This window comes from Peromyscus eremicus, chromosome 11, assembly GCF_949786415.1.
Source record: "Peromyscus eremicus chromosome 11, PerEre_H2_v1, whole genome shotgun sequence".
NCBI lineage: Eukaryota > Metazoa > Chordata > Mammalia > Rodentia > Cricetidae > Peromyscus > Peromyscus eremicus.
In genome coordinates, this window is record NC_081427.1 from 62536329 (window position 1) to 62680507 (window position 144179).

Sequence of the window (144179 nt, forward strand, 5' to 3'; positions counted from 1 at the left end):
CACACAGTGAAGCCTCATGCCCATTAAGGATCGTCGCTCTGGCCTGTCCTTTGTCCCTCAGTATGAGCCAGCCACTTTCTGTTTGCAGTGGCATGCCTGTTGTCTTATAAATGAGATCATTCAAGACGTGGTCTTTTGTAACTGGTTTCTCCTCCCTCCCCACCCCCCCACCCCCGACCCCCGCTGTATTTTCAAGGTCTGTCAGTGATATAGAGTACTAGTACTTCATTTCCTTTTAACACTAATTACTATTCTGTTGTCTAGATATATTGCATCTTATTTATCCATTCATCAGTTGATGGCTTTAATTTGTTTCCAGTTTTTGTTTATTATAAGTGATGTTGCTACAAACTTTTGTGATCAGGTTTTTATGTTTTCATTTCTTTGGGGTAAAACAGTCACTCCTACACTTAACTTTCCAAGAAACTTCCCTATTGCTTCCCAATTTGGTTACAAATTTGCACTCCAACTGGGGCCCCTTTAAAATCAGGATTATTTGTCTTCACATTATTGAAATGTAAAATTCCTTTTATGTTCTGAGTATACATTTCTTATCAGGTGTATGATTTGCAAAACTTTCTTACTTCCCATAGATATCTTTGGAATTTCTTAAAGCTTCCTTTTGAAGTGCAAGAGACTGGTTGTAGAAAGAGAGAGGGGAAGGGGAGGATTACATTATGGAATGACATAATCCCTATGTTAATTCTGTGATGTAGCTAGGAAGGTCTTCATCAAGCTGATGACATAATCCCCCCAACTTCCAGAATTATGAGATGAATAAATCTCTTGTTTATAAGACCTTAGCCATAGAGATTCTATCAATAAAACAGAAAGAATATTGATGGAACAAATAGACAAATTCAATAAGATTAAAGCATCCAGGATCAACATAAAAGCATCACTTACGGGCTGGAGGGATAGGTCATTTGGAAAAGTGATTACTTTGTAAGGGCTTTACCGGGACTTCAACTGAATTCCCAGAACCCATATTAAAAACAAAGGTCTTGGTGTGTGTGGAGTTTGTGCTTGTAGTCCCAGTGCTGGGGAAGTGGAGACAGGTAGATACTTGGATACCTTCAGGCCAGTGAGGGACTGTTTAAAAAAATAGGTGAGGGGCCCCTGAGTAATGGCACCTGAAGTTGTCCTTTGCCTTCGGACACATACATACATGCACTGGCACAACTGCACAGACATGTGTACCCATACATATGTACACCTGCACATCTATAAACATGCACACTCACACATACAACACAAATACACAAAATCCTCCCCTTCCCCTCTAGGTTCATGTATTCTTCAAATCTATTTTTTCTACTTCTTCTTTCCCTATAAAAATATAATTATATTTCCCAGAGTGTATCGAGTTTTTCTGTTTGTTTGTTTTATTTACACCATAATGTGCCAGTCTTTATTTATCATGATTGGGAAATTGTTCCTTTAGTTCTGGGAATATAGTCTCCAGGATATAAAATCCTGAAAAGCCTCTTGCTTAAGTCTGTACACGAGAAGTGCGGAGTTAGCAGTATTGTTATTGAACACTCCCTTAGAGAAATACAACCTCGGATGCTACTTGGCTGCTACAAAGCTGGCCTCCCCAGTGCAAGGGTTTTTTGGCTGCCGAAGTAAGAGCTCAAGTAAAGCAGAGCTGCTGGTAGCAAAGGCTGAGGTTATGTGACCCCAAGAGAGGGAACTGGACAGGGCCGGGGCATCTGCCTTTCATTGTCTCATTAGGAATGATCATGCGTTGGTGTCTTCTCTAGACTGAACTTCTCTCTCTGAATGTGTGTGTGTGTGTGTGTGTGTGTGTCTGTCTGTCTGTCTGTCTGTCTGTCTGTCTCTTTCTCTGTCTCTCTCGCTATCTCTCTGCTTCTTCTCCTTTCCTAACATCTGTAGAACATACTATCCTCTTGGACATAAAGATGTTTACTGATAAGGAGAAAAAGATGGGAACTAATAAAAGGAGAGCATGAACGAGGGGAATAAAATGACTCCCTGCTCTTTGTCTTCCCATCACTTGTCCCTGGATCATTCAAATTTGGGGTTGTGTCCTGGCATGTCTTAGGTAGGTGTCGTCCCACAGCTTTATTTGATTTGGTTAATGTTTTAAGATCTTGAAGGCCTGCAGCAAGCGCTCCCATTATGGACAGCTTGCACTACAAAGCTTACCACGCTCCTCACGGTTCTCTGTTTTACTTCCCTTCCTTCTTCCTTCTTTTGGATTAACCGTGTAGCCTCAGCTAGGTATTGGAGTCTGTAGCCCTTCTCAAGGCAGAAAGCATGTTTTATTCCTGTCATCATCACTATTGTCACAGGGCATAGAGTACCCTCAATTGGTGTAGCATTTCTTCACACACACACACACACACACACACACACACACACACACACACACACACGGGGGGGGGGGGGAGAGAGAGAGGTAATTCCTAGGACTGTGTATGATACCATTCTATAGGCTGAGGTTCTGGCTAAGTAAGAGAAGAAAGGGAGAAAGCCAGGCCCCATGGCATTTTTCTTTCTGCTTCAAACCAACCAGAAGAAGTGGCAGCTAGCCCTCACCACACACTTCTGCAGTAATAATGTGCTGCCCAATTGCATGGGTCTAAACAGCCATAGACAGACCCCTCAGAAACTGTGAGACTAAAGAAAACTTTCTTGGTTGTTTGTATCAAATGCTCTGTTGCAGCGATGAGAAAAAGTAATTATTATGGTGAGAAAAACAGAAGGAGAAGAGGGACCCATGCAGGAGAGAACACATACCCACTGTTATAATCTAGGTGCTATTCTTAGGAAGCATGTTTACAATTGGACATCACAGTATAAAAGACCTGCTTCGAGGCACTTACAGTCCTTCTTGCTTGTGCTTCTATGAATTTAAGGTTCACTGATCTTTTCCAGGGTCGTTCTCACGTGGCAGCTGAGTTGTTTTCCAGAGTTGAGACATCTGTGTGTCAAAGAAGACCTTGGTATGGGTTGGAGGCAGGGAGGATTGGCAGGGACTCAGGAGGAAGTGTTTGTCAAGGATGCCTGGGTATGAGAACGGTAGCTGGAGGGAACGTCCTGGAGTAGGAGGACAATGGCTTTGGTTATGGGGATGCGGCTGATGGAAGGATTTCCCTTGAATCTATCTGATTATGAGGAAGTGACTGATGGATTTCCCTTCCTATCTATCTGTCCTAGGACTTACTCTCACAACCTGCTCCCACTGAGTAAGAAACTCGTTGCTAGTTCTGCAACCTGGTAGTGATATTTTTTAAAAAAATGAGAATTACAGCAAATATAATTCACACTCTACTCACAGATCTTCACCCTTGTGATTTCTATGTGCATCAGCCTGCCTTCCCACTGCAGCTCAGCATCTTCCTGCCTAGAGCACTGCCTAGTCCTTTTCCCTGTGGAAATAAAACCACAGCCCAGAAAACCTGCCCTCATGGCAGAGGTAGTGCAGGATTAACACCCCTTGGAGAAGCTTTTAACCAAGCACACAAATGCTTTAGAACTCCCCTGCCCCCCCACACCCCATAGGCAACGTCTCTGAGTCATCATCCCCTAAGGAGTATATATGCCTGTTGCCTGTAATAAAAACCGGCCTGAGATACCTCCTCTCCCTTCCCTTCCCAGCTGCCATACTTTCTTATCAATGTTGGGTGACCTCACCTCCTCGGCTCCAGATTTTCTGTGTGGGAATCCAGAATGAGATAGCGGTCGTCTTGTCGGAAGATGCAGAAGGAAGAGGCAGCTTCAGGCTCCTAGGGATGAAGGAGACAAAGGATTCCAAAATATTTGTGGAAATAGGGGGATGGGAAGGGTCATAGCACATTCTCAACTGGATTTTGTTTTGTTTTCTTTTGAAAGAAGCTTTTGAAATTGATTTTTAAAAAATCACACTATTTTAATTGCTTGATAGTGAGGAACATTTTTCAGCAAGTTTCTTTTTCTTTCATTCTTTGTTTCTTTTTTTTTTTTTTTTTTTTTTTTTTTTTTTGTCTTTAATTCCTACCTGTGCCTAGCAGCCCAGAGGCCCTTCCTGGGTTTTCGTTCTCTGGCCTTCTTTTCTTGCTAGCATGATATTTAATACTTTTCTTTCACTGTCTTTTCCCACATGCTACAGCTGTTGTAGCATGTTGATGAAAGTGTTCAATTTATCGACTGCGGGAGACGTTCAGAAGTTCAAATGAAGCTTGAAGCTGTGTCGTTGAACGGTTTTCATTGTGTGGACATGAGAAACATGGCTCGTGCAAGACAGTTTCCAGCAAAGGACATCGTCATCGTCTTCGGCAGCCACATACACTACTGCATGTGTAGTCAATGGAGTGCTATCTATCTGTCTGTCTGTCTGTCTGTCTGTCTGTTTATCCATCCACCCATCCACCCATCCACCCATCCATCCATCCATCTATCTATCTATCTATCTATCTATCTATCTATCTATCTATCTATCTATCTATCTATCTATGTGCCTCTGACTTAACCGCATAATAGAAATAAGAAAACTGTATTTTTTAGTGTAAAACTGCATTAAGAGCGGTAAATGATTTGTCAAACTGAACAAATAAAAGAGCATTATGAACAGTCTGTGTCTTTATGTTTGCTGAGTCTTTATACAACCTCTGCTGTTTGCTTGAATTTTCATAACAAATATTGGGCTTTCATTTATTTGTGTGTTAGAATGTGACTGTTCATATTTTGAGACAAGAACCTAAAGTCCATGGCATTCAAGGAGTTCTTATAATTCTGCTGATCAATGGATTAAAAATAGGATACCTGTCTTTCACTTCTCTGTTCTGGTGGCCACACTGGTGTTCTCCAAAGGTCCCTCTCACTCTGTAGAAATGTTTCCCGCTTTACCTCCTGATTTGCTAACCATGGACATGCTAATGGGCCCTTGTGGCTCTCTCAGTTCAGTGGTGTTCACTAAACTCCCTGTTTCTGTGTCCTTCTGTGGTCTAATGAAATAACTGGAGACTGCTAGCCACGGAAAACAAACAGCAATTGCCCAAGTTTTGCCTCTCAGAAAACGTCTGCATTGTTCTCTGCCTGCCTCATAGATGCTAAAATCTCTACCGCGTCCCTGTGTTCAGAAACCAACCCTTCATCTCTTGGTTCAGTCGGAAAAATCTTTTACAGAACCTGACCCATGTTTTTCAGAGGATTAGGGAGGAAGGGAGAGAGTTTGAAGAAGTGAGGAAGGAGGGGAGGAAGATGGAGGCTAGCTGTGATTTCATTCAGTTGGACTGCTTTCTTAGGGTCTTGATCTTTTTCTTTGTAGCAAGGATAGTGGTTTTGATGCTTTGCCTGGGCGGCCTCCCTGGGTGAGTGCAGATGCACCGAGCCATTTGGCTGCTGTGTGGACAGACTCAGAGTCTCTCTTCTCTCTAATGAAGTCATCTCTGCCTGCAGTCCAGCCTCTCCCATCAGGCCATGCTGGAACTTGGCTTTGGCCTGCATAGTTCTCTTGTGATGTAGATGGCCTTCCAGTTAAGTTCTAGAGAAATCTATCCAGCCTTGCACAGAGAGTAAGAAAATAACTTTTGTATTTTAGTTACTTCTAAAAGTTAACATTTGAAAGTGACTGGTTTCATTATGACTTTCATGTATGTACATTATTTAAAGTGGTGTGGGGAGGGCCGATTAAAGAGCAAAATTATCTACTGAAAGAAATATTTTACTGAGACGTTTTGATTTAGGAGCTTGAGGAGACAAAGGCTCAGTATCTTATTTTGTTGTTGTTGTTGTTTTTGAAAAAAATGTTTTCTTGTAGCTGATCCTTTCTCAGTATATTTGTTTGTGCTGAGTATATCTGAGTTACACACACACACACACACACACACACACACACACACACGCACACACACACACATTATTATGCACTCCTGTAAAACTTTTAAAAGGTTAAAAGTACAAACGTTGGTCTTTAATGTCATTTCTTTTTAAAATTTCTGACAGTCTTAAAGAGCTGGCTTTCTTCTTGGAATTAAGAAAAAAAAATCATTGAGGTACATTTATAATCTGTAGCTTTCTTTAAGGATCCAAGCACAGGAGACTTGGTCGGGTTGTGCCTGAGATCAGCAGATTGGTGCACAGAAACATGAACTCTTTATTTTTTTCAATTTGAATAGGACAGCCTCATCCAGAGCCCAGCAACAGATACTGTCATGTCTAGAAGCCCTTCGTCCAATCAACAACGGGAGAATACTGAAATGTGATCCTGCGGGACCTTGGCAAGAAGTGTGGATGAAGATAGTGGAATTCCCTGAGGGCACACCTGCCACCTACGCCTTTCTTCTGCTTCAAGACCTTGGGCGGTCGCCCCCAAGCTCAGCCAAGTTCCTCAAGACTAGATCAAGGGAAGGCAGCGAGGCATAGTGCGGCAAGCTTTTAATTTCTTGTAGACATCAACAATGTGAATGAATATCTCTCTTTATCTGCCTGAGATCCTAGAGTTTATGTACCCAACATATCCTGTACAAAGGCATGATCTCAAGGGGGCACTGTAATGATATGATCTGTAGCTATCTTTAATCATCCGAAGTACTTAGGGGCTGGGGAGATAGGTACAAGCAAGAGGTCCTGAATTCAGATATCTGGCACTTACCTAAAAAAGCAGGGGCACCATGGCTCTTGTCTGTAAGCCCAGTAGTTGGGCACCTTGTCTCTATCTATCTATCTATCTATCTATCTATCTATCTATCTATCTATCTATCTGGATCTATATGGAATTATTTAGGGAGATGCCAGAGGTTAAAGTTTAGAGTCCACTTACACACATGAACACAGGGAAACACGAGCACATATTGACCACACACACACACACACACACACACACACACACACACACACACACAGAGAGAGAGAGAGAGAGAGAGAGAGAGAGAGAGAGAGAGAGAGACAGAGAGAGAGAGACATAGAGAGACAGAGAGACAGAGAGACAGAGACAGAGGCAGAGACAGGCAGACAAACAGATAGACACATGCAGAAAGAAATCACAAAGTTTAATAATTTATAGACTATCCCAAATATTCCTTGGAGTCTTTTTTCTTTTTTTTTTAAATGTTAATTTAGATAGCCAGAGAAAGACACTAGATATTAAGATATGTACCATTTTATTTTAGTTATTTGACAGCATAGTTTTCTGAATAATGATGTTGGGAGTCACGGAAGTGGCAAGACCCACAGCATGAAGCTTCTCAGCCTTGTCCATACCTTGGTAAGTTGACCCAGCCTGGGGAAGCGCCTTTGCCCTGTAGACCAGGGTCAATAGATAATACATGTTGACCAGCTAAAGAAACACATTTGACAAGAGAAAATAAAACATCTTATGGTAAAACGTGTCCAACCAACGACTTTTTATGATGACCCATCATGTGTGCTTGTAGTGTGTTGGTAAATGGTGCTTGTAGTGAATACTGATCATTAGCATGTCTGGGAAATGGATAGCAATCGATTACCAGTTCCTTGCTTCTGCTTTACATTGTCATAGAATTGTTTATTCAACTGCATTAGGAAGGGAGAGGTGGGTAACAGAGAAATGATAAGGTTTTAGGCCAACGATCTGTCACAGAGTACCCTCAGGCAAACCACTTAAACTCTGTAAAACTCAAACTAGGCTCCCTCAAAGTTAAGAAATAGATTAATGATACACATCTTGAAGCATTTTAGGAAAAAATATACCCCAATGCCTGGAATATAAATTCCAGTGAGAACTTTATTTTTCTTTGTTCTGAATGAATTCATGTTGACTCCGGAGTTGTGTTCTGATAACATCTCTGGTTTCACTGTGTAACCTTGGGTAAGTCACTTTCTGTAACTGATTGTGCTTGAGTGTTAAATGCAATGCTAAAGTCTGATTCCAAGCTGTGACTTCTATTCTAAACGATAAATGGGATGAAATTTCAAATTTAGTAACGGTAATATAATCATTGCCTAAAGGGTAACTAATTCACTGCAAGCCAAACTGACTTCCTATCCAAGTGGTCCATAGGATAGTTAAGCCACTCTGTTGTGAGTGACTTAATAATAAGAGGAAATATGAAAACACACATTTGAGGATGAAATCGTACTGATAAATCTTCCACATGTTTATCACTTAAAATCTATGGCCATATTGAATCTACAATCTGTCAAAAAGGAATCCACATTCTGAGGAGTCTAGGTTACAAATTTCGAACTGTGAGTTGCAGCTAATCTAATTAAAGAAATCCAGTAAAGACAAACTTTCTGTGTTAATCACTACTGTTTCTGGAGTCCTGTGCTTGAGGTCATTTTCTAAGCAAAACATCCAGAGCCGGTAATTACAAGGCTATTTCCATATTGGTGTAGGAGGGAAAGTTTCTAATTGCTTCAGTACCCCTACAGTTACTTCGACATGTCTTGCGAACTTATTTTGTCCCCGCTGCATCAAATCATACTAGACTTCAAAGTAACGGAAAATTCAAAGTCCTTCTCTGAGGGGCAGAAATCCTTTGTGCTAACTGGTTGACCCTTTGCTCTTTAAGGTCCCAACTGGAAGTCTTTTGTGACTCAGTGAAGGGTGCGCTTCCCTATATTGATGTTGTTTACATCGCTGGGGAAGCCTAAGAAGAAAAAAAAAAAAATACAAGCATGAAAGAGTCCATTTCCTGACAGCATGGAAGAGCTGATAAGTCCAAGGAATCTGTGTTGGGCAGAAAATTCTCCAAGGGGTCCTGTAAAAGACAGAGGGAAGGAAGAAGGAAGAAAGCAGAGGACATTTAAGTAAAGATGCGGATTTATGTCAGAGAAAGGACTCTCTTTGAATGGGACAAGGGATTGCCTGGGGGATTTCCTGTCCAGCCCTTTATTGCCAGGGTCTTTGTGTACGGCCTGATGCCGCGAGCTCCCCATTGGGCAGTTCCCTAGGGAGAGCAGCAGCGACCGCTCACAGGCTCTCCGGAGCTCAGGAGCTCACTTTTCTCAGTATCTCTTTCAGGTTGGCAGGAGCCTGGAGCCTGACACCTCTTCAGATGGGACAGGCAAGCTCTGTGGGCGCATAAACACATTATAAGCAAGTTCTTGGCTGATTTTATAGAGTCCCGTCCGCTCCTAGGAACTGACCATACTTAATTGCTCCGTGCTTGCCTGCCCCACCAGAGCTTGGGGACTCCTTTCCCCTAATTCAGAAGTGGCAGCACAGGGCGGGGAAGGGGGTGGGGGTGGGGACGGTGGGAAGGCGGTTGTTTGAGAGCGCACAGCGAGATGGCACAGCGTCGCTGAATGAGGAGCGAGGCTTTCCCCCCAGCCGATTGGTACTCCTGGTCAGGAAGAACCGCGGAGAGGTGGGAGTGCCTGGCGAGGGAGGCAGGCGGTCCCCACGGCGGGCGCTGGGAGCTCCTTTCCGCCCCTCCGCCTGTTTCCAAGCCTGGGCTCTTTGGAGTGGCTGAAGCTGCGGAGCGCTTCTGGAGCCTGTGAATGAACCCTCCTCCTCTCCCTCCTCCTTCTCGCCGAGTCTCCTCCTCGGCGCTGACGGTACAGTGATATAATGACGATGGGTGTCACAACCCGCATTTGAACTTGCAGGCGAGCTGCCCCGAGCCTTTCTGGGGGAAGAACTCAAGGCGCGCGGGCGCAGCAGCGGCGGCGAGCATTGGGTGCTGTGGACAGGCGCTGGGACCGGGATCTGCGGCGAGCGGCGCATCCTCCCTCACCTCCAGCTCCGTCCCGCACTCGCCGCATCCTTCCCCAGGCCACCGCGCTTCCTATGTGATCTGCCGGGGCAACGCGGAGACCATCCTCACAGCTCAGCCGTGAATTCCCCCCCAAACTGCAGCAAGCCGCCTTTCAAGGTAATCACGTTTCTTTTGTTCCCCATTTAAAAGAAAGGGGGTAAAACTTGGGAAAAGAAAACCCGCCGAGCTCAGTGGGAGGGAAAAAGAGGTACATTGCAATTGGAAGAGGGCTTTAATTAAAGCCAAGAGGACTAGCAGTAAGGCGAAGTTAAGAAAATGTGCGCACTTTAAAACACGCAGGTAACTTTGAAGAGGCTTGTCGGAGAGGAATTCAGACAGACCTTGGTGCTGAAAAAAGATCTAGACAAAGAAGCTCGGGTGGGGTAGAGGAAAAGGACAAACGGAATAGGGGGACGGGATTTTGTAAAGAAATCCTAGAAAAGTCATGCTATCTTGAGTTGGAAGAACGGGAGGGACTCCTCACACCTTGAAATTTTTTTTGTTGTCTTTGAACTGATTGAGGCAAAAGTTTGAATGGGGAGTCCCCAAACTTGCCCAAATACAGGTCCCTGAAACCACCTTAGGGCAGACCACCTGGTTTCCTGGCTCCTGGTGTGTGGTCAGTATCTCTGGTTCCTGGAAAGCCACCCCTGGGCAGTTCCCGACCCGGCAGCGGGGTACTTTAGCTACCTAGGACCTGCGCGGACATGACCCCCCACCCACCCCAAGCCCCCGCGCAGGCAATATGGAAAGCTTTCTGGCAGGGGTTGGGCAGGGTACTGGGGTTACGTTTCTTTGATGACTTGGGGGCTGTCAAAGCTCCCTCGCGTTGCCCCTGTGTTCTTTTGTCCTGCGTGTGGTGAGCCGGAGCCAGTGGTTGGGGGTGGGGTTGCTGGAACACCGTAGAGGTCTGGGAGGCTCCTGGGCGGGAAAGCTTCCCCCGAACCGGAGAGATGTGCCGGATTTTTCGCCCTCGCCCTGGCAAGCGAAATGGGGACTTGTCGCCCTCATCTTTCGCAGCAAACCAGGACCCAGAGCGCTCTCCAGACAAAGGTGGCACTGAGACCCGAGTTAGGAACCAACTGGTCCAGACTTCTTGTCTGGATTACAGAAGTCCTCTGTTCCCTTCTGTATCTTCACCCGCTCTCATTTCTCCACTTCAGCTGGGCAACTTTACCAGGCTGGTAGAGCGGTTGCGGACCGAAAGCGCGTGCCGGGAGTCCCCGGGGACGCCCCGGCCGACAGAGTCCCCTCGCCCCGAGTAGGCGTGGGCATTGCAGAGACTTCTCTGGTGCCTGCAGACCCGGGACATCCCGGTTGTCCCGGCTTGTCCTCTGTGCCAATGGGCGTGGAGCGGGCAGGGGGGTTAGACAGAAGAAACAGGGGTAAGAAAATAATGTCATAGCCTGAACTATTTACTCTCGGATCCAACTACGGATGCCTCCGCACGTCCTGCGTGTTCCTGGGATCCTGCGGAAAGGGGAAGAAATGCACCCCACCCCTCGCCAGGCTACAGTGCTGTACCGCCTGGAGGACAGCCGCAGTGGAGTCTCGCTATCTGTGTCCCCTCATCTTTGTGTCTCCTCCTGTCTCCATCTTCTCTGCCTTCTCTCGCCCCTCTCTGCCTCCTCTCCGCTCTTGCGTCCCCTCCCCCATGGCTGACAAATGAATGGCTGGTGTGAAATCCCTTCCTTCTCTGTCCGTGGAGGCAGGCCCAGAGGGAGGAGCAAGGGGGGCGGTGCGCTCTTTAAGATCGGCTTGCCGTTGGGTGTTTCGGACTAGCAGAAGCCAGATGTCTAGGAATGGGGAGTTTTGTGGTAGGCGTGAGCTCCCCCTGATGGAGAAATTCGGCATAAACGGAGAAAAAGAAGGCCAGTAAACCGCTTTCCCATCCTTGGGTTCAAACAGAGAAGACCCCGGGGTTTAATGGTCAGTTTTCCACTTCAGAGTCTGGGACGTGAATCTTGGGGTTTGGAGGAGATGGGGAGAAAGGAAATTGGCCGTCCGGAGAGCAGGGGCTCCTTTTCTTTAGTCCTCCTGGCTTCCCGCGGCGCTCTGGGCGGCGCCTGCAGCTGGGTGGACTAACACACAAGTCTGGCAACTGAGCCAGGTTTGAGGTTTCTTGACATGCAATTTACTCATCTTTGAGAAAAGTGATAGAGGTACTTGCTTTGGCAAATTTAGCTAAGGTCCTTGAACACAGTGCTAGGACCCTGTTCCAGGCTATTGCAAAAGAATGCCCCCTCATCCAACTTAACTTCCTCCACACCGGGGCACGCGTTGCACGTGGAAACTGGGGAGGAGGCGCCCAGGGGCAAAGGAAAGGAGTGGAAAAGATAGGGAAGGATTGGGGACAATGAGACAGATGAATGCAAATAGCCAGGAGCCGCAAGGCCTCGTTTCGAAATATTGACCTCAATTTCGTACCCATTATGTTCAAGGCGATAACCAGCGCGTCTCTGCCTGGTGCTGGCCTGGGAAGGAACTACCTAAAGCAGAGGTGGTCCCACCCCGCCTACCCGAGCTCATCTTGCTTTTGGGGAGGGACCCTGCTAGGCACTCCCTTCTGCGGCCGGGGGTTCGCCATCCGCCACGTGGGCTGGAGCTTCGGCTAAGGGCGCGAGACGGGTGTGACTTCCTGGGCTCCGAGACAGCTGCACAGCTGCTCGGGCGATCCGCCGCTCAGCCTAGGTCTCCAGCGGCTGCGGCCAACTGGGGCGGGACTGGGCTGGCCCCGGGTGGGGCCTTGGCTGGCCTGCCTTCTACGGCTCCTAAGGCTCGCTGAAGCTGGAGCGGACCCAGGTTCTACTCAGATGGCACTTAAACGCTCCTAAATAAAAAGCTTTTAAAATGCTATTTTTTCTCCTGCTTCTTGGGAGTGATATGCACGGTTCAGGGTTTTTGCTTTAAAAGGAGAAATGAAGATTTACTCGTAGTCAACTCTTGGCACGAAAATGAGACAAGTTTGTGATTGCTCCTTGCACTCGTTTTTAAATACATTCAAATTTGCGTAAAGACCTCGTTTAGCCAGCGACAAAATTAATGCTGGTGTAATTGGGTATTAACCAGGACCCTTAGAGTGGGCGGGGTAGGTGTCTCCCACAAGTTGGCCAAATGGCTGATAAAAGATCTAGGGCGGAAGTGGGGGTGCAGTGGGTGTGGCGATGTAGACTGGACGCTGCTACTAAGATTTCCACTTTAAATTCTCCAGCTTCTAATTCGGAAGAGCCAGGATTTAATGGTCCCCCCTCTCACCTTAAATTCTGTTTATAATTGGTCCATTATCGATTTTGTTTCTCTTTAAAAGATATGGCCTAAATTGTGTTAAGTACTGCTTGACAACTGTGTTGAACTCAGGAAATATTCACATAAAACCCTAAAATGGAATATTTTGAATTTAATAGGAAAACAATGGGAGCATCAGATAGTTTTCTGAGGTAGAGTAGGTTCCTATTGTAGGAACAATGTAGCAAGGGGGAGGGTCTCAAAGGATCTGAGATCTAGTTCTGAGCACAAAGTAAGAAAGGGATATTTGACAAATTGCATCTGCGTGTCCCCACTAATGCCGCAAAGGTTTCCAATGGATTCCGAAGCAATTGAGCAATTACTTCCTCCAGCAGGAAGTCCACAGTCCTTAATCTTCTTATGGGCGGTGGAAAGAGGGATAGGATTCAAGACCATCACTTAGAATTTATGTAAGAGTTCAAAGTTTGGTTTTCTTGGTGGTTTAAAATTAAACCTCTTCATAAGTCTTATTTCTTTCTTTAATAAAAAAAAAGGAAAAGAATTTCCTCGGGTTTATGTGTGTTTATAATCAGCCCCCTCCCTCCTTTGTTTTTGTAGATTGCAGGGGATCCCTCTGCTATTCCAAGCTGCCTCCATCTATTTCGGAGTAACTTTCTGTTTGGAAAGGATATAAAAAGCTAACTCAAAGCTGAATATGATTAATGTGGGTGATGCACCCATTGTTCATCTCTCCTTACAGGACCATGTTTAAACACTCTCAGGTTAATGATTGGTCTGTAATGGGGCATCCTGGAGGCCCTGAAAGCACAAAGACCAGCTGACTCTTCCACAATCCTATACTTAATCTGGTCCTTTTTCCTGGTGGAGTTTAAACATTTTTGTTGACTTTGCTCTTGAACAAACATCCATAGACTCTACATTTCAGATGGGCTATAGCTCTGCAAGGGTCAGAACTTCTTGGGGCTTTGTGGCAAAAGAATGAGCGCCTATACTAGGTGGATTTTTAAAATTTTCCCCACCCACCCAGAGAAATCAGTGAGGAGACAAACAAACACCCATTGTTGGAGGTTACTTGCCCTGGTGTGGAAAAATGTGCTGCCCATTGCGTACGTTTGGAGTCAAAACAAGGGAGAGTAAAGACATGGCTTGACCAAGTTCCATTTGGATTAGTGAAGGTTTGTCGGTTTCTTCTTATAATCTAGACTTAAAAAATCCGTAAATGCATCTAGGACACAAAATCAAATCGGATGTCAAGTTCTTAGAATTGGATGTGACAGGGTGGTTTTCTTTCGGGGGTCGGTACATAGGATCTTTATTAAAAGTGTGCTAATTACATACCTAGACTCGACCTGTTATATATAGAAGGGTACAAATATGTATTGCTTGTCAGAAATTACCCATTTCCAGCACCTGAGGGATCCTCAGTGGTGAAGTGTGTGCAGCAGTGTGTACTTTTCTAGCAGAGTGGAGTGGGTTTCCTGTCAGGCTGCTCACAATCACTTTTAACTCCAGATGCAGAGAGAGCCCACACTTCTGGCCTCTCAAGGCACCTGCACACATGCACTCACATGCACACACATGGGCACACAGGTGTGCATGCACACACACTGTAAAAAGAAAATAAATACTTAAAAAAGAAATTACCCATTTCATAGTGAACACAGAAGCACTAAGTCATAAATTACAGTCTGTTTACCATTAAGTTATTGCTTCAACCTGGCCTGAAACAGAGTGGGGTGGCCACTAGACTTGGTAAGTAGAAGTTTGTGTTGGGTGCTCCAGCTGAGAAACCAAGTTAAATGGAACTGCTAGACCTTCAGCATCATAATTTATTAAATGGATGTAGTTATAACGTTTAAAAGACCAAATGCCTATGAAAAAGATTTCAGAGACAGAAAACTACATAAATAAGAGATACTAATATACTATGCCTGTTAAAACAAATATTGAATCTAGCAAAAATTGGGCAAAATTACAGACTGGTAGTGTTGCAGAAAAAAAAAAAATTGAATCCTGTGAGAAAATTTGTTCAACTTCATTCATAGTTATTAAAAAATAGTCATAAGGGGCTGGAGAAATGGCTCGGTGATTAAGGACACTCATTCTTGAAAAAGACCTTGGTTCAGTTCCCAGAGCCCACGTAGTGGTTCACGACTATCTGTAAGTCAAGTTTCAGGGTATCAGATGTTCTCTCTTGGCCTCCATGAGCACCAGGCATATACATGATGCACATATATACATGCAGACAAAACACTCATATACATAAAATAAAGTAAATACATTTCTTTAAAAAAATCATTAAAATAGCAACAGCGCACTGCATCACTTTTTCTTTTTCTTTCCGGAGCTGAGGACCGAACCCAGGGCCTTGGCGCTTGGTAGGCAATTGCTCTGCCACTGAGCTAAATCCCCAACCCCATTTTTTCATCAGTCAGACAAGGAACACAGTTTGGGAATTGTGTGTTGGTTGAGCTGTAGAGAACCAAAGTTATAAATTATTATAGGAACTTCAATAAGTTCATTTTCTTTAGAAAACAATTCAGCAAACATTTTTTTCATCTAACAGCAAAAGATATTGAAAAGTGTGTATGTTCTTTCACCTGAAAATTCTACTTTCAGATATTATGTAGATAATGGTTGAAATACCACTCAAGGTAGATACCCTAAGATTTTCCCTTGCAGTGTTTTATTGATAGATTGGTCTGTTGCAGAGCAGGGTCTGGATGTGGAGCAAGGCAAGTCTGAGATTGCTTCTGGACCCTAGTTCTCTCCTTACCCTTTTAATCCTTCTGTTCATTCAGCTTGACCAGTGCTGGAATCACAGGTGTGCCTTACTACATATGGATTGAAACATTTTTGTTTTGTTTTGTTTTTTCAAGACAGAGTTTCTCTGTATAACAACCCTGGTTGTCCTGGAACTTACTCGGTAGACCATGCTGGCTTTGAACTCACAGAAATCCTCCTGCCTCTGCCTCCCGAGTGCTAGGATCAAAGGTGTGCCTGACCACACCCGGTTTAAAGCATAATTTCTTAGCAGTAAAAGCTTTGAACCATTCTAAAGATTCATCCCAGAGAACTTGCTGAGTAAACATTTTTACTTTATCCATGGAAAATTGTATTTGCTGATTGGAAATGTGTGGTTGAAGCAAAGACAGTAAAAGGGGAAGGTGTACAGAGAATGTATTTAATGACATAAAGTAAGAACGTAGTCATCATTTTAAAGCGAACAGTTACTGAACGTCCTGGGTACTGTAGAACTAGAAGTGAAGAAAATATTAGAGGTTTTCTTTTAAGGCTTCTGTGTCATCTAAAAGAGGACGATAGTTCCTAAATAGGTAAGTAAAGTACTGTCATGTGCTGCAGTGGAAACAGAGCCTGGAGGAGATGGATAATGAAACAAGAGCTCACTGACAAGAACAGAGTGCTAAAGGACATCACTCAAAAGTCTAACTGAGTCTGGGTTCAGGAATCTAGGTTTAGGCTGTGACAAATTCCTGGGGTACAGTTAATACTGTGAAGTCTGAGCCATGAGGCATCTCTCAGACATTCTTCCTGAGATAACGAACTAAGTACTATAGACTATCATGGAATGCCTACTATATCTAATTTGTAGCTGAGGGATCCAAGACAAGCAGGGGTCCAGAACAACTGATTGTCAGGACAGTAGACAAACCATTGTCCTTAGGTTCCCCTCGCCGCTCTAGGCTTCCCCAAGAATGAGGGAGAATACTAAATATCTGGTCAATAGAACCCTGGTGGCCTATCCCTGGTGTGAGGTGCCTCTCTTCTCTGCAGAGAGACAGAAGTTCTGTTGACCTTGTCTTTTGTTTCCCAGGCAACTACACAGCTGCAGTCAGCTGGACCTTGATGGTTCGATGACTTTTTCCTATTTTTGACTTTACTGAAGTATATGGCTAAATATAGAGACTGCTGGCTGGCTTATCTCCTCAGTTTTTCCATGTATAGAGATTTGCTATCACTGACCAACCAACCACACTTACATGACAGACATTCTGCAGCAGTAGAGTAGAAATGGGAGTTGGAGCATGCTGGGAGCAATTTTCTCATTTACTAGGCTCAGATGCAGAAGAAAAGTGGTATAGCTTCATTAAAGACACAGGTGTAGGTCTCCCAAAACTGGAAAAGAAAAGGGACATGTATGTTCACACACACTCATGATGGGACTATAAGAATGCAGATTGGAGACACCCGATATCAGGAACAGCTCTCAGATATGGCTGCCGAAGCCATGACTGAGAATCCTTCGGTTTGAGTGTAGAACGTGCTGACAGGGCAGCCTGAGTGGAGATAGAGAAGGGGCTAGCTGGAGCACCCGTGACCCCCAGCACAAAGTCCCAGGTCGGGAGACCGCTGTGTGGTCCCTGCTGGTAATGGGACAATCAGAATACAGCCTTATCACTGCATCTTCTGGTTCATTTCCTAGTGAAGTTGGAGATCTGGAATTTAGTTTGAGAGCACTCGTATTCACTCAGGAGTAATTTATTCAAGCACATTTTTGTAACTTACACGAGTGTATCCATAACGTATTGCATCTCTATGTTTTTAATGCAATGATCTCATTCTTTAAGTTGAGGCTTAGTGGTAGTCTCCGGGCAGGTGAGAATACTACAGGTGGGCTGCTGTAGAGATGAAGACAGATTTTTTTCTCTTTAAGTTAGAAAAAATAAAGATGTGTTTATAAGGATTAAGCATGGCATATAAAGAATTAGGTTTTTGAGCATTTGTCCTGGGCAGGAAATAAGAATACAAAAGATATATTCCAGAGTCAGGCTCATATAATTTCTCTTTTGTTTTATAAGATTTGACTGTCTGAATACTAATGTGCCCATATTATTACTAGGTAATATTAATATTCAACTAGACAGTTTCATCTCTCAGTAAGTCCTACATACATGCTCACATTCATAAGGAATTACTGGTACTTCAAAGTGGAAGTATTGACTACGCATTTGGCTACTAACTCTCTCCAAGGGGTATTGCAAATAGCACTGTAGACTATTGTGGGAATTTGTAAGTAGCTCTTCCTTCTAGAAGCATACTGTTTTATAGTGGTTATAAAACATATTTTATTACATTTATGTATTGTTTACTGATGTTTGTAAAGGTTCCGCAGTGAGCATGTAGAAGTCAGAGGACAATTGGAAGTGTCAGTTCTTTCCTACCTGGTAGTTCCTGGGAACCAAATTCAGGTCATCAGGCTGAACAGTAGGTGCCTTTACCCACTGAGCCACCTCTCTGGCCAGTAAAATATATTTCAAAGTAATAATCAAAACCGATGATAAGCGGTGGGAGTTTGCTATAAACATAAAGTTATATACTGCTATTATAGAGGTAACGCGAAATACGATTTAGGGCTTCAAATTCTTTTATTATTAGTGACCTGAAGCAATTCGAGCATCTATAAAAAGCTTGTTACTAATTTTAATAATAATCACTATGTACTGACTATATTAGATATGAATGGGCATATTTCATGTGCAATATTTTCAGGTATTTCAATCATTTCTATAATGCATATTAATTTTCATCACTAAATAACTAGAGAAATAAATTTTAGAGAGCCTATCCATTTACTTATAATCTGAGAGTTTAAGTAGAAAATGCAGAATTTGAATCCAAGACTGATTAACAGTGGAGCCCAAACATTAAAAAATACTTTATGAAGGTTTCCTGAAGAAAAAGGAAGAAAACTAAAAATGAAAGCAATTTTTCTTTATAGAAACAAAAAAATAGTATTTAGAAGTATGATTAAAAGAAGGTTTTCTACCTGGATTAAGTTAATATTCACAGGCTGCATGTATTTGATATGATTTTATGACCTAAATACTCATCTTGCCTATGCAATCAATATCTTTTTATTTCTAAAACACTGTCAAGCCATGGCGACACAGGTAAAGCCATAAATCCATAAGCTAAGCATTTACAGTTTTGTTATAGTTCGTTTGTAGCATGTTTTTAGATTTATAAAACAAGATCCAATGCAGAATATTTAAAAACAAATGACTAGTTGTCATGGAATATTAAAATATATTTGAGCACAAACTACACTTGGATTCTTTCATCATTTACTTATTCCAGGCCAGGTTTCCTAGGTAATACAGAATGTGTTTTCTAAGGAAGGCAAAGGGAGTTCAGTAGGGTACCAACTTACATATGAGCCAGTGAAGATGTCTTTGGCTGCAAGTAACAAAATATTCTCGAATATATTCAAACAATAACACGCCTGTGAGTCTGCTTCCAAGACTATAGCAAAAAGCCTAGACAATCAACTTATACATAGAGAGAGGTTTCTTTTGCTCCACAGTTTTGGAAGATGAAGTGCATGATTGATTGGCCTTGTATGCTGGCCTGAGGCCAGGCAGCGCGTCATGCCTGGGAGCATGTGGTGGAATTGGCTGCTCCTGTGAAGCCGAAGGGAAAGCAAACAGAGAGGAAGAGATCCACAGCCCACATTCCCTTTGAGGACACAGCATTGATGGCCTGAGAACTCCCACTAGGCACCAACTCCAGCAAGGCCAAGTTCAGGCCCAAGCCTCCAAAATGTGGGTCTTTGAGAGATATTTAAATGGAAACTCTAACAACCCTCACCCCTGGTGCTTATCCTTACTAGGCTGGTTTCTATAAATTCAGACTTGGAAGGGCCCGTTTTGTGACTCAGACTGTTAAAGGTCTTTCCCAAAGCACACAGTAAATTAGCAGCTCAGCCAAGGTCAGTGTTTCTTGACTTTCAGTGAAGAACATCTTCTTTCATTGTTTACGCTCGAGACTTAAAAGCTGCTGAGGGCACTTTGAAACTGGTCACTTTGGCAATTAGCAGCTCTTTGGGATACATTTGTTTTGTTTGTTCAGCCAGGTAGACAGTCCGTGGTGTTTGTGTTTCCACTACAACGAAAACCTTCCAAAGGCCTTATTCTTGCTGGTGATAGCATCGGCCAGAGCCACGGTCAGTTTCTTCTCACCTCAAACTGGATGTGAAGCTTGCGCTTTTCAGCATCTCTTTTGTGTCATCTTTGGCATTTTCTTATTGTGTCCACATTCACTCTCTTCATTCTAATTAGATTCTGAGGGTACCATATCCTTTCTGTACCTGCTCCTCACCTTATTTACATAGGTTGTCATCTCTAGCGTTCTTTCTGTGGCCTGTCCAGCCGTGGCCATCATGTGTAAGCCTGGAGTTCTAAGTCCCCACACTGGGGCTTGGAGTTGTTTTGGTACTATTGTCTCAAGTGTGATTCCAATGAATGATTACAATGTTGTGATGTGGTCTATTATGAGCCTCCTGGGTTTACAGTCCACAGAGAACTGCCTCTTTTATTGCACCCAGTACCTTATTAACATGTGATTTATGGCCTGCCACCACCATAAATACTTGTGGTATACTTTGTCTTTCTTCATTTCTAGGACAAGATGTTGCTAAATATGAAAAGCGTCTTATGGATGTGCTCAACCTTATTAGTAACCCATGCACTACATAAAGGTAAGTAGAGTAACACTTTCGTTATTAATATGTGAAAAAACACTGGGGAATGGAATTATAATATGGGATCGCTATGATGAAGAATCATTTTAAAAAATCTATGCATTGCCTAAGATTTTCACTTAAAGTATTACTGAATATAGTGTATTTCGATAAGTCAAACAGACCAAACTAACAAACCCGTGAGAGAACCTTTCACTAACCTCTTAGATCACTTGTTATTGTTTATTCCTATGTTTGTTTTTGTTGTTTTGTTTTTTTTGAGACAGTGTCTCATTATGTAGTCCAGCTAGCCTCAAACTGGTAGTTTTCCTCCCCGAGCCTTACAAATGCTAGCTTACTAATATGCGTTACCGTGTCTGGCCCCCGAGTTGAACAACGAAAAAAGGCTCTCTGAGAGCATTGAGAATATTTAGAATTCTAATTTCTTCTGAACTACTTTTTAAAGACTTTCTTACACCAAAAAGAAAATTAAATCTGGGAGTCTAGAATTTGAATTTAGGGAATTAAAAAGTGTTGCCAGCAAGCGTTTGTCAGCAGCTCCCTTTGTCTTTGTTTCTGGACAGGTAATGGCAAGTAGGTGTGCATGCGCTGCCTTTCTTAGCTCCACCTTTCATACATATTCAGTGCGGATTCCATCACTCTACCTTTAGTGTTTGGTGCAATCCCGGAGACACAAGGAGGAATTTGAAGAGTCTATGTCAAGCTTCACCGGCTGATCTGTTTCTGCTTTGTGTGCTCGGCATGCTGGGCTCCTACTTCTGCATGCCCATGTTCCAGACTTTCTGAGATAGTCTGCCCATCCACAAGAAGCTTTTGTCTTTCCTCCTTCCCATATGTGATTCCTATTGCTTGACACTTCCTCTGTGGGGTTCTCTTTAGTTATATTTTAATTCATTCTTCAGGACTGAAGGTTTAAGCATCTCTCCATCTGTCCATTTATCCATCCATCCCCCCATGCCCCTTACCCATCCACCCATCTATTTACCCATACATCCATCTATCCATCCATCCACCTGTCCATCTGTCCGTCCATTCATCAATTAACCAATCCATCCTTCCATCGTCTGACATTCTTTTTGAATTCCTTCTTTGTATCAGGTATCATTCTAGGTGTCCAGGGATATATCAGTGGATATTGTGGATTTTGTTTTCATTAAACTTAAAATTTATATGAACTGGAAATAAACAAGTAATCATCCTAGATACTTTCTGATGATGAAAATAAAGTAGAATGGTATCCTCGAGAATGGCTTTGGTTCAGGGAAGTAGGTCAGGTCTCTTTGAGAAAGTAACATGTGAGCTGAAATGAGAATGGAAAGTCTCCAGCCTGCTAAGATCTGCCCTTAAGTTAAAAAGATAAACTTGTGTGAGCAACGGGAAACTCACTCTTGTTGGACAGTAGTGATCAAAAGGAAAGGAGAAGATATAGGCAGAGAGATAAGCAGAGATCAGCTTATATAAATAGAAGCAGCACCAGTCACGTAGACAGGATTCACTGGGAGCTGGAAGCTATTTTAAGTGCTTAACATTGGTTAACCAAAACATCCATTACCCATGTGCTGTAAAGAGGAAACTGAAGTGCCAAGAAGAACAATTGCTTCCCACATCCAGCAAGTATCAGAGCGAGGGGATGAGGAAGGCAAGCCATGAAGAAATAGCCCACACCCTTTTCTTAACTTCTCGTCTATCTGGGGCAGTACAGGTTTTCAGAAGACAAGATTTTACTCTGTGTGCACTAACACACACCAAAGAGTTTCAGTCCACAGAGGACATGCAGCATTAAATTCTTTAAACCTTTTGTCGTTCTGTAAAGACTGGATTACAGGAGTACAGAAGTGGCGGCATGGAATTAATTTGGACGATTATTGTGGCAGCCTGGACAATGAACTCCTAACTTACTTCAGGTGGTGGCCATGAGGATGGGAGTCCAGGGTCCAGTATCTGTTAATCGATTCCAAACCATCTTCTTTGATGTTTCCAGGAAGTAGATCAAGAGACCGGAGAGGAAAGACTAACAGTACCCAGTGAAGACAGGGGTGTAGAGAGGGTCGGGACAAGTTTGGGTGGCTAATAATGGAAGAGGAAACACAGTGACAGTCACAACAAGACGTGCCTCATTTGACATAGAGACTCACATAGTGAAAGCAAAACAATGAGTTGTTTATTTCCTCCATAGAATTAGCAATCATTAAGAGCTAACAATACCATGCAATTACTGCATTTGAGGCCCCATTCTTTATAATACACATAATCAATTTTTAGCTAACTTAGGAGATATTTAGTTCTTTCCTATGAGGGGCAGGAGCAAAAAGTGTAAAAGTTTAAGATCCAGATAAAACACATTTCCCCAGTACATAGAGGGACGGGCAGCAGTAACTTGCTGAGCCGACAGGGGTTTCTGTGTCTGCCCTGGTAGGACACAGGTCCTAAAGGCCAGTGGCTCACATTAAGGAACACCATGTCATACTGATTTGTTGGCTTTGGCACTTCTTGAACAGTGCCTGTTGCATTGGAAACCATCTTAGTTACTGAAAATTTACCCACTTGTTTTAATATTCCTCTAATAACACAAAATAGAGTACGGGGTTGTGAGGTCATGAGTTGAACAGGAACATAATGAATCCCACCTTCTCAATCTAATTATTTGTCTGGTGCCCCTTTCTCTGTCTTCACAGACGGAATTTACACCCTTCTTATCATGCAGAGTCTGTGCACAGAATGAGGAGTCACCGATCATTCATGACATAGTGCTTTCTCCCTTATGTGCTCGTGTAGACCACAAACCATCCGTGGGAACAGTAAACACTGATTTTGTCAGGATACATTTTTACTAGATTCAGACAAGTTCCTGCAGGTAGCAGATTTTTTTTTTAAATGTGCATACTTTATATACATTATACTTCAGACTGCTAAGATAACTCTTAAAATATTTAGATGTAATTAAGTTGGTTCTTGTGACCCAGTGAATTAATACCCAACTCTTAATACTCAAAAGTTTTTTACCACACATCTTTTTGTTAATCTTATTCTAAAGATTCAATTCGATGTAATCTTATATTCATTTTAGAGCAAAGGTTTTAATATGTGTGTTTAGCCAGAATAGTACATAGACCTTGGAACAGTGCCTTTTGTTTCAATGTGCTCTTCGTTACGGCAGTCTCAATTAACCCAGATTCTACACAGTCCATATTTCAGGAAGTTCTCTACTTCATGGGGTTGACTGAACCCTGCATCTTCCCCATGCCTTTATAATTGCGAAAAAATGTAATTTAGAAATAGATATTAAGGAATTAGAGATCGTCTGTCCTACACTATTATAAAATTATTTGTTTTTCTATTAAAAACAAACCTCAGTAATGTTACTATATTTTATTTGTGTTAAGTGATTCTTTAGGCTGCAAAGTGTGAACTCCTAGAACATGCAATAAGTGTAAATTAAATTTTTAGACGCAGAATTCACAAGTCTTAGAATTCTTGCTCTTGATAGATAAATAAATAAACAAATAAAACAGAAATGCTTCATCGCTTTAGGTGATTCTAAATTGAAGGAATGTGAACCAGTAGCGGTGACTTTTAGCATGTCTCCTACAGACTTGATGGATGTATGAAAGAGACCATGAAACTACTAACAGGTCTCAGTTCTGGCAGCGACAAAAGCAGGTGTCTAGAGAGTGAGACAAAATGAAGGCTGCCTGTGTGAATGAAGTTAGGGCCAGGGGAGGAAGTTAATAAATGCCAATGCTAAAAATTGGTTAGATATAATGAGGTCCGTGTTCTGGCTCAGGTGAGTCGCCAGCCAGCCAGGGGCTTGCCACTTCCTCTCAAGGGGCATCTTCACCAAGAAATCAGGTTCATTTCAAAGAGTGAACGCTAAGTTAGAGGTTTTATTTTCTAAGCTATGAAAATGAGGCTGTTGCCTTGCTATTACATTGCAAAAACAAAAAAACCTAAGGAGTATCTTAAAGAGTAACTTAGTGCAGCCAATAGGTTATCTCATTTTTAATTAATTTTAAGTATCCTGTGAACAAGCCATTCATATATATACATATATATGAATAGAATGTTGAACGAGTCCTGAAAGTAACAGTCATTATAATTTTGGAATAAATGAGTGATTTTATCATAAATACACCAGACATAGTACTGTATTAATCATATTTTTGGGAAGGAGGAGACAGGGTGTCCCTGTGCAGCCCAGACAAAACTGGACTTTTCTATGTAGCACAGGCCAGTTGCCAGCTGATGGAGAACCACCTACCCTGATGCCTTAAATCCTGGGATTGCCAGCATGAGCCACTGTGCCCACTTTAGGCCCATCTTCTTTAATTTTTTTTGGAGGGGGCAATAGAATTTCCTTTTTTTTTTTTAAGGGAATAACATCTTCCTGTAATTTTGAAAATGACCCAGCTGACTGATAAGGGTCCAGTGGGCTGTATCATCGCCGGTGTGTGTCTACATGGGGACATATAGTTCTCTGATGACTGGCATGATGCTAAAAAACAAAACCAAAAACATCCCTTTAGTAGCTAAAAGTCACAGTGTCACTTGATTTGGGGCCAGCTCTTTACTGTTGGCGGTCATTTCGTGAAGCCAGCCTTACTTTCCAAGAACAATAATTTGTATCCTTTCTAACACCTGGGTTAGCCTTGCGAGTGGAAGCCGGGAAGTGAAGGAGGGCTGGGGTGAGGGGGATGGATTCCAGGAAGGGCGAAAGGATGTTTTCTTTTGCATGCAGTGGTGTTAAATTGTAACCAGGGTATCCTCTGTCACTAAATGTTTAAGAGCTTAAACAGAAATGAGTATGTTAGGCGGGCTAGGTGAACAGAAGCTGGTCTTCCGGCCCAGGGATAATGAAAGGCAGTGTGTCTCTGCAAAGTGATTGCAGCTGGAGTTAGAAGGAAGCGAGGCCTCTGGCTGAAGGAGGGCCCAAGGAGGGCTCTTCAAACGTTAGGCTTGCTCTCGCTCCAGTCTCAGGAAGCACTGTGTGGAATTCTTCTTTCATTTTTTTTTTTTTAATTTTCTCTAAGGTAATGTGGTAGTTACCTTAAATGATTCTCGTCTCTGACCTGTTAGAGGAACAAGTTCAGGCTGGCCTTGGAAATTTGCCTGCCTCAATTGCTGGGCTGAAGAGGGCTCTTAAAATAGGAGCCTTGCCCTTTCTCGAGTCTTCTCAAGTACCATTCGAAAATTCTCACTTTGTCTTCAAATGTTAATTTTTTTCATTATATTTTCTCCTCTGATCTATAAACTTAAGTGTTTTTCCCTTTCAACTGCTTTTCTTAACACTAGTCTCGCTTTTTTTGAGAGACAGAAGGGGGAAAAGAGGAGGGAGAGCGGGAGGATTGATTTTTTTCATTGTGGTCTAGGCTAGACTGGAACTTAGAGCAATGCCCTTGCCTCGTTTTCCTGAGTACTAGGATTATAGGCACAAGTACCCACCACCCTAGCTTGATCTCACAGTCTGTGGTGCTGTGCTCTAGCCTGCCCTGTCCTTTTCTGCCCTTAAATTTTTGCTTGTGCTTGCCTTATTCTTCCTTTTTCCATGTTAAATACCAAGTGACAAATGCTTTCAAGCGAGCTCTGTATTTCAGTGTGCAAAGGTGAACATTATTAATCCGCATCATTGTTATAAAGCATTATTGAAGTTCCGTGCTACTTTCTTTATATAACTCATTCTCAGGTTTCCACACACTCAAGACGTAATGAAAGCTCCCTAACTGTTGCCTATCCATTCACACACTCAATAGACTAGGTTTCAGCTTTTCAGGATTACTCATCTGATATTTTGTCTTTCCTCTAGCGAAAACGGAAGAAAGCCCCCCTGTGAAAGGCTCTCTGTCAGGAAAAGTGAGCTTACCTTGTCATTTTTCCACCATGCCCACCTTACCGCCCAATTACAACATGAGTGAATTTCTCAGAATCAAATGGTCCAAGATGGAAGTGGACAAAAATGGAAAAGACCTGAAGGAGACTACTGTCCTTGTGGCCCAAGATGGCAATATCAAGATCGGGCAGGACTACAAAGGGCGAGTGTCAGTGCTCACGCACCCTGAGGATGTGGGTGATGCCTCCCTCACCATGGTCAAACTCCGTGCTAGTGATGCGGGTGTCTACCGCTGTGATGTCATGTATGGGATTGAAGACACTCAGGACACCATGTCACTGACTGTGGATGGTAAGACTTTCAGATTTTTAAGGAAGTTGTAGCATGAGACCCAGGAGAGAAGTGTGGCCAGTACTCAAGGATGTCTGTTGTTTAGGATATGAACAAGTGGAAAACACATCAATCCAACAATCTTTGCTTTTCACTGAAACCAAACTTACTCATTAAGAAAAGGTGACTTTTTGTGAAGCAGCTTTATTGACTGAGTCAAGTAATGTACAATATACTGAAAATAATGAAAACCTCAAGATATAGTACATAGTTCTTAAATTATTATTTTAGTGCTGAGACCTACCAGTGATTGCATCAGAATACTATTAAAACTATTCTACATTTTAATTTTGATGTTATATATGTTGTCTTAGTTACTTTTCTATTGCCATGACAAAAACACCTTGACCAAGGCAACTTGAAAAAAGACAGTGTTTGATTTAGGGCTCACAGTTAGTTACAAAGTGTTATGACCGTCATGGCGAAGGCCACAGGGCAACAAGGCCAGCAGCATGGTGCTGGAGCTAAGGCTGGGAGCTTACATCCTTATCTTTAAGCAAGAGGCAGAGCGCTAACTGGGAATGGCGTGGGCTTCCGAAAGTCAAAGCCCCCCCCCCCCCAGAGACACACCTCCTCCAACAGGGCCACACCTCCTAGTCCTTCTCAAACAGCTCTACAAACTAGGCACCATGACTTCAAACATATGAACCTCTAGGGGACATTCTCATCCCAAGTACCACATATTTATACACATAGATATGTAGATATAAAATGTTTCCCTTTTCTGATCTTAATTCTATTAGTGTGATTTTTGGGGATGCTGAAGTTCAAACGCAAGTTCTTGTGCATGCTAGGCAAGTGCTCGATCATGATCTTTGATCATGAGTGAGTGCCGGTGAGTTGGCTCAGCAGAAAGATACTTGTTGCCAAGCCTGACAAGCTTAGTTTGATTTCTGGAATCCACAGGGTAGAAGGGCATGCGTTTACCCATGCCTCCGTGCATGTGCACACACAGACACACAAAATAAATGCAAAAAAAAAATAAAGCCTTTGAGTTTAATTTCAAGAAGTATCATTGAAAAGTTACATTGAAAGCCTAACCATGATTTGTATCATAGTGTCTTACAAAGGCAATCAATATTTGAATTTTCAGTTGGTTCAGAGCAAGAAATCAGAAAGAAAGAAAATGTAATTTTAACACTAGCTGCTGTCCACTAAGTTTGTGATGACACATTTTACCTTTGTCCTCCCTGTAATGGCGGGTCATATGTCACTTGAGCTTAAGTTAGAAGACAAAGCAAAGAGAAATTGCTTTAATTGGGCACACACATAATGCCGCAGCTCTTGGAAGGAGAATGTGTTGGCAAGTTATTAAGCAAGACTCTAATACCCAGACATGATGGAACAGATTTTCCTCCAACTCCCAATTTCCCTATAAAATATTTACCTTTCAGAAATACATTAAAGGAGTTTTATTAAAAACTCTTTCTTGTTTAGCCAAAAGGAAATGGTTGGAATTTTAGGTGCAACAAACAAATTCCCTGAGCATCCTTTATTATTAAATTCATCTGTTTCCCGTTGCCCATGTATCCACTAAATCCCCGAGCTCTTCCAATCTGAGTTCATCATTGATTTTAGTTTACCTAAGAGTGTAGCTTCATATACATTTATATGGATAGCTGTATATCTCACAAATTCATACTCTAAAATTCTCAGTTTCACAGCTTCTTACATTTTTTTTTTCATCATTGAAGACTTAGCAATCGTATTTGCCTCTTGCTGCTCAGAAACAATGAATATCTTCCACCTAATCTTCTTAGCCCCATGATGTCCTCAGGTTATTCCAACAATTGCAGACACTTACATATGGGTTGATGGTTCCTGCCTTAGGCAAGGAGGCCCTCTGCTCTGTCCCCTCTTAGTACCAATATTTAGCACATGTGGAAGATTTATAATTCCCAAGATGACTTGAAACTTTAACCACTATAATCAAATTAAAACCAATTCAAGTTCTTATTTAAAGCTTAAAAGTTATTTTAGGGTGTTTCTCATGCTTACCAGATGCATGTTGTCTATGTTCTCCCAGACAGTTTGAGAGAGGTCACATGAAGGGAGATTGGCATTTGATGACATTCTGAGACATGAGAGATCAGAAACAGGAAAAGGAATGCCCTTTGCCAGTCAGTCCATCTATGAGTTGTTATGCGGCTCCTTTTGTGTGGGCACTGATAACAGGCTTTATCTGCAAGACGGTCATTCTAGTCCTGCACAGTTCTTTTCCTGGCTTGTCTGGAGACAGAGTCACAATATGAAGAATAACATGACAGAGAGGGTCTGATAGGCAGTCTGAATGTGGGAGACAAATCTGTCAACCCCAGGAAATGACTAGGACTCAAGGGGAGTGATTGACAGATAACTTGGAAACCACAATTCATTTCAAACAACAACAAAATGTGGTATTGAATACTATGAGTCGATCAAATTTTACTTATAAAATTGGGGTGCCCCCATCTGTATTTTGTGATGACTTCCCTGGCATATCAGTTAGATTCATTTTGAGGAATCAGATTTCCTCCAGTTAAAAGTGGATAGCATGTGGAAGCGGGAAGAAAGGACCGGAAGTTCCACCCCTTAACTGCTCTTTCTTCACTCTTTGACACTCTCTTGAGACCTAGAGCACAGTTTCTAATGATTTCTTTAGCAATACATAAAATACAACGAAGTGGAACCTGAGGCAAGCATGCTTGCTTTTGAGGAGTGTAGAGAACTTTATTTCAGACCTCTGTTGGCATGAAAACTGTATATTTGTATTAGTCATACCAGATACAAAAATAACACTAGCCAGGTAGTGGATATGGTGCATATTTGGACAGTGCTTTGCAATCTACCCAACCTTCAGATCAAATAAATGTTAGATCTACTGGATAAGACAGGAGATTAAGGTTCAGAGAGTGGGACTAGTTTATGAGTAGGGAGCAAAGTGATGACGGAAATAGGCATTGTCACAAAGATAGCCTGGTGTTTTTCTCTGCCTTATCCCACTATCCGTGAAAGTCAAGGTCATAACGCTGCATGATTCAAGGATGTAGCATGAGGAGCAGGACCCCTAGATTAGTGGCATTTTTTAAGTGCCATCAATCTACAAAAGTTTTGCATAGTAAAAATAAGTAACCATGATAATATAATTAGTTGGCATATTATTTCATTCTGAAGTTTTACACACTCCAGTGGGGGATTAAAGCATTGAAACAGTCTGTGGTTTGCTGTCTTTGCAGGAGTCGTATTCCACTACAGGGCAGCGACCAGTAGATACACTCTGAACTTTGCGATGGCTCAACAGGCTTGCTTGGACATTGGGGCAGTGATAGCAACGCCAGAGCAGCTCTTCGCTGCCTATGAAGATGGCTTTGAGCAGTGTGATGCAGGATGGCTGTCCGATCAAACTGTTAGGTGAGAGGCCCGGGCCCCAAAGCCTGTAAGTATTAATTTGCTAGTGACAGTGCCACTTACCTCTCCTTTGCCTCCCCAGATATCCCATAAGGGCTCCCAGAGAAGGCTGTTATGGAGACATGATGGGGAAGGAAGGCGTCAGGACCTATGGATTCCGCTCTCCCCACGAAACCTATGACGTGTATTGTTATGTGGACCATCTGGATGGTAAGACATTTAACCTTCTGTAGCTTCATATGAATTGAGAAAATTAAGAGAAAACCAGAACCCAGAGCATGGAGCAAGTCTTCAGGCTTGTTTGCATTCCACACAGCAGTATGTTATTTCCATGACTGTATGATTTTGTGGTAAGATAAGCCAAAATTACAGTGGAAAGAGAGGGAGGGGTGTGTAAATGGTTATGCAGGATGGAAATGTCTTGGCCAGTGGCAGATTCTTCACAGCCATGCTGCCTTTTTAGAGCGTTCAGAATAGAAAACTGTAAGGGTGGCACCTATTCTAGGGAGAGCCAGGTAGAAGCCCTGTGGTGACAAGCTGTTGTGACTCCAAGGGAAGATAAACACAACTCCCAACCAAGGCAAACACTATAAATTGGCAAGTGAGGTGGTATCAGATTTCTTCCCATATCCCTTTTGTCACATGGATTTCTCCAAAGAGTCATTCATCCAACCAATCCGCACATTCAACATGACATAAAGACACCTACTGTTGTAGGTAGCCTGCTGTTAACCAGGCATGTGAAAGCCAGTTTAGATAAAGCCTTTTCTCGTCAAGATGATATAGTCTGATTCATTCTAGCTCTGTCATTTCTCTCTGCCTGAGTAAAGAGTGTTTGCACTCACCAGGGAAAGTGTCTAAAGAGTACCAAGTAGTTTTCCGATAAAAGGCTCAAGGGATGGTATTTACCACTCTAGTGGAGGTGGGACCTTGGAGAATGGAGCTGATAGATGGGGCAGACTAAAGTCTCATGCCATAGTCAACTTTATTCAGAGCATCAGACATTTTATACTCTGAGGGTTAAGAGGAGCCACATGGGTACAATCACAAGGTGGGCGAGCTGAGTGTGGCAAAAACGTATTTTTTTCAGAGAGGCATATCAACAAATAACAATAACCAGTGGTAACAAATCATCTGAAGTAAAGTCATTCCTATCTGATACACCCGGGAGGTGCACATAAACACATTCCAAAAACAATTTCATGTTTTTGAAAAAACTGAGGTCACAAGACTCTTGTCTTGTTTTCTTGGAGTTTTCTCACAAGCACTCAGAATTCTCCTCATACAACTCCATTCTTGGATCATGTTCCAACAGGATAGAAGTTTCTATGACTTTTGAAATGGATTTTCATTTATAGTGACAGGTATCTTAGTAGCCCAAGTATTTAAATAGGTGATATTATATTGACTTATTCTTGTAATTTTGACTGATATTGTGTAAAATGAGGTTAGAGGAGACAGTCCCTCCCAGCATTAAAATTCTGTGATTCTGTTTGTTTGATGTTTTTCGTTGTTTCTTTGTTCTTTTGAGTTTGGCTGTGTTGGCCAGGCTAATCTCATACTGCCGGACTCAAAAGATCATGCTGTTTGGCCTCTCACGTAGCTGGAGGTCAGGTGTGTGTCACTTTGCCAGGCTTTGATTGTACAATTCTGTTCACCGAATGAGTAGTTACAAGATGTGAGAACTAACATATAAGCAGCCCACATTTTCCTTATGCATTGAATAAATGTGCCTTCAAGGGTGCTTTAGCATTCTTGTCAAATGATTTGATACCAGTAAGTATGTTTTCTGAGAATCCGATTCCAGGGCCAACAGGTCCTGCTTTTGTATTTGGGCAAGGTGAGACAGAGATATTATCCAAGCTACTATTGATGCATATAAAATTAGAAGCTTTCTCCTCCTCTTATTTTAACTGCTTAAAATATCTTTAAAATAGTTTTTAATAACAATTTTTATTGGAAATTATTAACTGGAAGACGTCGTTCCAGTAAATAGATTTCCTATTGCTATCTCAGTAGGGTGGAGATTTGTATCATGGTTTTAGCTTAGACTAAAATAAAATCTCTCAGGACGGCAATGTGTGTATATATATATACATATACATATATATATATACATATATATATATATATATATATATATATATATATATATATATATATATATATCTGCACCAGAGCCAGAGATAGCTTATGAAAGATATTTGTAAGATCCAATCTCTTGGAAAGAACATCATCAAATCTTATTGACATAGTGAACATTCAGACACAAATCTTAAACCAGACTTCTTGATGAAAAGTCAGGCTATGTACTCAGGGATCCTGAGTTGTTGGTCTAGTCTCCAATGTCCCTTAAAGGAACTGCCTGAGTCCTGCTTTCTAAGACTGTTGACGTTTTGAAAGCCTGGCTGGTAGACACCTTCCAGGGATCTCTTAGCCACACTACCAGTTGGAAGTTGCCTCTCACCATCTGTAAGTGTCATTTTGGTGTTCAGGAACTAAATTCTGTCAGAGAATAACTCCTGGTATATTTATCAAACTTACCACAAGGAAGGATTTATTAGCCTATTCTTTTTTCTTTCTTTCTTTCTTTTTTTTAAACCAGGCTATGTAGCCCAGATTGGCCTCAAACTCACAATCCTTCTGCTTTAGGCTTCCCAGTGCTGGGCTTACAGGCATGGGTTTGCTATTCTTAATAGGAGTCTCTTCCTCCCTCTGTAATCACTTAGTTCCAAGGCAGGTGTTTTATGTTAAGTTCCCGCCTGTCTCAATGTAATCCAACTCTATAGTGTAATGTTACTTGGGATAAATATTTCACATGTTTGATGACTCCAAACTTGTCATGTGGAATATAGCATGACAAAATCAACAGACTTTGAACCATGTTGTTGTGGTACATAAAAGTTGAAAGAGAAAGAGAAAAAAATCAATACAAACAGTATGTCAAACACTGGTTAAAATCTGTGTCAACAGAGCAACAATGCTTTTGTTTCATAGACGTTTGATGATTCTGGGGACACTCAGCATGTTTAGAATGACATTGTTTCAGAAACCTGTTCTCCCTTGTTCATTGCCCATAGGAAATTGGGAAAATCTTCAGACACTGCTCTTTTCTCTCACTTTGAAATTGGAGTGGGATAAAGGTTAAATATATCTATTGCTGCATTCATGGATTTGGTCATTTCCACCCATTTTGAATTGTGTTCAAGGAAGCCAAGTATATGAGAGATAGTGAAAGCAGTGAAAATTGTAAATCCTGACACTAATTTTTCCCTAAATTTAGTTATTTATCATGAAAGATATTACATTAACAGAATGTTAAGCATTTTTCTTTCTTAATTTAGAGTGTCATATGTACATTGACATTTTTCTTAAAAGTTAGCTCATTATATACATTCTAACCAGTCAATTTTCTGACTTTTCTAAAGTGGTATTTATAGCATAGTTTAGCATATGGCTATAATATTCAGTTTTGTTTTGAAAAATAACTGAGAAACTATAAAAGGGCATATCTATCAGTTATACCCACTAGTAAATACTTCAACATTAGCTTGTCTTTTTAGAAATGTTCTAGACTTTATGATGCTTTGTTAGATATGATTTAGGACAAGAATAATGTTATTAAAAATCAATGGGAACTAAGGTTTAAAATAGGAACACAGATGTTAACATTCACGAAATAATCATTATTATATGTAATCTCCATTTTCCTATCAACTGAATTTGAAAGATGTTGAGATGCCCTTGACATAGAGCTGAAATGACAAAATGATTCAGAAAAATAGATAAAAGCTTGAGACTCCAGAGGGCCTGGATTTGTGATGAGGTTACACACCAACAAAGAGATTATAAATTGAACATGCATTTAATATGTAGCCTACAAGGCATTATCACTTAGCAACACCAACTTGAAGTGTACCTGTTGTTGCTCTTCTCGGAGAGAACGACTGACTGGAAGCTCTGGCTTAATGCTGGTGCCAACCTGGCAAGAAACTAAGCTGCATATTATTGGTTCCAGAATATGTCAAAACTCACAGTTCATATTATGATTTTATGGAATATATGTTACTTTTATGTCCCTGGAAGTCTGATAATCATAACTCAAGCCCTGGCCTATGGGGACCACCAGTACTTAGGAAGGGTGAAGACCATGCTGAGGGCAGACTCAAGAGGCAGCTCACTTCTTCAGCATCAAGAAAAGAAAGGTCAAGCCAGCCATGAGGCTGTCTGCCTTTAATCTCAGCACATGGAGGCAGAGACAGGAAGAGCTGTGGGAGCTTATGGCCAGTCTGGTCTACAGTGTGAGTTCCAGACCAGGCAGGGGTACATATTAAGACCATTAAAAAAATAAAATCAATAAATAAAGTATCTTTGGAGAAATCCCAATATTGAAGGGAAGGTGAGCATGAAATTCCACTCCTAGCTGAGGCACTATTCACATTTGATACCCTGCTTTGACAGGGAGAGTCAGAGCTACCACACCGCAGGGTAGGCCCCACTCTGAAGAGTAACTTAGACAACTCAAACTGTACTCATCGGGGTAGATATGGGAAGAGCTGGGAGGAGAATAAATGTAATTCAAAATATGTTGTATAAAAGTTTTAAAGAATTAATTAAATATCATTTAAAAAGAAATACCTTGGTGCTGTCCTATGCTGCCGTTCATTGCTTGTCAGGTCAAGGGCAAATTTTGCGTCTTTAGGCTTTAAATGGTTACTTTGCAATTTAGAGTATTTAATTTTGAAGCATGGTCCAGAGACTGAATGAGATAATATGTGTAGCTTTTACTACATTGTATGGCACAAAGTCAGTGATTAATACATCGTAGCTGCTGTATCACTTATGGGGACGAGAGGTTCTTTACTCCCACTGCAGTCAGAGAAGAAAAGCACTTGAAGCCACACCTTCGTGTATTAGCTTCTATAGGAGGTGAATGTTTCTAGCTGTGAAGATTGTTAAATGTTGAAACTATGGAAAGTTCCATCCCTAGCGGTTTCTTAAAAATAGACCTGCTGTACAGTGTTAAGAGTGCAGCGCTCTGTCAAAGGCAGCTTGAGTCATGGTACTTTGAAGGACAGAGGGATCAACCAGAAACAGAGCATCATGAAGACAGGATCCTATTGAATATGATTAACTTAATACTGGAACATTATTGAATAGTTAAAAGAGAACACTGCGGCAAATAAATGGTTTTCTATTATCCCTCCGAATTTGTTTGAAATAAATCTACTCGGACTAGATAGTGTCTGCCTGTATCACAGCATTCAGGATCATTCTGGCCTCTCCTCCACAGAGTCATGTACGCACAGACACATGGCCGTGGTCTTGCCGTTTGGGGGTCTAAATCTTTCTGAAGGTGCTTAGTGAGTTATTGTATTCTCTGTTGACGCTGGCAGTGGGTTAGAAGGTTTGTGTGCCCAGCGGCGGTTATGGCAGAAAACAATTCCCAGATGAGATCGCCAAGAATAAGCTGAAAAGAGGACAATGTGAATATTTCAGCTAAAAATACCTCAAACTTAAAAAAAAAATCGATCCTTTTTAAATGAAAATATTTGTTAGGGTTTTTAATGGTAGCAAGTACCTGTCAGAAAATAGTTGGCTTTTTTTTTTAAGGCTTTTTATTTTCTCTGCAGATAAATGGGAGTGTGATGAATGAGGTCAGAGAGCCTCCCTTCCTGGCTGACCCATTAAGTTCCCTTGCAAATGAATCAGTCCTAGGCTTGCCTCCTGACGTGGTGACTGATTGCCTCAGAGTTCCTTCTCTTCTAACTGTGGAGACCTGTGTCCTATCTGCTCATGGCCTGTGTTTTCTGTGCAGCCCTGCCTTTAGGTTTTAATCTCAGCTCCATGAGCTGGCTGCCATTCTGGTTCTCTGGCTTTTACAAAGGCTCCCAGTGTGCTGAGAGACCTCCCCTGAGGACCTTCTCTTTTATCTGTTGTCTCTTTCCTTTATCACCCAGGAACCTTGAATGGACGACAGTGATCACTGTCTGAAAATATTTGCCTTCATTCCTTTCTCTTGCTAGTCTGTGGGTTCTGGGAGGGGAAACACCCACACAAATTCATCTTTCTATTTCTAATATGTCATAGTCACACAGTAGATTCTCCATAGGTTGGATAAATCAGCAAAGAAAATAATTTAATTTCTTATTGTCTCTATGTAAACCGTAATTTACATGCTCTGTGGGATGAATGGAGCACCAAAGTATTTTATAAAAACAAAAGACTAAACAATGAAATGTTAATTTTCAGGTTTGCATGTCTAGCCATAAACTTCTTCCTCGTTTCACACTGTCTTAGTGTTCTATTGCTGTGAAGAGACCCCCCCATGACCATGGCAACTCTTTCAAAGGAAAGCATTTACTTGGGGCTTGCTTACAGTTTCAGAGGTTTAGTCCATTTTTACCATGGTAGGAAGCATGACAGCATGCAGGCAGACATGGTGCTGGAGAGGAGCTGAGAGTTCTACATCTGAATCCACAGGTAGCAGGAAGAGACACCTGGACCAGGCTTGAGATTTTGAAACCCCAAATTCCACCCCCAGTGACACACTTCCTCCAACAAAGCCACACTTACTCCAAAAAGCCACACCTCCTAGTCCCTCTCAAGTAATACCACCCCTTAATGACCACACACTTAAGTATAAGAGCCTGGGTGGGGGGGAGGGCATTCCTATTCAAACCATCACATACACTAGCATTTCCTTTTTGTGAATCATTTTGTCGTTCACTTTTGGTTTTGCTGCTCACAAACAGTGCCCTCAACAGTTCTTTAGCAGACCTGTTTTATAACCACAAATGCACATTCACCACTTTGACCCTGCCCTTCCCCTACCAAACATCGTGTTTCATGTGTTTTTCCACAAGCACAGACTCTGCCTGGTCTTCAAAGCCTCAACAGCCTTGTCTGCTGCAGCCCGCTCAGTCCGACTTTTCTCTTTCTCTGCTGTGACTCTGAGTGCATCCCAAACACCTGGCCCTCTGCAGAGCTTGTGCGTGACACCCACCCCCACACCACACACACACACACCCACCCCCACACGCTGTGGTGCACTGATTAGCACAGAGAACACTCCCCTAGCCTGTCTTTCCAACATTCTCTATTACTGGTATTCAAAAGCTAGTGCTTCCAGAATTTCTTGATTGGCTCTTCTGGCTCACACTGGGATTTCTTGTAAAACAAACAAACAAACATCCTGCTTTAAAGTTGGTTTCATGACCTTTGTGTTTGTTTTGATTCCTTTTTTTTTCTTCAAATATGATGTTACCAGTTTTATTTCTGACAAAATACTTCAAGCTCTCAGTTGAGAAAAGGCAAAAAGACCACAAGTTTCTGTATTTTATTTCTGAGCCAACATCAAGGGATTGTCATAGGCATGGACACACATAATAGTTAACCAAGAAATTCTTGATAGAAATTGTTGATTTTCTTTAAACTTTATCTTTTTTCTCTCTCTCTTTAAATTGTTGGTCATTACTTTGTATATTACTTGAAAATACTTCCCCAAGTCTGTGAGATGTCATTTAAATTTTTTTCTACGACCCTTTGAAGTTAAGAAGTTTTTAATTTTAACCAAATCTAGTCCATCTATTACTATGTTCTTTTGGTGTCAACACTAAGGAAATGTTGCCAAATCTCCAGTCATAAAACTTTCCACTTGGTTTTCTTCAAAGAATTCCATGACATTTTGATTGTTGTTGTTTTTGGTTTTTGAGACAGGGTTTCTCTGTGTAGCCCTGGCTGTCCTGGAACTCACTTTGTAGAGCAGGCTGGCCTCGAACTCACATAGATCTGCCTGCCTCTGCCTCCCGAGTGCTGGGATTAAAGTATGTGCCACCATGCTCTGCTGAATTTCATGACTTTTAATTCTCTTTTATTTTGATTCATTTTGAGTTACTTTTTATATATAACATAAGGTATAGGTTCAAAGTCATTCTATTGCCCAGCACAATTTCTCACAAGGTGTATTTTTTTTCCATTTAATGAGTTTTTCACCCTCTTGAAAACAAACCAAGCAGACACATATTTATTTTCAAACTCTCAATTCTATCATATTAATCTACTCGCCCATCTTTACGCCACTAGTATGTTGTTGTTGTGATTTTTGAGACAGAATCTCTTATAATACAGGCTGGCCACAAAATTTCTGTGTAGTTAAGGCTGGCCGTGCTTCCTGATCTTCCTGTCTCTACCTCCACATCAAGGGGGTTATAGATGTATATCTTAATGCTTGACTTACAGTACAGTATTGCCTTTATTGCTATGGTTTTGTAGAAAAGTTTGAAATTGGAACACATGAGACCAGAAGAGTTCTTCTTTCCCAGTGTAGATGCTATTCTGAGTCTCTTGGGTTCCTAAATTAATTTTAGAATTAGCTTGCCAGTTTCTACAAGGAAGTCAGCTAGGATTCAGTAGAGATTACATTAAGTCTCCAGATCAAGTGAGAGTATTTGGCCATCATAACAATTGTAAGTCTTCTGGTCCACGAACATGGGATGCTTTTCTGGGGGCTTTAAATATTTGATTTCATTCAAGAAAGCTTTTAGTTTCCAGAGTATAAAATTTACAAAATTTTGTATAATTTATTCTTAGTATTATATTTTTGATGTTAATGTAAATGGATTTTTCTTAATTTCTTTTTCTAGTTATCTACTTCTAGTGGGCAGAAATCAATTGATTTTCATGTATTCCTCTGTCCTAATAGACTGTACATAACTATACCAGTCTATTAGTGCTAATTTGTAGTTTTGCCTCAACCTCAGCCTAGAACAAGTGAGAAATTTGGAAAGCACATTTGCACCTTTCTAGGGCCTTTGCTCCCACGTGAGAAACACTGGCAACCCAATGCTGACCCTGGGTTCTGAGCTTCACAGAGGTGATTCTGCCAGCCCAGAGCATCCCTGTCACTGTTTGCAGAAGACGGACTTTTATGCAGGTCCTAAGATCCAATCTTGGTGGAACTGGCATATATTTGCAGTATATATAAATAGTGGCTCTTCCCCCTCTTCCTTTTTTTCTTTTTTTATTATTAAGAAATTTTCTGTTCATTTTACATACCAACCACAGGTGCCCCTCTCCTCCTTCCTCCTGTCCCCCAGTCTTCCTCCCCAACCCACCTCCATTCCCACCTCCTCTAAGGCAAGTACTCCCATGGGGAGTCAGCAGAGACTGGCATATCAGCTGAGGCAGGTCCAAGCCCCTCCCCTGAACCAAGGTTGTGCAAGGTGTTCCACCATGGGCACTGGGCTCCAAAAGGCCCACTCATCCACCAGGGACAGATCCTGCTCCCACTGCCAGGGGCTACCCCAAACAGTTCAAACTAAACAACTCATGACTATGCAGAGGGCCTAGTCCAGTCCCATGGAGGCTTCACAGCTATTGGTCCACAGTTCATGAGTTCCCTAAATAGTGGCTCTTTAAGGAGGCAGTGAACAGTGTTTATGAGATGCTATGCCAAATATGTATAGTTAATTGATTTGTGACCCAGAGGATAATGAATATTCATTTATTCATTTTTAACATTATTCATTTTAAAATACATATAGATGCATTTTAGTCAAAATATGACAGAGTGAAAGAGAAATTCTTTGAAAAAGTTTGTCAATACTTTGAAGCCAATGATTATATTGAATTGCTGTTAACACCATGTGCTCTGGCAAATTTGGTAAGTGGTTTTGACTCATGGGTACCTAGATGTTCTTCTTCTTTGGTTACTTCCAATTTACTCATCTCAGCCAACGACAAGCTGCTCACATGTAAGTTTTACCCAAATAACAAGGTTATACATACATATATATGTATATATATATCACACATTTTATATATATAATATATATATATATATTATATATATATAAATTTCATAGTGAAACTGAAAGCAAAGGCAGGGATTTGGCTACTTTACTGAAACGATATTCACAGCATATAGTCATATAGTTTGGTACAACAGAACCAATAAGCACAATGTGTAAAAAAGAAACTTAAAATTTTTGATGCCGCCCAGCAAATTCCATGGTTCAAAAAGCCATGGTGAGGCCTCAGCTTTCACCATGGAGAGCCGCCATCAGCTTTATTTAGTATCCCAGGATTGCTCTGAACTTGAGCTTTTTAACAGCTCTGCTGGGTCTCCTGGGAAGAAGTGTTAACATTTGCACACCAGGGATCATTTTTCATGCTTTAATTTGTTTCGCCATTTCTTGCTGTTTCAGTATGTGTCACCTTTTATTCTGCCAAGAAGCCTCTTTCCCATCAGGCACTCAGAGCATGGAAAAAGCACATGGCCTGCTTTCAAGGAGTCTTGCAGTAGCTACTGGTCAAATTAAAGTAATTTTCCTTAATATTTCTGATGATGTTAATTCCCCTGATTAAGAAAGTTCTAGTTTGTGCAGTGTCAACAGATGCTAAAAGCTAAATGAAGTGTCTTCTAGTTCTTTCTAGACCAGTGGTTCTCAACCTTCCCAATGTTGTGACCTTATAACACAACTCCTCTTGTGGTGGTGACCCCCAACCATAAAATTATTTTCATTTTTATTTCATAACTGTATTTTGCTACTTTCACGAATTGTAATGTAAACATCTGATATTCAGGGTATCTGATATGAGACCCCTGTTAAAGGGTCATTCAACCACCAAGGGGTAGTGACCCACAGATTGAGAACCACTACTCTAGACCATCCCTGGAGAGGTAATCAAAAGGAATAGGTTAAAGCTTGAAGCAATTAGCTTGAAAATGTGTGATAATGTTTATATGCATTTTCTATCTGAATAGGCAAATTACCTTGTGTAAAATCCTCTGTTCTTCATTATAGTCTATGTGAACACTAACGTGACTATATGTGTATAAACTTTAAAAAATCCACAGAGCTGCTTTGAAGAATCCACTCCTAGAACATTATGGTGGATTTCTTGTCAAAGTCAAAGAAGTCATTGTCCACCTAGGACGTACCCTGTCTGCTAAATCTAAAATGACCTTGATTGCTCAGGTACATGTGTGGATGAGAAGTGACAGAGCAGAGTTGTCCTATGCTAGTAAAATTTCAATTTCCTCCCAGAAGGCTCTCTACCTGCCTTCTGAACTGCAAAGACAGTGCTGGGATAGTAGCATGAACGCATTTTCCTTATTTGCTGAAAGACATACCCCTGTGATATTGAAGAGATGACCTCCTCCGTTTGGTTTAAATTGCTGACTTAGATACATGACCAAGGAACCCTGCTCTGGTCCCCTTCTTCTTCACTTGCTGTCCTTGATACAACTATGGGAGGCAGCTGACTACACACTCGGATATGTTCTCTCTAGCTTTGGTTCTGTCTGGTAACCTGATTCACTTTTTCAGTTTCTATGAAGAGACGTCCTAGTATCTACCAGAATTTTAAGATATGTTTACTATAAATCACTTGTGAATTCTTTACTTCATTGAAATACGTGTCTTTAGAGCAAAAATTTCCAGAGTATTTCAAGAGATGAACTCATCAACAGATGTCCTGCTTCAGTGTTTGGAGACTGTTACACAGAGAAGAGGTGGCTTTCCATGTGTAGGCAGTGCGATTTGCTGTGAACTGAGCATTAACTGCAAGATACTAAAGGGCAATAATAAAGTTGTGTGATGTAGGCTTGTCATATTATTAGAGCTTTGAGATGAGCAAAGTTAATGTTTATGCTAAAGTGCTATATTATAGGAAGGATTAAGTCATTAATTTTGCAGCAGAGTTAAAGTTAGTATGTTTTCTTTCCTTTTTCTTATTATTCCAAAATATCAATTATGCCACAGAGGGCAAGTGACTACCTTTTATCTTTATAAATGAACTTTTTCTATCCTTGCCATAAAACAAGCTCAATCAATCTAGTTAAACATTTCATTTCCATCCAAGTGGCATGATACGCAGGGGTGACTTTTTTCAATGTGGGTTTTTTTTTTTTTTGTTTTGTTTTGGTTTGGTTTGGTTTTTGAGACACAGTTTCTCTGTGTAGCTTTGCACCTTTCCTGGAACTCACTCGGTAGCCCAGGCTGGCCTTGAACTCACAGAGATCCACCTGGCTCTGCCTTCCCAGTGCTGGGATTAAAGGCGTGCGCCACCACTGCCCGGCCTCAATGTGTTTTTTTAAGTAGTCACAATGTTGGGGCTGGAGAGATGGCTCAGTGTTTAAGAGCACTTGCTGTTCTTACAGAGGACCAGGTTTGGTTCCCAGAACTCACACTGCTTCGCTCAGAACATCTTGTAGCTCCAGTTTCAGGGAATCTGACATCTTCTGGCATCTGAGGGAACTGGCATGTGTATGAGTATACACAGAGAGACACATATGCATACATACAAATAATATAAAATAAATATAAAATCCAAAGTAAAGGAAATTAAAACTTTCCAAGGTTGGAAAGGTTCTTACACATAAATGGAATGGAAATTAATCAGTCTCGGGATACAGAAGTTCAACTAGTAGAATCATTCTTCTGTGGATATCACAGATATTGAAAGGAAGTCATATCTTTCAAGTGAGCTAAATCATTGATATAAGGTTAGATTTGATGATAATTCGTACACGGAAAGTTTACTAAGTAGCTCTTCATTGGTGAATGAAAATGACATTTCCCTTTATAGCCATTTTGGCAATAACTAAATCTTTATTCATTTTAATACCCAGCCGTGTTTGCCCTTGAAAACTGAGATCCCGTTACATTGCTCCTTATTAGCCATTTCTCTGGTTTTGTCTCCAGAAGCAGAATTTTCCTTAATGAGTGAGATTCTTTGCTTCAGTCTGGCTGGCAGGTCACTCTTGATAGTCTCTGGGAAGAGTAGTTTTCTTTTAGAACAGTGTCTAACAATGCAGGAAGCTGAGATACCCAGAGTGATGTCAGCTGTGACAACAAACCCATGAGTTGTACCTTTGAGGGATAGAAATGGGCATGCTCACCTCCCTAAATATGCATCCATTTCAGGCCCAAGCCAGATGGGATACTGAGGAGAGTGAGGTTGCTCAGGCTGACACCTCCCTCCAGTCCTTTCCAAGTTGCTTTGTGCCAAGTCCATAGACGAAATTCAGGGATTCTTCCAGGTAGCGCCAGAGTTAATTTTATTTAATGTGTTGCTTGAAGAACATGGGGAAAAAAAAAAGCACGATTTCTAACAAGAACTAGAAATGACATGTGAACATGTATTCCTGAATGCACACTGTGTAACTGGTAGAGGGACTCTGAGGCCTTTAAACCTTATGCGGGTGGGGGTTGACATTGCAGGGGTAGGGAGGGGAAGGTGTTCTTTGTGTGCATATTTGGATTTGAGATTATGGTTGTTGTTGCTGTTCACCAGTCTAGGTGATATAGTATATAAAACCATTCTTAACCCCCTGGTAAAAATAATGTTCTTTCTCTTTATCTAGCTGCTCTTAGTGGGGATTTGGTTTATTTTCCCTGGTACAAATTTTGGGTTTATAGTAAGAAAAGCTGATATGTATATGTTGGCTTTTTTTCCCTATGACTAATTTTCTTTTTCTCATGAAACTATCACACACGTAGACTAATGGCACTGTTCATTTAAGCAGTTGGCTTGTTCCATCTGGCTTGGTTCTATGGTAGATCATAGATCGACATCCTGAGAACTCTGTGTCCTTATTGTCTCAAATATCACAGAGCTAGAAATCATCTTTGAGTTACAGAAACAGAACTCCATCTTCTGCAATACTGGCCTGTCAAAATTTTAGCTTCCTCTCCATCTCACTTGTTGTCTTTCCTGTTCAAGTTATATTTATTTAGGTGTTCTTCAGTGTTTTGTCTGACTTTTAGCTATTTGTGCTCATATATTAAAAGCATCATTTAATTTGAGTTAAATTTATTTTAGCAAATTGTTAACACTGGTTGCCCAAATAAAATACAGGTTTAGCGACTGAGTTTTCCAGAATTTTATTGTTTTATATGTTCATAAAAATGAGCAGTCGTCTCTGCTAATTGGATCTAGTGATGAGCGCAGCAAGTGTTCAGGATTTGCTTGTTAATCGATCAGCAGGTATGATAGTCTATCGATCTTGCTTAGAACCCCTGCTGACATTTCTGGTGACTCTGGGAAAATTAGAACACGTGTCTTCTTCTCTGGGTCGAGCAAGTAGGAAAAAAATGAGCAGGGAGGGGGTTTCCCCCATAGAGGCCAGGGCCCCTTAAGCTGTTCAGTGGGAGCTGATGTCAGCCCTCAGATACCCCTTAGCCTTGCACTGCTGTGCAGCTGTGGCCTACAGAACCTTCACAGCAACCCTGAGCCAGGGAGACAGGTGGAATGAAGAACCCTTTCATTCCTGCGGCTTCCATCCTTTCCCAAATCAGATTCCTGGGCACCTTTTTTTTTTTATCTTGTAGTTTGATCAAGAAACTTAATCTGTTTGGGCCATAGTAATATGAAGGAAGATGGGGTCAGAAGACTACTGTGTGATTTTAGGATTCCCTGGACAGGATGTTGAAGAATCACTTGGAAAGATTTCTTTTTTTTAAAGTGGTTTATCAAATGTTATTAGCAAATGATTGCTTTTTTGGAAGGAAATACATGTATATATACATACACATATATACTCATGCACATGCACACATACACAAACGCTTGTGTAGAATTAAACTTGTGTGGTGTATTGTTTTTATTTTATAGTAGTGATAGTTTTATCAAAGTAACCATGTTGGTACTTGCTTTATCCCGTAAGAAGCCGCCTCCTTACTGTACAAAGTATCACGTATCCTCTCTGCATTTATCAAAACAGGAAGAGAATGAAGAGTAAACCCAAGGCTTTTTTCTTCCTCTTCTTATTCCAGGTGATGTGTTTCATATCACTGCTCCCAATAAATTCACCTTTGAGGAGGCTGAAGAGGAGTGTGAAAACCAGGATGCCAGGCTGGCGACTGTTGGGGAGCTTCAGGCAGCGTGGAGGAACGGCTTTGACCAATGCGATTATGGGTGGCTGTCGGATGCCAGCGTCCGGCACCCTGTGACTGTGGCCAGGGCCCAGTGTGGAGGTGGTCTACTTGGGGTGAGAACCCTGTATCGTTTTGAGAACCAGACATGCTTCCCTCTCCCTGATAGCAGATTTGATGCCTACTGCTTTAAACGTAAGTGTTTGATATCTTTCTGAAAACTAGAGATTTTAAAAGCTGCAGCAAAGATACTCACTGAGGTTCAAGCAGATGTTGGGTTGGATTCTGTATCCTGTACGGTGTGCATGGAATAGAGACCATTCCGTGACTTAGACGCAGCAGACTTAACACTACATAATGGTTAAAAGAGGTAGGGAGTTTGGCAAGTGGGTTTTCTTGAAGGGGATGGGAATGTCAGATTAGAGTCTTAGCCTCACTCTGCTACACCAAAATTCACAGAACACACCCTGAATTGTCATTTCCTGTTAATTGAAGCCTTTAAATGCAGTTTCACTGTTGGGATGTCAATGTGCAGCCAACAGCATTTGAGTTAAACGTTTGAATCCTGTTTATGTTGTCTTTGATGTCGTTCTTATGGTAAAAAGTAGACAGTTTAAATTTAAGTCACTGCAGGTGAGTATTTGTGCTGAAATTGATAATGATTATGTTCAATTCCCACCTAAAAGGAACCATGTTATCAAATAATCAATATAATTCACGTATCTCATTTTGTTTCAAGTAATAGAATATGTGCCTTTTGGTGATTAATTTTGCTTTGAGTTATTTAAAGTACAATATAGCCTCTTTGAAACATGTAACATGAGTGAATTAGCTATCTTCAGCTAGGTTTACCTTATAAAATTAATTTTAAATAGCACTCACTCTATACATATTTTAAAATTTCAGACATCCTTAAGTTATTTTTAAACATTAGGCACATTATATAGTATGATAATTATAGACTGCTTAACTAGACAATAACTAGTCAAAATTTTATGGTAGTATTTACTCTAGGATCTGTATTATGTTTGCTAAATAACAAATGATTAGATATTTTAATGACTTGGTGTAAGTCTGACAGTGACTAATATAATAATTAAATATCAATATAACACAGGAAGTGTATTGAACTAGCTTTCTAATTCTTCTTGTTAGAGCAATAGGTAATTAAAATAACTAGACAATTATTAATTGGTTTCTAGAGTGAAATATGCAGGCATTTTTCAGTGAGAAAAAGACAGAGCTGTAAACTTAAGCAGTGTGTCGGAAAAGGTATTGTATCTATGAGCTGATAGAAGCGTGGAAAGGTTTCATTTCACAGACTTCTGTCTCCCTGCTAGGCTGCCTCTGCCTAAATCTCTGCTTTAGACTTGCTTTTGTGTTATAGCCATATGTTGTTTATTAGCTTAATTCAAGCTGGCTGAACCACAAAAGGCCTAGCAAAAGCTACCTTTTCTTCTCAGGCCTCAAAACAACGAAGTCTTCCATAATCTTTTTCAGAAAAACAACAATAATAACGAAAAATGTTATCCTAAATATAGTAATATATACATGTATGTATATATGACATGCATATTCATTTATGCCAAATTCTCTTGTTAATGATATTTATGTAAATTAGGTATAAAATCAGCTTAGGCTGATGGTTAGAAGGGGATGGGTCGGGAAACGTTATAAGGGGCTAACTAATCAAGTAGCTGGCCTAACTATCTCCCTCTAAATTCTCCTGCACTGTATAAAATTAACAACAGGAGAAGAAAAATAACACATTTTCTCTTTGAGGGTAAAATGGAAACCAAAGCTTATCTGTAGCCATAGAGATTATTATTAAATAATTGATCCTGGCAGATTTTAAATAGTTTATCTAAATAAATTTACATGGATGCATAAAAAGCAAGGTCCTTAGACTTAAGTAGATTGACCATATTAAATTTAACTTACATTAAGTGCAAAAGTCATTGGTATTTATTATTTTTCTATTCACTTAAATGTATAGAATTTTGGAATACCATGCATACCATACTTTCCCCTATGTTACCTGCGGTCCCGGTTCTTGTGTATTTCTTCCGTCCTTAGACTATCATTCCTAGTTCACTGAGCACAGTAGAGGTTGGAATGCTTCAGTGCCAACAGCCTCCTCCAGTTCCTAGTGCATTTTGCAAAGCTTCTTTTAGTAATGTGTATACTTAAAGATTTGAAATGATTTCCAAATGATTTGACTGATGTCCAGTTTTGCCATGTAGTCCAGTGGTGACTAAGCATGCCCTCAGCTGCCGTCCCCAAAGTGATGTCTGTGGTGTGCAGTTATCTTGATAAGTTGAACAAGAAATGCGTGCATGCTGTAAATCATTTGGTTTTGTCAAACATAAAAAGTGGGTTTTTAGGCAACATAGTGAATAAGCATTCCAAATCTTAATTTGTTCTAATGTCCCCTTCCTTTAAAAAGCAGTTAATAATACACATACAACATTAGATAATATGCACGGATAGGATTATCTGGTCAAATTGATTTGAAAAACAGACAACTAAATGCCTTTTAAAAATAACCTTCCTGACTATATTCCTATGATGAAAACTGTCTACTTCCTAATTTTTTTTGGCTTCAGGATTAAAAACATTCTGTGAAAGAATTCAGTTCAGGGTTTTGAAAGTCCATGTGAAATAGCTTCAAATTCAAATGAATGAAAATAATGGAAGACTTTTGAAAATTTCACAATACGTGTCATAATACATAATACATGTCACTAAGGATCTCCAGGGGAGGGGAAATGACATGTTTCCTTACAACTTCATTCTAATATTCTTTAGCCCTCATTCATAGTTTGTTTCTTAACCCAAGCTTGAACGTTAGAATTTGAACTACTCTCTTAAGTTGTTGATCAAATTCCAATAGCAGCATTTCTATTGAACGTAGTTCCTTGATTGTCTCTCGGTCTCCCCCAACTGGAACAATTCCATCAATGACAGTTCTAATGACTAAACTAGTTCCCATTTGATCTGGGGTTGAACCTCCTTGTTTCTCCATCCCCCTTTCTCTCATTAGGTTTGGAACTAGAGTCTAGAGCAGGCTCAGTTGGTTCCCAACACTTCATATACTTTCGTATATATTTGTTCATGTTTATAATTAGGCTATTCTTCTAATCTATGATCACTTCATTGACTTTTCTGTGCCCTAAACAATTATGTGCCATTAGGTACTAAATGTAATAACTCCTTACTTTGTATTTCAAAATGTTTCCTGTTTATTGAATGGGACTTAATTACCATCTGATCACTCATAGAAGTTTAAAATGGCATTAAAATTTGAATCCTACTGTGTCAATATAAATACGCTCCTCAGATGTGACCCTCAAGTTGAACTGTGGAACACCCACTACTTCAATTCTTCCCATGTTTACACTCATGTATATTTCACATATAATATGAAAGAGTTGGTTTAAAATCAGGCATTTCTCCAAAATTTAGATAGTACAGGAGTGAAACTGGCCATTCTGATGATGATATGGGTTTTATATTTTGTTAGGAAAATCTGCCTCATGTCTCATGACAGAAGCATGGAGAAGATAGTCCATAGGATGTAAAACACCATAAGCATGTTGATGTAAAACATCTGTGTGGCAGACAGCTGCAAAGATTGGAAGGGAGTATTTGTGGGAAAAAAACATGCTGGTTTTTGTTGGCTTCCTCAATAATGGCATTGAAAAAGCAATAGTAGTATTTCCAAATCCAAGTGTCCAATGTGAATGAAACTATGGGAGGGGTACTTTCACAATACTCTAGAACTGTATTCTCCTCTTTATAATAATCGTCAGCAAAGCTATACAATAGTGGTTTTTATTCTTAGGCTGTTTCTTTGTAGATGATGTTTTCAAAGATGGTTTCCGTTTCTGGAACGGCTGGAGCAAATGGCACACATTATCAGATACACTGAGTTCTGATGGCGGTCAGCTGTTAGGTTGATGAGAAAAGCCACCCCACCCCAAAAGGAAGTCTGAGGTTTTCCATTCCAAGTCATAGAATTAATTAACTTAATTGTAAGCATACTTTCTTAAACAGGGCTCTAAAATTATTAAACCTCTCCTTTTCCCCTGCAAGCAAAGTCACATAAATCCTGGCTTTGTAAGACAGACTTCCCAAGACTCCCTGCTATATCACCTTACTCTACAGCAAGGCTAGAGGAGAGCAACAGAGAATCAAAGTCATAATTGACAATGACATGTGCTTATTGAATTTTTAAAGTCTGAGTCCATTTTTAAAACACTGTAAAAATATTTCCATAGGATTATATAGAGTTACTAGGTTGAACAGGAGGACCTGATCCGCAGCCTTTCACTTGGCTCCAATGCAATGTCACCTTCTTCTAAATTAATTTCATTGGCCATGAAAAATGCTCTGAGGGAAAAAGTAAAATTACCATTCTGCTGTTATTAATAATAATATGATTAAATTTTCTCTAATACAAAGGTGTCTAAGCGTTTGTATTATGTTTCCATGGGAACATTCTCCATACATCTTTTTTACTGTTTCCCTAAAGAATGCAGTTATAAGACAAACATAAAATCTGGCAGTTAAGTGAGGTAATGGTGATGGAATTTCAGAGGAGAGAGAATTGAATTAAAAGAAAAATAGTCCGACACATTTTAGGTCTTTAAGTTGTTCCTGTCAATCAAAATTGACCAATGTTTGTGCCAGGAAAAAAGTACAGAAACAGCTCATTATTTTTTTTTAAACAAGAGGAGAAAAAGTTTGTTTAACACACTTTTCAAGGTCCCAGTATTCTTTTGGGTTAATTTCTTTTTAAATATAAAAGGATAAGTAGTAATGAATTTTTAAAGAACTTATATTAGTGTAAATGAACACCACATGTTCATTAGAACACTGATGCTTTTGGACTTTTAAAATGGTTTGGAGAATATCAACAACTAATAACAAATCCCAGTCCCCCCCTCATTAGAATTTATTATCACCTTGTTCAGATTTAGGATAAAATCATATTATCGTATCATGAAGTTCTGACAGAACAGATGAAGCCAAAAAGCACCCAATTTTGGTTTTCAGTGAGTTTTTTGGGGGAAGATACAAAGCTTTTGGAGTCTACTGATGCAACAATTTCTAACAGTGAGGCCCAGCATTGCTTGTACAGCTATTTTACATCATATGCGATGTAACAAGATGGTGGATGTGGGTTTCTTACAACTCTTCCTTGTGCATTCACTGGTAACTAATTTTTTTGATTTTAGAAAGTGCTGATTCTTTTGGAAAATGCAATCATTGTATGCTAGCCTGCTGCATTTCCTCTGTGTTGAGAAGGACTTTTACATATAATATTGTCACCTCTATACAGCTTAAATTTCCTGAAGTCGGCCATTCTCCATAAACCTGGAGTCATTGTAGCGTAGTATTTTATAGTGACAAGGCTACTTTATGGAGTACCATGTGCTCCCTCTGTGATGATCAAGGATGCCCCAGGAATGTGTAATTCCAGGCTGAAGATTATCACATAGCTGCTTTACTTCCAATGCATTTGTGTTTCATGCTAAAGTAAGACCGAAAGCCAAGACCCGGGATAAGTACAAACACTGTGTAGATTGTTCAGCACAGGGTAGGACTACAGGAAATGCCAAGCAGCCTCTGCCAGACATGTTGTAGGATCTGCTGCCTCCAGAGTCGAAAGGAAGATGAAGACAAATGTCCAACACCTGGAATCAAACGAAGAGCGGGTATTAAAAGTTCAATATCCTGTTTTTATGAAAGGCTGTGCGTTCTGGACAATGTCATGGTTTATGTGTGACTTGGTTCCATTTGATGTGGCTTTTTGTTGTTTTGCAGTCTGAAACACTCCCTCTCCCCTGAGACACTATGCAGCTTGAAAAGAAGGCAATATTTGGAGAAAGCTAGCAGCAGGGGACATCCATCTCCAGATAACAAAGCCAAGCTCTCCTTCTAAGTTTCATGGCATCACTGTTGTTCATTACAGATAACCATTTATGAAAATTCTGTGTTAATAACTTTTGGGCATCTACTTATCTTAAAACACATGATGTTCGTTTTTGTTTTTTTTTGTGAGAACCATTATTTATACAATCAAGTACAATAACACTTACAATACAAAGCAACTTACAGTTTGTGACTATTAAGTGATCAGTTATCTTCCTTTGCATTAATTTCAAGTTTAGATTTTAGACTCTTTTGTATCACAGATCACTTGGTCCACTGAAAAACACAGAGCAACACTTAAACCCTGGTCATGCAACCCCTTATTAGTGACGTGTCTAATTAACTCTTTGAAATTATTTTTCTAGCTAAACAGAATATATCAGAGACAACCACCATCGAAATGAATATCCTCGCAGAAACTGCATCACCCAGTTTATCCAAAGAACCACACATGATACCTGACAGAGCTACACCCATCATTCCATTAGTCACCGAATTACCTATCATTACCACACACTTCCCTCCTGCAGGAAATATTGTTAATTTTGAACAGAAATCTGTAGTCCAATCTCAGGCTATCACAGACAGATTAGCCACAGAATCACCTACACCTGCCAGTACCAAGAACCATTGGGATGTGGATGACTACTTACCTTCGGGGTCAGGACCACTTGGAATGCCAGATACATCTGAAATTAAGGAGGAAGGACCCCATAGTACAACTGTCATCTCCCAACATGCTACTGGCTCATGGGATGGAATTCCAGAGGATATGCAAACACATGAATCAGTTACACAGATTGAACAAATAGAAGTGGGCCCCTTAGTAACATCCACGGAAATCACAAAGCACATTTCTTCCGAGGAATTGCCAGCAACTGAAACAACATTTGAATCCATGGAAGTGACCCCAGAACACAAAACTGAAATGCCAACAGTAAGCACCAGTCTTGAACTGGAGACCACAAGTCATTATGGATTCACCTTGAGAGAAGATGAAGACAGAACTCTGACAGTTAGATCTGGTCAGAGCACCCAGGTCTTCAGCCAAATACCTGAAGTCATCACAGTATCAAAGACATCAGAAGACACTACCCACTCCCAGCCAGGGGACCTAGAGTCCATTTTAATGTCAACAGTTGTTTCACCTATAACTATGCTTGCCACAGATGGATCTCTCACAGATCAAGAGAAAGAACAAAAAACCAACGGTAAAACGACTGGAGAGCCTTTTGGTCAACCACAGTCTACAACCCCCTTTCCATCAGAGCATCTTACAGAAGCAGAGTTGTTTCCCTATTCTGGTGACATGGTATCAGTAGAGGGAATACCCACAGTTATTTATCCCCCGTTACAAACAGAAGTGACGCAAGGAAGAGAAAGAACAGAAACACCAAGACCAGAGATGGAAAAAGATACTTACACAGTTGATGAGATCCAAGAGAAGAGCACTAAAGATCCATTTACAGGTATAATAGAAGAAGGCTTCTCCGGAATGAAGCCCTCTACATCTTCATCAGAGCAAATTCATTTTACAGATCCTTCAGTTGAAGAATCTGTTTCCCCAGCATTGACAACTGGGAAGTTAAGTGTGAAGCCAACAGACGCAAGAGATGCAGAAGAAATGGCGACTCTGACTAGATTAGAAACAGATGTTACACAGAACCACAAAGATGTTACAACAGCCCATTTGACCCACAGTACTCTAAATGTGGAAGTGGTCACAGTATCAAAATGGTCATGGGATGAAGATAATTCAACTTCGAAGCCTTCTGCCTCAACAGAACTTGTCCGCTCTACAAAATTACCCCCTGTCTTACTTAGCACTACAGGAACAAATGGGAAGGATAAAGAAACCCCGAGTTTCACAGACGTAGGAGACCAATATACTCTTTTCCCAGATAGTACTAAACAACCATTAGAAAAGGTTTCGGAGGCAGATTTAACATCGGGAGAATTTACAGTCACCTTTCAGCCAGCTCCATCCGTTGGCAGTACCGAAAAGCCAACTTTGAAAGAGTCTACAACTGAAGACGGAGTTCTGCCCACCATAAGCACAGAACACCGAGTCATTACCGAAACTGTGGAAGGAAGTGCTTCAGGCGAAGATATGGATGCCTCCAAACCAGTCTTTACTGTCCCCCCATTTGCACACACCTCTGATGCAGAAGGATTGGCATTTGTTAATCATAGTAGCACCCAGGAGCCCACCACTTATGTAGACATGTCCCACACTAGTCCTCTTTCTGTAATTCCCAAGACAGAATGGAGTGTGTTGGAATCCTCCGTTCCCCTGGAATCTGAGGTTCTAGGCAAATCTGATCAAGACGTCATTGAACAGACTCACCTAGAAGCAACCATGTCTCCTGAAGCTTTGAGAACAACAGAAATCATACAGGGAGAAACCCTGGATGAACCACAAACCACAAGTTCTCCTGCACTAATGACCAAGGAGACAACAGCGTTAACAGAGGAGGGGGAGGGATCAGCATACACCACTGTCTCTGAAGACAGATGGGTGACAGGGTTTGAGAGAGTCCCGGTTTCAGAAACAACTGTAGTGGGAACAATTGAGTATGGTACATCTTCTCCACCCGGTGCTATGACGCAGCACGAAGTGGAAGTGGAGACATTGGTAACTCTAACATCAACCACTAGGCCAAAAGATGTTCTAAGTACAGAGCCAGAGTTAAATTATGAAGCAGAAGGTAGTAGTCTAACAGAATTTGCATCAACTTTGAGGCCCTTCAGGACTCACGTCACACAGCTTATGGAGGAAGCTACTGAGGAAGGAAAGAAGCCAGCCCCAGACTATACAGATTTAGGCTCAGGATTATTTGAAAGACCCGGAGCCACTGAACTCCCAGAGTCTCCAATAGTTCCAAGTGATATCAGTGCCTTCACGTCCACAGACAGCCTTCACAGAACTCCACCATTCAGGCCCTCTCCTACATCCACCAAAGAACCACCTGTCATTGAGAGGGAGCCCAGTGAGAGAAGAGCAGGTGATATTACACTTCCTGGGGAACCTGTCACACGGCACCCTTCCACAACTCCCATTGATATCACAGCTAAGGCAACAGAAACTGAGATTGATCAGGAGTCTCACATGACCTCAAGGCCTCCCGTAACACAGCCAACAAGACCATCTACTGTGGCAAGAAAAGCGACCTCCAAACCTCAGGCATTGTCTACTCCACCACCCCCGTCAGGGACCAAATCCCAGCCTGACATAAATGTTTATATTATTGAGGTCAGAGAAAACAAGACAGGTAAGTCTTTGCTTTCAAGGCAATCAGCATTTTATCTTGAAAGTTAAAATAACCAGCATATGAAATGCTGCCATTAGATGATAACTGGAGTGTCAAAAAAATATGTTAGCTTCATGCATCTGTACAAGAATTGGAAGGATATGTTAAACCCTTGGGAAGAATGTTAGATACAGTTTTATTTTAAAAGTCGTAAGAAGCCCTGCTTTGCCATCTAATCCAACCACTTCATCAATGTTACATCACCTCAGAACATGCAGAACGAAGTGTTTTAATTCCAGTGTCTTTCCATACATTACTACTCAAGTGTAGCACTAGACTGTGTTAACATTCCATTGGTCTGCAACCATTAACCTCTAGCACTCACAATGTAGACAGTTAAATGATTTTGCATATCCCTAGGGTTGACCAAAGTATCTCTAAAGATTTGTTTTTTTTTTCTCTTCCAGGATTTTGCAGGTTTATCACATAAGTTGTGGAATGGGTAATAGGTCTATTTTAATTTAAATTTAACATTTTCAAGATGTCGACTGTTTTTAGCATATTTTCAAAATGTAGATTGAACTGTTTAGAACCAACACAATCTAGCTAAGTTCTAGGAACTGCTTGAAATCATTAACAAATATAACTTTAGAAGGTGGACTTGTAAATATTACCTTTTTTCCCCCCTAAAACTTAGGTCATGATGTTTTTATTGTGATTTCACTGTCCTCTTTAAGAGCCATTTGTTTGCATCGGTTGATACTTGCGGATGTCGTTATCAAACATGTCTTGTTCTTACCTAGAAGGGAGAGTAGACCATCACATTAAATTTCGAAAGCTGAGTTGAGACTGTGTAGCACAGACAGTCTGATGGACTGTTTCATGTTTGTTTGGATCCTTTAAATTTAGAGCTTAAGTCTACAAGCTTTCTTAAATTGTTTGGTTCAAATTTGAATATAAGTATTAAATGAATGAATGCTCACTTTTCTGTGGCTTGGCTCAGAGAAGCCACATGGGAAGGATGCCTGTTTTTCAGTTTCTTTCTTGGTAATTGGGACACGCCCTGTTGAGTATCAAGCAGAAGAGAGATGACATTTTCATTATGGTGATCAGGAGTACACCTGTTGAAAATGAACAGGTATCTGTACCCTTGATTTAGCTGGTATCTAGTGTTGTAGATAGAAACTTCATGACTTCTACTAGTTCCTGTTCTTCAGAATTTTCTTGATGTGAAAATATTTGCATGGGGCGAATAGTATAGTAAATTACACAGCTCTGCATTATTAACTCCTCTGTTCCCAGCAGAGCTTTGTAGAGGCCAGGAATGAAACATGCTTTTTTGCTTCTGTTACTAGTACAGTATTTTGTGAATCATAAATAATTTCCTGTCTTCTACATTATTTCTACATCTCTCAGAACTGGAGTTGGAAACAGAAGTGTTACCAAGTAGGATTAGATTAGAGTTAGATTGCTGTTAGTAGAATTAAAAGGAACACAAAACTGTAACCGTTGGGGGGGGGGGAGAAATAGAGGCAAAAGAAGATCGGTATCAACCTTTGATTTCAGACTGCAAAAAGGACATATCAAATAAGTACATATCTTCTCAATTCATCTTACTTTACTGGTAGTGACATACTAAGTTGTATCAAATGTATGAAACAGTATGAAATTGTATCAAACATTATGAAAACAGAAAACTTATGGCACCTAACAACTCTTCTGAATGGGAAATTGTACATTCAGGTTAGGGCATTCAAACTACAAAATGGAAAAAAAAAAAAAGGCTGAAACTTGAACCCACCCCCCACCCTTCCTCACCAAGAAATGGTGATTATTAGGGAAAACCAAAAATGCTAACTTTATAAATGGCAGTTCAAGTGGAGGGTCTGCCTGGTCTAACACTGTTAACAGTTTATGAAGAGGTGTGCCTTTATATGTGCCTCGTGGTCTCCATTCAGCTAGACCTGGGTACTTGTTTCCTTTCCTCCACTTCTAAATCCTAGGGCTATGCTGACAGTACATTCTGAGAAAATTGTGAAATATCTGGCCATTTCCACTAGGCAGGAGAATTACAGTTTGTGTATGTTGGGATGGAGCATGGAACACTGTGGCAGTCTATCTATCATCTGGTTTTATGTGTTCTAGACTTTCATTCTTCTTAAGAATAATAGCACGGCTTGTTATTTTCAGAAGGCAGTGAGATTTGCTTAGACCCAACTACTCAGTTTACAAATTTTGCCAGTTTTCTAACAATAATTTAATTTTCCCAGTATTTTGAACTTTGCTCATGAAAACCCTCACCCAGATGTTCAGTTAAATTCTAAGGCAGGTGTGTTAATGAGGGAAGACTGGAAAACCAACATTTTTATATTTCCAGACTGGAAAATCCTCGGTGTATATGTGCCATTGTATAAACCTATTCACCAGAGTAAAATTGACCTTCACATATACTGTGTATCCAAGTAAGTAAAAATGCCACCCAAGCTACACCAAACCATGGCATTTGTAATTTTTGCTGCACTCAGAGAGTGATATAAAGCTTGACTTTTATGAAATACCATGAAACAAAACATGCTACTCAATGCATGCTTACATCATATACTCAGATGGACGTTAATGGCAGTGTAGGCCCTGCTGCTGGAGGGCAACTGTGGTTAACAGTTTAAAAATCTGAAGGAACTTCACAGCCTGTAAAGGTTTTATGAGCTGAAAAACGCTGTGGGGTGTGGTTAACAGCGGTTCACGAGTGTTGAAAACTTGACTTGTCTGTTTCAGGAGTAATTTGCACACCTGCACTTGGGAAAATTGTTAAAAGGCTTTCTTTGTGAACGTTTATGAAGGCTACAGGATTTGAAAGTCTGGGAAGAGTTTCTTCAGTTATGTCTGGGTTTTTGTTGTTTTGTTTTGTGGTTTGTGAAGAGGACTCGGGCAAATTACCTGAAATGTTACATGTTACTGTAACAGAACTGCAAATGTTAATCCAACAAAAACAAACAAACAAAAACCAAATGTAGCAGTATCTTTAAAGTCAAAGAATAATTTGGAAATGTTCAGATTTGAAATGCCAACATCATGTCAGTACTCACTGCCCAAACCTCTAGACATAGGCCTATATATGCCCCCATGTGTCAGTCCTGCCTAATCTTGCTAGGCATTCTTTTTAAATTATTTTTACTGTTTTTCTGTCATCCTAAGTGTAAAAGTTTAAGACAGGTGTAAAACTAAATATTAGACAGAAATTGCATAAATATAAGATACTGATGAAATTGTTAATGTAGTAATATGTGCATCAGTCAGATTTTGACAAGGACAGTATTTTGGCCTCTAAATTAGAATTCATTTGCTCAGCTTCCTTGTGCAGAATTACTGCCCCTTATTGGTAACATCATTTAGAAATAGCTCCCATCGGCTCTATTTCTTCTACTGTTTTTAAATATGAAATATAAACATAAAGCCATGGTCTTGCTTTTGAGAACTTCGGCCTTGTTGGGCAGATGAACAGAAAGGTGCAGTAACTCCAACGAGGAGTCTGGACAAACACTTAGAATCACTGGACACCGCTTACCTCTTACTTAAGGTGATTACATGAGAAAGTCGTACATAATTTTTACTGTATTTTTTTTGTTTTAATTCTGGACAAAAATTATTTTTCTTTTAAAATTGTATTTACTTTTAATTGAGAATTTTTTCACACAATACATTTTTATATTATTTTTTTAAAAATCACATTTTATGTTTATGGAATTTTATAACCATATGTAAAGTACTTTACTTTTTTTAAAACAGAGGACCAGATTTCATTCTTCAAACAGTATCTTCATGGGGGCTTCCATGTGTTATAAAATAGTGGCTGTGTTGATTAATGTTTGGGTGAATGAGCTAGCCTCTAGGATGCTGTGTTCCTCCGACCCAGAAGAAAAGGGAATTGCAGATGTAACTGAAAACAGTACAGAAGCACGCATTCCTGAATGAGCTGAACGTTTAGAGGGAAAACACATTTTCTTCTTAAAAAATAATTTTATCTTATTCTTTTACGTGTATGGTTGTTTTGCCTGCCCTTGTGTGTGTGCACCACTTGCACTCCTGGTACTGCCTATAGGGGGCAGAAGAGGGTGTCAGATCCCCTGGAACTAGAGTGACAGATGTGTGTGAGCTATCATGTGGGTGCTGGGAATAGAACCTAGGTCATCTAGAAGAGCAGCCAGTGCTCTTAACTACTGGATCATTGTTCCAGCGCCCCAAATATATTTTCAGTAAGACTGATTATGACTACCTTTAGCTCACATAACGATATACATTTATTTATTTATTTATTTACTTACTTACTTATTTATTTATTTTGGCATTTCAAGACAGGGTGTTTCTGTGTAGCCCTGGCTATCCTGGAACTCTCTTTGTAGACCAGGCTGGCCTCGAACTTGGAGGTTCACCTGCCTCTGCCTCCTGAGAGCTAAGGTGTGCGTCGTCACCACCACCCAGCAAGATATACATTTATTAATAGGTACCTTTGTTGTCTCTATTCATTATGCTAAGTGAAGCCAGTTCAGCCAATGTCGCTTCAGTCTTGTTGACATCTCTGTGCCATTAGACAATATGTTACTTACCATGCAAGGAACCAAATGGAACTATAGTTTTGTGTGTTCTTGACTGAAAGAGCATATTAAAATTTTAGTCCCCATGGTGCCTGTTGCTTTATAGTTGTGCCACTTGTATACAAAGAGTATAACTTTGCAGGAGCTACAGCTCCCCTATAATTTTACCGTAGTATTGATTCCGTAGGGCCTGTGAGCAGAATCCAGCAGCTTCAAGCTCTTCTATGTGTATGAAAATAGAGCTGACGATAGCTCTTTTTAAAATTATTTATTTATTAAGTGTACAGTATTCTGCCTTCATGTATACCTGCACGACAGAAGAGGGCACCAGATCTCATTACAGATGGTTGTGAGCCACCATGTGGTTGCTGGGAATTGAACTCAGGACCTCTGGAAGAGCAGCCAGTGCTTTTAACCTCTGAGCCATCTCTCCAGCCCGCTACTTTAATTCTTTTCTCAACAATGGTCCTTTGACAAATTCTTTTAAATGTTCCCAATGCATTGGCCTAACCTCTCCTTATGTGTTCAGAAAGTATGGGGTACTGGCCAATATTGTTTGGGTGCTGTGAGGGAAACCCCAGCTCTCTACACAGGGTGTGCTTCCTCCTGCTTTAGCAGCTTGGGTGTCTTTCATTTGTGCAATGATTTCAGGAAACATATGCAGGAGTCCAGATAGTATTCAGAATGTTTTCAGCAAGAGGGCTAGCTAAGGGAAGAGATGTGAATGGAAAGAACCAGAAGGGAAAGAAAAACAAAATTCTCTGGAGTGTCATTTTAAAGACGTAAAGCCAAAATTTTTATATTTTAAAGGAAATTTGCCAATTTTGGTCATTTTAGAAATGCATAGAATTACTTCTCTGTGAAGCCAGTTTTCCATATATACATATAATTGTTTAATGAAGTGACCTCATTTGTAGATCAATTCCAAGAATAGTGATGGTGAATGTGGGACTGGTCGTGGGACTGACCTGTTTTAGTAAAAGCTGATATATTCATGTTTTCAGGTACATTGAGCTATTATGATTTTCCCAAAACAGTTGACGTGAGAAGAAATATATCCCTTTGTACGAGGGCATCCCATGAAGGATTGAGACTCCAGCTATCTTATTTTAAAAGAGTATCCCTTGGAGAGATGGTACCAATAATCTTGAGTATGAATCAGGAGGGAAACACACTTAGTAACAAGAAGAAGATTTAAATATTTGTTAAAATAGATTTGATCTGTGGGAGGGGGAAAAATAAATCAATACAACCTACATTCCCTTTGGGCGATCAGGGCCATGTGTAGTACTTCTCCATAAATGACATAAAGTTTAAATAGAAGATTTTTAAAATATAAAGCCTCCCTGTGGTAAGAGAGAAACTTTCAAACTCTCTGTCTGTGAAAATGTAAACGTCGCGTTGGTTAGACACATATAATTAGTGCATAGTAAGTGTGTGGGCGGGCTCCTACAGAGTCGGTGTTTTCACATAGCAGGAGAGTATCCTGATGTCTCACAGAAAGTGGAACTTAGTTACTGTAGCCACGTGTTATGAAGATGTATTGTTAAAATGAGGAAAGATGTCAATATACTAGTGTATGTTTCTAGGAACATGCAGGAACACAGTATGATTCTCATGTTCACTCTCAATAGCTCACGTTTCTTGGCTTCCTAGGGAGCCTGTGTTACTATCTGCAGATAAAAATTCTCCGTTCACCTTTTCATGCTACCTCCCATAGACATTCATTAGCTCCAGCCATTGGGTAGCTAGGGAATTAAAGCAATATGATTTACAGTTTAGTTAGTTGGACAACTTAATTACTCAGTAAATGAGGATGGAAGAAAGAGAATGGCATGCTTTAATAAGCACATTAAGGAGCAATCTGAAGTAGGTCAGAAGTGTCAAAGCCTCAGAATTCACCTCAGAGAAAACTGTGATGTCCACCCCATCCTTGAGCATCGTTCAGGTTTCTTGGGAGCCCACAACCAAGCCAACCTGAGGTACCAGCAGGTGATCCACTAAGATGCTGCTGCCTGACACAGTTTGATGGACAGAGGGAAATCTCCCAATGCATCATTTACCCACACTGCTTCTGCGTTTGGCTGTAGATCAGAAACCCTCAGATAAAGTAGTCACAGCTCGAACCAACCAGACAACTGACCTGAATTGCTAATGGGAGGTGTAAGCATTGTTATTTATTTCCTTTCTGAAATTTGCTTGAGATATTGTTCATACTTGTCATCTGTAGTCTTAAATGTATCCCAAATAGTTTTGCTAGGCAGAGCATTGAACATCTAATAACATGAAAGCTCCGGACTCTGCAGCCTGCTGAGACACAGCAGCTGCCTCAGCCTTGTGCTCCCATGGAGAGGCTGTCTCCAGCCTTTGTCAGGTGAAGCTGTGCTTGATGGTTCTGAGGGTGAGGAGTTTGTCTGATTTAAACTTTCTTCACTGAGACTGTAGTCACTGGCCAGATGTTAGCAAGTGTAGTGTTTAATCACAAGTCTTACTACACCTTGATATCTGTAAATGAGGAAGAAAATGGAATGAAATATCTATGACTCACATGTACTTTTAAAGTAGTAGGAATAATTATTGCCAAATCCAAAGCTGTGGTTATGAACGGGCAGCATGTTTTTAGTTTCTTAGAGCTGCTGCACATCTCATTTTGTTATATCCTTGTTTACTTTTGTCTGAAAACACAGGAACTAACGGTGATGCCTTAATGACACAATAATTCTTTTTCTTTGTCCTGATCAAATAAGTTTGTTCAATTCATTTATGTTTGAAGAATAAAAAAAAAGAACTAGTATTCACTGCCTTCATAGAAGCCTACAAAGATTTATAAAGACAGTGAATAATTAAAAAATATTGAGACTATGGCTGTACATTCAGACTATCTAGATTTTCAAAACCCAAAATTCTCTACTATCTGAGGTTTTTTTGTTGTTGTTGTTGTTTGTTTTGTTTTGTTTTTGGTATGATTCATTAGTTGTGTCTCAGTCTTTGAGCTGTAGTTACCTTCAAAGACTGACTAATTTATTTTATTTGGACATATAAATCTTCAAAGGAACTTTAGCACAATGACAATCTTTTGACTCTTGATGATAAATTACTAGAAAGATGTTCTTCCAACTGAACTTTCAAAAGGAGGACTAAATGGATAGACTATTAGGTGTTGACAGGGTATTACCATATTCGTATAGGATCACTTCATGCTGAAAAATAGAACTGAGAAGAGTGAGGTGAGAAAATGGAGTTCATGTGATGGCACAAGCCTGTAATGCCAGCACTTGGGAGGCTGAGGCAGGAGGATGACAGAAACAAGTTAATTTATACTAACCAACAATATAATCTAAGTCCTATGCCCCACACATAAAAGTCCAGCCATTTTTGTGTGTGTGTGAGAATATCACCTTATCATCTGTCCATCTGAACTGAGACTTCATAAATTGATGGACACTGTTAAGTGGGAGAAATAAAGATGCTATCTTTTTTTTTAAAAACACATCTGAAGCAGGAATGAGGGAGGTAGTGAAATAGGACTCTGGACGTGCTGCCCCCTGATGTGCAGGTACAGAGAATGCCAGTGAAGAATGGAAGGAGTGGAATGATTGTGTACCAGGTCTGGACTGTTTGGATGTCCATTGACAGAGTCAGGTTGAAGAGATGGCTGGAGGCAAGGCTAGCTTTTGACAGAGGAATGGCAAAACAGAGTTGCATTTGTACACTGTAACTTAATGGACATAATTCCAGGATCTGAAGAGAAACTCTACAACCTACTTATCAGAGTCTTTTGCTTTATAGTAGTCAAAAATTTACTTACTTTTAAGTTCTTTATTCTGGCTCTGGTATTAAAATATTTGATAATATCTGTCTATGTGTATAAATCCCTACCTATGTGTATGTATATTTGTCAAAGGATTTGAGTACTAGAAAACTAAAGCAGAAAAAAAGAGAATAATGTTCCACTTTATGGTTGGACTTTATTTGCTCTATTAAAAAATTATGACTGTTTTTTGTGAATGTATGTCTGCATACCATGTGCACGCCTTGTACTCATAGAGGCCAGAGAGGGTGTTGGATCCCTTGAGACTGAAGTTATAGTCAGCTTTTGAGAGGGTATGTAGGTGTTGGCAATCTAACCCAGATCCTATGGAAGAGCAACCAGTGTTCTAAACTGTTGAGTGATCGCTCCAATCCCTATTTGATATACTTAAATTAAAAAAAATTTTTTTTTGAGAATTTCACAGAATATATTTTGATTATACTCATCCCAACTCTTCCCAGATCCACATCCACCAAGCAATTTGCCCAAATTCATATCATCTTTGTATTTTTTTTTAACCTATCTGGTTAAGTTTGCGCTGCTCAAATACTCTTTGAGTGTGCGGCTATCTCCTGGACCATGATCAGCCTACTGGGGAATTGTTTGGGGAAGCCTTTTGAAGCCTAAATTTCTTCTTTTTCATTTAGCACTTTCTTACTATTTAGAAATTTCTCAAATGTCTTTGATTGCTTGTAAATGCTGTGTAAGAAATCTCTTGCTCTTTTGAAATGAGAATAGAATCCCTTAGGGCCCTTTCGAATGAAGAAGAGCCTATACTTGGTGTTGTCTCTATAAGTGTACTCAGGCCAGATGATTGTATCTAAATTCAGCCTTTGTACCTGAAGATACTTCAAGGATTATTGGAAGTGGCGAAAAGATGTGATGCCTGTTTACCATCGCTTGTAACATGACGGCCTCTTCAAAGTGAGGCCATCAGAAGCAGCCTCATTGTTTACATATATGTACGACCCTTTTGGGGTGTGAAATTTGTGAATGGAGAAATAGGTGCACTGTGCTCAGCACACCACGGCTGTCAGGGTGAGACAACATGCTTGAGTGGTGCTCCAAGTAGACTGAGGCTAGCTAAGCCATAAGGAGACAAGGGTCACAGAACACAGGGATCTCCCGATCTTTGACCCCATTGACCTCTTTGGTGTTGGGAGGACTGTATTGATAGAAGCATCACATGCTACCTAAGCATTGAAGGAATGAAGGAGCAAAAGCGCCTAACAATGTTTGGAAGAGTATTTGTATCTTGTTGTTTAGAATATCAAGCTAGGACAATCTATAATGTTCCAAATTTAAAAAAAATATTGCAGATTCAGGATATCTTTAGCAATTTGATTGAAAAATCACATATTTTTCCCTTACAGTGCAACTTATTATTTTATTTCAATTAGTAACTGGGGGAAGGTGAGTGAAATGAAACACTCATTTCTGTCTGGTATTTGGGTCTACAGATATATGATTGAAAATGTAATATTGTGAGGAATTTCAAGATTCTTCACTTTAAAATCTGCATGCACTTTCAAGCCCCTACAGTATGGCTATTTTATTTTTGGAATAAGGAAACCTGATATTTTTATTATATATTAGAGCAAATTCCATTTTAAAGGAAATGCAGTCTTAAATATTTCTGCTGAGTAGATTGCAATGGCTTGCATTTAATTAAAGACTCTTAAGCTGAAATTATAAAATTCCCTGAAGAGAATCTGATCTTTGACCAGTCGCTTATGCATCCCAGCAGCTATGTTTTGTGTCTGGTTACAGAAGGACTGCAAGACTTGTGCTATGTCTGCAAAATTCTGCTGAGAAGTACTTAAAAATACTCGGTGAATAGTTGAAGGTCAGTTAGCCATAAAGCCTTGTGTGAAATGTCATTAAAAAAACCCATTAACCACGGTACTAGTATATTCAAGTCAAGCTGTTAAAATACCCTCATATAAACATAGAAAAGATTATACATGCAGCCTACAGAGTTCTGTGGTTTGACTCTTGAAATCTAAATAAAAGTTATATTATCCTTAGAGTAAAATTCTGAAATAAAACAGTCTTCAATAAGGGCTCATTCTTCTAAGAACCTGGAGTGTCAGTCACTCTGTGAAGTCATTCTTGTTAGTGTGAAATAGAGCAGATCTGTATTTTGCAAGGAGACAGGACATTGACAATAGCACAGGTGTCCCCTCCCCTACCATATGCCACAAAGAAACTTTTCTGGTTTGCCGTAATTATAGCTCTTACAATTCTCTAATAATATGTGTGGTGGGTGGGGGTGGTGCCTGCAAAGGGGATGGAGAAGTCATTTTGGAGAATGAATAAACAAAGAAGACCAAGTAGGGTTTGGTGAATTGTAAGGAATTATTGATGGCAGTGCAGGCCACGTGACAGGGAAGAATTCACCCATTTATGCATAGTGTAGATAGATTTTATATAAACTTTGCCCTTGTTCATGAAGTGTTGAAAGCATGGGAACAAACCAGATACATACTGATAGAATAAAAATGTGAAAAACATGCTACTTCAAAACCCTAAGTAATTAACATTTTCCCATCCTCAAACCAATGTTAAGAAATCCAAGGACACTATTTGTAAGTCAACATAGCCTGAGCAATGATCATTTGTCAACCTGTGAGGACCTTCCTTTCAAAAAAAGGGAACAATAACTTTTACTCTCATTCTGCATTTTTGTTTTAGTTAAGTCTTATTGAGTAGGGAAATTTCTAGGAATCCATACAACATGAAGACTGTGGTTTACATATTATATTAGGGATTTTAGGTGCTCTTGTTATGCAGAAGACTACATGATTAGTTTGCTTTTTTATGCTAACCACTCTACCATCCATAAATACACAGTAAAACTAAAATATATCCAGTGACTTCAGCTGACAAGAAAAAAATCACAGTAATTATCAAATGAGCATATTATATATTAATGAAGCAACACAAAATAAAACTCATGAAAGTGAAAGCCATTTGTGAAAGGTACTTTTTGAACCTCTAAAATTTCCATGAATGTATGCTGAAGTGATAACTTAATTTGTTTCTTATTTAACTATATTCAAATAGTATTGATGATATGAACGTATTTGTTTTAGTGATTAAATTATTGACATTGTATTTAAGAGACTCACGTGTAAAGACATTTAAATGTGTCTTTGATATGCTTTGAACATTGTCTTTACATTTCCCTTCTCATAGGACAAAGTGTGTCTTCATTCAAACTCTCTGAAGTTTTTATTGTATCTTCTTTTACTCTAAGATCATAGTGACAACTAAAAGTAGACAGACATCATTTGAATGATGCTTTGATGAAAGGCTAGGCATTTAATTGTTTTCCTCAAGTTGGTGTTAAAGATTAACTGCAACATCTGTGCCAGATAAAGCCTGTAATTGTTTTAAGCTTTTATATTCACCAGAATTAGGCATGAATCTAATAATAATAATTATTATTATTAATAAGTTTTGTCATTTGAATACCCATATGCCTTAGCTTGAATAAATACAATCTGAGTGTATCGGTTAGGATAAATGGAGATATAGGAACAATGTTAGCACACATCTACAGAGTTTGCCTTAGTAGTTCAGTCAGCCTTGCACTGATGCATAGTGGGACTGGGACTGGCCAAAAAAAGATCATTTTGATTGCCCTCAACTAGATTTTTCTCTTTTCTTATTGGATGTTGAATATCGATGCCTCCCAACATGGAAGGAAGCCGCTTATAAGAACAGCAATCCAGCAGAAAAGAATGTTTTTCTCTTTTAGAGATGGATTTGTAGGGGCGGCGTTGGTTCCGTCATTCTTGTCTCTTCTGTATGCTTCTCAAGCTTGTCCTAAGCCTGTGTGTCAGCAAGAGCATTCCTCTGGGCAGGTGGGAAGGCCTGGTGTAGTCTGTGTATCTTCCATAGCTCTGTGCCTCCACAAGCACCACGTTCACCTTAATGACACTGTAAATAGGGCAGCTGCAGTAGCAGGACTCTATCACACATGGCTGACCAGCATTCTGGGATGGGTTGAATGCTCAAATTCTCTCTCTTCCTAGACTGGGAGTTCTGTACCTCTGGCAGCAGAAGAGTCAGCTGGGTTAAGTGTTTGGTGCTGTGTGGCATTCAGTCCAAAGAATGGTTTGATATGTAGGACTTGAAATATGTAATTAGAATGTTTACATACAACATCAGGATTATCCTTGGTGAAAATGTCAATAGCAAGGAAAAAAATGAGTCTGATCCTAGCACATATTGTAGAAGACAATTATGTACAGGGGTGAAAGGCTCCTCCTGGTCTTTTCATAGACAAACCTGGACCAGTCCCTCCCATCTAGGGAGTCCTGGTTTTGATGTACCCAGGCTATTCTCTCGCTGCTTCACTGAACACATGTTACCATTGCATTATAAATAATATAGAAACAAATTTTACTTTTTTAAAAATAGACACGAGGCAGAGAATGAAGAGGCCAGAAGGAATCCTTTCTTATTCCTTACTGAGTAGAGACTAATCTTTTTTTTAAATGTATGGACCAATTAGTTTTTATATATGGTCTGGTGAAATGGTATTGATTTCAACTTTGTTTTGCAGCTCACAGAACCCTCAATTGTGCATTTTGGGACTAAATGTCTATGTAATTTCTTTTTTCATTTTGAGAACTCTGTTGTCATCTTATGCATATTGAAGTGTTTTGATTATTTGCTCCTACATTCTTAAAATGGAATTTTTCTCCTTATTGTAATTACACCCCAGCAAATTTGAAGAGCAAGAACCATTTGCCGCAAGGTGATTACACGTAACTCGTAAAGCTTCAGAACCTTCTTTTTCATGTGTATGAGTGTGATCAGCCCTGTCTTCTGTCATACCCTGCCACATCTTCCATTTAAGTATTGTGAAAACTCTTTGTTTTTTTCAGGTCGAATGAGTGATATGGTTGTGAATGGTCATCCAATAGATTCAGAGCCTAAAGAAGATGAGCCATGCAGTGAAGAAACAGACCCACTGCATGATCTGTTTGCTGAAATTTTACCTGAATTACCAGATTCCTTTGAGATAGACATATATCACACTGAGGAAGACGAAGAGGAGGATGAGGAGGACTGTGCAAATGCAACTGACATCACAACAACCCCCTCAGTGCAGTACATCAATGGGAAGCAGCTGGTCACCACGGTGCCGAAGGACCCAGAGGCTGCAGAAGCTAGGCGTGGCCAATATGAAAGTGTTGCACCCTCTCATAATTTCTCAGACAGTTCTGCAAGTGACACCCATCAGTTCATAATAGCAGAAACGGAATTGTCCACTGCCATGCAATTTAACCAATCTGAGGAAGCCACCGAATTGTTAGAAATCACATGGAAACCCGAGACTTACTCTGAAACACCAGAACACTTTTCCAGCGGTGAGCCTGATCTTTTTCCTACAACCTCATCCCATGATGGTAAAGGCACCAGATGGGCAGAGTCCATCACAGAGAGTAGTGCACACCTTGAAAATCCAGAGCACCAGCAGCCCAAGCCTCTACCTCTGTCTCCTGAAGAGTCTTCAGGAGAGGGTGCCATGGACCAAGTATCTCAAAAAACAGTCTTCTCTGGGGCTACGGAAGTAGCATTTGGCAAAGAGGCAGAACAAAGTCCTACCATAACTACCTCTAATATACTTTCAAGTTCTGTGTCAGTAAATGTCTTAGAAGAAGAACCAATTACCCTAACAGGAACCCCACAGACTGATGACTCCTTGTCTACTGTGGAAAGCTGGGTAGAGATGACATCTAGGCAAACTATGGAGTTCTCAGGGAGTTTTCCAGCCCCGATTGGGGAAGGGTCTGGGGAAGTGGATGAATATGAAAATAAAATCGTCGCCATGGTAACTGATTTACCACCACCGGGAAGTCCTCCGGATACACTCATCCCTTTGGATATGAGCGTGATAACGATCACGGATGGCCATTTCTACAGTCCTGAAACCAGCACTCCTTTGGGGTCAGAGCTCCCCTCTACAGGTGGAAGACCTTCCCAGTTTGTAATTCCAACAGGTGCTTCTGAGTGGGTTTCCGGTACATCTTTTGTAGAAAGGACAAGGAAAGAAGACAAAGAGGAAACTACAAAGTCGGTCCCTGTCGTTGAAGTCCAATCACCAACACAGAGGTCGAATCACTTCCTTTTACCTCCGGGATTCGAAAGCTCAAATGGAGCTGCATCAAGTGATCCAGCTCCCTGGGAGAGTTTCACACCAGAGACAACCCCCACACGGGCTGAACAGGAAATGGCAAATTCTACTCCTGCTTTTAAAGAAACAAATGATTGGGTCAGTTTGGAGGCACAGACCTTTAAGCATAGTAGTAGCAGTCAGCCCGTGATCCAGGAAGTGCAGCCCACTCTCTCAGGATGGCCCCCCTCTTTTTCTATGGAACAGGGCTCCGGAGATGCTGGTGCTGATCCAGAATCCATGACTGCTTCATTTTTATTAACTTTAGAGTCTGAAACCCCAGTCAAAAAAGAATTACCCAGTACTCTGTCTCCCAGTGTGGAAGCTTCATTCCCCTCTGAGCCAACAGGATTAGCTCTGAGTACTGTACAGGATAGAGGAGTTGCTGAAGTTATGAACCAGGCATCTGAGGAAACACTGACTTCAGAAGTACCAGGAAAGCCAACTCCCCAGACAGAAGGAAGGGATTTTTCTACAGCCTTTCCTTTGGGAGAAGGTTTTAGCAGTGACTTTAGTGAAGATTCAACAGTGTCTTATCCAATAACGAAAGAGGAGAGAGTGAGGATGGGAGACTCTGAGAAAGACCGAGTTAGGGATGTGCAGACTTCATCATCTATACCACCTACCTCAGATAACATCAACCTAGTGCCTGCCTCCAAAGGGCTCAGCAGTACCACCGCCAGCATCTCAGCCTTCCCCTGGGAAGAGTTCATCGCCTCAGCCGAGGGCTCCGGCGAGCAGCTGGCCTCAGTCAGCAGCTCTGTGGACCCAGGGCTTCCCCTTGCTGTGGACACTTTTTCTGGTACAGAGTCTCCATATTTTGATGAAGGCTTTCAAGAAGTAGGTGCCGTGACGGAAGCAGATAAAAGATCCATTGCTTTGCCAACATCAGAAACTGGAAATACTGTCGATCTGACAGAAAATAGGGACATACAGGTAAAAGGCACAACTTCAGTGGACTTTCCCCAAACAATGGAGCCAGCCAAATTATGGTCTAAACAGGAAGTCAATCCTGTAAAACAAGCGACTGAAACTGAAACAGCATCCGAGGACAAAGCTCCAGAGCGAACGACTTTTGACTCTCTCCACAGTTCTCTTGCACCAGAACAAAGAATTTTGGAATCCCAAACACTTCCTGAAGCTAGACTCCAAACTTCAGATTACTCTATGCTAACGACGACGAAGACAACATACAACACTAATGAGGAAATGGGGGAGGAAGGCATGGCCATAGCTCATCGGTCTACTCCACATCCAGGGACAAAAGGCTCAGTATCATATACTCCTCCTCCTGAAGCTACTGGGAAGCCACATTCTTTCCCAGCTACCACTTTAGTGATGGAATCTATACCAGCTAGAAGTGTAATCATGGATACCTCAACCCAAAAGGAAGAAAGTCTACAACTCTTCGAAAAGGTTATGAAACCAACAATTAAAGAGTCAAATACTGATCTCTCATTCTCTGGACTGGGATCGGGGGAAGCCTTGCCCCTTCTACCTACAACATCAGTGAGTTTGACTGAAATGGAGCAGATCCTTAGCACGTTGTATCCTGAGACATCTTACATGGATAGTTTAGGAACAAACATTTTAAGTGATAAAGTGGAAGACGATGAAAGAATAGAAAATGAGACAGATGAAGTTAGAACACTCATTTCCAAAACAGGCAATGTCTCTCAAGATAGTAAGGAAGTGCCCAACACAACTTTGAGTGATGGTGGAACAGAAGGAACTACTACTTCACCTCTGCCTTTCACCAAGCCCATGGACATGGAGCATTCTCCAAATCAGACCCTCAGGTGGGAAGAGGAAATGCAGACACACAGACCACAAACCATGACTGAACAGATCTCTACTGAGAATCCTTCAACATCAGAAACTGAAGCAGCAGCGACCTCTTCCACTGTTTTTCTAGATCGAACTTATAGTATCGAAATGACCAAAGCATTTGCTACATCAGCATCAAAACAAGCTAATTTCTTTGATGTAAATTCCGGAGAAGGGTCTGGAGAAGTGGATGCTCTTGATTTAATGTACACCTCTGGACCTACTCAGGCAACCAATCAAGGAGACAGCACGTTTGCTTCTGATGGATTCCTGGAACAGCATCCAGAGGTGTCAAGGAATGAGGCTGGAGCTACTGCTGGACCAACAGCATCAACAATGCCACCACATCACTCAGAGTACAATGAGAATTCCCTGCATTCAACTAGCACATTGCCAAGCACAGTGCTGTATGAGAGTCCCACAGAAGGTATTGTAGGTGGTTTGCAAGACCACATCAGATTTGAAGGTTTTACCTTGAAACCTAACCGAAGAAAACCCACTGAAAACATTATTATAGATCTAGACAAAGAGGATAGTAAGGATTTAGGATTGACAATTACTGAGAGTGCTGTTGTTGAAATTCTACCTGAGCTGACATCAGATAAAAACATTATTATAGACATTGATCACACTAAACCTGTATATGAGTACATCCCTGGAATACAAACAGACCTAGATCCAGAGATGCCATTGGGATCACAGGGCAGTAGTGAAGAAACCCTTCAAGTTCAAGAGAAGTACGAGACAGCTGTTAACCTTTCTACAACCGAGGAAGCTTTTGAGGGCTCTGGTGATGCCCTTTTTGCTGGCTACAGGCAAGCAATGTACAATGAGTCTGTAAGTTCTGAGGATATAAAGCAGCCAGAGCACACAAGCTTTAACTTGGCAACTGGGATCCCAGTTCCCAGCATAGAAACAGAATTAGATACTTTCCTTCCCACAGTGTCAACCCTGCACACCCCTAGTAAGCTAACCACAGTTGGTCTAGAGATTGAAAAACCCAAGATAGAAGCAGTATCTCTGGATGATATATTTGAATCCAGCACCTTGTCGGATGGCCAAGCTATTGCAGACCAAAGTGAAGTAATATCAACACTGGGTCATTTGGAAAGGACACAGGAAGAATATGAAGAGAAGAAATACGGAGGGCCTTCTTTCCAGCCTGAATTCTTTTCAGGAGCAGGGGAGGCATTGACAGGTCCCCCTGCTTATGTAAGTATTGGTAGTACCCACCCTGTGGCTCAGCATTTGACAGAGACCCCTGATGTGACAGGAGGATCTGACTCCGCACCTTACACGGAAGGAACACCTGCAGTTTTCTCTCTGGCAGAGTTCTCACCCCAGACACCACAGTCCCCCTTCCCTGTCTATGTAAACAGTGGAGTCTCCGAATACCCAGAGGTTCCCCACACAAGTGCTCACCTGGGTCCTGGTGCTGTCGTATCACAAAGACCTGTGGACGGTTCTTTTAAGGAAGTCCGTGCTAATATTGAAGCAACCATCAAGCCATCTGGTGAAAAAGATGTACACAGAACTGAGCCTCCGTTCTTGTCTCCTGACCCTACATCAGATATTTCAGAAGATGAAAGTAAGCCTAACTTACTAGAAGAACTGGAAACTGCTCCCACCGAACTAATTGTTGAAGAGGAAGCGGAGACCTCCCAAGATTCCCCAAACAAAGCCAATGATCCAGGAGAAACAATTGGAATGTCCCCCAGTGTCAGAACACTGGAGAGTGGACCGGGCCTTACAGCTGCAGATGACACTGAGTTAGTAGGTGCTGCACCGCGGCCACATCCTACTTCTGCTTCTGTGGCTTTCAGGGTTGAGACAGGTGTGGTACCTCAGCCCATCCCACAGAAGCCTGAGGAGCCCACCTTTCCTTCCTTGGAAATTAATCAGGAAACATACACATCATTCATTGGAGAAGACTCCATGACAGCAGTATCTGAAAAGCAAGTGTCAAAAAGAATTCTTGCTCACAATAACCAGGCAACAGTCAGCACTCTGGATCTGAATACTGCCCATTCCATACCACCATTTTCCATTCTGGACAATTCTAATGAAACTGCTTTCCTGATTGGCATTAATGAAGAGTCCGTGGAAGGCACAGCAGTTTATCTACCAGGTAAGATGTCAACACTGATACATCTGTTTCCAAGGCTTGGATCAGTCCCTTGGTTCTAACCTGTGCATGTATATAAGTTCTGTGTAATGTGAAATTCATAGAGACTTTTATATTGTTCAGGCCAACCAAGCCACAGTAGTGAGTCATAACTTGATGCAATGAATTTAAGTATGGACATTTCTGTACTTTACAGACATACTTTGCATTTTTTCTGCGTCTTACAGACAACATACAGTTTGTAGATAAAGTGAAATAACGGTGTAAAACTCAATGTGTTTTCATATACAGCTGAAATATTGCCTTGTCATGTGTTACAATTATGCATCATAGCTGTAAAACTGTAGGAAGTCAGACTTTCCTTTCAAAGTCCCTTCCCTTTAATAGATGCTATTATAAGCTGTCAGGCCTTTGACATTTGAGAATAGTAACTGTTCTTACAGATGCTTGTGGTTGGTGCGATCAATTACAGTTTGTACTCGAGTGTGATTTCCTTCCTTAGAAAAAACACTTTACACAATTCTAACTTAGCTCTTAGTCATAGTGTATGTTTACATTCTACCTCTTGAGAAATTAATTCCTATTTATACACTGACTATAAAAAAGCATAAATTTGATACTACTTCATATAGACCATTTCATTTAATCTTCACAAAATGCCTTAAAACTCATCCTTTTACATGAGCTCCATGTAAAAGGATAAGACAGAGGTATTCAGAAAGGGTCAGTAATTTGCCCAAGGATACACAGCCACACCACGGCAAAAGTGGGGTTGACAAAACAATCCTACTCTCATGTCCATGGTCTTTTTACTGCCCTTTTACTGGTTTTCAATATAGCACAAAATTAACAACTGATATTTAATAATATGTAAACCAGAAAACTTGGAATATTTGCTTAACAGAAGTGATCTTTTTTAAAATCTAGCCTAATAATGTTGAAAAGTCATCTTATTGTCTGTTCCTAGAATGTTAATATTTAAGTAGGAATAATAATGAAACCCACAAATAACCACCATCACCTACCTAGAAAGAAAGCAAGGAAGGAAGAGGTGGAGGGAGAAGAAACAGGATTTTAAGTGTTGTGTTGATTGAAAATAGGTCTCGTATTAAATACTGTATTTGGGTCATGGCTATTAGAATTATTCTTCTAGTCATGTTAATATTAATGTGACAAATGTTACTGTGATTTTACCTTGAGAATCAGAAGAATACATTTATTAGAAGGTTATGATTTTAATAAAAGGCTTATAGTTAGAGTATTTTGTGAATACAATTTATTCAAGGTAGTTGACACTGAGCGTACTTTGGAGAATCACTATATTAAACATATAATGATATGTGTACCTCAGTGTGTTGTCTGATGTCTATGATGGGACTGAAACCATGTCACAGTGCCACAAGCATGGCTACCACCTAAGTGTCAGTTGGATTCTGTTCAGTAGGTGTGTCATGGACTACAACCTTGTCCCCTAGGCAGAGTTCTTTAGTATGTGGCAAACCAAGACTGTAAGGAGATTTTAAAAAATCTTTGGACATACAAGAGAAAGTATTTTAGAAAAATCAAGGCAGATTTTAGAGAAACTGAGTAAGCATCCAATTTTTAATATGAATAAATGAACGTGTAGACTCATCATGTTCCTGTAGTTGTCCAGATTTTACGTAATGCTAAGGAAGGTTGAGTTTGAACTTCTCATCTGGGAATGGATTATGTTCTTTCTATAGCCAGTGTTTCATCAGAACTTAGACATCTTTTCATGCGCAGTTATTTCAGGATTTGGGGGAGGGAAGATGTTTGAAAACACAGTTGTATACATATAGCATCTGTTTTATTTCAATTGTTTGGTAAAACTTTCGAATTTCAATGGGATCCTTGGACATTTTGAGAACTAAGCAATTCTGAAATAATATTAAATTTCATAATAAAAATACATATATCCACACTATATAACAAAATAATATATGTGCTTCAGAGGTATAAAGTATTTATATTTAGAAAATATACCTTAACTATTACATTTAACTGAAAATTTATGGTTTGGACTTTTCATTCATCTCCTAGGAGGATTAGTTGTATTAAGAAAATTGTAATAAAATTTGGGTCTTCATTTTGTGAGCATTTTGAATTTGGGGTTGTTTTACACAGTAGAGTTTAATCCATGTGTTGCTTTTCTTCAAGTATAGTTTAAAGGAGTACATTGGAACGTGTTTTTGGAAAAGGCATGTTAATGTAGCAGAAGAAACTTCAGTGCACACTTTCGAAGACAGTTTCAGAGCATTAATTGGTAAAAGGCAATAGTAATTCAAACACTGGTAACAAGCCAATCTGCTAAAAGAATGCATGTTCTGTGTTCCCAGCCATTTCACATGAACTAACATCGTTTAAAAGAATACATTTCCATTCACTGTGCACATATGTGTAATCATTTTTAACTAAAATCAATGCCATTATCATGCCAACTAAATCTGCCATAGAATATATTAGTGGACAGATGGGGCATAATGTATTGTTTACAAGTAATAATGATTGAATCCTAGAAATGACTAGATGGAATTTGTAATAATTAGTTGTAATGCCAAGAAACACTCCAGAGTAATGTTAATTTTGTGTGCAGTATCTCTGAACTGCTATGGTAAAGCTTATGCCATGGTAGTAGTAAGTGACATTTTGTGCTAAAATACATCTAAACCCGGGAGGGGAGGCTAATTGTTCTTATCTTCCTGAACGTGATAGGACCTGATCACTGCAAAACGAATCCATGCCTCAATGGAGGCACCTGCTATCCCACGGAGACTTCCTATGTGTGCACCTGTGTACCTGGGTTCAGCGGAGACCAGTGTGAACTGGGTAAGATGCTCTTGGCTGAAGAGCTAGGGCACTTTTCTAGCAGCTATTGTGGGAGAAAAGGCGCACTGGAGAACCCATCGGCAATTTCAGAGAAACCTGTGTATGCACAAACTGTATGCTAAATGGGTTAATTAAACCCGTTTTTGATGGTTCTGCCAATAAAATCCATACCCACCAAGGCTTCACAAGGCCATCCTGTCTGTTTTGTAAACCTCTGAAGTAACTGAAGCTTCACTAACAGACAAGAGATTCTTTTTTAGTTCCTGGGCTCATTGGATTCGCTAATTAGCAATGGAAACACCTTACTCTGGATATTTTTAAAATTGTTTTAGGGTTTCCAGTTTCAACAAAGAAACATTCATGAAAGACAATTTCAGATTTAAAAAATGGAAATTTTTTTTGGTGTGTGTAACATTGACCAAAATAAAACACATAATGTACTTATACAAATTACTTTTATAAAATCTGAAAATCTTACTTAGCTGCCATCATGTGTCTTATCTAGCAACCTCTCACTTACTTTTTTGCCTCCTTTGTTCACATTTACAATTTTATTTTAGATTTTGATGAATGTCATTCTAACCCTTGTCGAAATGGAGCCACGTGTGTGGATGGTTTTAATACATTTAGGTGCCTCTGCCTTCCAAGTTATGTTGGTGCCCTGTGTGAACAAGGTAAGAGCTATTATAGCATTTTTTGTGTGTAATGAACATTAATGATGTTAATTTTGGGACTTGCTTTATATGCTTTGTATTGGGAAAGTTCATAGGTTACATTAGGGTTCCTTGTATGTGAATAGCCCCAAACATGTAAACTATAGAGTGGACTTGTGTTTGTTTTGCTGATATGCTGTAATCATAATGGGCACACTGAGGTGAATTTAAAGACATCTGGTAAAAAAAAAAAAAAAAAAGAAATACAGTTATAAGTATTATTTCTGGGAACACAACGGTCATTTATCATCTCATGACCTATATGTGTATCAGGACTAATGAATTGCCTTATTTTATCCCCATAAGCATTTGAGATTCTGGGGCTTATGTTCATGGTCATCCATATCTAGGGAAGGTCTTAATGCATGGCTATAGTGCATTAGCTGTGGCTCGCCACACACTTTGTGGAAGAGGTTGTACAACTGCTTCCAGGAAGCTATTCTGTTAAAGAAGCACCTAGGTTTTCTGAATGAAAGAAAGGCCCCAAATCTCACAATCCTTGTGATTTGCCCTTTATGGCCAAACTCATAGTGTGTTCCATGTGGTTAGTGGTAATAATGCTTATTTCATCGCTCAGAAACAGACAGCAGGTTCAGCACACTGAGCTTCCGAGTGCCGATTTCCTCTACGGAAAGCCACGCAGTGGTTTGGCTTTGGTAAGAATGCTGCGCGTCAGTCTTCCATTCCACAAAACAAAATGAAAATGTCCACTCGGACGCATCAGCCCACTCTCCCATTTTGTGCCATTAATCCAGATGTTCACTACAATGAAAGCAAAAGGAAACCTGTAGTCACATGGACCAAAGTTACTGTTGTAGGAGATGGTAATGGCTACATTTTAAAGATGTTTTTTCTCTTTTAAAATTGCACAAAATAAGTCAGTTTCAGGGTTTTTGTTTTGTTTTGTTTTGTTTTTGTTTTTCCAGACAATGTTTTTCTGTGTAGCTTTGCGCCTTTCCTGGAACTCACTTGGGAGTCCAGGTTGGCCTTGAACTCACAGAGATCCATCCACCTGCCTCTGCCTCCCAAGTGGCTAGGACTAAAGTCCTTCACCACCACCACCTGGTCCAAACTTGTATTCTTAAAGTAAGAGTAAGAAACATATTACCTCATGAACACAAAAAGGGAAGACACTTAAGCACTCCAATGCATTGGAATGATTATTAACTTGCAGTTTCCAGTCTAGGGAGCTACTCAAACAAACAATAATTTGTCTGAATATTTGTTGAGCACTTACTGTTGTCCTGACACTAAAACACTAAAGATAAATTTTCAACCAGGACCAAATTATTGATCTTGGTAAATCAGGGAGAACCGTTGCATGGATGCATCACGGTTTTCCAAGTGCTAACAACTTTGCGTTGTGTTAGGAACTAAGGGAAGACCAGTGATGTATTTAAGGTGGCATACAAGTCACATGATCCTGAGTAGCATGCTTCTAAAGTCCAAGGTTTTCCATCATCTTCCCACTTCTGAAGCAACTCTCAAGGACAGAGATCTCACTTGATGAGCATCTGATGGATTAGGTGGGAACGGAGTCTCTGAAGGGACTCTGGACCTAGTTACCTAGTTACCTCTCCTCTCAGCTTTGAAATGAGACCGATTGCTTCTTTATTACTGGCGCCGCCTAACTTTCAGGAGCCTCTGTTTTCTCTCCAGCAAGCCTAACCTTCCTGTGCTTTATTTGCTTCCGACCGACCGTCTACCCGGCTGTTTACCCAGCACAGCTGCGCTGGTCTCATTCACGTCCCAGGCACAGGAAGATCTTTCTCTCTTCTTTTCAGGTTGCCTAAGAACAAATGTTTTCTTCATTAACAGCAGCGCTGTTGTCTGTCAGCTTTCTGTTCAAAGTTCCTATGACTGTGTCATTGTTCTTGACCTTTGCCCTGCATGAGTAACTGCTGAAGTCTCAGTGACTTTGAACAGGGGACGTATTTTGGTGAATAATCACAAACTCTAGAAAGGGCTTTTGGAACAGGAAAGAAACAGGTGCAGACAGATTGCTGCTGTGAAGGCAATGAATGATACAGCTTGCTGGGGCCAGGGGTCGAGGTGTCGACAATATCTTTAAGGCTTAGCAGCTCTGTGTCAGAAGTGCAGAAAATGTCACCTACACAGCCCAGGACAGATTTTTTTTTTTATGGAGTAGTTCGAAGAGAGACTGTTCAGCTTCTGCAGTCAAACAGGAGTTTCCAGGTCTTTGTGTTGTGACTTTTGTGCTGTAAGAACCCTGAGACATTGGATGCCTATGTACAATGATGAGTGATTTTTCAGAATGTATCATTTACGGGGGTCTATGACAGAGCTCAGAGGTAGAATGGTTACCCAGCATGTACAAAGCTCTGGATTTGGTCCCAAATATTGAAGATGGAGGGGGGGAGGGGGGAGCTAAAAATACTTCAAAGTGTTGCCTTAAAAGAGTAAAACAAACAAACAAACAAAAGAACACAAAAGCAACAAAATACTGAGATTCGCACTGTTTTTAGATGAAGTCGTAAAACACCAAGAGCAATTTGTTTGTTTGTTTGTTTTTCAAGATAGGGTTTCTTTATATAACAGCTCTGGCTGTCCTGGAACTTGCTCTGTAGTACAGGCTGCCATTGAACTCACAGAGATCCGCCTACCTCTGCCCCCATGTGCTGGGATTAAAGGTGTGCGCCACCAGTACTGGGCCCAAGAGCAATTCTTATATTCCATGAAATAATAATGAAATAATACGCTAGGAGATGCTCCTCAATTATGTCCTCCTCTGTCACACAGCTGTTGAATTCATGAATACTAGAAACTAAAGAGACAAAAATGAATTTTGACTTTACAAAAACAAAAAACTAAGTGGTCATCATACGGATACTCACAGCTATAAGACAACTATGGTCTGGCAAGGATTTGTGGGACAGACTTTTAATCCCACCTACTTGTGAAGTTGAGATTGAACAGGAGGATTTCCAAGTTCAAGGACTACTTGGCCAATCTAATGAGATGCTATTTCAGGAAAAGGGACATAAAGGAAGGAATAAGGCTATAGGTCAGTGGTAGAGTACTTGCCTAGCATGCATGTGGCCCAACATTCAATTCCTAGCTCTCCAATTTTTGAAAAGGGCTCTGTTTTACTTAGCTAGTACAGGTGGTAAATTCTCCTATTTTGGTATTAATACAAACTTGGCCCCTTAGTATCTGGGCCCATGTTCTTATAAGACTCTGTGCACTTATGAGCTAAGGAAGGCCTTTGTCTGTTTTGGTGTGCTGTAACAGACTCCCTGATGCTGTCTGCTTAATAAAGGGAAGGGTTATTTAATTTCTAATTGTGCAGGCTGAAAGTTCAAGACAGGGTAACTCCATCTGTTTGGTCTCTGATGGGGCTGACCTGCCACACCATGACAGGAAGGAGAAGCAGAAAGCAAACCGATCTCCTGCAGAGGGGAGAGGTCAAAAGAGAGGCAGACTAGAGACCTAAAAGGGGCAGCCTTGCTCTTCTTATAAGCACCTATGTTAAGACCCGAAAAAGCATCAGCATCACCAGCACCCCTTCACCTAATTACCTTCCACTCAGGCTCATCTCTTGTTTTGCCACCTCTTAATACCCCGTACCAGGGACTGATCTCCAGCAAATGGACCTCCAGAGGATAAGCCACAACCAAGCTGTGAAGGACATGGTCAAGCACTTGAATTTTATGGTTTTGCTTTTGTGGAAAAGAAAAGCAGAGTTATTGACAATCCATCTTAATGACAAAAGACAGGAAAAGAAAGCAAAACTGACATCATTCCATTTATAGAAGATAAGAAAGTATGCCCAGATGTATTTCCTGATGTAGTAATCAGAAATTTGGGTCCTAACGCTGTACGCCTTATCTTAATATAAACGGTGAATTTCAGGGTTAAGACAGGCTGTGCAGTTACAATCTTGCAGTATCGATTTTGGCAGGAAAAGTGTTCTAAGAGGTTTCCAACTCTCTTCCTGTCCAGGGAAGCTCATACATGGAACTCGATTTCTTCCCTGACTTTCCCCCCATTACTGAATACTTTCAAGTGAACTTTTCCCAAAGGCAAACTAACATCCAACTGACCAACACTGGCTTCCCTTGGGTCTCTGCCAGCCACTTCCCACTGAATCACGTAGCTGTGTCATGCATCCCTCCTTTGAGAACTGGTGAGGTCCAAACAGTATCACAAGGCAACCTTCCAGGGCACGTTATCCAAAGCAGTAAGTCAGCCGCGGCCTGCATCCAAACAGCAGACTAAACTGGACCTGTGACTGTTTGCAGAGATGAGCCACATCCGTTGCAAATTGTGACTATAAACACTGAAGTCAGGGGGAAAAAATCAAATCTCTCAGGATGAAAAATCTCAAAACTATGCATAGAGGAATCAATTAGACCGCAGTCAGGGGTTTGAGTTCCAATGGGGCAACCATGGGTAGCATATAGAACAAGCACTGGAATTTGATTTTTTTTTAAATCTATGAATTAGTAAAATGAAGGGAAAGTAAATTTTATTTGGAGATCAGAAAGGTCCTCCTTGGTGTCTAAAATTCCGTTAATGATGCAGTTTTGTTCGTTTTTACATGGAATTGTTTCAATGTATTTGTGAGATATATTTTCCAAAGACCAAAATTCTTTCAGCATAGGTAATTGAAGGACTCGGTAATTTGATTTTAATTAACTCCGAAGCCGGGTGCCTTTGCGTCGGAACTTCCCACTTGTTCCTTTTCGGGAGAAGAAAGCACACACTCCAAACGATGTCCCCAAAGCGGCCTGCTCAGGATAGTTCTTCCTTTCATAAATCTTACATGACAAGAGCCGTGGCCTCCCAGAGAGCTCACCGGGGAGTGAACTCTTCCAGAACTTTCGAAGTCATTGTACAAATATAGTGTTCTTGACCCTGTTAGTGGGAATCTTTGTCCCATCACTAGTGAATGATCAGCTTAGAAAAGGTGTGTTGAAAAGAAATTAGTGGCAACTATTTCACAAGTCAGTCAGCCGCTCTGCAGCCTGAGAGGCTTTAAGCTGGTTGCTCTGCTGGTTTTGTCTCCTTTGAAACTGTCTTTAATTAAGGACATTGCAATTAGTGCCTTTCCAGTCCAAAGATGTGTATTTGCCCACTTGACCAGGATCCGATGGAGTTACTTTACAATGACGTCTTTGTCACTGTGACCAAAACTTCTGAATCATTTTACTTCAGGGACATTGCATAGATATTAGTTTGGGTGTCCTATCAACACAGGAACTGAGGAGCCAAGTTCCAATGACGTAGGCTAGTCGAATAAATCTTGGCCTTGCTTCTCCTCAGACACGGAGACTTGTGATTACGGCTGGCACAAATTCCAAGGGCAGTGCTACAAATACTTTGCTCATCGCCGCACATGGGATGCCGCTGAAAGGGAGTGTCGTCTGCAGGGCGCCCACCTCACCAGCATCCTGTCTCACGAGGAACAAATGTTTGTGAATCGTACGTACCAGACGTGAACTGCTTGGGACTTCACGCATCCTTCCAGTATCTTTGCTTTCTTTGGATCCCAGTTAAAGTAGTTGTCTGTGCCTTCGTTCAGTTTATGAAGTCTCTCACCTGTGAACGATATAAAATAACCCACGTTATGTCTCCACTTCAGAATACCTTCAGATATGGTACAAGAAGTCATTACTTAGCATTCCGGCAGCGACAGGTGGAACAGTAGTGTATAGGTTGAATCATGAGCAATTGCTATTTGATCTTTATTTTCCCCCTCACACGGAAGGTTATTTCCTGTTGCTCAATATAGTTCTTATCATGGTTAGTTATCACCACCATTTCTATTTTGACTATTTTTATGTGTTGTCAAAGTGAAGCATAAAGTTGATTTGAGGGTTTTTTTGTTTTTGTTTTTGTTTTTGTTTTTCCCTGCAAATTACAGTAGTGTTGTGAATAGCACCCTAATCGTAACTCTGTATGCACTGGTTCTCCTCCAATGATCTCCTAACTTTAGAAAGTGAGCTGCCCATCAAGATCACAGAGAGGTGAAGATTGAAAGCTCATAAAACCAAGTACTGGGGCTGTCTCCTAACATCTTAACTCATAGGAAAGAGGGGACAGCTAGTTTTTATATAGCACATGGGTAGAACTACTTCGCTCACGGATGTTCAATTAAATGTATCCTCATGATGCCTTCTATTCTTCTGAAATAGTTTTGTTAATTTGTAATCTGGGTAGAGTTCACTGAACTTTATTGCATGATATTTTAGTTAGCGATTTATGTCATGGAAAATACCTTTGAAAGTAGTTTTTCAGAACTACTTGGCCTTCATGTTTATTGTTTTGAGCAAAGACATATTTTTTTTTCCAAGAGAAGGGAGAATGTATAAAATCTAGTGTATTTTAGTGGTCTACTAAATCTTTGAAAATGGCATAGATTAACAAGAAAAGTAAGTGATTACTTTCTATCATGAGTAAAGATAGAAAGGTATTTAGTTACAGTTAATTTCCACGGAAATGATTGCCTCTGACATTATTAATTTTTTCATAGTGTTTGAAAATGTGCTTGTTAATTTAGTGCTCATTGGGTGGAAGAAGGATAAACTAGGAAAGATTTTATTTTTATGAACAGCTAAGTAAAAAACCAGAGAAGAGGATGCATAACTCACTCTGAAAGTATTTTTCTTTGAAATGGTGCTTTGGAACAGCGGTAAAACATCTGCCTTCTGTCCCTTAGGTGTGGGTCATGATTACCAGTGGATAGGCCTCAATGACAAGATGTTTGAACACGACTTCCGCTGGACTGATGGCAGCGCCCTGGTAAGATGCTGAGGAGAATGAAAGTATCAGGGTACCAGGCACGGGTTTTATGTTAGTGAACAGTGGGCTGGCTAGCATCACTCTGTGAAGCAAGTTAGGAGGAAGGGGCTACAGCTAACTCATCCAGCCACCAGGGCCCTCTCCCAGAGCTGTGGCACTCACTCTTCAAGGACAGTAGAGCAGACTCTGTGGAAGGGCCAGCTAGAGGATAAAAGCTGTGCTGCCCCATCCTTCCAGGTGGCTGGCTTTGCTTTTTTAGCTTCAAAACAAACAGGGAAAGAATAAATGTGAGAGAGGCAAGACAGTCTTTTACAAGTACTTTTTTCTTCTTACACAATTGCAGTGAAATTCCACTATAAAGCAGGGCTCATTTTTATGTAGGAAAAGGGTTCGATTTTTAATGCAAGGAAGTTTACAGTGTTGTAAATCTCCTTCCATTTCAGTACTGCTGAATAGTCTTTATTTATGTCTTATTTATTTCTGTTTCTTAACGTAAGAAATATGACTTGGAAATGCTGGCTACAACTCTGCTCAAACTGTACTTGTTTTTGTTTCTTTTGTTTTTGTTTGCTTTTTCTTGTTTTGTTGGTTTTGGTTTTTAGGAAGGGGTTCACTATGTAGGCCAGACTGGCCTGCCGCTCAGTATGTAGTGCAGTAAGTTCTTAAACTGAATGGACAAGAGACCTAGTGTTTTCATACTCGCCCAGCTGTGATTTGCCACGCTGGACGCACTTGGTGCCACTGTTCATAACAGTCACTTGGGGAGAATAATTAAACACCTTTTCCCAGGCCTCAGTCCAGATGTATTCTAGCAAAACCTCCAGCAGCTGTGGTTCTAGGGCAATTCCCCGGTGTTCATGAAACGCCATCAGCATTGAGATCCACTCAGCTGGACAGTAAGTGTAAGTTAAGTTCTAAAATTGATACCAGGAAAAAACAATGGGTAATTTTTAAGTTTTAGGTTTAAGCTCTTGTATATGAGTTACTTAAATGATTAAATTTTATTTACTACCTGCCAGTCACCTGGATTTGTGTTTGGCAAAAGGAGGGGGTCATTCTGGATTCAGTCCTGAACTCCTGTCTACTTCTGGAAGCTCTGCTCTATCCAGGGACTCCCATCTGGACTCTTAGGGCTCACCACACATCTGGGTCTAGATAATCACTGAGTTCACTGGTTAGTTGGGTTCTTTGTCCAGAGTCCCCAAACTGCTGTTACGAGGCCTGTACCTGATCTCAGGACTGTGTCCAAAGTGAATGTTGCTTTCGGCTCTCAGGACTGTGTCCACAGTGAATGTTGCTTTCGGCTCGTCCCTTCTGCATGTGCATGAACAGCGTAATTTATTATGATTTTTATTTGAGAAAAACAAAGCTCAGCTGGCTCCCTCTCTGTCATCACTGAGTCTGGGAAATTAGCACTACTTGTCACTGAAGTTCATAAGGAGGCTTTTGGCAAGATAATTTGGTTTCCGTGAGGTGGAAATACACGATAGAAAAACCTTCAGGGAGGGAAGATTTCTTGTACTGTGCAAGGAGGGCAGTATAGAATAGCTGATAATGGAAGGAGCTGGATGGGTCCTTACCACATGGCAGCTCAGGAAGCAGAGGGTGACTGGACACAGGAACCAGGCAATAAATAGCTTTCCAAGTCCCACCTCCAAACATCCACTCTGCCAGCTGGGTCCCACTTCCTAGAGGCTCCCCAACTCCATCCAGATAATAGCACTGCTGACTAGCAAGCAGTCAAACCATGGGCTGCTGGGGGACATTTCAGGTCCAAGTCATAACGAGATGAGCTGGAACAGGCACCAGGCTTTGACTGCTTCCCCTTATTGAATTCTGGTACAATAACCGGAGTCCTACAGTAGTCTCTGCTCAAGCCTCACTACTGTGGGTCTTCCCTTCTCACACTTTAGAGAGAGGTGTAGTTCCTTGTGAGCTGCTCTTTAGAACAGAAACCGAATGCTCATGACTCAGTTGGTCAAGTTGGCTTGGCACTACATGTGTCTTGTAGATCTGGGCCACTACTTCCCCCCCCCATCCCCATTTTGATTTCCTGTCACATCTAGGATAAAGCCTATATCGCTGAGCCCTGTAAGCTAGCTCAATAGACCAGATTGACCTCTTTCTGGCAACTATATGGAGTATTAAAAATATCTTAGGGAATGTACCTTCTCTGACATATATGTGACACACAGGTGAGGTTGAGATATCATTATTTTCCTACTCCACAAGAAAGCAAATCAAGTCACTTTTGTTTGTGTTGGTTATTTTTGTATTTATTTATTAGATGTCCTTTGACAATTTCATATATGTAGGTAAAGCTGCAGTGCATTCTTATCAGTCTTACTCTCATCCTTTCTTCTCTCCCTCTCTCTCTCCTGTCATCTTCTCTCCTCTCTACAAATCCCTTTTCCACATTCACATCTTTTTGTCCTGTTGTGTCCCATTGAGTTTCACTGGAGTGGCCTGTGTGACCTTGGGTTTAGAGCTATGCATTGGAACCTGATGTGGTCGCCACTGGATACACATCTGAAGATAATGACTGTGTCTTCCCCTGAAGCTGTCAGTAGCCAGCTGTTGAGCAGGGAGGGATAGAGCCTGGAGTCCCTCCTGAATGTACGCATGACTGTTGACAGGCCCAGTCTTGGGAAGGCCCAGTGTAGGCAAACATAGCTGCTGTGAGATCCTATTTTCGATGGCTGTGCCATGCTAAGAAGATAATAGCTTACAACTGTCTTCCTATCTTCTGTCTCTGGTGATCCTTCTGCCCCGTCTGTGCCCTTACATTTTTCATGTAGGCAGGGACATCTTGTAAAGTTAATTTAATTATCATTTCTACACTCAAGATTGGCTCTAAATTCAGCAAAATAGTGAGCACTGCACTTTTTTCAAGGGAGAAATACCTGTGTGGGATATTTTTAAGGGAAGACAGAATAATGTAACACAATAACTACAGAACATCAACTGGAGCCGTAGTCTTAATAATTCACACATATTATAAAAGTCTTAGGACCAAGCCTTGACTAAAATAAATCATGTAAACAAGCAAGGTTTATCAAAGAAATGACAAAAGTACATCCAGAACAAACTGATGTACCCATGGTTTCCTCTTAATCCAGTCTTTGTGTCAAACAAATAAAAACACGTTAAGGAGTGTCCCCTAACTTTGAACATCTGGGAACAGTAGAGCACAGCTGCCCGCCAGCCTGTCTACATTTGACTGATCTCTGGCCCACTTTTCTCCTTCAGATCCACCCTTCCCTCTGTCCCCTTCCTTTCTGAGACAGCCTAGGTGTCTCCTGAACTCCGTCCTAGATCTCTGCATAGTCCCCATCTCCATGCAGGCACTGGCTAAAATAGCTTTCCTTTGTTTCACCGTTGATTCCAAGGCTTTCTGCTTTTGAACATGTCCCTTTTAGTGCCCAAGTCTTCGTCTGAAAAAACAGTACCTGCTTACACTTGGGGAAAGGGAGTTGACCATGTACAGTCTCAGGGACATCATTTCTGTATTAGATTGCTTTCTCTCCTCTTCTCCTCTCTCACAGTTTTTTTGTTTGACAGTTATTAGAGTTATTCATCCTGGGAGGTAGAGTGGTAGCAAAAGGAACAGAAAAATATTTTCTATTTACCCGATACTATCTTTTGCTATTTGGTATCTGAGAATAATCAGTATAATCCATGGGGGAAAAAGCTTTAATTAGATCTCAGTGTCAGTGATTTCATTTATCGAAATAACTAAACTTTGTTTCCAATAAGTTCATAGTATAACCATATCATATTTAATATGATTGTACTTCATAGTTAGACTAATTCAGTTCACGTGCCTGGGCTAAATTAGTGATGCTATTTGGCTAAGTCATCAGAATCGCCTGTATTCCTCAGATTTTGATTAATCTTTACATTTTATTGGCCTCTGTAATAAAATGTTAATAATATGGATAAAAAGCCAAACTCTTGGTTATGTTATAGTTAAGAAATCTTTGGGGGTATTTGCCCAATGAATTTCACAAAGTATAGTTCTGAATACAATAGTATCCAACCTTCTCTTGTGATTTGTTTTTGTCCTTATTTTTCTCAACACATTTTGGCTTTCCCCCTGTTTCTTAGCTTTCTCCTGGTCAGTTGCTCTTTACCTTCAGTACGTCTGACAACACAGTATACCCAGTGTTCTATCAGAAATACCAACAAATGACTTGGGCTATGAATCCCTTTCCTGGTCACCTTAGTTATGTGTTCAAAGCCATTAAGTTAAATTCTCCAAGTTAAGCATGCATTAAAGCCTAAGAAGGTGGACAAACTTTTCTTTTTAGGCATTTATACTGTTAGCTGACTTTGAGGTTGTTCCTTGCACCAATTGTTAAATGAACGGTTTGTCTCAAGTGTTTTCTCTGCTGCCACTGACATTCCCTCTTCCTAGACACTGAACTCTTTTTATGCCTCTCTTTCTTTCTTTTTCCCCCTTTTGTTGAAGATAGATTTTTTTTCTCACATAGTATATCCTGATTACAGTTTTCTCTCCCTCTACTCCTCCTGGTTCCTCCCAACCTCCCCTCCCATCCAGAGCCAGCCCCTTTCTGTCTTTCATTAGAAAACAAACAGGCTTCTATGGGAAAATAATAATAAAGTACAATATAAGATAGAATGAAAACTAACACATTGGGTTAGGACAAAATGAACAAACAAACGGAAAAAGAGCCCAAGAGAAGGCACAAGAAACAGAGACCCAGTAATTTTCACACTCAGAAATCTCATAAAAACACTAAATTGGAAGCTATAATAGATACGCAAAGGACTTGTAGGGTAAGAAGAGAGAAGAAAAAGAAAAATAAGAAAATTTAAACAACACCAATGAGAGAGAGAGAGAGAGAGAGAGAGAGAGAGAGAGAGAGAGAGAGAAGGAATGAAGGAAAAAGAGGAGAAGAAGAAGAAGGAGGAGGAGTCCTGACATGACATTGTGAAACAAGGAACCTCCAAAGATGCTGTGGAGTTCATTTTCTGTTGACTATCTACTGCTGGATATGCAGCCTGCCCTTAAGAGCAGTTTGTTTCCCAGCAAGACTCCCTTGGAGCAAACTAAATTTCCATTCTCAAGTAGTTTTCAATAGGACATAGCTTCTGTGTTAGGGATGGAGCATTTGTCCACTTCTCCTTTTAGCTCTAAGGACCCCATCTAGTGAAGACCCATGCAGTTCCTGTGAATGCTGCCTCAGTCTCTCTCTGAGTTCATACATGTCCTGATCATGTTTATTTAGAAGGCTTTGTTCTCTTGGTGTCCTCTATCCCCTCTGACCATTATACTTTTTTCATCCCCTTCTGTGGGGTGCCCTGGACTCTGAGGGGAGCAATTTGATGGAGTTACCCTGTTTAGGGCTTTTATTCCTTTCTTAAGATTCTTCATTCAGTGTCTTCCCCTTGTTTTCGGTGTGAAATTCTAACAACGATCAGCACTGCAGACAAAGCATACCACTTCCATTTGCTATATTTTAAGATACAATCTGTTGATCTCATAGATTTGAGGTGAAAGACCACCGAGTATAAATCCATGGCCAAACTAATTAAAGCAAGCTTATTTATTCGTGCACATGGGCTGCCACTCACTAAGGCAGGGTTCCAGAGATCAGCACTGGACAGGGTGAAGATAGGGTTTTTATAACTCAGGAGTAGGGGCTTTCCAAATGGGGGACTTGGCAGGCAAATAGGTGGAGTTGCAGAAGCAGAACGTAAGCACAACAAGTTGGTCATAACAACCTCCTGAAGCAGAGGCATGGCTGCAAGGTGGTCATAACAAGGTGGCCATCATAACTTTCTGAAACAACAGCATGGTTGTTCATTCCTGAAACAGGCAGTACAGAATCATTTGTAGTTAAGGTTACAGGTAGGGCACAGCCCAGTCCTTGAGAAACCAAGATTAATCATAAACAAAATAAACCTAGCTTGTTTTTGGTAAAAGATGACTTCTCAGTCCAAGATGGAGGCAGACAGGTTTATCAAATCTTTTAGTGAATCATGACCTCTGATTATTGTGATTTCCATACATTTGCCCCAATGCTAAGCATATTCTCAACTCTTGCTCTAAGTTCATCTCAATACATTGGAATACCTTGCACACTAGATTCCCTGCTCCACTCAACAAGGGGTTGAGAATTAAGCTGTGGGCCTTAGATTTAAAGCTCCGTCCATATTTATTTATTTCTCTTTGACCCCCGGGAATAATATTCTTATAAGGGAAGGGGACTCCCCATGGCATGCATTGACCTCACTGTGGTTAGCCTACTCCCAACCCTAGTAGTGTTTACATTCACACATCAGAGGCATGGATGAAACTACTTCAAAGGACATGGCACTTTGAATGGATGTCCAGAGATTAAGGAAGGGAAACAACTAGAAATTCACTTTCCTACAATAGCTAGGAAGCTTTTGGAAAATTTGATTAAAAAAAATTCTCTGGTTTCATTCTTTGGCAATTTCTACATGCCTTTCACATGTTTATGTCTGTCAATCCTGCTTTGTCAGTAGTCTCTGTGGAGCCCTCAGAGGCTGTTGGCTTCTTAAGTACAAGCCATCCTAGATCTCTCCCTTCACTGTCCAGTCAACTGTAGGGAGGTTATGGAGTCTTCCTCAAACCTGTGTGTTTCCAGTAAGTTCTAGAATAAGTTTACTGAATCACAGGGCTATAAATGTCATATTTCTAATTCTAACCATCTTAGCTTGCACCTGAGAGTTGTACTGTAGACTAAAGTAGGTTAACTAATAGTATAATTAATTTTAATTGCCATTTTATGGAAAAGTACTTCTGAGCAATGACTGAATCTCCCTCCCCATTTTAGTAAGTGTGATTAATATTGTCACGCTAACATGAATTCTGATGAATCCGCTCCCTTCTTCACCAACCTATTACTAGAGTTGTGACACAGAAAAAGCCACATTGGTGTGGGCTTGCCTTTACATCTAGAGATCCTTTCCCTTTTTTCATAAAATAGACAGATACGTCTGACAAACAGTGCATTGTGGGGAAAAATAGCTTTGAAATGAATAGAAATCATACAAAAATAGTTTATAACCTAGAGAGACATTCTAAAGGAACAGAGAAAGGTGGTAAGAAATCACAGACAATAAACCATTACCCTTTCTTCTGCAGTAATGTTCCATTACTGTCCTTTCACAAACACCAAAGGTTCTGTCCTTTGTCTCCTGTACATCATAGGCAACAAAAGGGAACTGGTGCTGGACTTGTTCATAGGTTTCCAACCACAAGAAACGGTTGTATATGATTTGACAGAAAATGATCCCAAATAAAATCCTCATATATACATATATATGTTTTTAAAATAATATCTATAAGTTTTAATTATATTTAAAATATATATATATATAAGTTTTCAAACAATATTTTTCAAAGTAACAAGTAGAGAGAATTTTGAGTTTTCACACAAAGAGATAATAAATGTTTAAGGTGATCAGATACTCTAATGTGATTATTTCATGTTGTTTCCGTGTATTGAAATATTATACTGTATGTTAAAACATATATTATTGTGTGTCAGTGAAATATAAAAATATTTTTAAAATTATGTTCTCCTACAAAAGAATCTTTGAGTTTGACATATTCAACTAGGAAGTCTTAGAAGGCTTTTAAAAAAGATATTTGTGCATGCTTCATCTGTGATGTGGTTTTAGCTCCAAGCCAAATGCCACATCTTTGTGAACAAGTCACACTGCATGTCAATATTAATTTAATTATGTTAAACTTTGCAGGCTTCATTATATTAACCCAAAAGCCAAGAAAAACATATGCTCTCTCTTCAGCCTTTAACATATTAGTCATGAGTAGAAGACTGTAGATTTCTTTCTACCGAAGACCACGACATTGTTAATGAAAAATTTTACTTCTGTTGTGGTTTAATTTGATTTGAATCAACAGATGTTTCTTCTGAACTTACATGCAGGATATTATGAGTCATAGTGTGGTTCTAGGGCATAAGACTCATGTCTATACCTTTTGTTCTTGGTGCTCAGATGTTTAATGATGGTTTAAATCACTGAAATACAGTGTTTGCCATCACTGGAAAATCAACTTGTAATTGACAAGTTTGTCCGGCAAGTGAAGAAAACTTAATGAATGCAGGGGTCCCTTTTCCAGCACGGCCACAGGAAACTTTGGAATCACATGCACATGTTTAAATTTAACTGCTAATTACTTTAAGGCAATGCATAACCATGGAAAAAGCAAAGAGAAAGAAGCTGAGTGGCTTTGGCACTTTCTCCGGCATTTAATTCCTTAGCATTTCATGACTGACGACTTGTGCAAACAAGTTTGAGCAGAGGAGGAGCCCCCTGGCACAGTGCTTTGTGTGGATTAAGTGCATGTTGCTCCCCGGGGCTCTGCCTGGGGCCCCTGTCTCACAGTGGTCTCACAGTGGGAGTCACTTACATCCCTCTGGAAATGCTGTGGATAATTGCTGCTTTGTCAGGCAGTGAACTCACACATTTCCCAAGATTAGTGCTGTACTCAAGAGTGGCCAGATTGTCTCTCCTGCACAGAACTTCACCAGCTAGGAAAATAATGGGCACATTGCCACTTTAACAGCTATCTGGAGACCCCAAGTTAATTTTCCTTCCCTTCAGCGTATTCAGTTTGGTGGAATCCAACTGCAGGCTTCCAGTGGGTAGCAACACCCAGACAAATGCCTCTTTCTGCTCTGAAACAAAGCTGCTCTTTTCTTTTTCAGTTGTGGGTTCAACTAAATGATAACAGAAAAACCATAACCCCCAGTGAAACATAAATAAATCATGACCCAGACCAGAGTGCATGGATCAAAAGAGGGTATACCTACCTTGTAGGGAAGGCATTTGCCTCGTTCAAGCAGAACAGTTAAATGTGACCCCTGCAGACTACAAACAAATGCCTATTGTGTACCAGAGCTAACCAGGAGGGAAGACATTTGAATGGTACCAAATGTTTTGATTTTTGTCATAGGCGGTCCCTGTGCCTTTTTCTCAGATAACCATTTGCCTTGTGTTCGAAAGACCGACATTGATTCTAGAGGTTATCTAGTGAAAAGCTAACTACTGATCAGTGTGTGTGCATCTCTGTGAGTGTGTGAGTGTGTGTGTGAGTGTGTGTTGTAAGTAGGTACCCAGGCTCTTACAAAAGTGACATGTTTTTGCGTGCGTGTGTGTGTGTGTGTGTGTGTGAGTGTGTGTGTGTGTGGAGAGAGAGAGAGAGAGAGAGAGAGAGAGAGAGAGAGAGAGAGAGAGAGAGAGAGTTGTAAGTACCCACCCTCTTTCAAAAATGTTTTATATACAGAATTTGCTTGTATTCTTTGGTAATAATCTGCTTGACCTTGGTGGCATGGGCTATATTTGGATTTTGTTTGTAGCTCTCAGAGTTTAGTAGTGGTATAGTGGGTCCCAGGCACAGAGAATTCAGCTTGCACTACAGGTATGATATTTTTAGAACATACGTTTTCAGATTCACACAGCAGGTGTTTCATTTTTGTGCATTGGTGCATAATTATTTATCAGTCCTGCTGTAAAGATGTTTTGTGGATAGACCAGATATGATCTTACTTCTGATAAAATTTACCATTGATGTAAATCATCAGCTATTAATTATTAATAGGAACACAGAAAAACAAGCTTTTGTAGGCGCTTCTTTTAGGCAGAAAATTCTTAAGGCAGATATAGTAGTCAATAACAGAACAGCATGGGATTAGAAGTTACTGTTTAGCCAAGGTCTTTCTTGTACTGAGAGCTTTCACAAAACTAGGAGAACATGTCACAGATGAACCTTTAAATTTTTTTTCTCCATGCGGAGTTAATAATTGTGATTCTAAATGCTGGCAAAAAAAGGTATGACCATGATGAGTGGTCTATGTCACCACCTAGTGGTCACATTATGCTTTGTATTTCAAAATGAATGCCACTACAATATGCAAGAATGTTGTTTAGTTTTCTATAGCCTTGAAATGTATAATATTGTAAACTCTATAGTTAAATGCAAAATGAGATAGTTTTCAAGCATAGCATAAAGCTATCAGGCAGTCATATGCTTGGAAGTTTAGTAAATTTTCCCCAAAATTATCCCTGGAAAGTTGTCAAGATTACTTTTACCAATAGGGTGTGTATGGTATTTAAATGCTTTTAGCATTATCAAAATAGTTCCAAAACATATTCCTTAATTACTCTAGGAAATCCAAAGTATATTGAATTTTAAAGTATAAAACATAATGGCATGTAAGCTGAAGAATTATAGCTAAATATTTGGGTGGATACAGAGAGAGATATAATGAGGTCTTTGCAGTCACAGATTCAGGACTTCCGATGCCAGTGATATCTGAGATAACCAGCAGCACAAATTTCATCTGTCTGTGATGGGAAGCCCACGTTTACCAAGTGTCCATTAGCTTTCAAGTCTGCATGAGAGGCAGTTCTGACTTTCCCCCTCACAAGGAATGTTTCCGTCTACTCCTCTGGCTATTGTGGGGCTCCTCTAAAACATTTCAGCAGAAATTCCTCTGCTACACAAGTCTGATGCCTAAGGACACCCTCAAATTCTTCCACACACACCCTAGGTGCCAATAATTACTAGGGCTATATGAGTAGACCCGTGTGCATGCTTGTGTGCACGGGCATGTGTTTGTGTGTGCGTATGAAACAAAGGTACATCTCAAAGCTATGGCCCACTTGCAGATGAAATGCAATATCATTTCATGTCTATGACAACTCTGTTTCCTTTTCTTCTCCACACTGTACTGGCCAGGAGCCAGCAGAAGAGACTGCCACAGTCTCTAGAGAGAGATTCATTGGGAAAACCAGGGCTTATTGATTTTCACTGTGGTTATCGACCAAGTTAAGTAAGGTCAAGTGGAAAGAATCTGAAGGACGCTAGCTACTGCTCAGATTCTTTTTAAAGGTTTTATTTATTCTTCTCATCTATTACATCCCCACAACAATGTTCCCTCCCTCACTCCCCTTCTCTCCCAGATCCACTCCACCTTCTCCAGTTCCCTTCAGAAAAGAGCAGGCCTCCCAGGAATATCTACCTAACATGGCATATCATATTGCATTAAGACTAGGCACATCCCTTCATATCAAGGCTGAGTGAGACAACCCACTAGGAGGAAAAGGGTCCCAAAAGCAGGCAAGAGAGTCAGAGACACTCCCCGCTCCCACTGTTAGGAGTCCCACAAGAATACTAAGCTACACAACTGTAACATATATGCAGAGGACCTATTTTAGACCCATGCAGGCTCCCTGATTGTCACTTTGATCTCTGTGAGCTCTGTCTAACGTCTGTCTCTGGGTTCTATCAGTTGCTGGATGAAAGAAGCCCCTCTGATGATCATTTGGCTAGGCTCTGGTCTACTAGAAGTATAGCAGAATATTATTAGGAATCATTTCATTGACTTCTTTCTTATTTTGGCCAGTCATGTTTGGTTCTTTCCTAGGTTTCTGGGCTGACAGCTTCTGGTCCCTGGCCCTCTAGCAGTGTGGGGTGGGCTCCCTCTCTTGGCAATGGCCTCTAATTACTTAAAAGGACTTAGTTTTTGTTTGTTTAAATTTTCATTTATTTATTTAATGTATGAGTGCACTATCTGCATGTACGCCTTTAGTCCAGAAGAGGGTATCAGATCCTGCTATAGATGATTGTGGGCCACCATGTACTTGCTGGGCATTGGACTCAGGACCTCTAAAAGAGCAGCCAGTGCTCTTAACTGCTGAGCCATCTCTGTAGCTCAAAAAATCTTAGTTTTAAGGTGATGGTAAAAGAGATCTAAACCAGGTATTTTTAAAAGTTTTCTTTTAGATTTATTTTTGTGTGTATTTTTTTTTCTGCTTGTATGTATGTGCACCACATACATGCCAGGTGCCTCCAGAGTTCAATAGAGGATGACACAAGATGTGATGTCTGACCTCTAGCTTACCATGTGGGTGCTGGGAATCTGTACCAAGTGCTCTTCACCACTGAGCCATCTCTCCAGCCCCTTACTAGATATTTTAGTATTCTACGAATTCCTTAACTTGTGTCCTAAAGATTTTGATCTTCAAATTGAAATTTACTTTTCAAGACGGACTTTTAGATTACTTATTGCCACATTATTAATGCTTTGAGAGTTTTGTACAATGTATTTTGATCACCCTCACCCCTACTCCTCTCCTCAAGTCACTTGAAAATATTATTCTGTATTCTTTGGTAATTTCATAAATGGAGGTGGTATATGTAGATCATATCCACTCTCTCTCTAACTCCTCCCAGACACTACCACCCCCTCTTCCCACCCTTCCTCCTGCTTCTCCTGCTTCTTCTCTCAAGATTTCTTTAAAAATTCCTAGTATAGACAAAAACAACAACAACAACAAAAGAAAAACCAAGTATTATTTTGGAGTGGTGCATGGGGGAAAATGGTGTATCAGTTTATACTTAAGAACCTTTTGTAGCTGGAAGTTTTTCTGTGTCTCACCTGGTCTGCAGCTGCTCAGACCCAAGTAAACACACAGAAGCTTATTTTAATTAAAACTGCTCAGCCATTAGCTCAGGCCTACCACTGACTAGCTCTTATACTTAAACTCAGCCCATTTCTGTTAATCTATATGTTGCCACATGTTCCGTGGCTTTATCTGTGTGCCATTACGTGCTGCTTCCTGGACAGCAGGCTGGCGTCTTTCCCCACCTTCTTCCTGTCTCTCTCTTTGAATTTCCCACCTGCCTCTAAGCTGCCTTGCCGTGGGCCAAACAGCTTTATTTATCAACCAATCAGAGCAACACATATTCGCAGCATTCAGAAAGACATTCCCCTATCAACCTTTCTTACACCTGTCTGTGGTCCTCGCTACCCAGATGTTCACACACTTCCTCAGAGTTTAATTGGTCTTTGTTTGTGTCAACTAAAGACTAATCCAATATGCCAATCACCACAGCAGTAGCTGCCTGAAAACCTTGTTTTCTTTTTTCCAATGAAAGCAGTGCTTAAAGCTGAACCCAAGCCTACTCCCTCTGCCCCCCCCCTTTTAAGGACTAGAGAAAACTTCTTGTTTATTTCTAAGTCTTATATAGATCTAGAAAAAGAAAAGCTTTTAATAACCCTTTGTAGAAGGGCAGTTATGCATTTCTGTATATGGAAGGGTGAATTAGGTACACTGTATCATCTCAGTTTGTTAGCTGTCCTTGGGACGTTGATTATTTACCCAGATTTTGGTACCATTGATCACAGCCATGTGTTAAATATTTTAAAAGATAGAACATCACCTACTGTGTATGAATAGGTATTCTGACTTGCTAGGCTCCATATTATCAGAGATTCTCCTTGTAGTCCATTATTGAAAACTGTCAAAAGCAGATTCCACTTCAGGTGGGGGAGAACTGGAGAGCCTGGGAAGAGAAGTAGCTGCACCCATTCCAAGAAGAAGCCATTCAGTTGCTTTGGAACCTGAGGTCCTTCCCTGGGGGTTAGCATGCTGCCAGCCTGGGAGGTCATGTGGGCTGCAGAGACCCTGCAGGATAATTTTGACAAGAAAGACTATTTTTAACAAATAACTAGGCATTTATGACTTTGTAGCCTAAGATGAACAACTTTAGTCTGCTCTGAGTTTTCCCAGCAACATTAGGGTTGGTTTGAAACAACTTTTCTGTATATGGAGATAAGATTTGTGTAACAGAACCATAGTTATTAGGTGTTGGCGTTCATCCAGGGTTTTTTTCAGCCATTTTATTATTTTGGCAGGTGATATATTTGAATTCAGTTTGGGAGGAATAGCTGAAAAATAGCTGAATTTAATTTAATTGAAGTGCTTGTCATTTGAGAACTGGTTTTGCAGTTATGGAGAGCTAGCTATTTAAGTGGAACCCCCAGAGTAATTCTCTCATATGATACAAAGCATTAAGCAATTTCATACTAGGTCAAACAATTATCTTTTAATAAAACAGAAGAAAATTTACATCTGAGTTGACATTCCTCCACTTCAATCCTTTGAGTTTTAGGTCATGATTTTTCTTTGTCATCAGAGCAGAATGAAAGAACAAAACAATTTTAGCATTCTCTCTGAAAGCAACGTGAGTTCAGGGTTGTAGTGAGAAACTCAAGTCTCAGAGGCATAACCAGGTAGACATATGGCCAGCACTCATTCTCGTTCAACATTTTGAAGGGAATCTTCTCGACCCACACTGGCTCCTTAGAATAACTCCTACTTAGCCAGTTCTACTCTAGCAGTGGGCTGAGTCAGGTCAATTCACAAGAGATCATCCAAAACCACAAAGCAAGTCTGAAGTTGGCCTGGGCTATCTAGAGAGAGCTTATTAAAAAAACAAAAAACAAACAAAAAACAAAACAACAACACCAAAAAAAACCAAGCAAATATCAACACCCAAGATACTTATTCATCACTCCCAGTAAAGGAAAAGATTTCCCATGGTAGGTGGGTTTTTCTCTATCTGTTTGAAGAACCCTTACTTTGCTGCTAGAGCTAGAGAAGATAAGAAGCTTACTTTATTGTAACTGGATTGATTTCCTCAGGAGGGGCTTCTTCCTAATATTTAATGTTTATGAAAAATACATTATTGACTCTACAGTCATATTTCATTTATTTATTTATTTATTTTTGTGTATTTCATTCATTTGCCATAAAAGTTAAATAAGTCTATAAAGGGATTAAGGAGGAAGCAGCAGACTGTCATTTCCTTTGCTGAGTCAATTGGGCAATTACAGGACCAAATGTGAAGCATCCTTGCCGAGACACATGGCACAGTGGAGTTATCAGGAGACAATCGTGTGACCTGCCTGTAGGCGTTAGACATTCTTATACAGACCATACAACTAAGACTTGGTCCTACACAACTAAGCCAAGGCTCTGGCATACAACAACAAAGGCACACATTTGGGGACATTGCTAGGTGCCAGACGCCATTCTCCACAAAGACTATTATACCATTTGTCAGTTTAAGCCCCAAGAAACAGTTCACTGGCGTAGAACCCGAATTCATTTCAGTGTGAAAACGGCACAGGTGCTGTTCAGACCAGTAGGAAATGTCAGCTAAAGAGCACAAAGCTGTCGAGTGTCTTTGGGAATGTGGAGTGGCATCTGCTGAGGTTAGCTTAAACCAGCTCAGCTAGAATATCTGTGACTATTTTTGATAAATGCATAGGTAATTTTGTAACATTTGCTTTCACTGGTTGGGAACATAACTGTGCTTACTCTGTGGAATTTATAAAATATGTAAAAATAGGGTAAGCTTGTGTCATAGTACTGTAAGACAAATTGCTAAACGGTCTTATTAATAAAAAACATAGAGCCAGATATTGGGGTGGAAACTGAGAGATCAGAGGAATAGGACAAGCCACAGCCAACCTCACCTTGCCAGCTCCTCAGCCTCCAGATGGAGCTACTTCCTATATATTCATGCCTATATGCCTTTCTGTTCCTTGCCCTCTTACTTCCTCTCTCCGCTCAGCTGCATCACTTTCCTCTTTCTACCCAGCTCTATCACTTCTGTCTGTTTGTACAGACCTCCAGACCTCTACTAGGGCTGGGAATTAAAGGCCTGTGCCACAACACCCGGCTCTGTTCCCAGTGTGGCCTTGAACTCACAGAGATCCAGATGAATCTCTGCCTCCCGAATGCTAGGATTAAGGGTGTGTGCTACCACTGCCTGACCTCTGTGTTTAATATAGTGGCTGGCTTTTTCCTCTGATCTTCAGATAAGCTTTATTTATTAGAGCACAAATAAAATATCACCACATATTACTCATGTTAAAACATTTTTACTGGATTTTTCTTTTGGTCTTATAAACACATCAAATGGCACCTGAAATGATGTGTGAATTGGTATTCTATATCTGAATTTTTATTCCTATTTCTTTAAATAGTCTTCAAGAATAAAGTATTTTGTGGTTATATAATATTCCATTTTTCTGGCCACATCAAAATTTATTCAAAATATGGTCTTCCTATATAACGGTTTCCATTTAACTTTCCTATAAAGAGTATTTATCATAAACATTGTTCCTATCTTTGCTTTTGTTTTTTTAGAATAGAATATTAGGAGCAGAATTATGGATCTAATAGAAGGAACTTTTTGAGGTTCTTGATATACATTGTCAAGAATTGTCAGATAGTTTATTTCTACTGGCTAAATTATGGCTACAATCTCCTCTGTTCTTTGCTATCAGCAAGGGACGTCTTCGATAGGATAGTAAATTGGATGGTTAGGAAATGTTCAGTATAGTTCATTATTTCTAAATATCAAACTACTTAAACCACACGTACTCCATATATAGCTCCAATCCCTCAGGATGAAGTAGTAAAGAAAATAAGCCAATAACCAGTTCTCATGGAACATATATTTTATTACATAGTAGAAAGATAACAGATGGGTAAGTTATGCAGTATCTTAGAGTACAGTGACTGTTAGAATAAATCTACTGCAGATGAGCAGCGTGGAAGAGATGGTTGAGGAAAGATTGTGCAATGTCACTCACACCCACTGAGTACAAGCAGTACTGACCATATACACATGGATGAGGGGCCATCCACTAGTGCGTAGTCATCCTACCCCACCCGAGATCGCCTGGCAATACCTTCTCAGTAGAGATGGGGGCTCGTGTGCCTCCCCTCATCCATGCTGGAATGTTGGGAGCTTGATCTTGTCCAGATATTTTGCAGGAAACCACAGCTGCCATGAGTTGATGAGAGGATGTTCTATCATGTCCAGAGATGCTGGTTTGCCACCATCTCTCCAACTTCTGAATCCAAGGATCTTTCAGCCCTACACTGCTTCATTCATTTCAAAATCCTCACTTAATTACTCATCAGCAGCATGAACATGAATTTCCTACCTCTGCTTTGTTGCTTATGAAAGTAGAATGTAAAACAGACAAGGCTTGGTGATGGAGGGTAAGGGATGACAGATGGAAGTGGCGGGAAATACACAAAGAACAGGAAAAGAGAAACCTAAAAACCCACGTCAGAGCCAGTGTTGGTTCCTGGCTGCAAGGAAACCCACTGGTCCTAGTGCTTTAGGGGGTGGGGTCTCCTAAGCACCTTCCCAAGGCTCTGGAGGATGGCAGGAGTCATATTACTAGGGCAGCATTTAAATTCATCTCAATCCTGAAAGTAGGTTTTCCTCAGAGAACTAAGAACTCACTTTTGTTCTCTTTGGAGGAGAAGCAGGTTTATTAAGCTCCATGGCTCAGCACAGCTCTATCACTCTTCGAAGATTTTTCACATTGCAGGAAACTCATCTCCCGTCTTAGATTGGCATGATGGAAGAGATTCAAGTCAAATGAAGCTAAGAGGTTGAAAGAAACACAGGTCTTAAAACTTCGGGCCAATTTACTTACAAATTACTTTCTCAAAAATTCAGAAGTTGACCATTTTCAAAGTTCTTAAAGTCATTTTTCTTTTGTGAGAAGAAAAATTATAGTCCTTCTCTGTCATAGTAGTGAAACTTCCACTATTTTTTTTGTGTAGGGCTATTGGTACTCAAAATTGTTTCATAAGTAAAGAAATATTTCCTGGAAGATTCTCTAACTAAAACTAAAAATTTCTGAAGATTAAAAACTAAAAAGAAACATTTGATGAAAAACATTACAAGCATCCAAACCAAAAAAAAAAAATGGCATTTGAAAGTAAAACAGGTCTGAAATATGCATGTTTATGGTAATAAAAACAGCTACTGGTGAGATTAAGGAAAGATTTTGTCATATACTCTAAATTCAGAATGATGGTTTGTATTCTTCCATTTTGTTCTGACTATATTTCCTAAGTAAAATCTTTACTCAATTTCAAACCAAAGATGCGTTTAAAATTGACTTCAAGGAGAGACTGAAAGATGTGCGTGCGGCCCGCTCTGGTCATCTGGTTGTTCTGTGTATCGGAGCCTGCGCTTACCGTGTTCAGGAGGCTCCTTAGCACTGACCTCACACGGCCACACATGAATGAATCTTACTGCTGAGACACATGATAAGACCCTACACTAGGTATAGCTCAGCACAGGCTGCAGGGAGGGAGCAATACTCAAGCTGAGCCAGAAAGACAGGAAAGAAGAACTCATAACACGTTCATATTAAGAAAACCCACGGTCTAGGAAACGGCCTTCTAATTATAGTCTGACAGTCATGAAGAGTGCTTTTCTTTATATTCCTTTAAAATGTATTTATTTTTATTAGTTTAAGTTAAGTATATGTGTAGGTCTGTCTGTCTGTCTCTGCATATGTGTAGGTGAGAGCAGGTGCCCCAGGAGGCCAGCAGTGGCTCCCATGGAGCTGGAATTACAGGAGACTGGGAGCTGCCTGATGTGGGAACTGAACTCAGGTCCTCTGCGGACATCTTTCCACCTCCTCTTTACATTTCTTGGCTTAGTGTGTATGTTCATGTGCCCGTGTGTAGACAACGGCATACTTGTGGAAGACAGAACAACTTAGAGGAGTCAGTTTTCTCTTTCTACAGTGTAGGTTCTCAGGATCAAATAAGGTCATCAGCCTAGATAGGAAGTACCTTTATCCACTGAATCATTTCACCAGCACCTCATTTTTGCCAACAATACCTACATGCTTTCAGTTTTACATCATCCACAAATAAATTTTATTCTCTACCCATTTTTCTTTATATTGCCTTTAAAAAATTGTAATAAATTTAAAGAGAAATAAAAATGATATTGGAATACTGGCAAAATCATGGGTTTGGTATGCCATTTGTATTGTTATTTAAACACACAATTAGTATATTTTTAAAATACCAGTTCATGGGCAAAAACTCATATCCCTTAAGTGCCACTTCAATCAAAATCTGGAAAAGTTGACAACCTGCTCATTTCAAAGATGGGTAATTCAAACTTTGCTATATTGTAGGGCAAGCCGGGAACACAGCCAGGGCTGGGACCCAGATACTTTCTCCTGTGGAGGGCTGGATTCCTGCGTTTTTCATGGCATGGTTGTCTTCTCTGTCTCTGTCTCTCTCCCCCTCCTTCCTTCTCCCTTCTCTCTCTCTCTCTCTCTCTCTCTCTCTCTCTCTCTCTCTCTCTCTCTGCAGGCATGTATGTGATTTTCATATAATTGTTCACTGCCATGGAGGCAACATTTTAAGGTAGGAAAGAAACTTATTTCAGGGATTTCTGAGGCCCTTATTATCAACTGTCTCAAATTATTATAAGAGGTAATCAGTATCAAGTATCTAGAAATCTTTATCCAGTATTAAATGTTAAATAAATGGTATATAACACTATGATAGAGGGCTAAAGGACCTTGAGTGTGTGTGTGTGTGTGTGTGTGTGTGTGTGTGTGTGTATGTGTAGAGAAAGAGACCAGCAAAAGATATTACTAAAAACATAAATGCAAAGGTAGCAGAAAACCATTCAAATAAATATCTGAACACTTTGAACAAGTAACATATATTTATAATTTGATGCATTTTGAAAGCATATCACTAATGTTAATATGCATACACTTAATAAATGTTCTTAGTGAAATATTAGGACAGAAGGCAAAACTTGACTATTTGGTCCAAATAAGAACAATAAACTAAACACAGTCAGTGATTCTGTAATGTTGAAAAAAAAAACCATGACCACAGGCATATCAGATAAACACAAATAAATTGCAAATTTTGCAAACTCAGCCAATGGTTTTGGAAAAAAGCATTTGCATTAAATGAAAATGATTATTTTATAGTTAGAAAATAAGGAAAAACCTATTTCTATTGCATTAAAAAATTACAACTACACAAGATTGTATATGCTCACAGTCTAAAAAAACATAATTAAGAGAGAGATTGTGAAAATTTTGTCTATTTCATTTATACTATTAGTACATTTAATAATAAAATGATGAAATTTATTAAATCGAGGGCACATAGCATGTTTAGGAATCTGGGTTAACTAGACCAAAATTTTTCAAGGACATTTTATTGACAAAAAAATAGCTATTTTTTTTTCAACAAAGTCTTTGAGATATATGTATTTCCCATAAGAGTTTGAAAGTATTCACAATGAAAATAGTATCAGTTGTGTAGTTGAACAGCAATTATTGAGTCCATTCCGATCAGATAGCCACTGGAGAGCTCGTGTTACCCTCTGACTGTTGAGTGTTGATCTTCTCTCTCCACTTTTACAGCAATATGAGAACTGGAGACCCAACCAGCCAGACAGCTTCTTTTCCTCGGGAGAAGACTGTGTTGTGATCATTTGGCATGAGAATGGCCAGTGGAATGATGTTCCCTGCAATTACCATCTCACCTACACCTGCAAGAAGGGAACAGGTGAGGACTGCCACTGCAGGGTGCTAAATCTGCATCTCCACAGGCTGCAGATGCCAGGGAGGAAGGGTTTCACCTTGGAGGTGCAAATTAGACACGGTCTGTCCTTTCTTGTTGCCTAAGGAGATCTTGCTGCCTCAATAGAATTAAAATGTCTGTTTTCAGTACCATCCTCACTTTAGATTTCAGGTGCTTAAGATAAAAAGGTGTCATTTATACAGGAAACCTGCCCAGTAGTATCTTTAAGAAAGAAATTGCTGGCCAAGAGTCTGTAGATATTTTATTCTGGTGAAGAGAGTATCAAAGACATTACCAGCAAAACTGCTGAATGTATCACGGAAGAGTCAGTATTATCTTTATAAGAGGATCTGGTGCACTTGGCTCTTGTTCAAGTTTTTCATGGGTTGAGGATGCAGAACTGAGAAAATGCCTTCAGAGAGGGATGCAGGCTTGTATTCACTACAGTCTTCAACCAAAAACATTCACTGTTTTTACTAACTACTTGGTCTTTATGGGCATTTTTTAATATGTGAATTTTTAAGCATTCCCTTAGAGGTTTATTTTCTACTTGTAATCCATGGAACAAAACTATAGGTTTATAGCCCTACCCTTGTAATTAAATACCTTCAACACTCAAGAAACATTAAAGGTATCCGTAAAGGAAGTTCCAGAACGAAAACTGCTTGGTTAATGTTAAGCAGGGTAAAACAAATTACCAAGAAAGCTGAACTTTCAGTTTATGTTGTGTTTGTCGTTGACGAGTATGTTTCAGTGTCTGTAGCATGGAGTATAGCTAGCTGTATAGGCACCTTCCTGAAGCAAGGGGATATTTAATGGAAGAATTTCAACACTGATTGTGATGGTGATTTTTAAAGTGTGAATATCTGCATCCTAGGCCAACCAAGACCCACCTCGAGAATGAGTACAAACTGCCAATGCAAAAAGGAGAACTCATTTGGTTTCTTTGATTTAAAAATAATAGAAACACACACACACACACACATACACATATACACACACATCCGTACATTAAACCTTCTAGGCAAGACTTTAACACCTATAACAAGCTGTATTAGGAGGAAGAACATTACGATACACACAGTCTCAGTCTTAGAGGAAGCTCAACTTCTGTGCATGACTTCTCTGCTGTTCTCTCACCCAAGGGAGAACTTACCCCAAAGCACTACCTCCATAGGAAGCTTTCCTGCCTGTGCGTTTCCTCAGCACTTCTACATGGAACTGGTAAAAATAGCAAATCGGATGTTTGCTGTTTTCCTTTTTCCAGGATAATGAGTCTTTACTAAACTGTTTGTCTTTTTCCAAATGTCATGTTTGCCTTCTGTGACCTCCAATGGTCCCAGTGTCATGCTTTCTTCATTTGTGGTCTCACCATGCTGTCTCCTAAGCTAGTTTGGTCTATAGCAGTTTCCACACAGCAGCACTGGTGACACTTTGAACAGGGTATTATCTTTATAGCAATAGACTGTCCAGGAATCCAGAAGACTTATCATCCTCCTGGCCCGCTGTGTGCTGAATGCCAGTGGTACTCTGGCCTCCACACTCTCTCCCCACTGCGCCACCCAAAAGTCTCTACACATGGTCCTATTCTCTGGGGTGAGTACAGTTGAGAAAGAAAGGAAATTTTGCTCCAGGTTGAGAACTTTACTTCTAGAGCCAAGAAAGATCCACATGCATAATACAATTATATTTGAAATTTCTCAATGGGGAACGTGTTTTGAAAGATGCTAACTATACTTCATTAGAGAATGGATTCCTTTTCACAGCTCTAGAAGAGCTTTATAATGTCAATGTTGACAGGTTTTGTAAAACGTAGTCTTTTAGATACTTCATACACCTTTAAGCCTCCCCATCCAAGTAGTTCTTCTAATTATTAACTACAGTTAAGAACAGATGCTTACTATATAGGAAAGTGGTACTTTTAAAAGAATGTCTTTGCTTCATGCTGTCTTTGGACCATTTTGTTGTTATTTCCTCATCAAAATTCGTGCCAGAGATAATGACTTGGTTCCCTTGCCTTTCCCTGTAATATCCCAGAACAACAGGTTATTTGTTTCCATTTTTTTGAAACCTATATAAGGAGAATCATATTATATGTAGTCTAACCCTTGCTTTTTTTTGCTAGTCTGTCTTGTTGAGATTTACGCATGTGGATGTATGTAGTTGCATATCCTCTGCCTTTGCTGTGCAAGTGGTTCATTATATGCAACTACATTTTATTGATAAGTTCTCTTGCCAGGGACCATCTGTGTTGTAGTCAGTGTTTTTACTGTTATAAATGATATTCCTATCAATATTCCTAAACTTGCTCTTGGTAGACTTTCATGACTTTCTGTAAGACATATTTCCAGGAGTGAAGATGCTGAGTCATAAGACCTATGTGCCATCAGATTTACTAGCAAACGGCAAATTACATCCCAAACTTGTAGCAACTCACAGTCCCACCAGCCATGTGTGAGAGGTCCTGTCACGGCACCTTTTCTCCAACAGTTGATATTTATTGAATTTGGGAAATTTGGGGCCAGTCTGGTGGGTATGAAATATTATCCTTTGTGATTTAATTTGCATTTTCTTGGATATTTATTGAATATATTTTCATATATTTATTGGTTATTTGTGGATCTTCTTTAGTTAATTTTTTATTCATGCTACTTCTTTATTTTTAGGAATTGGTTCCTTTCTCCTGTTTTGATTTGTAGGGGTTCTGATTACATTCTTATTTTTAATCTCTTGATTACATAATTTGTAAATATCTTCTCCTAGTTTGTAGTTTTTCTTCTCATATTATATATTTTGACGAAGATAATTCATAATTTTTAATGTTTCTTTATTATTTCAACTTTTCTGTGTTTTAGAAAGTCTTTATGAACTCTAAAATCATAAAGATAATTGGTATTGTTTGCTGAATGTTTTATAACTTTGCATTTATGTTTGTGTGTTTAAGCTACCTGTAACTGACTTTCCATGTGTTCTGTGAGGTAGGGAAGCCAATCTATTTTGCCATATGAATACCTGATCATCTATGTTTGGAGACTTCCTTTCTTCCTGCTCTGCCATGTTCTTGTCAAATATCAAGTTTATGTGTTTGGATCTAATTCCAGCCTACTTTCTTAATCTTGCCACTATCAAATTCACTGGATTATTTTAGATTTTTTTATGACCTTTACATATGGTTTTGAGGAAATCATGTAATTATTTCCTAGAAATGAAAAAAAAAATCAGCTTCTAATTTGTCAGCAGAATACAGAATCACATACAATCAATTACCTAGTTGATTATTTTAATCTTCTGTATCACTGTAGCCTCAGTCTACCTGATCCTTGCCATTATCTGGGACTTATTCTAGCTTTTAATATTATAGTAAATGCAGTGTGCAGGTGCAAGTTGGATAAAGCAGAAGGAAATTGGAAGAACTAATTATTAAATTAAACCTGAATTTGTCATTGAAAAACAATGTATTTATAAACAGCCTTCTAGTATGTAAACAAATTTAACAATTATAAACTTTTAATATATTAAGATTTTGAAGTATAAACACCCAATTTCTGGTTGTCCTTTTCTACTGAAGAGCCATATTATTTTATGAGACATCACAGTGTATGTTATTAGCACATGGTGCTGAACCTGTTAAAGTGGAGTCAGAAATATCATTTAGGAAGAATTATACTTGTTATACCTCTACTAGGGATAGATAGCAAAATATAATAGTTGTTAGCAGTTTAAAATAGTTAAAATAGGGGCCGGCGAGATGGCTCAGCAGTTAAGACCACTGGCTGCTCTACCAAAGGACCCTGGTTCAATTCCCAGCACCCACATGGCAGTACACAGCTGTACCTCCAGTTCCAGGGCATCCCACACCCTCACACAGACACACATGCAGGAAAAACACTGATGCACATAAAATAAATAAATAAATCTTTAAAAAGTAGTTTAAATAATTGTATTCATGCCAAATAAACCTAAGTGAATACAAATTCAGTTGAGCAGATTTTTTCATCTTCTTGGATTTACACATAGTGAGATGTCTTACATCTACTTCTTATCATTCCTACTTATTGTTTACTCTGTTAGTAGTTAAAGTTTTCCATTGTGAATTAAAATACAGCACAGTATTTTAAGCTTTACTCTTATTACCTTTCACAAGAATTTAAATATGTATGTTAAGCTAATTAAGAAACTGAGGCCTGAGGGGCTGGGGATGCAGCACAAAGAGCACTTGCTTAATGGGCAGGAAGCGTAAGTGCAGCCCCCACAACTGCACAGACCATGCGCAGAAGCATGTGGTTGTCCTACCAATGTGTGGGAAGCAGAGGCAGAATGATCAGGGATTCAATATTATGCTTAACTACATAGTGAATTCAGGGTCAGCCTGGGCTACATAACATCCTGTCTTAAACAACAAACAAACGGACAGACAGACAAATAGAACCAAAGCAAGTACCTTGTTCATTCACCCTTCCCTGTTTCAGTATAGAATAGGTGGGAGCAGACATTTTATTTATACTTAGAAGTGTATGTCTGTATGTCAAATTATTGGTGTTAAAGACTATCCTTCTTCTTCCAGGGAAGGATAGTTAACTTTTGCAAACACATCACTACCCCAACTCAAAATGGTTGATACAGATGAGAGATCAGAAGAAAGACAGTGCCAGTAGGGTACTCACTGGTGTCAGACAGGTGCTTTTTAATCGGGAAATAGTTCAGAAAGGTGGTTTTGTAGATGGATAGATAAACATATAGCCATTGAATGATACTGCATTGTAATGAAAACACAACTCAAAATGACGTGATCTGAGATAAATCTATATCCAGAGCCTCAACCTAAACATGTTAAATTGTTTCAAATGTTTAAATTCTATATAAATGCCTTTTTGCAAAGGTATATGATTGAGGTTTGTGGGGTACTGCAGTGGAGAAACATAGAAGTGAGATGGATTCTGATGCTTACTCTAATTGAAATACTTAGATTACTTGGAAATAACACCATTTGCCTTTTTCCTTAGTTGCTTGCGGCCAGCCCCCTGTTGTAGAAAATGCCAAGACCTTTGGAAAGATGAAACCACGTTATGAAATCAACTCCTTGATTAGATATCACTGCAAAGATGGTTTCATTCAGCGTCACCTTCCAACTATCCGATGTCTAGGAAATGGGAGATGGGCAATGCCTAAAATAACCTGCATGAACCGTAAGTGGTCCTTTAGAAAGAACAGACAACCGTGCTTTAACAGATACTAGACACACTCATTTTGTGGCGGTGGTATCGGTAGTGTAGGGTATGGAGCAAGTAATACTGTTGTGTTTTCTTTGTGTGTTTTCTTCCATGTAGCATCTGCATACCAAAGGACTTATTCTAAGAAATACTTTAAAAATTCCTCATCCGCAAAGGACAATTCCATAAACACTTCAAAACACGAGCATCGCTGGAGCCGGACGTGGCAGGAATCGAGGCGCTGATCCTCAAAAATGGCGAACACGTGCTTCATCATTTCAGCCAAAGTCCTGACTTTCCGTGCCTTTCCTAGCACCTCAAGAAGTATTAGCAGTTGGTTTGGATTTGGGGACTGCCGTCCGGTCATTTGGGGTTGCTGTGCTCTTAAAGTAATTTCAATGAAACATGGAATTAAAAGAAAAAAAAGTGAATAAAATGAAAGCGAATGAGTGAAGAAAGTACCCATTTCCAGCCTATCTAATTTCTTTAGTTCTCTCTGCCTCCAGGGCAGACCATTTCCTGTATGCCAGCCTACTGTACTATTTAAAAAAAACAATGCAATTTCAGCACCGATGGCCGTGTAAATAAGATGATTTAATGTTGATTTTAATCCTGTATATAAAAATAAAACATCACACTGAGTTCAGGCGTATTTAATGATGATTATGGAGCTTACTAGGTCTTTAATCATTGGTTTGGCTGCTTTGTTATAGTTTGTTTAGGCTGGAAATGGTTTTGTCTGCCCATTGACTGTGGGCAAGTTTGAGGACGGCTTTCCTGGACAGCCAGCAAACAGAGTCTTCTGGGTCTCTGCATCCATGCCAGGAGCCTGCTTGTCCAAGCTGATGCCGAGATGGCAGATGGGAGATTAAAGAAACTCGAAGCTCCGGGGTGTGACCCTGCTTTGCCACATCCCTTTTTCTTTACTCACAAGAAGGGCCCGAATGGAGGACTTTTCTATGACCTGGAACTTTTTTTAGGGGTCAAAGTGCTAATTATTAACTCAACCAGGTTTCCTTTATAATGGCTTTCTTAACACTAATGCTGGTAAGGTAACAGAGCAAGGCATTTGGAACGGATGTAGACCAAGGGTTTATACCTTGTTGTGGAGGGTGGGGGGGTTCTTAAAAAACAACACTCCTACAAAAAAAAAAAAAAAACCTCCATTTTGTACATATAACCATTTTAATCCTTTATAAAATTTTTGAATGTTCATGTATGAATGCTGCAGCTGTGAAGCACACGTGAATAAATGAAGTAAGCCATACGGATTTAATTTATTGGATGTTATTTTCCCCAAGACCTGAAATCAATAGAATACGCTAGTCATTTTTCAGCATTAGCTTTTATACTTTCTTCACGGTTTGAAACCTTATAATATAGGTGCCCTGTTCCTGATTCAATCACGTGATGAATAGAATGCTTCAAGTGTTTGTTCCAGAGAATGGAAAAGCATTTAGCTTTCAATAAGTGGTGTTTGCCCATTCCAAGACAGAGTGTAAGTGTAGAAACAGTGTGGGTATTTCTTCCAGTTAGGTGGAGTGTATGTGTTGAAGTTTTTGCTTCTCTCTGCCCACCCCATTTGCCCCTTGCATTTGAATAGTGGTCACTGAAGATGACATTGAATCATTACCTGGATATTTTAGGTTCAAAGAACAAACCACTATTGGAAAGAGGGCATTTAAGGCTTTTCACAAAGTTCATTTAGAGCAACTTTAAGAAAAATTACAAATAAAATGTGAACAGAAACCAAACTTTAAAATTACATAATTAATACAAGCATGGAACCATCATAGGATGTCCCATAAATATAGAAAAAATTTATGATTTACACATGAGATCAAAGTAATTTTTCGATAATGAAAAGAGTGGAAAAAGATCAGACTGGGGTGGCCCTATGTTGATAGTTTCTCATGAAACCGCCTTTGGCTTAGAAGAAATCACTGTGCTCACAAGCATACAGTGTCTTAGGGATCTCTGCAGTAAGCATAGCCCATCCTTATGTGTTCTAGAGCACAGGAAATCACTGTGTTGACTTATTAGAACTTTTTGCTTTTTCATTACAATGCACATAATCCTTCCCTGTATTTATATTATAACATGTATAGTGTAAAATGTGAATGACTTTTTTGTGAATGAAAATCTAAAACCTTTGTAACTTTTTATATCTGCTTTTGTTTCACCAAAGAAACCTAAAAATCCTTCTTTTACTATATTGTGACTTGTCTGTTTATTTCCAACTTTAAACCCTAATACATAGCAAACTTTTTATGTTCTGGTTTCATCACAGGGGACACTTATTCCCTGGATGGATTACTTTTATGTGTATTAGAGAGATGGCTACAGAGTCTAGCAATGTGCTTATGTCCACACTATGCATGAATCTCCGATATGGAAGAGATATGATTAGAAAGTGACAGCTCAAATTAGAGACTACTTTCTCGTGAACCAGCCAACTGTTCATATGGATGATCTCACAATAGGCCAGTGATGACCACCATTACATTCGGAAGGAGAATTGGGCATTGAGAGATGAAGTTCTTTGTCCAAAGTTACAAAGTGTATAGTGAGAGGAGATAATCCATAGACCCTGTGTAATATACTCAAGAGAAACTTAAAATGTTGTGTCCCTGACTACTATATACCTAGAAGTTTAATGTAGAGACTAAGTGATAATATCCAATTATCAGATGATACAAACCAGTAAGTTTTCATACATTCAGCTATCCATAGTGGTTCCTTCAAGGTTTATTCCTTCAGTCCTTGTTAAGCACTACTGTATTCCAGGCATGGTCATAGTCTCTAAAGATTCAGCAGAGAAGAGGTTTGACATTTGCGCCCATATAAAAGTTTTTATATTGGATACAGCCCGTGGGCTTATTTTACTCAGCACCTTTCTTGATACTATGGAAGAATACTCAATTATACTCACATTTAATGAAAATATCATACAGCCACAGTGTGTCAAGTTATTTTAAGGTCTTTCTCCTGGGATATCCAAACTACACACGAAATTGGACTTGCACAGGACAGATGAGATTCTCAAACCAAGCATGATGGCAATTTCAGGACTTAGGAGGCCAAGACAGGAGGATTGCCATGAGTTGGAGGCCGGACTTAGGAGGCCAAGACAGGAGGATTGCCATGAGTTGGAGGCCGGACTTAGGAGGCCAAGACAGGAGGATTGCCATGAGTTGGAGGCCGGACTTAGCTGCAGAGTGAGACGCTGTCTGAAAATAACATGAACAAAACAAAGGAAAGAGAAACAAAGCTGCTTTTTGTTTTGAGTTTGTGGCGTTAGTGTATGGTCTGTCCTTTCTTTAACATAACTCTAAGTGGAAATTATCCTATTTATGTTTACAACAGCTTATTTATTGAGTGAGCTAGGCTCTAATAACTAAATTGGTGGGATGTTCTATACTGGGAGAAAGGACCACATTTGCACTATTCAAAGTCAGCATTAGGTGGTCCTCTAAACTTTTAAAGGCTAAGTGTCCCATCAGTTGATAATACGGACCTTGACCACAGGGACTGCATAAGGGAGATGGAAATCCAGGGTAGCAGAAACAGAACAAAGTGCAAGAAGCTGTAGAAGGGCTATGTCCTTGTAGTGTGGCAATAAAGAGATCTTTGTTGCTCCAAAGTAAATTCACCTGGAGCACAAGAAGTAAGAGATGGACCAGCATGTTCTGTCTGCTCAGAAATTATATATTGGGTACAATGAATTTAGGAATTTACTTTTCATTTGAATTTTAATTTATTTTATTTGTGTTTATGTGGGGGCATGCATGTGCAATGGGGGTCAGGGGATGACTGCTTCTCTCCTAAATATTTGAGACCTGGTGATAAAACTCAGTTCATCGAGCTTGGTGGCAGGCATGCCTACCTTCTGAGCCATCTCACTGGATCAGACTTAAGAAGTTTTGAAATGAATACATGAAAATAAAATGGATTGCAATGGATTCAAGTTGATTTAGTGCGTGTGCTCTGCAGAACCATTTCCCAAGAGAAAAAATCTATGAAAGAGAATGTTCCAGAGAAAGACAAACAGTGTTATCGCGTAGTAGAGACTTAGTAATGCCTATTTTTAGTGTATTTCTCTTTAATTCTGTCTAACATTAGAAGGGCAGAGAAAGTGTTTTTGAAGCAATGGATCCACAGTGTGGTGTTAGCACTGAAATTTGGGCACCATTCTTTCCTCTGTGCTATAACTCATATTTGCTAAACAAACCAGGATAATCCACTCAGTTTACTCTTTTCTAAAACAAACTTAAACAGAAAGTTTATAAAGGACCTTGAATGAGTCATTTGAGACTGTGTAATCTTTTCCCATTATTACTCACTCCAATATGTTTGCATCCCAGCTGGACAAGAAAGAGCAAATGCCAGAAGAGAACAAGAATGGGTCTGTTGAGGTGTTTACCCAACAAGCAAAGTCTGGGCTTTAGTTGGAATTTAATTCAGAGCTTGTGTGAGTCCATCAAATGATCCCTGGCAAAGTCCAAAACTACGCTGCTGTGGGAAGTTACTATTAAGTGATTTTTTGGTAGTGCACATTCTAAAATAAAGTTTAAAGGTAAGTATTCCACAGACTTCTAGTCTCAAGAGTTTTATCACGATAAAATTAAAAAAGTATATAAATGGATGCTGTTTTGTAATATTTTCAATATTACACTTCTGAAATAAATATTTCACATCATTCCACACATAAAGTGTGTGTGTGTGTGTGTGTGTGTGTGTGTGTGTGTGTGTGTGTGGATGGTGATATATGTATGTGTGTGTATGTATGTATGTTTATGTGGACATGTACACATATGCTTGAGGAGGCCAGGGGTTGACATCAAGTGTCTTCCTCAATTGCTTTCCACTGTATTTAAGACAAGGTCTTGCACTGCATATAGAGCTCATCTATTGGCAGAAATATTAAGGCAACTCCAAGTAGTTAAAAGGGAGGTTTATTTTGTGGGGTAACTTACAAGTAAAGGGCTAGGTTACAGGGTCCGGGAGAGGTGAAGTGAAGTCCAGCGGTGTTCTCTGGAGAACTCTGCTCCATCTACATCCAGCATCCAGGATCCAGGAACCAAGAGACCGGCACACCATGATCTCCGGTCTTAAGGGCTTCCATCTCGGCCCTACCTTGTAGGCGTGACAGTTATCAGAAGCCTCAATGGGGGCAGTACTTCCAGGTCAAAGCTGGAACAGCAACCCACACTCATCAGTTTGGTAGGTTGTCTGGCCAATGAGCTCCAGGGATCCCCCCCGTCTTTGCATACCTCACCATGCCCAGCAATGTGGTCAAAGATGTGTGGCACCATGTCTGGCTTTTATGTGGTGCCAAGAGCTGAACAGTAGCTGGCATGCTTGTAAGTCAGGCCCTTTGCTCACACAGCTTCTCTAACCCCCAGCATGGCTCTTTAAATGTCCATTTTGTAGACTCCAGCTAGAGCATTTGAATATGTATGGACTACCACCTACAACATTTTCACACTCATTTATTTGCTCATGGAATGTGTATGAGTGTTTTGCCTGTGTCTGTGGAGGTCAGAAGAGAGGGTAAGATCCTCTGGAACTGGATTACAGACAGTTGTGAGCCACCACGTGAGTGCTGGGAACCAAACCCAGGTCCTCAGCAAGTGATCTTAACCACTGAGTCAGCTCTGCAACTCCACTGCCATCATTTTAAAATGTGAAGAAAAATTGTGTTTTCAGCATCCAGAAATTTCATATTTTTCTTTTCTCAACTGTGGACTCATCCTTCATTTTAGTTCCATCATGAATTTTATCCAATATTAAACACATTAAACGTGTGTTTTTGAAAGTTTTCCATTGATTAAGCTGTCAAGCACATATGCATTAAAGGTTGTTATTGACATTTGAAATTTAATTTTTTTATGATAAAATGAAGTTATAAAAATGAATAATTTACCTGAATGAATCATCATTGTAATTCACTGATCCATATTTGATCAGAACAATGTAAAGTTCTTATAAAATTTAAAAGTTAATTATATAAGTTACAAAATTCTAATAGGAAAAAAAACCTGAATGAGATTTGAGTTGTTTTTCCAGAATTGTTTTTTTTTTTAATGAGTAAATAATCTTTAAAACTAGAACAAGTCATGCTTAGCACATTGTCCTCCTATTTGGTTTAACAGAATTCCTAGTATTCTTAAATTCTAGGAAAATGTGTTGAGATACATAAACACATGGGTACTCTTGTTTTATTAGACTGTGCTACCCAATTCGTGACGCTCCTTTGGCCACAGTTAACTCTCGGGATTTGCATTTCACTGCCTCTCTGCTGATGTTGCAGTGGGGTTCTCCCGCTCTTTTTATCATGAGCCCCTGACTTGAGAAAGATCTGTCATACTGTCATCAAAATCACTCATCTTGGAAATAGGATATAGCTCAGTGGTAAACAGCCTAACACGCACATGGCCCTGGGTTTGTTTGTGAACCAGAAGCTTGGGAAGTTGCTTGGCTCTGTGGGCCCATCTATCCCTTGTAGCACTGTGGGGTACTTCGAGGGTAGGTATGCCTGCTTTGGTGACCGCTGAGCTGTACAGGCTTTCCAGGACTTTCCGGTTTCCTATGGAGCACACTGTGGCAAATGTTTATCCACCACAAAGTGACTACACTTTCCAGTCTTTGAATAAGCCTGTGGCTTCCCAAGAAAGACATTCACTGCTGAGAAAGTTGAACAAGGCAGTATGATGAAAGTGATTACTTCTGAAAGATCTGAGGCAAACTTTTAAAGGCAGAAAGTAGGGTGAATTTCAAAGCTGAAAAGGAAGCCGAGAAGACACAGCTCTGCTGCAGCCGCTATCTGGGAGAAGGAAGTTCACATGTCCAGGTGAGTGAGACGAGGCTTTTAGATGGGAGATTGTTTTGTCGGGACATGATCTCAAATTTTCCCCAGTTCCTAGGTCAGGCCACCTTCTCTCATTTAGTCAATTTAGTCAGATTGACCTGAAGATCAATAATCAATAATTTCAATAGTCAGCAATCTTAAGTACTTCCCATGGTCTAGGCTCTGTGAAAATAGGGACACTGTTGCAAATGGACTGTTAGTGTCTGTCCTTATGGATGGAGGTACGGAGGTGATTAGGCTTACGGAGATGATTAGGATGCCACAGTGGGAAGAGAAAAGACTTCTCAGATGTTCTGAAAGCCTTTATTCCTGGCCATTTCCTTGCTCTTTTTTCATCTCTGCTTGACATTGTTCATAACCACAGCTTAAATATTCCTTGTTCCAGATGGTTGAATTTCACAGAAATACTAAACTTTTGCTTCAGAATAAATTATTATCTAGCCATGTCCTTAGCCAATTCTCTGATCATTTATCTTGTTACATAACTGAAAATTACGGACTGGGCATCTAATAGAGGGTTGTTAGCTCATGGTTCCAAAGGCTGAGATGTCCACGATCCTGGACCTGAGGTCTTCTTATAGTCTGGTGGTGAGCATCAGTGACAGTATGAGAGAGAGCGAGCTTCCTAGCTTGAGTCTTCTTCCCTGTGTAAAGCCACTGATCACAACAGGAGGAGCCCACCCTCACAACCTCACTAGTCCTAAAGACCTTCCAATGACTCCACCTCTTCACACTGACACAGCAGCAGTTGTTTCTCAGTTAAGGCTTCAGAGGAGGCAAACGTTGAAGCCATGGCTCCACCCGTCCATTTGCAAGACTTGTATGCTGAGTTATTCTCACAGTCTCTAAACTACGTTGTCTTCAGCAGTTTCTGCTGAGTGATTTCTTTTTAAAGAGCTGTGTGTGTGTGTGGTGTGTGTGTGTGTGGTGTGTGTGTGTGTGTGGTGTGTGTGTGTGTGTGTGTGTGTGTGGTGTGTGTGTGGTGTGTGTGTGTGTGTGTGTGTGTGTGTGTGTGTGGTGTGTGTGTGGTGTGTGTGTGTGTGTGTGTGTGTGTGGTGTGTGTGTGTGGTGTGTGTGTGTGTGGTGTGTGTGGTGTGTGTGTGGTGTGTGTGTGTGTGTGTGTGTGTGTGTGTGTGTGTGTGTGTGTGTGGTATGTGGTATGTGTACACATGAGGAGAGGCATATGGAGCCCAGAGGAGGACATCAGGTACTCTCCTCTATCATTCTTTGCCGTGTTCCTTTGAGGTAGGTCTCCCACTGAACCAGGGGTTCCACTGAACAGGGGCTAGAGTGGCGGACCAGCATACCACAGTGACCTTCTTCTCTTTATCAAAGATCTCAGAGATCTTTGGTTTATGTCTTCAGGAAGACTATGGCACTAACTTAGCTCCTACCCATCAAAGGATGGGTGAACTACATTGCTTTGGAGGTCTCCACACTTGTCCCCTCAGGTTCCTCCCCTAGCAGCTTGTTGTATGCTTTTAGGAAGTTATGACTTCAGTTTTTTTTTTCTGAGAGTTTCATACCTGTAAATAGTGAATTTTGATCATTTTAACCCTCTCCCATTATTATTCTCTCTCATCTTCCTTCCTCTCCTTTCCTCCAGCAAGCCTCCCTCCTAGCCATGTGGTTATTAAAGCTGTAAGCCATTTTTCTGTCCCAGCCGTGTATAATTATCTGACTGGCTAGTCCTCGTTCTGTGTCCTCGGGTTTAAAATTAATAAATAAAATGTGATTCTCCTCAGCTGGAGACCACAGCCAAGCTCGGCTTTCAATGTTCGTTTTCTAATTGGGAGCAAAGAAAAGAACAGGAAAATTACATTATGCGCATAACAAGTTTTTCTGAGACGACGTCCCCATATTTTTGAAATTTTATGGATGTTCTTGGTGCAAGCAGAACAGAGGATGAAGTCGCCACTTTAAACAGTTGGAGCCTTTGTCTTCCAGAAAGGACTGGTGTCTTATGTTTGGGGAAGCCGTTTGGAATCTGAGGGGCCTCCAAGCTTGCCATGCTCCAGAGCAAGTCCACAGGTGGAAAGAACTAGAAAAACAGGAACCCCGGCTCCTCTGCACTGTGTGTGTCCTGGAGGTGGATGTGGGGAGACCCGGGCCCTGTTTGCTGCTGTTGTTTCCTTCTTGTTGTTTGTGAAGTAAGGCGTCCTTTGTAACCCAGGCTGGCTTCAAACGCAGCCTTCCCAGCTCAGTCTCCCAGTGCTGGGACTGTAAGTGTGACTATTGCACTATGTTACATGTTTTAACCTCACACAGTTTGTCGCCCCTTTGATTTAACTTGTACATAAGAACATTTTGTGTTTGTTCTCTATGGGGCATTGAAACCAGAGAATGGAAAGTTATTGTCAGGTCTTTCCATGTTGACTAGTGAAGACAGTTATAGTAACATCATGTAGATGGGCTGAAATCATGACAGCCATGTAGGAGATACTCGGGGAGGGGGTCAAGGAGTCTGAATCTAGTCCAACAAATTGTGTAGTTTTAAATATTTGTGTGTTTAGTTGTATTTGAACTCATCATGTTTCCACAGTGCCTAGGACGGTTTTGTTAATTCTTAACTACATCATATTTTTCAGCATTAAAAGATGGATCATACCTTCATGTCAGTGTGTGGAGAGCTGGAAAGTTTGCTACAGGCATTTCATCAAATCACACCTAATTTCTTACCTTCCAATTTTTCCCTGCTCTTTCTTCCCATCACTTCCTTCCCAGCTCCTGTGTTCTTTTTATTTTAAAACCGTGGAGTCCATGTGATGCCACCTGTATGTGCACGAACACAGGACCATCCTTTGGAGCATGTGTAATGTTGCAGGGGCCACACCCCTGAAGAAAACAGATCCCCTCCATGGTAGCCATTAATTGTCATGCCTGCTTTTTAAAGGCATATTTCAGCTCAGCCTAAGCTAGCAGTCCCTAGAATCCCAAAGAGTATTCTTTCCTTAAAACTATGATGTTGTTCTATTAATCTCATTATAAGCATGTATGGAAACTATAAGCATGTATGAAATTTCCTGATAAAAATAAGACAAAAATGATTTTTTTAAAAAAAGCAGGCAATGGGATTTAGTACTACTCTGTAAAAGGAGAAGAAAATCATTAAGTATGATGTCTGTTATACAAAGGTTGGAAAAATGGAGATATCATAGAGTGTTTAACTAATACAGCTTATGTAGAAAAGCAAGAGACAAGGAATGCCGATGTACTTCAGTAGTATGGAGTGCACTCGGTACCTGCAAAGCCATAAAGTCAATCCTTAGCACACTACATAGACAAATAACCAAGGAGCACTAGAAGCCTGTTACCAACAGAGCAAATCTCATAGGGGCTTGGGAGTATCTGAGTATAGAAGGGATAAAAAAATTAGCATCATTTTCTATTAAATGAGGATTCAAAAACAAAAAAAGTGGACCTGCCTTGCTACACAGGAGGAGGTTCAGAACAGAGACCAGACCAAAAGCACAAGAGAAATACCAGAGAATGAATAGGCTAGTGTGTGGGCGCTGGAAAGTCTGTATCTACACCGAAAACACTGTAGGCAAATAGTGTTTATGGAATGGTTTCCTAACTCATGACTCCCCTGCTTGACACCATGAAACAGTGTTAGATGTATATTGAGTTACGTTATTGCTCTTTTATCCCTATTTGAATTTATAGCCCAGGTAATATCTATTCATTGTAAACTTACAGAAAAATTAGAGTGCAAATTGGAACGCACACATTCAAGAGAAGATTTGTTTGTATCCAGTGACTATGTATAACCCTAGCTCTAGCCTGGGCTGAGTAACTATGTGTAGAAGGAACTATTTACTGAGTGCCAGCCCTTCTCCTGAGTGTGCCACAGTCTGTTTCTTGTCACAAGAACGTGTCACCTGTGAGCACAGGACCGCTTCTGTTCTGTACGTCACCAGGTCCCTAACACCTGCAATGGTGCATGGCATGTAGCAGACACTCAATCAATACTTCTCGCACGAATTACTAAATCACTTCTCCTAATGCTAACACCAGTGGGACTGTCACGGCTCCTTACCTGTAAGGAAACAGGCTAAAGGAGATCTTGCTGATGTTCCAAAGCTGTGTAGCATCTGAGGAACTGGGATGCACAGTTGGAAAGCAGCCATGCTGCTCATGAAAATATTCAGTTATAACTCCTTCAGTAATGGGAGAACATGTAGGCATGGACATTAATGGGATGGTGTTACATATAATACTGAAAGTGCAAAAAGCATTGCTTACCTCTTTGTGACAGACAGTAGAAAATAGTATGCATTATTTCCTGAACAGTTGTATTTACTGTCAGCATCAGCAATGAAGGACAATCTTACCTGTCTCATGTCATTCCTGTCCTGGAATATGCCGCCATATTTGTCGGTCACCTAAATGAGAAGCTGAATGGTTTAGCAAACAAGAATGAGAGTATTGGGGTTTCTGAAATATCCTTTGGAAAAAAACTACAGGTACATCAGCATCTGTCTAAACTGAAAAAAAATGTCGTTCGTCTCATGCTGGATGTCAGAACATCATGTCTTTCACAGTTTTCCAGTGTAACAAAGTAAACATATGAACACAGAATAGAATTAGAGGCTGTATTCCTGCAAAATATGGACAAATCTCCATGTGTCCATTAAAACACGACCTAGAGGTTGAGAGATTAATACACGGAATTTTAAAATATAGTCCACATTGTGGTATCCAAAGTAAAAACTGGTGTGTTTATCTTATGTATTCTAGTACTATCCAAAATAATATATGGATATATGATGTTTTGAAATAAATAGATATTGCATAAAACAACCTAAGATTTACTTTCAGAGAAAATCCAGTAAAGATTTATAGACTATGTAAGCCTTTAGAACACTTAGGCAGCTATTTAGATTTATGTTTATGAAACAATAACATAAACTCCGTGCTTCATTCCCTCAGATTTTTATGTAACTTGAATTGCTAAACAATCTTACTAATTAAAAAATACCCTGAGCCAGACATTGGGGTGAAAGCTGAAAGATTAGAGAAGCAGAACAAGCCACAGCCAGCCTCACATCACCAGCTTCTCAGCTGATCCTGTTTCCTCAGACTGAAAGCCTCTGAGTCCTCCCCTGAAAGGGTCTTAGCTGAACTGCTGCTGCCATTAGCTTACGTCCAGGAAATCTTCAGTCTCAATAGAGAGACTTCCTGTTTCCTCATGCCTTATATACCCTTCTGTGTCCTGCCATGTTACTTCCTGGGATTAAAGGGGTGTGTGCCAGGCAGATCTCTGTCTCCTGAGTGATAGGATTAAGAGTGTGTGCCACCCCTGTCTGGCCTCTATGTCTAATCTAGTGACTGGCTCTGTCCTCTGATCCCCAGATAAGTTTTACTGGGGTGCACAATATATCCATTCTACAGATGTCTTTTGAGTGAAGACCACAGTTCAGGAATTGCTTTATTTTGTTTCTTGGATTCATTTCCCATTTTATTACATTACCTTGACAACAGGGTGGCCTGGGTTTAAGTAACTCTCCTGAAATGTCAATATTTTCAGCCACTCAGAAATGACATGACCAGGGCCATCATTATCTCTTCTGACATACTGAATACATGTACTTGCTGTCTCAGGATTAAAGACATTTAAAGGAAGGCAAGCTTTCTTGGAAACTAGAAATTGATTGTGAGTTCAAGTTGGATGTAAGTGGACAGAAAAGAAGACCTGCCTTCAAATAAGATGTCCAAATAAGGACTTCCGGAAATATTTTTCAAAGTTTTGTCATCTGTTATCTTTGAGGTAGATGTACAACATACAGACGTGGTACAAACAGCAGTTTCTGTGGATGTCTGTTTCCACACACTCCTGTTTCTGCTTAGACACTGAGGCTGTGTGCTCCTTCCCTGTACATCATGAGCATCAATTGCCAGGGATGCAGGAGAAGACACCTTTGCCAGCCCACAAGTTAAGGGGCAGTGAGCTGTGGTTGACACCAGAAGACCTGAATGAAATCAGAAAAACAGAGGACCAATCCCTCGTATGACCATCTAATAGCTAAGGGTCTTCCTGAGACACAGCCCAAAAGAGACATACCCAGGAAGAACCAGGGGTCTTTTTAGTAGGAGTTAGGGGTTCTATGAGGTCCTCTGTAGAGCTGTAAACAGCAATCAGACTTGTTTCTGTGATCGCAATGAGACTGTGCCGGAGCAGAGAGCAGTAGACGAGGCTAAAGATGTTTCAAACATTTTGCCTGATATCAATACAGCTGCGTTTCCTTAAAGCCTCTTATAAACACTGTGAAAAAAAAATCAAAATAGCACTCCTATGCTGCCACGAGAAGTGAGAGCCACTGCTCAGCTTATCAAACGTGTATTTTTAATCCAGTTCCTCTAAGTGCTTCCAGTCTGAAGACAAGTTTGCTCCAGAGTGGCGTGTCCCAAATGTGCAACCCAGTCACCCTGGGATCTTGTTAAAATGCAGATTCTGATGCAGAGGGTCAGGCATGGTCTGAGGTTCCTCAGATTTTTAACAAGCTCCCAGGTGGTGCTCATGCTGCTGGTAGGTAAAACGCACATTAAACATCTTGGAGCACTGGTCTTCACTTAACGTTTCCCTCAGGTACTTATTAGCTTTTCTAGTGCCGGTTCCCACAGCTTCTGAATCTGTGGACTCTGATTGCATGCCATTCTGATATACTCATGAGTAACTCGACTGGACGTGGTCGTGTCAGGCAGCGGTCTACAACACGGCACACTTGGCAAAACTACAGCATATTCTCATACTAGACACTGCTGTTCCTCCGGATCCCATTGTTGCCTCTCACAGAGTCTAAATTGTAGCCCTTTGAGTGATCCTAACACACAGCAGGTTTGAGAACCATGCCAATAAAGCCTTGGAGGTCATAGAGGTCTTCACATTCTAGTCTACATATAATACTAGGCCTGACTTTTGAAAGCAATTTCTGTCTGGATCAAAAGTGCTTCAAAGCAGGTTACTGATGGAATCCTCTTACCTGAGATTCATGCCTTCTACCCGGACAGGCAATCTTGGTTCTTTCTCTGTTGCACATGAGGGAGCCTCAGAAAGGTTACACAGAAATTTCATTAATTATTGTAGAGAAATATACTAAAAGACACACATTGGATAATTTTGAAATCTACTCATGCCAAACTGGCTGTGTAGTTTTTTTTTCTTCATTTTTTTCAAGTCATTTTAAAAAAGTGATGGCCTTTTGTTATTTTTTCCCCATTTTTCTTTATTAAGAAAATTTCTACTCACTCTACATACCACCCACAGATCCTCCCTCCTCCCTCCTCCAATCTCCCAGCCCTTCATCCCAAGCCACCCCACATCCCCACATTTCCCAAATCAAGGATACGGAAGACACCCAGGCAGGGGGATCCATCCCCTGGTGCATGGGCAGGCTTTTGGGAACCTGGTGCCTGTGGTGTGGCGCCTTGCGCCGCCTTGGTACAGTGGGAAGGGGCTTGGACCTGCCTAGGCTCAGTGTGCCGGGCTCTGCTGACTGGCTGTGTAGTTTTATTATAAATTTTCATTAACTTGAATCTGTTCCATTGTGGCTTTTAAGGCAGAAGCTAATTACTGGGAGCCTATAATTTGAAGTGACAGGTAATTAGGTTCTCTGTGAATATCTGCGTAATGTATAATATAATATTAAACAGTAATTATTTAAAACACAAATGAAGCTGATTAAAGTCAGTTCTAGCAGTTGGTGGTTCACATTAAAACTGAAACTCGATAATTAACCAGAGTACCAAAAAAAAGAGACCATTTCAGTCTAGCTGTAAAAATGATTTTTTTGTCATTTGGTGTTAATTATGACATGCTAATATCTCTAATTTTATTTGGTCCATGTACATTAGCCTCATGTACTCAGGATGAAAATCTGAATGGGAGTACTAAATCCAAGATAGGAAGAAAATCATTTGTCTCACACTTGTATTAATATTTAACCTTCGTCACTGAATTAATACTGTGACATTGCCAGTGCAATCCTCAGTGGAAATAGTGATTCCTGAAAGGATATGAAATTGGACTGTTGAGTTAGGTAGGACATTATTATTTTATAAGATTTGATTACATTTTTGAAAGTGAAAAAATGTCTCCATAGAACAATGGGTAGATGTCACTGATAGTTCATACCCACACAATATACTGTACTAAATACATACTCTATAACTAGAGTTTATTACATTGTAATATAGGACAGATTGAATATTAGGGCATAAATATGTGAGTATTCACATACATATATGTATATATATATATTTAAATACATAAACTCTGTTTCTCAGACTTTGATTTTAAGCTTGTGCACTGGATTTTTCTTTTAACTTGTCCATCTGAAGCTCTTAATCCTGTTGTAGTATTACTTACAGTGATACTAACTAAACAGGTTTCTGGAGGTGCAGCTCATGTACTAGGTGTTGGTAAAACATCTCTGTGATTTGCAGCAATGGTCACTGGATTTTGTAGTTTATGCTTCTGAGTTCTAAAACACCTTACTGCTATGCAAATAGCCTGTCAGTCAACCACCTGCAACTTGGGGAGTGAAATTAATTTCTAACTTATTAGAATCCTGATGGAGGCAGCAGATCATAACCTCCAGTGCTTAGTTTTATTCAAGAGCAACCATTTTTCAGATCAAATTTTCCTGTATGAAAATAAAGTTACATAGGTATAAATTGATTTCAAAAGTCTTTTAAAGGATTTACTTATTTATGTGTATGGGTGTATTGCCTAGATTTATGACTGTGCACTACATGTGTGCCTGGTTACTAAGGATGGAAGAAGAGAGCATCAGTTCCCTGGGACTTGAGCTACAACACTGAGATTCCATCTTACACTTGTCAGAATGGCTAAGATCAAAAACACAAATGACAGCTCATACTGGCATGGATGTGGAACAAAGGGAATACTCCTCCACTGAAAAACATAGTGGTTTCTTAGAAAACTGAGGAAGGGAATAGGAGGGATCAGTGGGAGGAAGATGGATGGATGGAGGAACAGAGGGACAGAGGGAGAGGGGGAGAGAGAGAGAGAGAGAGAGAGAGAGAGAGAGAGAGAGAGAGAGAGAGAGAGAGAGAGGGAGGGAGGGAGGGAGAGTACTGGGAGAGACAACTGGAATCTGGGACATCTCTGGGTGAAATGGAAACTCTCAGGAATCTATGAGGGTGACCCTAGCTAAGATGTCTAGCAAAGGGGGATATGGAGCCCGAACTGGCCATCTCCAGTCACCAGGCAAGACTTCCAGTGGAGGGAGTAGGACATCAATCCAGCCACAAAACCTTTGACCTACTAATTTTTCCTACCTACAAGACGTGTTGGGATAAAGGTCAAAATTATGTGAAGAAGTAACAGTGGGGTGGTGGGAAGGTGAATTTATTCTAGATGATTTGTGAAGTTTATCTTAAGGTAACATTTAATCAGGAAGGTATAAAAGACAAGAAGCCAGTAAATAATCAAGCCTTGAAGACAGAGTAGTATACTTCTAGGAAAGAAAACAATCTGATTGGAAAACATGAGTAAGTGACAGAAAACAGAATATTCGAGAAACCAAAGGATAGCCATTGTGATGAAGGTGAAGACAGCCAGATCCTGAAGGTTCTGTAGTGTCATATGATGGCAAAGAGCTTGAGCTCTTGAGCCCAAATCTATGGATCAAATTTGTACTTCATCTTTTAACACACTGTGATGTGTGACAAGTTGCTGAACTATTCTTTTCTTTATTTTCTCATCTCTGAAATGGAGATGATCAATGTCTACCTGTTTTGTAGTTGTACTATTAAATGAGCCACTGCTTATCAATTATTTAAAAGAATATCTGTCAGGTAATGCTTTAGTCTATTTGTGGTACTGTAGGAAAAAATAACACAAACTAAGTGGCTTATGAATGATCGAAATTTGTGTTTATGTCACGTGACTTTTCCTTTATAGGAGACAAACAAATATCTATTTCTTACAGAAAAGAGTGGACTTTAGCTCTGGCTGAAGGCATACCATCTTTTCCTCCATTAAGAGGAAATCCAGTTGGTCATTTGGTCAGCAGATAGAGGGACCCATCCTAATGAAGGTGGGTTCACCTGAGGACATGCCAAAGAAATGGAGGAATAATTACCCCTTTAAGAAGATAATGGACTTTTCCTTCTCAGAATTCCCACTCCCTAGTCCAGCTACTTATGAATCTCAGCCATGCAGCTTCATAAGGCTGCCTACTTTCCTGAATGATTCACGGAACTATTTTTAAAGGGGGGAATCTTTTCCTCCTCCCCTTTAAAAATCCCCTTTCTAAACATGCTTTCCCAACATCTTGGACTTCACTCATTCTCCAAGATCTCCTCCCTGCCAAGTGGCTGCTGACTCCCATGGTAGTCTAACTCTAGCAGCATGGCGTTTCCCTCACTTCCTCTTCTCTAACCTCCTCCTCCAGGCAGCTGCTGAGATTGATAGCTAGTGGCTTTTCTTCTAAACTATAATAAATTTACCTTTCAGCTTCTTTCAGAGGCTGCTTTTAAATTCTTCTATAAATGAGATGAAGGACCTCACTAGGGACCCCAGTTTCCTCAGTTACATGTGACAGTTCTGCTAGGATCCACTAGCATCTCTAAAAGCATATTTACCCTAGACAAGACACTGACAACAGAAGAAAGAAATGATTCCATAGAAGTCCAGCTTGGAAAAACATTGAGTTCACTGGGGTTACTTACAAGAGCATGAGTAAGGGTTACTTATGGGAGTACGGATGACTCAAAAGTAGCTGAAAAACACTCATCTCATCATGGGTGACGGCTTGCTAAAGTTGTATCCCGTCAGCTCTCTGAAGAACTTGTTGGCAACTCCCAGATCAGAGAATCTCCCCAGACAAATTCATGGTCTAAGAATTTCTTTTTTTTTTAATTTTTATTTTGCAATACAATTCAGTTCTTCATATCAGCCAAGAATTTCTTTCTTACCAGTAGTTTTTACTACTATAACCTTGGAGAGGAATTATGGATTTTGTAAATTTGGGGGGACTTCCTGAGATTTGTGATTTGTTTTCTTCCTGAGTCTTAAATAGCCTCCCACCGGGATAGGTTGTTTCAATTTGGAGAAAATTACTACATAAAATTCTTATCGTTTTGCAGGCTGGGCATTCCAAGACCAAGTACCAAATGACTCAGTGCCTGTTGAAGACTTGTTTACTAGCTTCTGCATGGCATCATCTCTTAGAGTCCTCATGTGATAGAAGGTACAACCTAATTGTCTGGAATTTTTTCATAAAAAATAGGTCATTCATCAGAGTTATGTTCTCAGACCTAATCACCACCACATGGCCTCACTTCCTAATACCATTGTAATCTTTGTAAGGGTTACTATTTCCGTGATTAAACATCCTGACCAAAAGTCACTTGGAGAGGAAAATGTTTCTATTGCTTACACTCCCATATTACGGTTCATCATGAAGAAAATCAAGGGCAGAAACTTAAGCACAGCAGGAACCTAGAAGTAGGAGCTGATGAAGAAACTGTGGATGGGTGCTGGTTCCTAGCTTGTTCCTCATGTATTGTTCAGTCTGCTTCCTTATATAACTCAGGACCCCTAGCCTAGGGGTGGCCCCACCCACAATGAGCTGGGCCATCCCACACCAAACACTAATTAAGAAAACATCCTACATGATTGCCTTCAGCCTGATATTATGGAGGCATTGTCTCAACTGAGGTTCCCTCTTCTCAGATGACTCTAGCTTGTGTCAAGTAGACATAAAACTAGCCAGCACAATCATCATGAGGGTAGGACTTAAAATACCAGTTTTGTCATGACACAAACATGAAGACCAACATTGACAGCAATGTTTATTTTAAAATAAACTTAAATATGTGCCCTCGGGGGTTGGAAAGATGACTCAGTGGTTAAGAACACTGAATGTTCTTCCAGAGGACCCAGGTTCAATTCCCAGCCCCCACATGGCAGCTCACACCTGTCTGTAACTCCAGTTCCAGGGTTTCTGACACCTTCACACAGACATACACACAGGCAACACACCAATGCACATAAAATAAAAAAACATGTGCCCTCAATCTCATTACTTGTTACAATATCTAGAGCTAACCAATGTCATTTTGGTCTCTCTCTATTCATTCATCATTAAATGTAATTTATCCTTCTCATTACAGTCAACTGAATTATTTTACTTACTTTTCGTATGTGTGTGCATGCGTGCACAAGCTCCATGTGTGGTATATGCATGTGGTATATGGAGGTGTAGATGCTTGTCCATGAACACAAGGAGGCAAGAGGTCAACTTAAGATGTCCCCATTTTTTTTAGATAGGCTCTGTCATTAGTTAATCTTTCTTTTTTTTTTTTTTTTTAAATCCTGGTGTGATCAGACACCAGATGACTTGGGAATTGAACCCAGGTCCTCTGGAGCATTAATCAGTGATCTTAACCACTGAGCTATCTCTCTTCTTCATTGGTTAATCTGGGTTCAAATCAACTGGATAGAGACTTGCTAATGAGAGACCTCTTGTCTCTACTTCCCACAACTGGGATTACAGGCATGTTTCTCTGTTCCCACCTTTTTTCCCCCACTTAAGTGCTGAGGATCTGAATTCAATCCCTCATACTTGTACAGCAAGAACTTTACCCACTGAGCCACGTCACCATGCAAGGTGAACTATTTTTAAAAGAATGTTAATCATTTAATTGACCTGTTCAAAGCCTTCTTCTATATTGTATTCAATGCATTTGTAATAAAATACTAAGCCTTTTCCATAGCCTCTGATGCCCTACATTATTTAGTCCTTGTTGGGGACTTTCAAAACATTGGTTGACAACTTCCCTTAATGCATTGTGCTTTTCTACCATGACTAAATCCCATTCATTGCCTATAAATGTAATGCTCCTGTCTCTGGGTTTGGGGTGTTCTTGCCCTAATATTCTTTTCTTTGTTTATCAAGATTCTGCTCAAATGTCTTTTAGAAATGACTTCAGTGAGCATCTCATCTAAATGGGCATCTCCCTTGTCATCCATCAACTACATGCCACTCTATATTTACATTTTACTCTTAATCAACCAAAACTATACTAAAGTTTCATTGTTTCTTCTTTTTAGCTTATTTTCTTCACTGGATCCAAATTTTTCTAATTGTGACTGAGAGGGCCAGGCAAATATCATGACAGCCTGCCCTAATAACTCAGTTAGGAACTAGGCTTCAGACCCTGCCTTTTGGAACCTAGCAAGCAGTTTCTGAAAGAGCCACAGGCAAAGGACAATCAATCTCCAACCCCACCCTTACCGCCATACCCCCTACCCCACTCCCCCTACAGGAAGTGCAAGGAAGCCTGGTACATGTAGTACTAGGCCAGGCAAGGCCTGAGCCAATCCCCATAGTTAGGACATTCTAGGCCAGCCAGCCTCCATAGCAGTGCAAGGACAGGGCCTGGAACTTGTCCAGGCCTGCCCCAAAATGGGAAACTGTATCTGTGACCATCCCCTTACTAGCCCTGGCCAATTAGAATGTATGAATATGATTGTTATTTGCTTAAGCCAACCATATCTAAAATGACCTAACTGCTCTAGGAACTCCCCTTCAGCTGTGCTTAAAAGGAGCCCATAGGTCCCTCTGGAGGCTTTGCCATTTTGACTTTACGTGAAATGGCAGGCCCCAGCATGCTGGAATAAAAATGTTCTTGCTGATTGCATACGTGGATGGTGGTCTTTTGTGGGACTTCTCTAGGACCCTAACATTTGGTGTGTTGGCCTGGGAACTCCCCATAGGACTTCTATCCAGTTGAGTGTCTGATAACCTGGCCGGTGAGTGATCACTCTTTGTCTTGGTCTGTGATCTGAGTGATACTATGTTGCTGTTCTGTTTCATGCATTTATGTCTATGGGAAGCTTGAGCTGACTAAGTCTAGGCCCTAATACCATTTGCACCTATGTGGGTTGGGAGACATCTTTGACTGCATGATGGGAGGGACTTTGGGGCTCCTTTGATTGAACTAAGTAGATCTCTCCTGACAGGTGGTGCTTGCATACCACAAGAGGGGCTGTCTAATAGATGGGGATCACTTAACAGCAAATGAGGCCATCATTTCAGGGCTGGTGTACTGGTACTTGGTTGTCTGTGTCATTGTTACTTGTTTCTAACTACTAACCTCCTTATGTTAAAAAAAAAGAGGCATAGCAAGGACCACCTCTTCATCACTCCCTTATCCTTTGGCCCACAGTGAGGGCCTGGGGTACTAGGGAGGCCCACAGCCAGCTATGGCTTTGCAGGGGGCAGGGGCAGGGTTGTGGACAAGCCCACAGTACAGGTGTGGCTTTCTTGATTTCTTGTTTTGCAAGAGAGACTTGCAACCAAGCAGTGGCTCTTGCAAAGGGTTTGGGGTACTCAGTACAGGTGGGCAGGTATGGGGCTATAGGAAATTACCATCTGCAGTTGGTAACCTGTAGGAATGCCTGATAGAGAAGTGGTTAACAGTCTATTATAGGACAGCTAAAGGTACTCTGTGCCCACTGTTTCCCCTCCTTTCCTTCCTAAGCTAAGTTCTTCATTCACTGTGATACAATGTGGGTTTTTTGATAATGTCAAGATCTATTCTCGGCTGCTAGCCAGCTATGTTCCCTCCTGACACTGTCTGAGAAACTGTTGAATTGAATTAGCCTATATACTTTAGAAGCTCTGACTTTAGGATAAAAGTCAAAGACACATTATATTTGGGAAAAATTATGCTTTTGTTTCCAAAGGAAAAGAAAAAACACATGGGTTTTGGTCATTTGGATTCAATGGGTTACAAGTACTTGTCATCACTTATGGAAATTGGTTACAAATTGTTATTGATTAGGATAAGAAAAACTACTGCTAGCCTCAAATGTTTCACATTGATACAAGTTTTTATATATTGATACTATGTATAATATAATTACCGCTCCTGTAATGTCTATAGATAGGGAAAATGCTTATAAAATTTATTTACAAAGAGAAAAACAAAACCTGAGAGGTCCATTTGACTAATATATCTACAGGTTAAAATGATGGCCTGGTTGTTGTTATCCAACTTAGATATATTTTCAAGATTAAGCCTTGGTTTATTTAGCTCAGATGTATTTTGTAGATAATGTTCCTCAAACCTGTCAAAGATCTGATGAATATGGCATTTAAATTATTTGATAAAAGCTTACTATGGCACATAGAGCCTCCCAGCTCCTAGCAATGACTTCCAAGGTCTCCAAAGAGGAAATGAAACAACAACATGATGATGCCACCTGGATTGTTGATAACACTGACGACTGGGCAAGATGCCCCAATGCAACACCTGCTGCCAGGACCTGGTCCAGACTGTGGACAAGTAAGATACTGATGAAGTAAGATCAGTCTTCCCCAAGTTCCCCCTCCACAGTGTTGCTGGAGAATTTCTCTCCAGCTCCTGCCACCAAGTCCTGCCAGTCCCAGAGCCCACTTATAAAATAAACACACAGACTCTTACATTATTTAAAGTGCTTGGCCATTAGCTCAGGCCTATCATTGTCTAGCTCTTACTCTTATATTTAGCCCATTTCTATTAATCTTTACTTTGCCATGTCATTCGTGGCTTACTGGTACTTTACATCTTCCTTGTCCTGGCGGTGGCTGCAGGCAGTCTCCCCTATCCTTCCTCTTTCCTCAAGTCTCCTTTCTGTTAGTCCCATCTATACTTCCTGTCTGGCCACTGGCCAATCAGTGTTTTATTTATATAGAGCGATATCCACAGCACTTCCCCTTTTCTTCTTTGTTAAAAAAGAAGGTTTTAACTTTAACATAGTAAAATTACATATAACAAAACAGTTATCGAGCAAGAATTACAGTTACAATATTAAAGAAGATATCCTATCTTATATTGGTGAGTTTAAGGCTTTATATCTAACTTATCTTTTATCATAACTAAGGAAAATTGTAAGTATCTAGTCTTCAAGCACATCAAAGACCTCACTCATCATCATATTATACTTCTTGCCAGAATTTCAGACAATCTTATCCATTACTCTAAAAGACTTGCTGCAGAACCTACAGTTAGTCTAACTGAGATTTAACTATTTGAGCTTTCTCACAATACCCAACAGAGATACCATCACCCCCTAAACAGCAGGAAGCAATTCTAAGAAAACAACGCCCCTTCTCCCTTAGGTTTCATAATTCTCAGGGTTATGGATGATGGTTATAGGGTTGGAGGTAGAAGAAAATATTAGACTCAGTATTCTAAAAAAAAAAGGGCAAAGAAGAAATGGAATGGATAGGTATAAGATATTATGGTAGATTATTGTATATACTAGTAAACAAATTTAGTAAAATAGCAGCCTTAGATAATTTGCACTATAATTTGCCCTGTTATGGATTCTTATATGTTGATACAAATGTAAACTATTTTACACTCCTGTTTAAGATAATTTGTATATTGATACAAATACAGAACTATATTTTTTATAATGTTCATATATTTCTACTCTTATTTGAAATATTTGTAGATTGATACAAATGTAAATTTATATCTGTCATACTTTATGGATGTTCTACTTCTGTTTAGGATATTCGGTATATTTATATATATTTAAGATTATTGTCATATTGCATATCGCACTATATATTCCTACCTCTGTTATAAATATCTTGTGTATTGTCACAATTTTGAAGTCATCGTTCTTTACCATACACTTACTTATAGACTGTTTACCTTGTTTACATGAAGCCTTAGTCCTTAGGTTATTTCGGTAGATAAGACTTATAGATTTATAGTCACCTATGCTCGTCATCTCTATAGTTACATTAGTTAGGTTATCTAGATTTACAGATACATAGGTCAGATGGACAGGTAATCTTCAAACACTTCATAGACCTAGAGAATATGGCATTTAAATAACTTAGAATTCTCTTGACGTGAGACACAATTACTCCTGGCAGCACCAATTTGATCCCGAGAGAATGTTGGGCTTCTAAGACATTTCTATTTGGAAGTTTGTCTTCTTGGCACAAAATGGCCTACTGGGCAAAGAACTGCCCTTGCCTCGACTGCTGACAGTACAATGCAATGCTGTCCTTTCTGGACAAGTGGGACACAAGGAAAGCGACCACTGTACTCTGCCAAGACAGGGTAAGATGGTCTTTCAGAATTCCTGCTTCTAAAAATGATCTGTCAGATACTCTAGGCCTGTAGCCAATTTGAATGCACCAACAATGCTGAGAAACATTAGGTGACTGTCCAGGCTGCCAGCTGTCTCGGTCTGCTCTTGCAAGATTCCCAAAAGTTGCATGCATCCATCTACCATTTCTCAGGTACCATTATATTCCTTCTCAGGTCTTTGATGGGATTGAAGACTAGCAGTTATAGTTACAACTTAGTGTATATATATATATATATATATATGTATATATATATATACATATGCATATATATAAAATATCTTAGATATCTTAGATAGAACATATTAAGTATTAGATTCAGGTTCTTTAGGATAGGACACCTTTTGGAATTATCTTTGTAACATGCCATTTACCTATGCTCTATACTTCTCTGGATTTTAGTATGTGTTTCTTGCTTGATATTGTTCGCATTGGTTGTAGTTCCATCTTATCTAGGTCATTATCCCTCATTATTCCTGGACAATATTTGATAACCATTCCTTTGTATATAGTCTTGTATTAGGTTAGAACCTTCTTATTTAGACAAAAAGGGGGAGATATAGTGGGTAGCCATTCCAGCTTTGATCTGGAAGTTCCAACCCCCATTGAGGCTTCGGCAACTGTCACGTCTACAAGGCGGGGCCAAGGGAGGTGCTGAGAGACCTGAGATCTGGATGGGCCAGCACGCTCTGTTCCTGGACCCTAGATGGTGGAGGTTGACCGAGCAGAGCTCCAGAGAACACCGCTGGACTGCAATACACCTTCCCCAGACCCCGCGACCTACCTATCCCTTCATTTGTAAGTTACCCACTAAATAAATCTTCCTTTTAACTACATGGAGTGGCCTTAATAATTTCACCAATACCACAGGGAAAACACTCACCTTATAGGTCAGGCAGACAAAGACTGATGCTGTCCTAATAGTTCTGCTTCCAATGTTATGAAGACCAGAGGAGCCTGGAATACAGTAGTCTGGGTAATGGGTAATCTCTGTCATTTTTTAAAAATAGATTTAGAAGTTGTTTGGTCTGCACTTCTGCTCAATCAGGTAGAATTGATCCTTTTCAGATCTCTGATGATATTGACGATGAAGCTAGCTATAACTTTGACAGCTTAGCAACAACAGACAACCAGAATTTTCCACAGGACCGCAGCCACCTTGTTAGTTCATTGATCAATGCATTAATAAGTTAAAGCTACTAAGTTTCTTGATAAGAAAAGGCAAACAGGTTTGCCTTACTCACAGGCTTCATATTTAGAGACAAACAGGTTTCAAACATAAAATAACTGTTCTTAATAACTGCTTATGCCTATGATAAATAATTAAAAAATATTGAAGTCTATACAAGTTTTGAGGATCTAAAAAATGTTCTAAGATATAAGAATTTAAATAAATCATGAAGGTTTAAATATGGGTCTGAGAAAATAATTTAAGAAAGTTCTGAATACATCAATGCAAGTTTCAGAGGTTCAAGAGGATGTTTTAAAAAATATGGATGCAATTTATGGGGATATAAAAATGGCTTAAATATACAAAAGATATTATCAGATTTCTTTCCTTTTCCATACTATCTTTGCATTGAAATTTCAAAAGTTCAAAGTTTAATGTTAATAGAATTCTGACAAATTAATAAAGCAATGATTGCTTACTGTTTGGGTCACAAGCTCAAGACTTTAGATTTCTTTTGATGCTTTTCTTCTGTCCAAAGACACTTCTGCTCAATCTATACTTGGCTCTCTGGACAAAAGGAAAATGTACATTTTTTGTTTTAACCCAAATCTGAAGCTTTTGCTAGGACTCCAAGGTATGAGTCTACCTCTGCTGTTTTAGAGATACCTGTTACCTGCTTTTTCTACAATAGGGATTTTGATACAGATTGAGAATGCTAATATATCTGAAACTTTTATGCCTTTTCATGAAATGGAAATTCATATAGACTTCAGAAAATCGAGAAAGTCATAAAACTTGGATCCATTTCTCACAGGTGAAGAGGATTCTGGATAAATGCAGCCTATGTTTCCCTACTTATCTATTCCTGACAATGGTATTCTCTCCTGGTCTGGGGACTCCTTCCCTTCCTCAATTACTAAGACTATACATCTGAAAGTACCAAATAAGTTCATAAATTTTAACTTCTGTTCCTAGTTTGTGTCTATCTCAACAGGTTTCCACTTGGTTGACAGACACATCCAAGCATCAGTTGCTGACTACAACCTGCTCCAAATGACTGCCAGCCCTGAACTTGCGGGAAACTGGTATGGACCAATCCAGTCGATATAAATGCCATCTCGTCAGCTGGTCAATGAACCACATACTTCTAAATTCTCTCCTTGCCTTTGACTAGCATTCTATCTTTTCAGGGCCCTGGAAACATTGTCTTAATGTCAGCAGGAAGTAATTACAGAAGCAAATATGTCACCCTTGTTCCCCTACTCTTAGAATGTTAGATCAAAAGGGAATTTCTTGTCGTAAGGAACCTGAGATAAGATAATAACTGGTCCCCATTCTTATTTCCAAGTTCCTTATAGATAAGGAACTCTATCAGCCATCACAGGGTTTTTGACCTTCTGCTTCTGCAAATTGCTGTTGTTTTTTGCATCATTGGTATCTTAACTAAGTGATAATTCCTGTCTGGATACCACTAAGCTGGTGATGCTAAAATCTCAAGGTCAGCCCCTGGACCGAACTCATGACACACTTGCAGATGGCAACAACAAAATAAGGGGAGGCTCACCTTGTCATTGATAACAGAAATTGGTCTCTGGAGCAACTCTGCATGCTATTCTAACCTCTATAGTCTCACTCAGAATCCAATGGGAGTCAGCTTCCTCATCCCACTGGAGGGTACCTGATGGGCATATGCCTTTGGCTTAACCCCTTATGTTAATATTCAGGCTTTAAATCAGACAAAAGATTTCTGTGTCCTGGTTCATTTGGTTCCCAGAACAGTCTACTGCCCTGATGATAAAAACCAACTAGAAACATCTCCAAGATTTGAGATGATGCACTGTGTAAGGGGGGATTCAGAGGGTCTGGCAAATATTATGACAGCCTTCCCTAATAACTCATTTAAGAACTAGACCTCGGTCTCTACTTTTTGCAACTGAGCAAGCAGTTTCTGAAAGAGCCATGGACAAAGGACAATCAGTTTCCAACACCCCCCTACCCTGACAGCAAGGACAAGGAGGCCTGGTACATGCAGCACTAGGCCAGGCAAGGCCTGAGCCAGTCTCCACCATTACCATGTACTAGGCCAGCCAGCCTCCATAGTAGTTAAAGGACAGGGTCTGAGATTTGTCCAGGCCTGCCACAAAATGGAAAACGGTAGCCCCGACCATGCATTAACTAGCCCTGGCTGATATGATTGCCACTTGCTTAAGCCAATCATCTAAAACTGCCCTAGGAACTCCCTTTCAGCTGTGCTTAAAAGGAGGCCACATGTCCCTCTAGGGTCTTTGCCATTTTGCCTTTTTGTGGGATGGCAGGCCCAGCATGCTAGGATAAAAACGCTCTAGTTGATTGCATACCTGGAGGTTGTCTTTTGTTGAACTTCTCTGGGACCCTCACTGTAACATGCAGTGTTCAAGTATTTCTTGAATGAAAGGATGGTTTTATGTATTCTGAAAAATGAATGGAAACTCATTAAATATGTGTCCTGGGAAGTTGTGAGATATTTCCTCTTTGCACTTGCCTCCTTTGCTTCTTTTCTCTCGACCACTGTCCATTGCTGCCTCTTTGTCACTGTCTGAAACCTATTGTTTTATGTTTGTTCTGTGTTTTGTTATGTGAGTTGAGTCATTTAAAACAAAGTAGACATCACCCTTATTATTTTCCCCTGTGGGAACTATATAACTCCATGTATACTACAATCATAAGTAAAAGTGGCCTGTGTGTATGGAGTATTGTCTTCTGGCAAATGTGGTATTTCTCATAGAGGCAATTAATGATAATTATTGGGTTCTAAATTGGTATGCCACTAAATGGGGTATGATAGAGAAAATACATGTGTACCCATTTAGAAGTGCTGACACAGTATTTCATTTATTTTCTTTTCCTACAACTTATTTTTGTTATTTTAGACTTTCCATTTTTAACAAATAGTAGAATCAGCCAGATTTCAGAATAGATGCTTGTGGGAGCCCCAAAGTCTAAGATGTGACCTCATGTGGCATAGTATTTGTATTGTATAGTTAATTAGTATTAGTATTTGTATAGTTAATTCTCATTTACTTTTATGCATTTTGAATCTGAATTCTAAAAACTGATAAGCATGAATTAAATATCTGCAGGAATGTGTTATTTCTAATAGTCAACATGATGTCCATTGTCGGGTGATATCTCCCTCTTTCTCACTGAAAATACACTTCCATACTAAAATTGAATTGATGTGAAACTTTATTCAATAGATCTATATTTGCAAATAGAAATATATCCAAAAACAATAAGAAACATTTTCTGCAGAAAAATCATCTTTCTGTGGCATTGATTTCTGGGCAGAACATTTTAACTTAAATATCTCACTATTTCTTTTCTGCAAGCAAGAAATAGATAATTAGATATGAATTCATCTATTAACACTTATGCTTCCTATTTTCATTTTGAACAAAACAATTTTCTCCATCAGTTAAAATGCTGAAAATGGATGATTTTATTGTAGAAAAGAAAATTCTTTGTTATCCAATCCTTTGTGTAATGAAAGGGAAACACAAAATAAACCTTGAAAAAAGACTCTTCTGTTGGTAATTGCTCTGGTATGTGCTGCCAGTTGTGCATTCAGGCCTAATACAAAGCCAAGAAGTTGTATATGGTACTTTTGATGTAGATTTTTATATTTATAGCAGTACAGAATGATTGAACAAATAATGATACCCTAGGAGAGGCAGTGAAATTAACTTAGGATAAAAAACAGTTCTAGTATGTAGGGCATACCAACTAATGACTTCACTTCACTCAAACTTAAGTTTCAGATACAGACAGAACATTAAAAGGTATTGTTCATTGTTTTTAGATTAACCCTATGGTCTACAGACTGCTTAGCTCTGGGGCACTAACTTGATTTAAAAGTTATTGCTGAAGTATTTTGGTTAAAGTGCTAGTTGGAAGAGTTCACCTGTGAAAATCTTGTTTTCTAAAACTCTCTAGAAGATTGCCTGGATAGGAAAGGAAGAAGGGGCTGCAAAAATCGAAGAATAAGAGTTATTCTCAGTCGAACGTCTGTGGAAACGAATCAAAATGAAAGGTTCATGTTGCTCTAAAACACTTCTGGTACCCTGTAACAAATATGGAAATGTGCACATTCAGTCAAGAAACAATGCGCAATGATCAGGAATTTTGAGTCAATCATTAAACATGGTAGAAAAAATAATATACAAAAAATAAAAATCCCTTAACTCCTGCCCCTCCCCCTGCAGTTTATATTCAATTCTTGTCATGATTTCTGATGTCTGTTCACTTTAGTGGAGCCTCCAGTAAACATCTGGCTCCTCTGCACTGCACAATGCTGTAGTCTGTGGTCAGCTCTTCGGTGTTCAGTAGTCCTGGTTCTTGTAGAGTCTTCCCACTCTACTATACAGCTCTGGACGTGGTCCAGTGATTGGTAGGGAATACCTGTGTATAATAACATTCTATATTATTCTCCTTAACTCTTTTTCTGAGTTTCTATCTGCTTTTTGCTATTTTTCCTTTACTTTGGCTTACTCTCTACACTTAATCAAATCAACTCATTTGAGACTGGAAGTTGGACTAACATAGATTCTTCTCTGGAAAATACAGAACAGAAAGCATAGCCACAGCTTGGGGAGACTGCCTGCTCGCTGCATACAAAGACAGCAAGTGGAGCATGACCTGGAAATGGGGGTCAGACAATAAAGCATCATGGTGCTCCCCAGTGACCCACTCCATCCAGTAGTACTCCAGCTTCTAAAGGTGTGTAGCCTTCTGAAACAGCATCACCGAGTCTTTAAATACAGCCTATGGAGACATTTCACATTCAAACCAAAACCTTGAGTGACACTGAGTGTATCCTTCGCACCAGGCATGATGGGAAGTCATTGTTCCATTTTATCCCCTTTAATCTTCACAACTCTTCCAGACAAGAGTCTAAAAAGCATTTTTTACCGGAGGCCTAGAATGGTAAAAAACTTTCCTGAAGTCAGGCAGATAGTAAATGTGACATCCAGGCAGTGAGTCCCCAAAGCATAAGGTTTCTAAGCTCCACTCTAAGATTCTCATCATTTTTCTCTAGTGTGTGATTGTGTTTGATTTATACAATGTGATGCTTAATTTTACATGCCAACTTGTCTTGATCATGAGATGCCTAAGTGTCTGAGGCAAAAAAAAGAATGACCAAGACAAGAAATTTTATAACTTCACAACTTTAAAGCAAGGAAGTCCACAAACCATGGCTGGCAGGTTTGAGTGTTTATTAGTGCTCAGTCTCTACTTCTACGATAGTGCCTTGAGCACTAGAAGGGATGCTGCTTCTCATACAGCAAAGAAAGAAGTGGGAACCCATTCTCAAATGCCTTTTAATTGTAACACGAATCCATTTATGAAGGGAGATTCCCCAGGACTGAAAACACCCACTAGGCTTCATCTTTCAATACTTTGGCACTGGAGACTGTTTCCAAGACACAAGATCTGGAAGGGAGAAAAATCTTGACACCACAAATCTAACCATCATTGTGTGATGATGTCTGATGATGATGACGAGACTTGGTCTGTCCTACAGTTGGACTGGAACTTCAGCCATCCGTGTCTGGGCTTTTATGAATGTACATACTGCATGTTAGCAGCTGTAGAACTTCTTAACCTCCACAACTGCAGGAACCAGTTCCTCTTCTCTCCTGATTCTATAGGTTCTCATAATCCTAAGTAGCACAGCATTTTGATATGAAAAAGCAAGCCCAGGTTTCGCCCAACCCTCTGCCTCTGAAAGCCAATTTTACTTTCTACAGCCGGGTTCACGTGATTCCTCTTAGCAGCTCTTCATTTCAAGATGAATAGTGGGAGCTTGGATTGGCCTTGGTTCACCTCTGGCACAGTTCTATTTTTAGAGCTCATTTGCAATGCTGACAAAGAAACCAAGCCATGCCTAAGTCTTGCATTTCCTTTTCAGTGTTTTCTCCTCTGAATCATGTCTGAGTTTCCCTTGGCAATCATTAAGTCTTCCTCCCCAGTCCCACCTACCCCCATCTCTACTTAATCCAGTCATCTGTGGTTTTAGCACTTCATGACTGTGTTAGTCAGGGCTCTCTGGAGGAACAGAACCCATAGGATGAAATATGGACTGAAATACATATTTTAAGAATACATATATTTTTAAAATACATATATTTAAAATACCAGTAATAGTTATCTTACACCTAAGACTGAGAACCTAGGAGTTGCTCAATCTTTGAGGCTGAGTATATCAGCAGTCAAAGTAGTTCCACAATGGCTGACTTCTGCTAGAGAAATTGACATCCCAGTGACTGTTGAGCCCAGAAGGCTGTATGCCGTAGCAGTCACAACGTATGTCCCAGACCTGGAAGGTTCCTGAGAAACTGATGCCCCCTAGTTGATAATGGAAGCCTGAGAAGACTGTGTGGTTTCCCTAATGAGAAATGCTCCCTTTAATCTCAGGCATTTGAACACCTGATCCCCAGAGAGTGATATTGTGTTAAGAGGTTATGGGGATGTACAGCCTTGCTGGAGGAAGTATGTCACTGGGTCAGGCTTGAGGAACTGAAAGCCTTACTTACCCCACTTCCAGTACACTTTCTGCTCTGTACTTACTGTTCGTGATGTGGATGCCCAGCTTTCTACTCCTGCCACCAAGCAAGTCTTCTGCTGGTCCCTATGCCTCCACCCTGCCGTCATGGCCCCTTAGCCCTCTAGAACTGTAAGCCAAAATACACTGTCTCTTCCTTAAGTTCCCTTCTGTCCTGGAGTTCCCTCTCCTTAGGTAACTCTTGCTTGTGTCCAGTTGACAAACAAACAAATAATAACAAACAACCATCAGGATACCCAGTTTGTGCTTATTTGCTATGTCAGCCTTAGAAAACTAGTAAAAATTAATATTAAAAATAACTATTTTTTTTTCTAATTCAATATAATGTTTGTTTTGTGGTCCAGTTCTTTTAGGGAGATAGATGGTCCATCGAACCAATCTAGTCTCCTGTCCAATCCTTTCCTCCTCAAGGATTTCTCTAAACTCTAGATACTTCTCATCTGCTTAACTGCATAATTTGGGAACGTCACATGGCCTATCCTGATTTGATGTATCCAACAGCCTCCTAGCTCCTGCAGGGTAAAAGATTCTCACTCAAGCAGCTTACAGTTCCCTGCAGCCAGCTGCAGAGTCAAAGAGCCCAGCAAGTGCTCCTTTTCCATGATAGCCTGGACTAGGAAAAAAAGGTAGAAACTCTGCGATGATTAACCCTCATTTTTCACTTGATGAGAATTAGAATGACCACAGAAACAAGTATTTAAGCATGCCTGTGCCTGCCTATGTAGGTTAGGTTAATTGAAATGCAAAGAGCTATCCTAAACATGGCTAGTAGCCCAGACTCAATGAGCTAGTAGCCCAGACTCAATCAATTATAAGGGAAAAGTAGCTGAGCATGCCTGTTCATTATTCTGTTTCTTGACTGTAGACACAGTGTGACCAGCTGTCTCCTGCCACCATGATGTATGGTATCATCTTGAACTAAGTCAAAATAAATCTTTCTGTCCTTAAGTTGCTTTTGTAAAATATTTTGTCACAGCAATGAATAGTTAATAAGCCTCTTTCCAAGACTATGCTTTCTCTCTATCTCTGACATCATGGAAAAATAGTTAGACCTAGTTCCCCAAACCCTATCTCATAAAATCCTTCCTATGCTTTATATCCAAGCCCCGAATCCTCTAACTTCTTAACTGAACCATTGAAACACAAAACCCACACTAGTTAGTAGTTTTCTCCCTCATTTTCAGTTTATTTACACATCTCTAACGGAAAAATCCCAGAATATGTGCTGCAGAGTGCGATGGTAAGGAAAGTACTCATAAAAAATAAAAACTTCAATAGCTAGCTAGTAAGAAGTAGCGTATGGATACTAGTGATATGGAGGGAAAGATAGGGCAGATGCCAGAGAGACATGAACTCAGATGCCAACTGGGTAATTCTTCTACCCGTAGAATTATCCAAATTGTGTTTAGTCTCCAGAGACTTCATATTTTCACTTCCACAAAGAGATGGAGCAGGAGGCTTCCCTGGAGATGATTTGAGGACTAAATCTAATGAGATAATTTATGCAAAGTAAGAGCACTTAAACCCCAAAAGGGTAGCAACTAGTCAGGCTGACTCCAGAAATGCCTAAAGACTGGGTTGATGACTATACTCTTTCCCAAGAAAAAAAATATTTAGAAAGAGCAGATATTTATCTTGAAGATTCTTTTTTAAAAATTATTTTATTTAATTTTTTTCATGTTACATAACAACCACTATTCCCCCTCCTTGCCCTTCTGCCATCCCTCCCACTTCTTCCCCATCCCACTCCCCATTCACTCCTCATAGGGGGTACGCCCTCCCTTGGGTAGTCAACACAGGCTGGCATAACAAGTTGGGGCAGGACTAAGCCCCTCTTCCTGTATCAAGGTTGAGTAAGGCATCCCACCATGGGGAATAGGCACTAAAGAGCCAGTTGATGTACTGTTCCCATTACTAGGGGCCCCACATATAAATCAAGCCACACAACTGTCACTGACATTCAGAGGGTCTGGTTCAGTCTCATGCAGGCTCCTCAGCTATCAGTCCAGAGTCCATGAACTCCCACTAGCTGGGGTCAGCTGTCTCTGTGTTTTTCCCCATGATGATCTTGACCTCACTTGCTCCTATGATCCCTCACTGAAGAGAGTGAGCTCAGCCCAGTGCTTGGTTGTGGGTCACTGCATCTGCTTCCATTAGTCACTGGATGTAGGTTCTATGATGACAATTAGGGTCATCACCAATATGACTACGGGGGAAGGCTGGTTAAGGCACCCTCTTCACCATCAGTAGCTGTTTTAGCTGGAGACACTCTTGTGGGTTCCTGGAGATTTCTCTAGCACCATGTTTCTCCCTAACCCCCTACTGGCTCACTCTGCCAAGATATCTCTTCCATTGCTCTCCCTCTCCATGCCTCCCCATACTCAGCCATTTTGATCCCTCATGTTCCCACTCCCCAACTCCTCCCCTCTACTTCCCCCCTCCCAGTTTACCCAGATCTCGACCCTTTCCCCTTTCTGAAGGAATCTCTGCATGTCCCCCTTAGGGTCCTCCTCTTTACCTATCTTCTCTGGGGTTGTGGATTATAGCCTGGGTATTCTTTGCTTTGTGTCTAATATCCACTTATGAGTGAGTACATACTATGTTTGTTTTTCTGAATCTGGGTTACCTCATTCAGGATGTTTTTTTTTTTTTTCTAGTTCCATCCATTTGCCTGCAAATTTCACAATGTCATTGTTTTTTTTTTTTTTTTCTGCTGAGTAATACTCCGTTGTGCAAATGTACCACAATCTCTTTATCCATTCTTCAGCTGAAGGGCATCTAGATTGTTGCCAGGTTCTGGCTATTAAGAATAATGCTGCTATGAACATAGTTAAGCAAATGTCTTTGTGGTGTTGCTGAGCATCTTTTGGGTATACGCCCATTAGTGGTATTGCTGGGTCTTGAAGTTGGTGGATTCTCAACTTTCTGAGATACTTCCATACTGATTTCCAGAGTGGCCGTACAAGATTACACTCCCACCAGCAGTGAGGATGGTGGCAGGCTGAGGCAGGAGGAAGGTGGAAAGTTCTAGGCCAACATGGACTACACAGTGAATTAGAGGTCAGCCTGGGCTACAAGAGACCCAGTCTGTCTCAAAAAAAAAAAAATTACCCCTGCTGTATTAGTCAGAGTTCTCTAGAGGGACAGAACCAATAGATGGATCTATACACATAAATAAAAAGAGGTTTCATTAGAGTGCCTTACAGGCTGCGGCCTGGCTACTCCAACAATGGCTGTCTCCTGACAGAAAGACCAAGAATCCAGTAGTTGACTGTACATCTCAGCTGGTCTTCAGTCTACTCCAGAATCCTGAAGAAGTAGGTTCTAATGTGAGGGAAGTAATGCCTTAGCATCAGGATAAATGAACTTGCCAACAAAAGTGAGGACAAGTAGGCAAAAAGGAAAACTTTCCTTCTTCCATGCCCTTTTACGTGGGCTGACAGCAGGTGTTCTCTTCTCTGATCTCCGTGCATAGACTGTGGCTATGTGGCCCCCTCTCCAAATCATGTACACACAAATAGGTTCACTCCGGTTCAGACCAGATCAGACAGGTTCAGACCGGTTCAATCCGATTCAGATCAGTTCAATCTGGTTTATACCAGTTCAATCCGGTTCTGACTGGTTCAATCTGGTTTAGACTGGTTCAGACCAGTTTAGATCCATTCAGACAGGTTTAGACCAACTCAGACCAATTCCTTCCGTTTCAGACTGGTTCAATCCGGTTCAGACCGGTCCAATCCGGTTAAGAACGATTCAATCCAATTCAGATCAATTTAATCCATTTCAGACCAGTCCAATCCAGTTCAGACTGGGTCAGACTGGTTCAGAAATAGGGTTTTAAGAATAAGGCAAAAAATGTCAGCTACTTTGAAGATGTCGTTGGTTGCTGAGCTATGATTTTTTTTTTCCCCTGTGGGAATGTTCCAGTTTGGCCCCTTTAACAGTGTTAGCTGCCAAA

General features: G+C 40.3%; 1 protein-coding gene across 2 annotated transcripts; it reads left to right on the forward strand.

Annotated features, from left to right (window-relative positions):
* The first annotated feature begins 20347 nt into the window (after positions 1 to 20347).
* On the forward strand, positions 20348 to 109492 carry Vcan (versican). Of its 2 annotated transcripts, XM_059276450.1 has the most exons (14): positions 20348 to 20430; positions 26234 to 26608; positions 29863 to 30037; positions 30117 to 30244; positions 44818 to 45111; positions 51219 to 54125; positions 67406 to 72652; positions 75383 to 75496; positions 76057 to 76170; positions 81496 to 81654; positions 82892 to 82974; positions 103080 to 103224; positions 108243 to 108425; positions 108567 to 109492. In XM_059276450.1, the coding sequence occupies exons 1-14, from the start codon at positions 20361 to 20363 to the stop codon at positions 108692 to 108694; spliced, it is 10122 nt and encodes a 3373-aa protein (XP_059132433.1). In that variant the 5' UTR covers positions 20348 to 20360; the 3' UTR covers positions 108695 to 109492. The 2 variants fall into 2 exon arrangements, with proteins under 2 accessions (XP_059132433.1, XP_059132432.1); XM_059276449.1 differs by lacking the exon at positions 51219 to 54125.
* Positions 109493 to 144179: the final 34687 nt, after the last annotated feature.

What these genes read in the sequence shown, in the direction of transcription:
- Vcan (XM_059276450.1), top strand. Translation starts at nt 20,361, where the DNA reads ATGTTGCTAAATATGAAAAGCGTCTTATGGATGTGCTCAACCTTATTA. An exon ending in CATGTCACTGACTGTGGATG is followed by an intron (nt 26,609 to 29,862) that starts GTAAGACTTTCA and finishes CTGTCTTTGCAG; the next exon opens with GAGTCGTATTCCACTACAGG. An exon ending in TTATGTGGACCATCTGGATG is followed by an intron (nt 30,245 to 44,817) that starts GTAAGACATTTA and finishes TTCTTATTCCAG; the next exon opens with GTGATGTGTTTCATATCACT.